Here is a 132,869-nt window from a genome sequence, read left to right as displayed (position 1 = left end):
CGACTCCGTCCGCGCGGAATAAAATATAGAAAACGGGGTAAAAATTATCCGATGTCCGTTTCCTGGTTCTAAGCTACCTGCCCACCAATTTTCAGTCAAATCGATTCAGCCGTTCTTGATTTGTAAATAGTGTAACTAACACGACTTTCTTTTATATATATAGATGTCTTACTAAATCTTAATCCCTGATTAAGACGACTTGTTGATGTTAGTTACCTTATAATGCTTCAGAAAGCTATGGGCAAGTTAGAGTTAATTTTTTGGTTAATTAATTTTGTTTAGTCGTCGAGATAAAATCGCCAATTTGTTCTAGTATTCAAAGCGAATTGATGTGCGATTTTGTGAAAGAGGATATGCGTAAGAAGGGGGTAAGTTCAGATATGATGGTTTGTACATACTGTGCCGACCCTCCTTAGGGATAAGGGCAGGTTGATGATGATGTTCTAGTATTCAAAGCATAATCTTCTATCACCTATCGAACTTTCTAAATGTTTAACGCATTAAAATTTATATATAAGCTGCGTTTATTAAAAAAAACTTTTTTAGTACATAACATGTCATAAAACTTACTGCACAGATATAACTTATTCATGTAAACAGATTATTATCGATAGATAAAAGTTACTTATGAAGTTGTCGAACTGTGCACAAAGTGGATTATATTGTTGTACCAATGGGCGCGCTATTCAGGACAACGTCGTGTACAAACGGATAAGAAGGTCTTGAGAACAAAGTTGTCTTGCTACATTATAAATAAAATCATAAAGTTTTAGTGTTAAAATGATAAGAAACAAAACTACAGTCGTAATATTTCTAAAGGCTTTTCTAAAGATACGATTTGTTCATCGCTGACAACTGAAAATGTACATTTATTTTTATGTGTTGATCTAAATTTTGCGGATTTTAAACTGTCCTAGTTACATTGTTTTAAAATAGTCAGAGTTAAATTCATTATTAAACCTTATTTTACGATTGTTAAAGTTGGGTCATTAAACCCGATGCTCAAATCGTAACTGATTAATTGTATGACTTTTTGAATTTTTCATATTGATTGTACATTTATTGGTATTTAAATTACATTTAAACAATGATGAATAACCTTTAATTGTATCTATATAACAACTAAGTTAACAGAGACCAATAAAACCTTTCAATAATAATTCGCAATGTTCGCAGTTCGAATCACAAGCAATGAACGCTACGAAATAAGAAAAAATTCAAGTTATGGCAATTTAGTGCGAATTAAAGGTACACTTTCTAACCTCTGAATATCCTATTTTATGGAAAACTTAATATAGTTCCTATAGCAATCAATTATATTTTTAAATATAGAGTTTTTACGTGTATTAAAGTTGCCATGGCAGAACTCTATAATTAAATTTCTCGGAAGACAATCATGTATATTTGCAATGTTTTATTACGACAAAAAGATGAAGAACGTGATGAACCGGAGATCCGTGAACTGAGATCCGCATGAATTTCCCGAGGCGGCTCACATTTACAGACAATGTACCGTAACGCTCCTCAAATACTTACTATTACAACATTCAAACTTTACAACGGCTCGTGATTACCCACTGCGTTTGAAGTAGGTAAAGTACGCACGACACGCTGACACGCTCCCGTATCCTTTACGTCCCGCCACGCTGAGATTGTAAGCTGTCTTAAAGTTTGGATGATATAATACAAATTCATGTTCCGGATTCAATATTGTATGCGCTAATGACGATTTATGCTTAACTTATCACAATACTATTGCTATTACTAGCTTCGTTTTGCTCCAACACTTGTATACAGTTATTAATAGCTTTACATTTACCGAATTACTGCAATTGCTGCAGATTTAAATTAAAAAAGTGGTCTCTTCTATTCATTTCAATTCTATCATCTAGAAGTTAATGCAAAATCGTTTCATTTAAAATGATCACGGTTTGCGAAAATCGAACGATAAAACAATTGAAAAATTAGATTTTTAAGGGTTTTAGCCAGTAACAATAAATGATCGTTTAATAATATAAAATTCTGCTCCCAAAGAATGTATTTGCATCACTATAATTATAGTGTTTAAATTCTTAACATTAGTCCGACGGAATTTCACAGCTGGCAGCTTCTAAAGCCCAAAAGATGTCCGAGGTCGATATTAGACACAAGCTGTAAATTAATTAAATGCACGAGGCATCGCTAACCTCGTGTGACCGCAGCGACGCGACGGACTAATGCAATAAAAAAAATATCGAACATTGAATCTGTCGCTGCGGAACTAAGTGCAGTCGCCAACCGTTGAATTGAACAACCAAGGTTTTTTAAATTGTTTTTACGACTAAGGTTAGGACTAAGATTATGCAACGGTATTACTGTAAGCTTAATAATGTAAGTACATACATATGTATAATATTTTTATTTGGTATGAAGACACATTATTAAGCATTTTATACGTCTATCACACGCAAAATACGCGCTAGCCGTGGAGTTGCGGAAAACGAGCCCTTACAACTTTATACGTCTAGCTAGACCGCGGCATGCATTCCATGTACCTACATACATACAATGATTAATTTTCATTCATTATAAATTTTCAGATAAAATAAAGTGTTTATACGTGATAACAGTATTTTCAACCAAAAACATTACCCCTAAATTTGCGGTTCACACATAACTGGCGCAGAGTAAAACTCAACGCGGTTCCAAACATAAGTGGACTTACGAGAATTTAAACATTATCAAATCTTGTCACTGCACGAACAACAACGTTATAAGACCGTATCTAATAGACCTATTAGGGTAATGGGATCGTGAGTGATACTTTTTTCTAGTAATAAACGTAGTGACTTTTAAATGTTGAAATATAAGTAATCTAACACGACCGATCACTTACAGGAGGTTAGTAACTTACCAAAGTAATCTGAATTTATCTTTTATTATCAATTATCTGGAACTCTGGGCTAGGACATATGCAACAGCTCTGGAAGTAAATCTTTCGCTGCACACAATCAATATTTTTAGCCCAAGAAATATTTAAAAATTGACTTGAACATGAAAAACAACAAGGTTAAGACACAAAATCATTTAAAAGACAAACATTTAAATAATACAATTAAAGTTAAGAAGCTTTATTCTTCCTCAAGTTAAAACCTCTTCCGAAAATTCAATAAGAATTAAATTCGATAAGGAAACGAGTTATAATATAAATTAAGATTGTTATAATATTAGCCTTCTTTATCTCAACGACATAATTGTATACTTAAAAAAAGTAAATGGCAAAATAAGTACATATGTTATCGACATTTGTGTATTTTGTCTTTATTTCGACTTGCCTCTTCTATAAAAGTTTTGTCTGTCTTATTATTGTCTTTATGAATTATAACCAAATGTCTCTTCAACATCGCATTACGGTAATTGTAATTTAACCATTGATACTTAGTTCAATTGACTGATCAATATAATCTCTATGCCCTTTTTCTCTTCGGAGGGTCCGCATAGTATGTAGTCCTCTGCCACATTCTTATAGAATTCAGATCCCTCCCACCTGTCTTCCCTTTTTATAAACATTCTCTTTTACAAAGACTAACAATACAATCTTCTGTGTTCTTTACCTCTGTAGCCAATGAAATCTTGTTTCAATTATCTACAACTATTAAATATCAACATGTCCAATTATTTAAAACAAGTGGCTTCACAAAATAACAGTATATAAAATAGTGTCATGGCGCATTAAAGCTGCTTAGATTTTGATTATGAGCGCGTGAAACCGGAGATCCAATTACAGGTAACGAGGCATCACCATCTCCGCTACAAAGGCGACAACTGACAACGTATACTTATCTTGAATCGCAGATAGATGTCAGAGTGTCAACGACACTACATGAACTATGTGCTACTGCTACTGGGCATATTAAAGATACTTTATAAATACCAGTAATATAAGATTACGTATCTTGAAGTTGTTTACGTCAATTAAATGATCTGGAAGAACACATAGGCTACTTATGAAGTTTTTTTTTAATCCTGCCGTACGGAGTCACGGGTTACAGCTAGTGAGAAATAGAAAGAATCATTATGAAAATGTTTCATACTTTCTTTGTATTTAGGAACAACAGGCAAATGCAAATGGAGAATTTGAAATTGTTGTATCAATTAAATCCAATTTGATAACAGAAATTGTAAAATGCTCAATTAAAAAGTTGTCTTATTAGTATGTACTCTTTTTTTAAATGCACTCAACCCTTGTTTATAAAAAAAAAAACACAAAAAGAGGAATTTAAATATCAATTAACAGCTTTCTCAAAAAGATTTCATTGATTTATCCAATCAGATATTCTAACAAATCTTTCCATAACGATCTATCAAACTAACGGAGGCGACTAATTTATAAGATAATTCTAAATTAATTTATCATTTGGTGTAAAGGCGCAGTATTACGGAATTTAATTGAATGAAACAGCTGTCGTAACGAATGCAGCGAGAAATTGTTGTCTTAGGACCATTTAAATTGTGGTTTAATTCCGGATGAATAAAATAATGTAAATTTCAAAATATATTGGTGACAATATTTCACGTATTCTTCCTTTCGTAAAAATATTTTGAACATACTGTTTATAATAGTGACGAAAATAATTTGGCAAGTTCAAGGTTTTACACTATATAACATTAACAACGAGTAGAAGTTTATGATATATATTATATTCAAAGATATTTAACATATACATATTGATTATAAGTGACGATAAAGTAGAGTTTGGTAGATATTCATTTAGGACAGGGTCATTAACGTCTATACATTAAATTGTATCGGACTCGTGACTTGCGATGAGTCCGCCCCTGCCTGACGCATCACGCGACCCGCGCCCCACCACCTGAGGTCATCTGCGACATACTTGCGTAATTATTGTATACGGTCACTTATCTATTATTTTTATTTTGAATAATTCAACATAAGTTACAATAAAATTCGTTATTTATATCTTTATCTGTTAAAACAAGGTTGTTTTATTTTGTACAAAATGATTTAACACATCCTACGATCCATTTTAATCATTTAAAACAATCATCAAAAAGGTGCGTCGTGATAACGTAACGTAAGTTAATACTTAAACATACACTACAGCGATAAAAAAAGATGAATTTCAGTCTTTTGAAATCTTAATTTCTGAAGCTTATATTTTTTGTCGTTAAAATTGTTGTTTTTTTTAACAAATATATGTATGTATATATTACATTTTCTTATTATTTCGAAGTACCGAGATAAAGATGATACTAATACAACAATAACGTCATTGTTATATTGGAGTAAATTTATATTTACAAAATTAGTATAACTAGTTTTATATTTAGCAATTAAAATGCTAAAATATATAAACTGACTCCGTTCGCGGGGATTAAAAAAAAACTTAATGAGTAACCTATATTTTTTCCAGACTATGTTCTACATCTATACCAAATTTCATCGAGATCCGTTGAGCCGTTCTGATACATTGTAACAAACATCCATCCATCGATCCACACATACAAACATTCGCGTTTATAATATTAGTAAGATACTCGTAGATAGTTGTTATACGCGGCAATGCTTGTATACTTTGCGCCGTTTAATATTAAAGTTAATATTACTTAGGCACCCAACATCTACTTCTTAATTTGTAAACATAAGTATAATAATACTATAGAAGTATTTGCACAAAACTTTATCGCTGAAAGTGGATAGGAGCTGCAGGCATTCCATTCTGCTTATGGCGGACGCTCGTGACGCAGCGTTGGGCAATGCCGCGTATGGCCTGCTTCTGCATGAACGCATTAGAGGCATTTATCATCACAACTTAGACTTCGTTCTACATCTATCAAATATAACATCATTAATACTAAGAGCTTTTGTAAGATCTTTACAATGAAATGCAATAACGGTCACACGACAGGCAACGGCACGTTAGTTGCTGACCCCAGAATTATCATATTTTGAAAAATTCTAACATAAATTGGTAGAATTAAATGTATCCATATTTCATAGTCATAGACAGGCTGTAAGTGAATTAATACACGTAATAAAATTTCACATTACAGATTAAGCTTTAGATCACGTAAAGTCCAAAGCTTTAAAGTTCGTCACCCACTTAGCCCGAAATCATTAAAATTTATTATAAGTAATTCAATTGTAAAGTTACTAATTAATTTGAGTATCTATATAGTCTTCTTAGCCAATATTATTTATCGTACCTTAATAGCGATAAAGTTTTTGAAATTTTAATATTTAAGCCAAATAATATTATATCAACAGTATTGATTTAGGAGTGTCTCCGAATATCCTGTTTTTAATATATTTCTTTATGTGGGCGTGTCCTTTCCGACCTTATATCTATTTTACGATAGTTGTGTTTAAACGAACAAGTATTTTAGGTATTTAGCTAACAATATTGTTTTTGTGCGGAAAAAAACCAATAAATGTCATGTTTAAAAGGTTTAAATCTTTGAATTTATTATATTTCTGTTGTGTAGATAGAGTTACAATTATATGAACCATAAACTTATTTGAATGTTATTATTATTATTTCTACAATTTAATATTCATAGTTTAGTTAATCTTAAGTTAATATTCGGCGGCATTTTGTGGCTATTATGCCTTCACCTTGGACGAGTAATTGACTACAAATTTTAATTCATTTACAAAACAATATATTTAAAAATATACTTTAATAAAAGCTTTTCTTAAAAAACATATTCTTTTAATTAACAAAACTATGCAATTAAAAGTTACTAATTTAAATAATTTAAGGGCCTCAACAAGTTAAACGAATTTAAAGATAATTGGATAGTACTAGGCGCATTTCCCCCATGCGAGCACGTCGCGCATCCCCGCTACAACTGCTATAAAAGACGTCGCCCAAACCAGCTTCGCGCTATTACGACAGTGCCTCTGTGATTTTCTCCGCCGTAGTACATTTTATTCCTCATAAAAAGGTAAGTAAACAAATTTAATCTTTTAACGTCCAGGATGTACTAATCCTTGTAGGATTGAAGGGTTAATGATGAGATGTTCAGGACGGAAATAAAAATTAATAATTAAATTAAAATTCTAGGTTAATTAATTTATAGTAAAATTGAAATTTAAAGTAATAAATATTATTTAAATAATTAAAAGAAATTGCAGCAATAATTTTCTAATCATTCAGTACATTTAAAGTTTTACCTATTTTAGCGAATATAAGCTTAAAGAAAAGTTTGTTTTTAATTATCTAGAGTTTTGAATTCATGACCTAGAGTAAATAATTCTAGTAGCATCGCTCGCGTTGTACTAGTGCTATAAATATTTCCTAGATCACTCTGAGTTGTTCGATGTCCTTACGATTTGCACATTTTATTCAAAGTGACGGCTACGGATTACGAGGATTATTTGTGTCAAGCGTCAGTTGCGAAACGGTGCACGATGTAGCGATGTCGAGATTATGATTGGTTGGCCCTTTTGCTATGGAAAATATACGTTAAATGCCAATTTTTCTATGAATACTATGAAGTATTTTTATCGTGAAATGCGTTTGTCGAAACAGTTATAAGTTAGTAAGTCAAGGTCAGGGTTAATGTAAGCTTTTATTTTTTAGTGCATGAAGTAATGATAGTCTGTGCTTAATTAGTTCTTACTTGTAATTAACTTAGTGCACAACTGTTTTATATCTTTAATATTTTGCGAAATAATGTTTAGTTAATTAAGTAATTTTATAACTTCAAAATGTACTTTAAAATCATATAACATATCAAAAGAAACTTTACAACACTTTGTATAAAATGCAATTTTAAAAATTCGCTTCCATTGTTGAAGAATTCGAAAAAATTTATTCATAAAACACTGCAATTTAACATAATCCCCGTCACAAAAATTAAGTATGTGCAAGTTTAAATAAATTAATGTTTCATAAGTTAACATTTCGAAGGTCAGAGCCGGCTGAAAGATGGAGACTTTCAAATATTTGATGTGACATAAAAGTATGAGTTAAGTAAGATTTAAGGTTATTGAATTTGGAACCTGTTCTGTTGTTGGAATTGTAATATTGACAAGCCTTCACCCAGGTCGTATCACGTGTCGTTTTAAACAAATATTGTTCTTTTATAATCATAAGTGGTAGGGTAAATCTTTAAAAAATAATGCTTATTCATTCAGCTCGTATAATTAACCACAGAGGCACTCTAGCCTACTTTAACTAGGGGTAATTAAAAAACTAAGCTACTATACTATTATAACTATAGCAATTTCATCGCAGATATTGGCTGGTTTCTTGGATATGTTTTGATTTGTGATTGATATTTATTGTGGTATTGTGATCTTAATGACTTGAGAACTTTACCTTAGAAACTAATAGACACTACAACGAGTTTCTAATGTTATGTATTCTAATAAAAGATTAAGAAAGCAGTGATGTAACCAGTCACTGTTTCGAAACAGACCTTAAAATTAAATTATCTTTAATTGTCGACCTCTAAGATAAGATAGTCGTGAGAACTGTAATAATTTATACTATTTTCTTTGAAAAATATGGTTATATTTAATGAGTAATCGTTACTCAAAGCATTAAAGGCACGCTTGAGATGCCAATCATTAGTAGACTTGCACAATTAAACGTTACTTATCCGTTAATATCTGCTTTAATAGATTGTGAAATAAGTTTTGTTTAATTTAGCTCGTGCTCTTTATCACCGTTTTTTATACTTTTAAGCTAACCTTTAGACTTCTAACTTAACTTTATAACTTACTGCAACTTTAAATTCACGTAACTGTTAAGGGATATTTTTTTTTGGAGAAAATTTTATCATTACAAAGGAATTGCGATAAGGTTTTTAGTAAGATTTTAAACATTTCTCGTAAAGCTTTTTGAGTTTTCAGTAATTTACCGTAGGTTTACACTGTCATGCTTCTTGTATAAAACCATATTAATATAATTCTATAAAAATAAAACAAGTACACCAGCAGTGAAATTTTACGGTTAAATTACCGCAGTCAAACTTTCAGCTTTTTATATTAAATGGTATTATAGAAAATATGTAGTTTGTTATGTGCGTTACAAAGGCTGTCGGCGTCCGAGTGTCGGTTGCGACATGCCGCGACGCATCGTTGTATTATGGATCTGTGTCAACGGATCCCAAGCGGTGACCGACACACGCAACAAATTGAATACGAATAGGGGAAAAAACGTTAAGTAAACGGAAGTTTTGTTTCTAATATTTATTTATACTAGCTGTCGCCCTCGACTTCATCCTCTTTTGATTAAAAAAAGTTCAGTTTGAAGTCTTTACGCAATTCCAAACTGTCTTCCTGTCCAAACTTCCAATCTATGTCTGTTCCAAATTTTATACCGCATCAAATATTCATACATCCAAACTTTAATGTTTATAAATACAAGTAATAAAGATTTAATAATACATAAAATAATATTAAAAAAAATAAAAGTTGAGCTATCGGAAGTGGAAATTAATTCGAAACAATTAATTTATTAGATAACGAAATACGAAAATATTTTATGTTGATGTTTTATATTTATAACATCGGTTAAGAAATATTTACGAATGTAAGAGTTATGTTTAGATGTAACTAATTAATATAACGTTATATAATTTAGTTTTCGTATACTATGTTATTTTATTATTTTTAACTTTAACATTTTTATAATTTTTTAACGAACAAAAGATCTAAGAATTGAAATTATCATTTTATATCATACAATAATAATAATAAAATAATCAAATTAAACAATACTAACTAATTGTATTAACCGTTTATCTGATGTTTTTGCACATTATACTAACCTCGGCGGGGGCACTTTAGAAGCTTATTCGTTCTTCGTAATTTTTAAAACTCTATATATATTTTAGCAAAGTTCATAAGCTATTTTAAAATGTATATGTATTCATTTTAAAAAGTTATTGTTGTTTAAAACATCTATAGTTTACACGATTAAAACATTGTCTCTTGACTAGTTAAAAAAAATACCTCGGTTATAATAAGTTATAATTAGTAGAGAGAACAAGTTAAGCGTCGTCTGTTACTTAACCATTTTATTTCTTCAGTTTATTTAATAATAAATATGACATATTCAATAAGATAATTTGTATCTTCAAATATTCATTTTTTTTAAACAGATACAATTCTTTGAAGTGTTTTCCGAAACAAAAGAATCTATTTCCGAATTAATATTTTTCGCGCTTTTTTCCACTAGTCGTTTTAAGCTCGCCGGGAAAGAAGATGTTTGTCTGCTCTCTTTAATTTTTAATTCGTGAAATTATCCACTTTTTCAAATATGTTACGTATAGATTTATTTGTGTGTAATGGCGAAACAATATTTTATACGTTAGCTATTTCTGATATAAAATGTTTAAAATACAGCAAAACAAAATAGCGCATCTGTAGTCAATTGACAGCAATTTGCCGTGTCCGAATTAGCCGCTTGGACAAATGGCAAGTTTGCGCAACAGTTCAAGGCTATTGCGGATTCTCAGTAGCCCAGAGAACAGACTCGCGAGAATATGTGATAATAATTGTGTTTTTTATCTAATAATTGCCGGATGGATACAAAACTAGTTTTTAGTGTATGTAGTACATTCTTATGAAAACGTCATGTTTTTGTTTAAACAAATAGTGGAAAATTTATTTTTTATTTAGAAAGAAAATAAATATCTTGTTATATGAATTATTCATACTATTAAAATTCTTAAAGGACTGCTGATTATTTTGTCTTATTATATCTTAATAGTTTACATATTTTTATTACAAACAGAACTTACACAGGATATACTAAGGGTGTAGAAATTAAAAGCGAGGATATGAAATTGAAATAAAAAGCTATAAAGTCAATTTTATTTTCTTTAAAAATAAAAACAAGTCCGTTCCACAACAGCTCTTGACACTGGAATTAAATATTTAAAAATATAACTTCATTAATTATTTCAACGTTATAAAAAATCTAACATATTAGTATGTAACACTTATTTGACATGTTAACACCGTTGTAATGTAATAAATATATGATACATGTATAAATATTCCGAAACACATGCTTGTTACGTTACATTTACTTTCGCTCTTTGTTCTCATTAATTCACTTGCGGTAACTACTGTTGTTAATCTTATTTATCTATGTTAAATGTTACTTAACATACAGGTATATGTTTAGCTTACGAAAACTGTTTTGGGTGTATATGTTTTAAGTGTTTATTTTCTGAAGTTTCATCTCTATAAAAATATTATTATGTACTTCAAAAGATGAAATTAAATTGGTGTCCTTTTATATCTTAAATAGACTACTGATTCAGTGAGAGATTTTTTCTTATATTATAAATGAATGAATTTATTCAAAAGATAATAACAAATAATACTAATGTAATATTTATATTTAAACATTTGACAAAACCGTCACACTTTACGCGTTGATGTCTTTTATATTGCCTTCCATTTGGCACTCACATATTATGATGTCTATTAATAAATTGAATACAGAAAATGTATAAACAAGCGTACTCTTTGTCGAATTATAGTAATATATACTCGCGCAATGTAGGCCTAGTTTTGCAAGAGGTCGCTATCAATCTTTATATCGCAAGAGCTTAAATATAGAGCCTTACATACTGACGCCTTTACTAACTACTGTGTATACGTAAATTTGTATATTTGTGCATTGAAATATGGTTTGTTTATGTAGCTTTAAAGTAAGATTAATCTAATGTTAGTAGAGAATTTGTGAAAGCGATGTTATGAATAATAATTAGTAGTAGTAGAGTTATATATATGAAATAGTAGCCTGAAATCATATTGCAATTTTGTATTTCAAAAATAATTAATTGTAAATAAAAAAAATCAGGAACAATTATTTTTATATAATTTCACGGGAACACCTTAAATATTTTTATGATTTTTTTAAATTGTTAAGTAAGACAGCTATGTCAACACTAAACTAAAAGAAAATAAGAATAACGTTTAACACTGCCTTGATAGTTCGGTCAATACTATAGTACATACAACAAAATAATATTCAATGTAAATAAACCGGTAATATTGAATAGGCATTGAACTTGAGTGCCTCAACTACGATAATTCCATGAACAAGTTTTAATAATTGATTTGTTTATTGTTTACATTTGACTGACTTACACATTTACAGTCGATATTAAATGAATCACTCGCGAGAACATTACTATAAAGTTACACAGAAGTATTGGGTAAATTAAAAAAAACAAGATGTGGTTTTTACACCCAATATGTGTCATGTCAGATAAAAAAAGAAATTCTCATATTCTAGAAAGAAACTAAAATAAAGTGATTTATTTTGCGATACTTTGTTGAAAGCTTATAGTTATATAGCAAAGAGCTTTAATTCTCTAAACATCTAAAACGGTACCACGAGTAATAATAAAAAACACTCAGCTTTTAAACATACCGCTGCGATGTCATTGAATACCAATGATTCATATGACGTCATTATCAAGAATACATATCGTATGCGGATATGCGGTTTCACTCATTATCATCATCTCCTGTACTTATCACACTCATGTGGGGTCGACACACTATGATTTCTTTCTCCATATGGATCTATCTTCCGTCATCTCAGTCGTCACTCCCTCTTTAACTTTTGAATCTTTTTACATTATTGATTTGATAATATAAAAAAGTCACTGCTACTTATTTCTCAAGTTTTGTAAGTTAAAGGAACACAATTCATTCTCACACGCAATTCACTAGTACAATTACCAAGTAGACTAATTACGAAATATATCGTAAAATGGATGTTATTAGAGCGGTCGAAGTGTTCGGGATGTCAGACGGCGGCAAAGTTTGCGCAGAAACGGCACGAACTTAATTCGTGAGTGAAGCTGACGGCCGGCCTCGGCTCATTGCAACACCCCCGTGGAAACACAATGCACTAAGCCTCGCACTAAATTCGCTATTGAGACATACATCTAGCCTCCATTCAGCTGTCCAAGTGAGGTATGCACTTTACAAATACGGTTGTAGGTGATCATTATGTGTTTATTTGGTTGTCTGCGTAAACACGACATGTAAAATGTTTTTTTTTTTTTAAGAATAGGTTGGTTATGTATATATAACTTTTTAATTAGGATTTTACTATGATACATTTTTTGATAGTTTTTTAGCTTTAGTGGTTAGTTGTTAACGGTATCCGCAACTGAAATCTTCCTAACCGAACCTTTTTAATAATATCCTAAGTTAGACATATGATTGTATCTTACAATTTCATTTCGAACGTACAACATGGATTATATAAATGAGGAATTTATGTGGACAAATATTGTTATTTGTATGTTATGTAGAGTGTTGCAATTAGCAATATGGAATACTGACCATGACATACTGAGAATTAACACGATGGCGCCGCTTGTCAACATTATTTATAATAACTAAAATATATTTGAATATAATTATGACAAACTATATTTATGTATGTTTGAGTATCTAACATTGTAACTGATACAAGTACTTGTATTCTAAGACCGAAAATATCGCTTTATTTAATACTAACTGTCCCGCGACTCTGTCAACGTGGAATTAAAAAAAAACATAATAATTAGCTTGTGTTCTTCCAGACTATGATTTACATCTGTGCCAAATTTCATCAAGATCCGTCGAGCCGTTCTGGAGATACCTTCAAACAAACATCCATTCATCCAAACATTCGCATTTTTAATATTAGTAAGATTTACAAGACAATAACTCACGTAATATTATTTTTGCTCAAAAGTTGACGTACGAAAAAGTTAAGGTATATAAATTTTAAGCTTATTTACTATGAGGCTACGTGTTTATTGCAACTTAAATTCCATTTTAATGTAGGAAAATTAAATCGTCGACATAGTTCAGATAAATATTGATGATCTGTAACGTAAAGGTATTTGCGATGCCTAAAACCTTGATCGCACCCAGATCGATCCGAGGAATAGTATCTATTTAGATCTGAGATGGCTCAACAGCATCGCATTAACAAGTACATGCCTACATACTGATACCTTGATAATTACACGTCTAACAACGAAGTTGCTCTAAAATTAAATGCAAATTTAATGGACTAGTATAGATATCAAATCGACGCTTCAAATATTTTCTTAATAATATGTAATTAATTTTCAATGTGAATTCAAAGCCTCAAGAATAAGAAGTTCTATTCATATGCTTCTAATATTAACCAAATTTATTTGGCCTATTAAAGTGTGTTTTATTGCTTTTACTTAAATAGCAAAGAGATTTCATCCCCTACAGTCCTGTTAGTTATTTAAATTAATTACAAGTTTCCAACTTGTTACCAAATTATAATGTCATCTCTGTTTTTTGAAAATGAATAAAGAGTAGGATAACATGTTTTTGTGCAAGTTTTTCTCCAGTGTAAACCTACTGTAAGAAACTAAACTTATTACTGTACTATGTTTTAAGATTGACACAAAAAGGTTATACATTAAACTCCCACGTTATGATAATATTAACATGTGAAGGTCAACACCATACTCCAGTACTCCCACTATTATCCGCTTGACGACTGCGTTTCCGTGTCTTTATACATGTACGATGAGTTTTAACACTGGCAGTATACGTGTATGTACACTCACATTTAAGTAATTAACTGAGTATTATACGAGAAGCACATACGTCAAAATGTGATCATTACTCTTAAGTTTATGTCATCGTTTAATACAGCACCTGATAACTTAAAGCTGTTGTTTATTTTAACTAAGTCTTAAGGGCTTCCGTATACGGTCAACTTCAAATTTCGGCGGCGGCGAACCTAAGTTATTCTACTGTACTGATTTTTGACAATTTAAACGAAATTTCGAGCTAAGGTTTTATTATGTGAAGATGTATTATATATTTCTAGTTAGATTGGCTGTTCATTAATTCTATAAATGTTATATCATCGAGGTAATCAGTAAACAAATAAAAAAACATTTAAGATGATTTCATGATCTTCGTCATTATTTTTTTAACTAAAATAAACTTAACCTTCAATTTTTTATTTAACTTTAATTAACATCACATTGACGTAATCTATAGTTATAATTCGCAAGTAGATTATGTGGAAACCTTAAAACAGAGATTACCAAACTTTTTTCCTCGTAGACCCCTTTCAAAAGGCCGCTTACCGCTTTCAATTGGCTGCTAATTTCTTCTTTAACTTGTGAAACCTCAATATTTTCCACTAGTGTACATCGGACAACCCATCGGGGAACCCCCCAGGGGGACCTGTACAACTTTGAATAGCTGTCACAAAATAAATTATTTCAAGCCATCTACAAACAACCATTGAAATAAATAAGCAGAGTAAATAAATGTGAAAAGTAAAAGTTTCTTAACATATGTAGAGTATGACTTATGACATGATTATGCTTTTACGGTTTTATGTAAGTTGGGTCGTGTTCGTCTTCGAAACACGACAAGTGACACATTCGTACATGCATATTCTCTTGCATAACAATAATGCATCATCCGGTTGGTCTTATTTTATACATAAAATGAATAAAAATAAAACTTTGCAATAAAAATTTAAAACCGCTGTATAATTTTAAAACTACTCTATATGTTTTCGTTTTACACATACTTTTTTGCGCAACTTCTTTGTTTCTTTTCATTCTAATGTTTTTATTTGATCTTGAAAATTTCGTAATTTTTTAAAAAATGTTAATAAAAACACATTTAGCGTTATAACGACTAATGTATGGACAACGGTGACATTGATTCTACAATATAAATTGCGCAATATTCTTGCTATTTGTTTTGAATCTATTTGAATTGAAAAATTTACTATCACTTGAAGTTACATCGACCTTCTGAAAAGGTGAGAGCGCAAACAAGAGTTCGGCGACACTTGAAATTCGAAAGCGACAATGTTAACTGTCAAATATGTGAAAGCTCTTGAAATATCAAATGCAAATATATTAATTTTGCTATAAAAATATCAAGAAATATCTTGATTATATACCTCGAATACTTAAACAAGTTAAACTGATTGAATTTACATCAATAAAAATCGTAGATTATTTTTATTACTTTATAAAACAGGATGTACTCTAATGAAAAGATGGATGATGATGTTAATGAATGAATTAAATGAAATGATAGGAATTATTCAATAATGTGATGTAAACTTAAATTAATATTGATGTAATTGTTTACAGATGCAGACGTGGGCGTTGGTGGTGTGCGCGGCCGCGCTGGCGGCGCTGACCGGCGCGCAGAAGCCAGGCCGCTTCCTCTCCCTACCACAGCCGCAGAAATGCGCCAACAGTGAGTTATAACAATGTAGCAAAAGTAATAAGTACCACTCAATATTAACTGTCATATCAAAGTAAAATATGTATGTCAGGTTATGCATTAAAGGGAAAAGACAGAAAAAGTGTAAGAATCAATGGAAATAAAATACTATATCACCTTTAATTCTTATTATGAATGATTATTTGGGCACTTAGCCCTATTTGGGTTACAAGGTCATCAAGATTCAATATCGAAATAGTAATAAAGTATTTGATTTTTACCATTTTCCGTATTTTTCCTTTTATGCATAAGCTGGTGAAATATACATATTTTGAGACATATCCCAAATAATCTTGGGACGATACCGCGTCGACTGGTCGTAGTTTCAAACGTATATATTCAGTTTCACGTGATTGACGCACACATGAACACAATTATTAAAAAAAACAATTAAAACATAAATCACATGTTCCAATAATAAAAGTAAAAACAACGAGAGATCCATCTGATCTTATTAACCTTATGCCCATTAGCGGTTGACCTTGAACTGACTTTGTGTCGACGAAACCTCGCAATAGACGGACGTCGTGTAGCAATCTCCTGTGTTTCGAGAACTTTACGATCGTTAAATCGGCCGCGCATCGCGGATGCTGCCTCCTATCTATTCACTATCTTTCTTAAGGTTGCAATTTACAAAAAACGAAGGGCTTAAAATATGCTTATGCGATATGCTTCAAGTATGGTTGAAGTTTTTATTATTACCATTCAATTCATCCTATTCTTAAAGGGTTACCTGGTTTTCGGATTACCTTATTTCGGTTTAAAAGGTACAATGATATATGAAATTTTATAAATATCCAATTTCTCAAGTAAATAAAAAATACTAAGTTTTAAACTTTAACGTAATTATTTTGTCAATCGATCCAGAAAGCAACAACTGAATCCGTGAAATGTCAACACGATCGAACGAACAACCAATACAATAAATAGAATTTAACCGTGGGTGCTCACTGCAGAAACAATACTTCAACTGTATATTGTCATCCCTCTTTGAAAAAAAAAACTGAGAAACAATTTTTACATATGTGTTTGTGCAGTGGAAACCAATGTTACATACAAACATTAAAACAAAGTCCCAGTTTCGTCGACATTAAAGTTTCATTGTTTAGTTCACTTTATTCATAGAAAGTAAAAGCTTACAGTTCATTGTACAAGGTCACGGTCGCGCTCGAGGACGTTTCCCTCTCTTTCCCGCAAACTTTCTCGCTCCATCCTGTAGCAGCTTTCAACGGATTAGCTTTTCCGAGACTTACATAAACTTCCATATATAAATGTACATTAAAATATTTATATTTATCCATATAAATGTATGTAGGTCAATCTTAAATGAGAGTTATGTAACGAAAACAATGTTAGCAAATAACTTGTCAATGGAATCAGATTAGTGCTAAATTCTTTGTAGGGAAAAGTAACGGTTTAATATTATATAACTTACTGAGTAATATTTTTCGACTAATATTTGACTATTTTATACCTTATCTAGGAACAAAATACTACGGCACGTAACGATTAAACGGTTTGCTTTCTTTGTGTTAATGAAGGCAAACTATTACAAAATTATTTGAGTAATATCAAATTAATTAAATAATTAAAGTAAAATAATTAATTAAATTATAATTTTAAATAACCATTAATTGCTTAGTTAGCGATAACAGAAAGAAAGAATATATATTATGTGTTCTTTTTCATAATATCAGGTTCAATGGCACTGGGCTTTTAACTTGACTTTATAAAGGTAAAAGTTGCTACGTAGATGATTTCGGTTGCACAATAATAATGGAGGTCGGAGAAATTGAATGAATGATGTAATACAATTTTATGGGTCACAAACAACCGGTCCATAACATGCTAAAGGCGGGTTTCCACGTGATTCTATGGCCGGACGGATACAGCCGACAATCGAAGAAAGCAACGCACCTCGCATCAATTTAGGCCTGTTGCGCACTGATGTGAAAGCTAACCAAAATGTAACATGCGATACAAGAAAACGAAATGAACGATTAGATTGGGTTTCGCACTTGAAGTCTAGCTCCTAAAAAGTTCGCTGAAACTAGCTAAAACTATGCCAATTCATTTCTATTCTGTTTATGCGCTTTATAGACTTGAAGTTAAAGAGTAGCGGATCAGACCTTATTTCCAGAATACATCGTGGGATCGGCGTCCATCCATCCGCAGAAACACTCCGTGGAAACTCAATTTAAGTTTGTCTACGTGAAACTAAACTATATACCATAAATGTCAACTTGATATGTAACGATTACAAAACACACAGACAACATACAATGATTCAAATAAACACAAACGTCGTGTGTGTCGTGTCTATGTAAGTTTTTGTACAACATACAAAGTTTTTGTCTATGTCAAGACACCTTGTCCTCGTAAAGGCAATAATGGGCATAACATTCAACTTATTATTTAATAATATAACATAAAAACCGAGAATAAGTAGATTGTGTTTGTGTTCATTATATTGTTTTAGATTATGGCAATTACTTACCTAACATAATAGGATAATAAGTAAAAACATCGAAAAAAATCCTAACCTTCCAAATCCGAAAAAAAAAACGTGCAAGTTGTTTGCATTAATAAAATATATTGGTAAACTTTTGCATAAATAATATGATAGTTGAAATTTTAAAATTTGAATAAAACTAAAAATATAATCCTCAATTTTAATCCGTTGACTTGTTAAGGTTAAGAAACAATAGTTTTATCTTTATGAAATATTGTAAACTTTATATTCATATATTCGTAAGCGTGTATGCAAAAAGATTAAATGCTGATTTTTTATTCACATACGAAGGTCATTATGTAGTATGTATATAGCAACAATATTAATAAAGGTGTAATTAATAGATCTATACCCTATTTTAGTAATAAAAAAGAAACTATTATAGTGGTCATTGCAACTTCCTTCCTGCCGGAACAAGAAACATTATGATCACTTTTACAAAGTTAACTTTATAAAAACCAATACAGATTTCTTCCTATATAGAATCTCCTTAGCATCAAATAATGATTTTAATTACTAGTAATATAGTTTATACTAATGTTATAAAGAGGAAAGAATTGATTTTTTGTTTGTTCGCATTAAATAAATAAAAATTTCTTTCACTGTTGAAAAGCTACACTATATCGGGATGACATAGACAAGCGGAGTAGAAGTCGCGGGCGGAAAATATAATCGACTTACAAAAACAGTTTTTTTAAAATCCAATGTAGCTTATAATATTAACATTCTTGAAATTATCAAATTCATAACCAACCAAAAATACCTTACAAAATAATTCACATAAAGTAACTATAAAATTGAAATAAGCATTTGTACATAGTCTATAGTTTTGTTAACTATTCGACAACTTCGCAACATTGACAAGTGAGTACCTACATCTTTATTGCTTCGCATTCTCTCGGTTTAATGGCAGCGAATAACTTTGTGATGTGCCAACGTGATCAGTTTGGTCTCAGGGACGCCCGCTGAGTTTAACACGAATCTCAATTATACCAACTAAGACTTCACGATGTCGGATTACTTTCGTAGCCCAAATCACTTAAATATCACTAGTGGTCGGGCATTTTATAGTTGATCCATACTAAATTCTGGTGATAAGCTGTTGTTTTATTCATATTGTGATTAGAATAAGAGTAACCGCCTCATTTAGAGTTTTTTCAATTGATTACTGTTTTCCATTGGGTAAATCGGTCCATGGTAGGCCGAACAGCCTTTACCAAATTGACCCTTGAAATGACGTCTGTGAGTGTTGTTTAAATATTGTTACGTCTTTAATGCTTTAGGAGGAACTTGAAACATTTGATCTTTCTAATATTATTTAATGTCACTAAAATTAGCTAACGACCGCAACTCCGTCCTAATGGGATTAAAAAAAACTTAATAAATAGCCTAGATGAATGGATGGACGAATGTTTGTTAACCTACCTTCGGAACGGCTCAACGGATTTTGATGAGGATATTATGTTTTTTTTTTAATTTTGCGTGGACGTAGTCGCGGGTGACAGCAAGTATGTTAAATATTTTGATGAACATATAACAAGTTACTTAATCCGAAAAACAGAGAAGCGATTGAATTGTCTACAGATACAAAAGTTATTTTTATAACGTCTATAAAATGGAACATGAGGTATATATGAGGTATGCCGGTGCGATTATTTCGTCAGTAAATAAAGGTTATTTTACATCAATAGTTTGTTAACTAATAAAAGTTTCAACACTTATATGATACCGCCAGCGGTGAGACACACGAAGCAATGATGTCTCTACTACACACAATACTTTTGTTTACAAATATATGAAAAATACGATTTTCTATTTAAATGATGTGATTAGTATTTAAGTACAAGTCATTTGAATATATTTTTAAAACTTCTAAGAATATTTAAATGCAACGAAACCTTCATCATATTGCCTTTCAATATTAGTTCAATTCGATAGATGATATTTTACCTCCAACTTTAAACTTTAAAGTTCTTAAATACCTTTTAGGTAGTTACGATATAAATTACTTTATGATTGTTTGGTTGGCAATATTTTTGCAACTAAGATGATTTTAGAATAATATTCACTAGTAATTAGTCCGTTAGTTTATGAGAAAAACTTTGTCTTCAGTAGGAAAGCAATAAGAATATTTTTAATGTTTTTCATTTCGGTAAAAGCGCACCCACACAATCAATGGGGAGAAAAGTATTTTGCTCACTATAGATGCCAGCATGAAATATACCAAAGATTTACAAAAGACACTTTGTTTTATATACAATGGACAAAAATTCTATGGACTTATTTACAACCAGCTGTCGCCCGCAACTCCGTCCGCGCAATTAAAAAAAACATTGTAAATAGCCTATGTTTTCTTCCAGACATAATGCCAAATTATGCCAAATTTCGTCGAGATCCGTTGAGCCGTTTTGGAGATACCTTCAAACAAACATCCATCCATTCATCCATCCATCCATACAAACATTTGCATTTATAATATTAGTAAGATTGACTATTCAACAAAAAAAAAATCAAAAGTAAATATTTTTTAAACTAGTTCATAAATAATTTATAACCAAAAATGAAAAAGGCATGTATTTTATTTTTTAACTGACTAGAATGACGTAAAAAAAAATTGACAAATAACAGCCCACTCTTGGCGCTAGCGTCACCTAATTAGTGCTTTCAATTTTTCTCCTCATTATAAAAAAAAAGTAACCTTAATTCGAAAGATAAGTTTAGTTAATTCAAAGTTGTTTAGGCTTCCTACATATATCTGCGGTAATCCTTGACCTCGAGAGACCTCGGAGAATCAGGTTGCATCTCAGATATCAAAATTTCAATGGGTGAATTTGCATAATTACTTGAGACCTTATTATCACAGAATGCACATCCGCCGAATATTAATCTGATAGTATAAGGTCTTTTGTTTTAATGAGCTATTCAATATACGTAAGATTCGCAAGTATTGTTCTCATAGTTTCGTGTACAGTCGCTGGTAAACAATCGCACATCCGTCTGTCTGTCACCGCACAAGGTCCCCATTCGAAATAATTGTCCGCCGTGTGAATGCGAATTCAAACAAACTCGAGTCCAATCACGCCTTCCCACTAATGCAATGATCTGTACTTTTTATTGTAGACAACTTACTAATGTTTCAATCACGATCACCTATTGTTATAAACAATATTAAGTTTGTTTGGAATTGTTATTTGATGTTTTCTTTTTAAAAATTTAAATCTAAAGTCAACAATAATTGATACATTTTACATGAATTGCAACATCTAATACGTCCACTCCGAGTGGCTCGGAGCCTCCCCAAGTTAGGCGTGACTAGACCATAGTCAACCACGCTTGTCTAGTGCGGCTTTGGTGACTTCACAAATATTTGTAAAACTTTGAATTTCTTCTCAGATATGTTACGATGTTACGATGTTTTCCTTCATCGTAAAAACCTCGGATAAATGTACATATGTAATCGAAAATTGAAAAACAAATGAATTGCAACGAATTGCACAAATTAGTTATTCAATAAATCAATAAGGTTACTAATTATATTTTAACTACAAAAGTAATGGTTTACAGGAAAGAAACTTATGTGTAAACTTGTTTTTTTTTAATAAAACAAATATATTAATTTAATACAATGTGTACAAACAAACCGGAAAACTTAGCTAGTACGTATATATGGGTACGTGGTACGTATATACGTATATATATATATGCACTTCTAACCTAATAAGAAACCAGCTTCCGAGGAAATTGAAAAACTATGTATAAGTAATCATCCTTACTTGTATTTGTTAATATATAATAAAAGAAATATACTATGCTTTTATAAAACAAGTTAATGTTTATAAATGTTAACTAATATGCATAGGATAGTTTTAATTTCAATTTTTAAATATTATAAATTACAATTACAGTTCAAAGTGATTGTTACATCTCAAAAGTATGTTACAAAAAAAACCCAGCGAAAAAGACGACATCGATAAATAGGCGTGTAATGTTCACCTGCTTGTAACGTAACTGTTGTCCAACGTGTTACATAGGTAACATAAAGGTTGTGCTGAGGTTATGTAAAATTGTTTTCGATCGTTACGACATCTAGTGTAATTAGCAGGAATTGTTTAGGGAAGCTTCAATGTCACGACCATGATTGTGTTGGGTACACGACCCGATGCGCAGGGTCGACGTCTATTAACGCTATGTGCCCGTGTAAATTATTACTCTGTTATTCGTGCCGTCTGTTACGTGAGGTCATATTACGTAGCCTTGTGTCCTTTGACTGTTTATCGCTTGCAAGCGTCGAATTTTGATGCAGATTTACGAATGTATTTCAATTGTGTTGTTTATTTAAAAAAAAGAATCACGTTATAACTTAGCGGTATGTCATGTGACTTTCTGATATTTCGGTATTTTTACATAGTAAAAAAATTACAACTCTTTAAATACTTTTCAAAATATACGAAGGAAAGATTGATGCTTTAATTTAAGTAATAATATATAGTTATTATAATTATTTTTTTTACTATTTACAGGACCAAAGGAATTTTTCTACCGAGGCCATAACTACTTCTTTACTGGACACGTACCCTCATTGGCCAACAAGAAGTTCGACTGGCTGGACGGACGTAACATTTGCCGCGAGTACTGCATGGACCTCGTCTCCATGGAGACGCAAGAAGAGAACAATCTCATCTTCAAACTTATACAGACAAGTAAGATTATGAAATTTAAACTAGATTGTATATCTCAATCTCACCGTTGCACTCAAAGACGTTTAGTGGAACTTTAGATTTAAAATTCGCCACTAAGGGTGTAATAGTGAGTTATTAGACATTAGTAAAGTCAATTCAGTTTGTCTGTTTTTAAAAGAAAGCTTTCTTTTTCAGTTATTTCATGTTACTTGTAATTTAACAGAATTATATTCGGTTCTATTTATTAATAACCAAACAATTATTTTACGTATTTACACAATAACTAACTTAATTTTTTAAACTAACGTGATGATGGAGAAAAAGTGATTCGAAAAGACAAAGTTCAGTTAACATACAAAAAAAAACGCATTACAAAGTTCCAAAGATTGCAAAAGTTAAACATGTTGCTAAAAGTAAAATATTTCTGTAAAACTTTCACTTTCTACATTTTACTTTCATTTGTTTATGTTTCCTTTATGTTGAAGTACTTATTGTATATTACTTGATGGGTTCTTCCTGGCTACTGTTTATTATCGATTGGATTCAATGTCTACGATGCTATTGAAAAATCACAAAGTAATGATTTATGGTCCAGTAACTTGAAACTGCCACCTTGGTATAAATTTATAGTTTATACTATTTGTTTAGACAGTCAAAACTCCTGTAGACATGTCAACATCTGTCTTTCTCCTAGAAGAAATAGAGATAGCATATGTTTTGCACAGTTGGTGGAAACCAAAGATTATGCATAGTAAAGAGTGCTAAAATTTTCATCGAATTGAGCCATTATTTCGTGTTACCGTGAAACTAAGTTCATCATATGTTTACAGATGACATACCTTACATTTGGACATCTGGTCGTCTCTGTGACTTCAAGGGTTGCGAGTCCCGCAAAGACCTTGAACCTAAGAACATCTTCGGATGGTTCTGGTCCGCTAACAGGGAAAAGATGTCGCCCACCAACCAGGTATTTTGAACACTATAATAATTTTATTAAATCCCTTAATTCAAGATAACTGTGTGAAAATTAACTAGTACAAATTGAATGAAAATACGGATACTGTTAATGATTTCAGTCTTTTCGGAAGCCAATGATAGCGCCATCTATCTATTCGAATCTAAACGATGCGACCCATGACATTCCATTTCATTAAAAACGAAGACGACGTTTTTATTTCGGGAATTTCTATATGAATTTGTTAATTTTCCAGATTCCCAACGGTTGGGGTTACAACCCTTGGTCTCAGACTGGTCACAAGAAGCAGCGTCAACCTGATAACGCGGAGTTTGACATCAACGGAACAACGGAGTCATGTTTGAGCATCCTCAACAATGTGTACAATGATGGCATCGCGTGGCATGACGTCGCCTGCTACCACGAGAAGCCCGTCGTCTGTGAGGACTCTGAGGAACTTCTCAATTACGTCGCAAGCACCAACCCCGGCTTACGTCTGTGATTTATATCCCCAACGTTTTAATTTAATTACGTATTAGGCAATTCCAAATTTCAATAGCGGTTTCATAGACTACAAGAAATTAATTGTCTTGCAGCTTTCTTTTCAAAAATTGATTTGCTAGATTTTGGAATTTATTGTTTGCTTATAAAAAAAAAAGTGTCCATTTACTTCCGCTTTATTTAGCAGTTATTTGAAATGTTTTACTTCTTTTGTGAATTTTATACTCTATATTAGATATTGGAACTTGCCACAAATTTGATTTCGATCTCTTCCAGCCGCACTGCCTGAATACTGTCGTACATTATGTACAGAAAATAATTTAAGACTTACGTAAGTTTAACTAAGTGTATTTACTTAAGGGAAGAATTTCTATTTGTATATAAAATAAAATTTTAGAAAAAACAAAATAGTTTTATTCAAAAGAAAACATTTAACATTCTTCATGTTACGAATCTTGACAAATATTTACTTGGAAAACAAAAATAATGGATAGAGTTGAATATAAAATATAACTTATCGTTATTGAAGAAAGATAACATTGTAAAAATCTTTACCATCAGCTGCCATTCCAGATGACAGACATATTTTTTTGTTATAACATTAATTTTAAGAAACTTAAAATATATTTATTTACGAGCATTATAAATATAAACTACAATTAATACAAAATATTTTCTTATTAAATTTTAAATTCTAATGCAAACATCTTCGTGTAGTTATACCACATCCAATCGTTTTTAAATCGTGGTCTTTGTAACGTTCGCAAATATTTAGATCTCGAATTTTGTTTACTAATATTTTCAAAGCATTATATTCTCGACCGTGTAGAGTTATATTCATATCGGCATATTTTTCAATTTCATCATGCGTTAATTTGTAAACAGTTTTCTCCCCTTTTTGATCAATATCAAGTACAGTGCTGCCATCTATTGAGCTCCCTTCGGAATTTTGAATTAATGAAAATTCCGGTTGCTTAACACAGATGGCGTTGTACTCAACTAAGTTTGTTTCTAAAGTCATAACGGGCATATTTGAATCTATAACGTTTGGTTTCACGAAACAAGCACGATGTTTACGTCGACTTGTATAAAAATTTTGTAGATCTATAAAAATAGACAACATAACAAATAAAACCATTATTAAACTATTCAAGTGCTAAAACAAACATTAAACATTTAAAATTAGTTACTTACTATTTATGTATGCTTTTTTATTACATTCTAAAAATACAGGCCATAATTCTAATTCCTGAATAAAATTCATCAGGCGATTGCCAGGCTTTTCTAGATATAAGTCTCCAAGTATCTGTAAAAAACATAAATACAAAACATTCTGAAGTTGTTATTTCATTAAGGAATTATTCATTAACCGGAGTAAACAATCCTCAACATTCTTTTTCTCACGAGGAAACCTTTATTACAATTAATTGAATTGCAGTAAACATGGTTTTCTTACAAAATTAAATTACTGTGTATTATGTTATATTATTTAAAAAAAAAATATTAAGTTCTGATTGAAAAATAATCTTGAATTGAAGCACACAAGTGACATTTCTACAAGCACAATTTATTTACCAAACATTTATAATGCAAAAGAAGTTTGTGATAACAACCAACTTGTTAAGTTTTAAATTTCAATTTTAAATTTATCATAATAAATTTATTTACTAGTTTTAAGGATAACATTTTGATGTTAATATAAGATCAGATCACATAATAAACATAAATTAAATTATAATTTATTTTATGCCCATAAAATTTATTAATAAATCAAATGTACAAACCACATCATTGTATTTTGTTTTCATCAATGCAAGAGGTACAAAATAAGTGTTCCTAGCATTTTTTATCAATTCTTGAGCTTTTTCAATGGCTCCCTTGTTCCATTCAGTGGTAACACCATTTGTTATCTGACACTCTTGACTGATAACCTGAATAACAGACATTTCAATAAGAGACAAATTAAATTATACCATACCATAAGTTTGAATTTAAAGATGCCATTAAATCTATTTCATTACATTATTCAAATTAAATAAAATAGGCAAAAATTATATTTCTTATAGCCCAAAGCAAATACAGCATCTGTTTTGTTTTAAGTAAACATTCATTAAAATATTATTGTGAAACTCAAAAAAAAATCTTATGGTTCATCTATGTCCATCAAAAAGGTTTAGTGAGGAAAACTACAGTTGCTAGTTCTTTGGCCAGATAGATTAAATATAATTTGGTTTTTGTTTCACTTACCTTATCTACTGGAATAACACCATGAATACTAGCTTCAAAAACTTTACTTGGGTACGTCTTGTAACGCTGAGGTAAGTCTACGTAAATCGTATCCTTATCAGGTCGCAAAAATATACCATGATCGATTAACCAAATCAAAAACTGATTTTCCATCGAAATTATCCCTCGAGTCCATTTATTTTTCCACATTACTGCTACATACTGTAAAAGATGTTATGTTATGGTAAAAATATATAAAAAGATATGTTTTAGAGAAATGGTATTTTATTTTTCCTTACCTGTCCGTGATCTACTTTGGAAACATCGTAAGAAAGTTTGTCGAGCATCGTGAAATCATCGAGATAAACATTTTCACTAATTGCACCTTTAACATAACAAAAAAATTTAAAAGGATTTGTAAAAGTGGTTACAATAATATCCATTGTAAATATTCTCAATTCTTTTTGTAACTTTTGTTTATCAATCGCCTCAGTAGTTTCAAATTCCTTCTAGTAGGGAGCGGGAGGAAAGAAGACTGGTGTTTGTAATGTGTCAAAGTAATTACGTACTTTTTATTATTGAAGTATTTGTAAGGAATTCTTTAAGTTCAACAATAAATAATAAAAGCCTATTTTTAAATGTCACAAAAATAGATTTTTTATAAGTATTTTTTTATTTAAATAATGTTTAGACAACAAAACAAGCGTTTAATCAATCACTATCGGATGTCAAATATTAACATTAACTGTCACATTAATTATGGGCCGGGCCATTTCCATAGAATTTGCTTGTATTTGTTGAGAAATTATGTTAATCTTAATAAAGGATATTACGCAGGTATGTGCGTTGTTTATTAATATAAATACATTTTTAGTATTTGGGAAATTTTAATTGTAATTCAAAGGGTAGTTTTAAATTAGTAACGATAAAGCCGTAAAATGGCGGTTGTTTCGTAAGCAAGCGTAAACGGCTCTTCGACGAATTTGCCGAGATAAGGTCATTGTTGCATGCTACCTGGTGGATATAAGATATGTATGTCAGAAGCAATAAGAATTGAAATACTTATTGTTTGTGTCTTCAATGCCACGCGATTTAGTTAAAATGTTCGTAGTAAAATTCTTTCGTCCGTTCCAAGATCTGTTTTAAAAAAATAAAATTAATAGACTAAATATGGTCTTAAAATCTACAACAAATAAGCCATATTTGTTGTTGTTACATAAAACTGTTACATAATAAAAAAAGATAATTAAAATAAGAAACTATCACTAAAATTGCTTTATTTTTATTTCATTGTGAAAGAAAGTTGTAGTATAAAAACATTGCTTGTTTTTTTATAATATATTTATATTAAACATATGTTATATATGTTTTTCAAAATATTTGAAAGGAATTTTAGGTTTTTTTTTTCTTATTGACACGCTATTTAACTTGTCCTGTCAAGCGCCTTAACAAATATCAATAGTAAATATGTATTTAAACTAGTTAATCTATTAAAAAAATAAACTAAGTAAAACTCTCCGTACTATTCCATATTCTTTCACTTTACGTCCAATTCCTACTTTGTTACACCTTGATTCAACGGGGATTCGACCTGTATACTGTTCGAATGGCTGCGATGGAGTGGCTTTGCGTTTTACGGAAGCAATAAACGTGGTTTGGTTACGGATAGCTTGACGATGTGTAACGAGACAGTACTGAAGTTATAAATGCACTTAAAACTAGTAAATATTGTAAAAAGTAAGTTAGAAAGAAGCTCATCATGTCATTTTTAAAATTTTATTTTATTCTTATAAACTTTCAAAAGAAGTTATAGATTTAATTCGAGGGGCAGTGCCTCTGTCAATGCGACTGAGGACAAACCATAATTTTCTCTTATTTGTATTTATAAATTGAGACATTACAACGCGTTTCCAGATTTTATTCGTTGGCAATCGAGCTCTTGTACTCCGGCTGATGGTACTACAGCTATCTAAGGTCAGAGTTTTCATCCAATTTATTAAATTTACATCTAGTTGTACGTTTTGGATATAAAGTAGGGCAGTAGAGAATGATCTCAAACCGACCCGACCATTGAGCCTTATATTTTAAAGTTTTTGCTTCGTACGAGTTGATGCAGTTTTAAATCTGTTTAAATGTCGCTTATCTAAAATTAGTAAAGTGCTTTCGGTAGTGCAAACTGATGGTTACAAATATGTGAATACTCGGAGAACTTTTTTTTTATACTTTAATGTTTTATTGTCGTCCCAAATGAATGAAGTCACACGTCGCATTTTACAACAACTTTTATTACTATTACTTGTTAATATTCCCATTCTTTCATGTAGCGGCTACCAAATATGTTGGTGTCCACCATCCGTTACCTATAACAGAGGCATCTTGATAAAAATCAATACTCGCTGTCTTCAGACAGCGCTAATGTATCCATCACTTCATCTTATCCCTTGGACTTCGTATACTAAAGTAACAAATTAACTTAAAATAAACACTAGCTATGGAAAATAACAGTGTCATAGCTTCAAGGTAGTGTTTAATTCTCGCTGGCAATTGTTAGAAAACTTGTTCAACTATTTCCTCTATATGCAACTCGTCACGAAGAAGGATAAATGAATTATTATACTTCAATGTGTTTTACACATTGATTTGTCGAAGCAAACCTTGAATGTATTGTTCAATTGTTTTTTATTTAAGAATTTGAAAAGTTCATTTCACCTGTCTTTCTATTTGAAGTGTTTTGATATTAACGTTCCCGCTACTGTTTTTTCGTATTAAATCAATGATATTGTCATCCTCCTCGATTTCTTTGGAAAAAAAAGCGATAACAATATATTATCGTAAAGATATTCGGCAGTTGAAACTCACATTTTGTAGACAACTACATAAGATACCTCAATAACAAATGTAGAATTTTTTTTTTTTAATTATTTAAAGACCCTTTACTGTTTTCTACTACTAATTTCATGTCATAAATAAAATAAAAATGTAATAAAACACTCCTTTTTAGCCGACTTCAAAAAGAAGGAGGTTATCAATTCGACTGTATTTTTTTTTTATATATTACTAATGTGCGACCGCCTAGTGCAGCACCCTTGCGGAATTACGTTATAGGTTGTAGGCGTAGTGTAAAAATCATTTGCTCTATTTGGCTCTAGCATGAGGGCTAAGCGTATGTCACGTTGTCGCGTTGCATTCAAACACGCTTAGTGAAACACACATAATGACTACATTTATCTGCCTCACTTTGAGTTTAGTTCTAGCTTTATCCAAAACAAAGTTACGACGTCAAAAATGCCTTGAGTCGCTTCGAGAAAAGCATGGTTTGGGTACGTTCGAACTGGCGGGTGTGCTGCCGAGCCCTAAGATTTATACTTGTAATCGGTGCTGCTTAGTGTATTCCTTACCTAGCCAACACGGAATTAATTAAGCCTGTGCCATTGTATTTTTCTTCCATCCTATCCGATTAAAGTATTTATTTACCGAAGCTTCGCTATAGTTCGATATTAGACACTAGTTAAAACAATTTATTTCTAAAGTACTATAATAAATCTACGATTCTACGTTATATTCGTAAATATATCAAGTTAGTTGTCCGTCTCCCCTGCCTTCATTTGACCTATTTCATCCACAAGCAGCGGCTATTCATCAGAGTGGTCAGGGTCAGTTATACAGAGGCCGCCACTGTTGAGGTCCGTAAGCCGTTTTACATTTTTTATCAAACGATTCGAGGGCTCACTCACCGGTTTATAGTCAAAAATATATATCATCCCACTACCAATGCACAAGTAGGCTTGGCAGACTTCCAAAATATGACATAAAGACGTTTTAAAATATTACACTTGACATAATTGTAGACAGAGGATTCACTGAAGACTTTTCTTTTACTAGGCTAGAAAAAAAACATCAATATTTAAAAATAGAGCAGGTACTTGCATACAAAGCAGTTCTAAAATCTTACATGATCTTACTCAAATCAATGTAACACGTTGTACGTAATTCTTTGTGACAAAGCTTTGGAACAAAGAAACAAAGACGTTAAGTACCCTTATGTTCGTTAATGTAATTTTAAAAGTTTTAATTTCAAAATCTCGAATGCTTCGATTGTCTGCACAAAAACTTTAACGTAAAAGACGGTAACATATAGGATTGAATGCTTGCGTTCCGAATTCGAATCCTGTGACCCCTCGTCAACTCTGTTTATTATCTACGAGATCTTGGTCTGTGCACGCCGACGTAACTTGATTTTACTCCCCCTCCTATTAGGTTGTGTCACTTTGAGAGATCATACAATATTATGTTGTTGTCGAATAATGAAAGACATTATGTTTCGAACTAAGACCATGAGCGTCGCCAACCGATGATCTAGACTAGAGAGGCATTTACCATTAACATGGTGTTATATGCAGTCATTTTTGTATTTAACATTTTTCAATTCCTTACTTCTGTCTCCTTACCCCCCCCCCCTGAAGACGCCCATGACTAAAACCACGAGGCGTTTAAAACTTAAACTTACTTTTTTGGTTTTGTCTGCCTTGAATTTGAAAACTGGCAGAGTCAAGTAATTTATACTTATCTGCCTATCCTGGTTAAATAATAGGCTAGTTAAAGGTATTTGTTCAGAAACTTTCTGATATTTATAGCTTGGTTGCGCAATAATTTTTCATTTAATAAAGGCATAGGTACTAATTATATTGCAAACGGGTCATTCCAAAATCTTTTCCGTAAGCAAAGAGCTGTGCCCATTCCATCGGGAGCATCGAGATATCGATCTTGAAACCGGGACGACCACGCGGACCCGCAGTGTGGCGGCTATCCAACTCTAAAAGCTTTACTGCCTTAAAGGGCTTTAACGTGATTACTCAACAACCAACCGACCTACGGCAACACTTATTGAGAAACCTTAACAGTTACTTGCAAGTTCGTTGGTAACAACAAAGACGATTCAACAGTAACTTATTAAAAGCATAATATGTACTGTTGCATCGACTTTGAAGTCAACTGCGGTATCGTAATAAACAGTTTTACGTCTTATCACTGCAATAACTTACGAGATACGCCATTTTGTTGCCAACATATCACATTGTTCTACCAAATCATGCTTAACGTCAAAATGTTAGAATTCTGAAGATAGGTTTTTTATTCGTTTATCAGTGTCATAGACCAGATAATGTTTTGTTTATGAATATTGCAAGACGAATGCGTGGTCGCCGAAGCTGCGGTCCAGGTCGGCGGGGTCAAACAGAGGTGACGGTGAGCGAGTGCGTGACGCGGGCGAGCAGCGGGCGGCGGTGGCGTGGCAGTGGAAGCGGCCCGGCGGCTCTCCCAACGGCGGCGCGGCGGCCGAGGCGGCGGGCGCACGCACGGAATGCAGCGCGGGGCGGGGTGCGCGGGGCGCGCGCGGGGGCCGCTGCTGCCGCGGCGACGCTCGCTGCTGCCCGCGCCCGCCTCAGTCAGCCGCGCGCCACCGACACGAGTGCCGTTCGAATCGCGCGACGCCCACTCCGTCGACATCGACACGCAGGTATGTATCGTAAACATTAAACGAACTTCCCGCTACTTCCCCTCTCGTCGCAACCGGTGAGAATCGAACTATTTCGACCCGATCCTGTCATTCCAGAAATAGCCGGTGGTCACCGACCATCGTCGTCCTCGAGCGGGCGGCGGGCGCGACGACCCGTCGTGCTCGTGCGTTCGCCAAAAGAGAATCCCTAAATACTTTCCGGTCATCGCTTCTGCGGCTTTATCAGTGTTACATATTTATTATTTGTCGGCGGTGAGGTCAGCAGGCGCGCGCGGCGATGTGTGCCTTATCTCGAGCGTCGTAGGGTCGCAGCCGGCGCTGCTGTCGCTGCGACGTCGACGCGGGCGCGCTCGACCTCGGGCTCTGCTTTGCTCCGTCTTCGATGTGCTCTTGCGACGTTCCTATTAACTGTAGCCGCCTACAAAACAACTACACACCTACGGTGTCGCTTATATAGTACAGCCCATACGTGGGCGATCAAAGCGGCGCCGCCATCGGGTGGCACGATCTCACTGCACGACTTCAACAATTACCATTGTGCTGAGCGAAGGTGCCAAGATTCTTATCTGTTGACATGAGGTAGTGATGTATTCGCAAAAAATGTAGCGCGTGAAGTCAAATCTTCATAGGTTTTTCAATGCATTGATTACTATTATCTGTTTCACACCACATTAATGAGTTTCGCGGTACGCTTCGTCAATGACACACGTCTAGTCCGGTTATAACACTACCACAAAAATATTGCTAATACGAATGAATAAGTCGTTACAAAATCATTTGATTCCGCTGACGGTTGAGGATGCCGGGCGCTCACTCAATGCGCATGCCACTCTTCAGTTTTATAGAAGCGACAATAATAAGTGAAAACGTGACTTACTCATGTAAACTCGCAAACATGAATACTATTGTTTCCATCATTAACGAAATCGTTTGCTGGTTGCGTAAGTATGAAGACATTCATTAAATCTAAATTAAAAAAAATGATGGACTATTTCCTTTTTCGGTAGCTAAAATATAGATACCCCGAAATACGTCGGCCTACGTACGACTTGCTCGGTAACGAGGGATCCGGTGTTCGCCGCCCGGAATCGTCTTCAGCAGCACGTTTTGTGCGTGTCAAAGTCAGTGTTATGCGAGTTTCTGCCTTATACCGAATAGTTTAAGTATTCAAATCGCCTGACGTAAACACGCTACTTAATACGCCTTAGGCACATCTGTGAAAGAGCTCTCCTCATCACAAAATAGTACTTTACTCGAATTGGGCCCTTAATTTCAATGCTGGAAGGGCGAATTCTGTTTGAATAAGGGGCGACGTTAACAGTATTTCGTTGCCGAAGCCGAGATCCCCGACGCACAAGAGAGTGAAAGTTGGGGGTGGGTGACAGGCGGGGCGGCGGGGCGGCGGCGCTCCCCACAGAAGTGGTCGACCCGGGACTTCCAACAAGGATTTGCTAAATCTGCTGCTTTTACGCCGAGGCCGTCGAAAAAGTAAATTACCGTGTTACGTCAACGCTCGTTCCGACAACCGCATAGGCAAAATCCACCGTTTTGAAAAATGTTCTAATCTTGCAATATACATTTTTAAAATAATGCATCATAATTTAGGGAATTTTGAAAAAAAAAAAACAACGACAATAGCATAGAGCAAAGAGTCTGACTTACAATTTGAAGGTCGGGGTTCTGTATCTAACTTTATTATAAATGATGTTTGGATTAAGTAATTTAACAATATTCCTAGATTGAAACCTATTATAACGTTCAGCAACAGATTAGAATACGTAAAAGTTTAACTGCCCTAGAAAACAGTACTAGAAGGACGGTTTCAATGAAACATGTGTGGTCATCGGAGCACAAAATACTCCGAAATATTAGTCAGCCGCATTGATCCGGTTATTACTGCCCGCCAAGGAATAGATTTAGTCCTTAAGGGCAACATCTGTTAACACCAAAAACAAAAAAAAATATATATATATGTATATATTATTTTTGCTATAATATATAATTGAAATGTATATTCTTAAGTAGTTACTTATAAATATACATACATACAACGCGTAGTTCCTTCATCATTTTTTTTTTCATTAAATATAACCGTGGATTTTCACTGCCGAGCAACCTTAAGCAAAGTTACAAAAACGTATTATTTTCAAAGTTTCTCAGTGAGGATGAAAGAGAGACAATTATTATAAAATAAGTAATTATATACTTTTCTAAGCACAGTTCTAAATTACACGAAATATACACTGAAATAGTTTCGTGTAATCGGTAGACGAAGTAACACCTATCGGTTGGTAGCCATAGAGGAAATTCTAACGTCCTTGTCTGTGGCTTGGATGAAGGTCTTGAATCTGAACAGACCCGCATCGGCAACCTTTCTATGCTTACACATTGTGTAGCGACGACCCTTCTCATAAGAAATACTCTTTAGAGATTAGAATACACGATGCAACAATTTAAATTTGATAATGTTTCATAACAACTTTAGTTTGCCTTCAAAATTAGAAAGACATTATTAGAAAAAAACCTTGGATATCTGTTGTTTAACTAAAGATTCGATGTATTGGTATTTTTATTACAACAAAAAGCAGGGTTACACAATAAATAACTTTTCTGTGATTAATAACTATATATAATATTAATAACTACTGACAAATGAATGATCAGATACTTTCGTCAATCGATGTTAATGTATGCTTAACGTCTCTCATCTGAAAGAATACCGCCCTCTTTAAAATTGTTTTATTTGGGCTGCAATAAAACTTCCTTTATGACAACCGTTTTAAGAAATCAAAGTAAACCGTCAAACGAATTCCAGACTTGGAAGTTATAAGAATTGTAAATAATACAGGCTATATTATATTAAGAGCCATTTACATAGAAGTTACAACAATCTAACACCATTTACTCAATCTTAGATGTATGTATGTATAAATTTCAATGATCTTTCCATAACAATTTTACTCCATTTAAAAGGATTGTTGATAATTCGTAAATAATAGTAATTTTTTAACCGCTAGAGCTTTATGTTTTATCATCAATCTAAATTTAACACGACCCTCAAAGGTTGAAAAATATTGGAATGAAGTTAACAAATGATTGGATTTGTTGTCGGTATCGGAACCAGCTACAGTAACGTTCGCTTTGACCCCTATTTGAATGGGTGACCTCTGGCGAAATTCTCCAATATCCGCTTCCGTCCTTCAAAATGAAACTTGCTACATAAATCCCAAAATGTTTTTAACTATATATGTATGGTAGACGGTAGATGCTTAGCCAGCAAGCCAGCTAGTGAAATTATAAAAGTTTACATAACCTACGCGAACATATCTGTGTTTTTAAGGATCACTTGTAGACCTGTACTCGTCTGTCTCGTCTTAGACCGTGTTAACATAATACTTTTTGTTCGAACTTTCAAGAACGACAAGGTACAGTTTTACAAGTTACCACATAAAACGTTTACACAGCATGTCGTGCCCAGCACTTCTTTGAAGCCGTAATTTCTTAAACATTAAGTCGGTGGCGTGCTGAGTTAAAACAAGAAGTTGCCGCGATAAAAGGTTGCAGCTACGACGTTTATGCCAACCTTAAAAGTACATGCAAAAACACGAAACAAAAGTCATATCCTATCGCGTGATAGAAATACTATTCATAATTCTAATATTTTTGAGCCTTAATATAACAAAAATTTCTAAATCAATATAATTGTGTACATCTTACAAAGTTTCTGTTACACTCCCATTCCGCTGATATCTTTCCGCTTTGAATGAGTCAGAATTGTAGACAGAAAATTAATTAAAAATTTGGATGTTGTTGCCACACCTATCTATCTAGATAAAGTTCTACTCTTAATACTAAGTTACAAGTTTCTTAATTTTGGTTAGTATTAAACGTTGTATGTAACTAACTAGATAAAACCGAGTTAAATAGTTGTATGTTCGTTTTTCTGAGATGATAGAAATATTCCACGACTTTAAGCCCACTTATAACTGACTCAGGTTGTACTAATTTATTTATTTTTTAAATTCAATCGAACTTACGATCTCTAAAGCGTAAGACAGACGTTTATCAACTGAGCAAGAATGGTTTTTAGTTAATTAACTGTGATTAACTGTCATAGTATCAAAAAGTTTTCTACGTATGTCATACATTCAATGTAATTAATTTAATATGATAACAATTAACATTGGATCTATGTAGAACAGCGTAATGACATCTCAAAGTCAAAGAATTGTTAGCGACACCTGCAATAGACGGTTGAAAAATTCGCGTGTGTGTCTGTGAGATTGTCGTCAAGCGTACCTCCTCGCGCCCCGCGACCGCCACCCGCCGCGTCCGGTGCACCCCCCGCGACCGCTGCGCCCGCCACGCCTGCCACGTCGACCGAGCGGCGGCGGCAGCTGCAATGCAGCTGGCGTCTGCTTTTTCTCGTTTTGCTGCACCGACGGACAGAGCTGCGCTATACATGTATAGCTCACACGCAGCCCTCGAGGCGCCCATCACATGGCTTTAACACGTATCCCCTCTCTCGGTCATAGTCGCTAGCTATACGAATGTCGATGTGTTGTCTTGTAACACAGCATCTTTTAATAACAATAGCATAATAAGGTAATTTACTGACTGATTTTTATTTTAAATTATATATTGTACTTTTAGCACTAGGTTATATTGCTCATCGTTTAGTAAACTGTTACGGTTTTTAACCATAGTGGGTTAGACAACGTAGAACTGGCAAAGGGATAGATAAAAATAATTAATTCCACGTAAAAGCTCGAAAAAAGTTGTTGGTTTCGACCTATTCCGGATTATTATAACAAAAGGTTATACAATAATTATTTTACCCTGCCTTTTTTAAACTACTATGCTAATTAATGTTTATGATCATTTTTATTTACCAATGGATTAATATAAACAAAAAAGCATTTGGGAAGAAAGATGTTCTAGATAATGCGTTAGGGATCAGTCCCCGTTAAAGGGGCCAATGACCTGTTTAAATCTGCGGGAAGTTGACGAATGCAGGTGGCTCACGCTCATATAGTTCCCGTAGCGGTATTCGGGGCTTGTTATCCAGCCATGGACAATTTGAATATCAATCTCCTATCGATTATTATTGATGTCAATAGAAAGGTAATATTTGATCCAGAACAGAATACATTTCAAATTTCTTAGATAAATGTCCATAGATAATTAGTTTGTTTTTAAAATGCTCATCTATATATATAAAAGAGTAAACTGGCTGACTCAACTTTCAACGCACAGCCGAAACCGCTAAGTCTAGAGACTTGAAATTTTGCATAGAGGTTCATGTTGCTTCGTAGGCGTCCACTAAGAATGGATTTTACGAAATTCGTCCCTAAAGGGTCCAAAATGAGGGTCCAAAGTTTGTATGGAACAATGTTATTCCTTGGGCATAATTTAATGAAAATTGAGATAAATGCTTTTTAGCATAATTAATTATGTATAAATTAAGACTCTAAGTCACAATACAAAGTGGTCCATGAATACAAAAATCATTTTCAGTTACTCCAAATTAAATCCGATTTGTATATTGCATATGTATAAAAAGCACGACATATAATTGATATTAAAACTTGTGAACCGGATTTACTTAGAACAGTGAACGAAATAGTTCGCCATGTTATTATTTATTAGGATTATGTATGAGCCACTAAGGCTATTCGGTTTCAAGAACTTGGCAACGTAATCATATAGTATCCAATGGAGACAAAACAATTCTCAAGTTAAAATAAAAACTATTTTCTTTAAACTACAAACGTTACATGACAACTATTTGATAATTTACCATTTAACCACAGGATAAGTAGTATACTGACTTATTTTTTAAATAAAATAAATTGGTCTAAAAACTAAATGGTCAACACGTGTTTGTTAATGTTAAACAGTAATGGCTGATGATGCCACGAGATTTAACAATGGCAGCTAGGCACAGGAGGCCGCAGGTAGGCTTGCCGACCGATCTTGTCACAGTTACGTCAGGCTACATAAATACATTACAAGGTGCTGTTTATCGATCCTTGGTCGAGCGTATTTGGTGATAATTGTAAAATTGAATCTCACTTTCTAAAAATTATTGTACCAACATTAGCAATTTTTTTTATGTTTATCTCGAAGAAATTTTTGTAAATCATTATTTTTTAACGAACCTATGCATACTAAAAATGCTAGAGACATATATTTATGCGCAGTGGTCATCCACATGGTTTCTAAGAGCATTTTTTTTTACTTTGTTGGAGTCATAATCTCATTTATTATGTTGTCAAAGTTTATCGATTGATTATGTTTACGTGGTTCAATAATTATATACGAACAATTTGTCTCTACATCCCAACTCTAGTTCTACGACTAAATTCGTGATATTGTATAAAGATGCCAATGCCTGTTACAAAAAGCTCTGTGAAATGTTAATTTTTTACCTTTTCACATTGTGTTGAATTAGTTTATATTTATATCTAAAATAACGTTAGGCACTTGAAAGGTAAAAATAACTATATATTCACTTAAGCCGTATTTATTTAAAACACAACCTACCATTTTTTTTAAACAAAGCTGCTTTGTACTAAGACGAATTATAAAAATTGACTGCGACATCTGTTTTGTTCTATTTGTATTCAATTTCTATGTTCCAATATTTTTTCATAATAAATGGCGTTTTTAAAGACAATATTTAATTTAATGATTTGCTTTAAGTTGAGACTGCTAATGTTTTGTACCATCGTGACGACAGTATTTGCTAAATCAAGGTTCATTGTCTATAACAACAAATATCGAATGTTATAGGTAAGTCACAGTTAATGTACACAGTACAAGTAGACTTACATAACAAGGTTGGTGTGCTATATGTATTTTAAGCTAGGTTCCGAAGAATGGAGGTCGGGCCGGCAGCCGCCAGTCGCCACCCACTACTCCCGAGGGCAAGCTAGTGAGGGGGCTGTTGCCATTCCCGCTTAGTGCCACTGCCATAACCTCAGACGATGTGTTGCCAAAAGTAGCTACATAAATTATGTGGAGGTTCGCATTTTTGATACCAACAGACGCTCCAATTTAATAATTAATGTCGCCGCACAATGCACGTCTTCAATTACGGCGCTCTGCTGCGCACGCAACAATATTAATTGGCTAAATAAAATTCAACCACCTAACCCACTGAAAACATTATATTACTGTTTTCAAATCCAAGTATCTAGTGTTAAAATCAATAATAAAATTTTCTTTTCCGTGAGGATATAAAAACATTTCTGTTTACATTCGAATATAGGTTTTCAGAGTTACGAAAGATTTTTTTATTCAAATGTCTTCAGTGTACAATTTTGATCAGCGATCGCTTTTAACTTAGTTTAACAGGTTATAAATTAAATTTAAAGCTCAACTAACTACAACAGGCAAAATTCTTAGGAAGCGGACATATACCGACATTTTAGCGGAATCCGACTAGTATTTATATGTACGAACGTTGGATCGACAGTCGAAATCGTATAGCCACGTATCTAACAATATTTCACTTTAAATTATTCATTTAAATATTGTAAAAGCCATTAGTATACTGGTAGGTGCTATTGTAATATTGAAATTAAAAGTCGTACACATACGTATGTTACAAAGAGATGCTGTTACGCTGAATTGCCATCGAGGCGGCCACTAAGCGCAGATAACACGTTATCAGCGATAGCCTTGCCGAGGTGATTCTGTGAAGCCACAGAACTATTGCGCACGTACTATTATAGCTCGCTCGTGTATGCCGCAATTTTCTTCGCTGCTTCTGCTATGCGTCCCTTACACTAGACACGTAAGTCTTTGGCAGGTTACCAACACTCAAAGAACGTTGCAAAAATCTAATTCGTACAACAACGATCACGTCTTAAAAATGACCGAAAACCATCGCTATCATAACTGAAGTCTGTAGTTGGGCACACCTAAAGACCAATGGTGTGTGGGAGTAATGTAGTTTTGCATTGCATGCTCGTTTTTATTGCGTATTTGGCAGCGTGGTGTGTGTGTGTGTGTGTGGTTGGTCGTTATCGTCGACGTCCGAGCGTCGCGATGTTTTCATTTTCACCACACAATTATCACCGCTGGCAGTGGTCGCGTGCAGCGTGCGTCACTGAAACGTAAAGAGGTCGGTCGTGTCCGCGCGAGCGCCAGCCGCCACCCGACAGCCGACAGCCGACAATGAAGAGCGGCGCGTAGTGCCACTGCTATATCGAATATGCTCGACAATCCGTATGTATACGGATACATACTTTGTACGTCTCTCTGACATTTCATATGCATGACATGATTGCTTCATCTTCTTTATACTAGAGATACTACTAGTATTTCTATGGTTTTTATTTCGAATTGGAAAAAGTAAATCGAAGTTGATACTGGTTATGTAACTTAGCTATATGATAGGAAGCACGTTAAGTACCTACACGCGTTCGCTCTGTCGAGTCCGCATCCATGTCGACAAATCGGTGCGGCGCAGCGGGCGTCGCACTCACTGCCGCCGCCGCTCGCCGCCGGTGACCTCACCACGCACCACCTAAATATGACCTAAGCGCGCTTTGACTATTGTTTTATTTTCAACTTCAGTTCAGTGCTGCTTTGTTATACGGCGTTGATTCCAGCTACCGAGCTCATGCAAAAAGCTTTCAATGCTGTATTAGAATGTCAAGGACGTTTATTAGTACGACAAGTAAGACATAAATCATCAAATCAAAACAAATAAAAATTATATGAGAAGCGCCTTTGCGTCCTTTACATTAAATTTTATGATTTATTGCTGCACTGCAGATTTTAAAATCGTAATTAATAGTAAAAAAATTGTTTTTGCTGGTGCGTCATTGTAACCGAATGCAAGTGGTAAAGCTATGGCACAGTTGGTGCGCGGCGCGGTGCGGCAGCGTGGTGGCGCAGCGACCGCGAGGCCACGCACCACCTGACTCGAGACCAGCTGGCCGCCGGCTGCTTGCGCCTGCGCACAACAAAACCCGTTTTAAGCAAGCAAACGTTACAATATGGCGGACCGCCATTGCTTTATATAAAAAACGACGATATTCTAATGTAACCTTTACCATGGGCAGGATTTATATCATCGAAGCTTGAATTATACTATATAAACGAGTATAATTAGGTGTTGTACACGGTCGCCACTGCGAGAGTGGACCGCGTGACTGCTCTTTGTCGTGTCGTGAAGCGAACGTCCTTTGCTACGTCCGTATTTTTCCGCTCTTGCTGAGCCGGCGACGTCGGCTTCGGAGTTGTTTACTCGTCTTGTTCGTAGTTAGTACTTGTATAGTTATAGTTAATGTGGCGTTGTACTGTCGGCGGCGACGGCGCTCGGAACTCGAGGCGGTGCCTTCGTCGCACGACCCTGATAATTTGCCGCGCTTATGTTACTTCAACGGCTTCTTGCGACACGTCGCAGCCGCTTTCCTGGGTTTCTTCGACTCACACATGCGCGGCGTAGGTAAAATGAACAACATATACATTCGTGTGTTACTGTACACATCAGCGAGTGTTACTGCCCTAGTGCGCAGTTTCTCTATCATTTTCACCGCTGTTTCAACTTGAATCTATTTACTGCCTTTACTAGGTGAAGTACTTTTTTATTAAATAAAAAGATAAACATGAGATGTCTGTGGTAATTTTACCACTAGATTTCTAGTTGATTGCTAAATTCCCAAATGTTTAATAAATCATTCTTTACTGAATCATCTTATCTCAACTCAACTCAACAGTCAATAACAAGTTTTCGTGTTTCATCTAAACTAAATCTAAAAGTATTATTTAGATACATATTATTATGATAAATGTAATTCTTAACATTTTCTCGGAGTCTTTATGTTAATCTAATCAGAAGCAAACGATTAGCCTCACTCCAACTGGTACACGTATCTCAGTTTTTAATGTTTCTCACCAGCAATTGGTGACGTAAGACATTGTGTGGGACTGCCTTATCTATTTACACATAATTTGAAATAAGTAGCCAGATTGTTGACCACCTCGATGTAACACCAACGTCTTCCAACATAAATATGTTTACATGTCGTAATTTGTTTCAAAACAATGTGATACGAAGCTGTTTAATGAACCGTCTTTACAATATTAAAATGCCTCTGAACAATACAAAATTTGTATATAAAACAAAAATTCAAATATTAACGAGTAGAAATTAATAATGTATTTAGAGAGTTTAGGCCATTTTTTTTTAGAAAATAAACATTTTCGTAACAATTGAGTTTAAATACAGCTATTTTAGATCACAAGTTTCATTAGCAATTCACCAAATATCTTTGCAGTTTTTTTTGTAATTTAGCAATTGTGTTGTCACGTTTCTTAACATTATGAACGTAATTAGCTGTCCACCACATTATAGTATCACAATATGCCACAATTAATAATTTTTGAACTCGGCACGTGCGCTCATAACTTTAATACAAGATAGTACGTCTCGTTAGCCCAGTTATTTCAAACTGGGACGCGACAATGTTTGCCTCCTTTGCTGGCGGGCAAAGTACTGGCTGGAGTACTCTGAGCGACCCGAAGACAAGAGTTACCATAGCACGTAAATGTTATCCTAGGAAAAAAAAGTAAATCGAGTGACGTAGACTAGTGTAACAATTGGATCTTTTTCTTATGCATCGAGTTAATCTTCAAATGTCTTTATAATGTAACAGTTGTAACAATGTAAAAGCAATGCCGCTTCTGTATAATTATAGTCACAAATTAATAATAGTCGTGAAAGTTTATATTTGATAGAATTTTATCATGTTTTAAGAAGAATATTTTTATAACCACTGTCCCTTTAAACATCGATCGACTACGTATCAGCAGTGATATTAAACATTCACCCTCTATGGTTGGAAATTGTTCTGACCGCTCGGTGATAAACTCCCCTACGTATCACATTTGTGACGCGAAAATCTCGGAAGGCGTAAACCAATTTGGTTTCTCTATACGACTTCAATACACGACTAAATCGCAGTGGATACGGTACTTACCGGAGGTTTTGATCATAAACAAAAGTACATGTGCCTTTAAAGTAATTGTCCAAAATGTGAAATTAGTAGCTATATATGCGATTAAAATTTATAAGAGCATAACAATAATTATAATTAATGGAAAATTTTATGGTCCATCACTTTAATACCAGTTTTATACCTTTGTGATAATCTTTACTGTAAGCGAGTTTTGTTGGTGTAATAATGATAGGTATTTTGTAATTGTCCGAGCACTTGCCTCTTGGTTATTTCAAGTGGCAGCTTCTTTAAGACGATAAGATGACACATTAAGCTTCTTGTCCCATATAACACGTGAACTGTTACGAGAAATAGTCTAGTCCTAGTCTTACGCCACTATATACATTTGGTTAAAGTATAACAAATGGTCTATACTACATTCTGAGGTTTCAATCATCATAAAGTTATACATGTAACTTAATGATCACAAAGTTTTACCAAATTCTTTGTAAATCGTCTTTTGACTTTTGGAATTTGTGTTCACGACTGACGCCTCAAGTGAATTTGTCTTTGCAGTCGTTATAGTCATATCGAATCAACGAGAACACAGTGTCATTCTAGTAATCGTAATTATTATTAATTGATCTAGTGTTGAAAACATTTTAATGTTCCTGCTAATGTTCCTTCGATAGCAAAGGACGAGATATGAAGATCACATAATTTCCAATCGGTCCTGTAGCCAATAACAAGTTGACTCATAATGTAAATCAAAGCGTCAACAAGTTATTAGACAAACAAGTCGCCGCAGCGCTCGTGCAGGCCGGCCGCGTCGCGTCGGCCGACACTGGCGTCCGTGACATCTAATCGAGCGCAGCACCTCTGCTATCTGCTGCTTTGATAAGACACATTATCAGCAGGCGGGATGGTCGGCAGAGCTGCGGCGGCGGCGTGCGCGGCCGGCGGGGGCCGGGGGCACGGGCGCGCTGCGGTGCGCGGCCGGGGGAGCGGGTCGCGGGGACGCTGGCACACACACACAACGCTAGGCCCCACGCACGCCGACACGCGCGCTGCCGACACGACGCCCGCGCCCGAGGAGCGTCACCGCTTTATCATAGCAGCCATCTTTAAACGAGCGCGGCTCACGCCACTCGGTAGGAATTCCACGCGAGCGCCCGTCGCCGCGGCGGCCCTCGCCGGTCGCTGGCTGCACTCCTTTCATTGTTTGACGCGCCGAGAGCCGTTTAGCGGCCACCTTCTTCAAGGTTATGATAATTACCCGTCCGACCGGTGACATGGCAGCGGACGAGAATCGACGCACTGTATCACACCTACATAGATAGTTGACGGTCGTGAGCCGCCGATGACTCTTTGGCGTTTCAGTTATGAAAATAACGACTGTACTCATTATTGTCGCGCACGTCGACATTATACAGCTCTTCATAGGCAGAGGCAATGTTAACTATTAGTATATAAACTTACTTTAGCAGTCTATGATTCCACTCAGTATAACTGAAAAATATGCATAAAATTTAATATTTTGTTTTTCAAAAATATGTTAAAATATCTATTAGATCGTTGCCCGCTCTATACTTAGAGTCGATTAATATTCCGGATGAGGTTTCCTAGCGGCTACCACTCGCAGCTTATCGATCCTGGGAGCCGGAGGGAAGCGTGGGTCGGCATCCCGTCGCCTTCGTCTCGGTGGCGTCGGCGGCCGCGGCGTCGCTTCCCTAAATTCCAGGCCGGAGGCTGTCGGGCGGGTGATAAAGGAAAACTGCCTACGTAGTCGGCCCCAAGCGGGTACCCGGACGACGGCGGGCGCGGCGCGGTGTGGCGCGGTGCGGCATGAGGCTGAGCCGTGTTGTCGCGTGTCTATATATAGCACGTGTTGGTCGGCGCTGCGACCGCGCCCGCCGGCACCGCCACGCCACCGCCGCACTCCGACGACGCCCGACGAAAGGTCAATTGGCGCGCAAATTATTTACGTCGCAAAATCCGCAACGACGCTGCAGCCGCTGCCATGCTGCCCACCTGAAATATTATAAAGCCCTCATGGGTCCATCAATTTGAGTTTCCTGTACTTTAGACTTAGGTATAATATTGTGTCGCCGTGCGTTGATATTAGACATAGATAGATTGATAGCTTTCGTCTGTCAGTTAACGGTAGGTTAAACAGCATCGGTATCTACAATAATAATGTTGCCTGAAGATTATTTGAAACAAAGACGGCAATATGCCTATACAACTATACATACATGCGTGTACGTGGTGAATTGATTACGGCGCCGCGCCGGTGTGAGGCACTGCAGCTAACGGCTCTGATAACGTCGTCTGACGGCGGACGCAGTCGAACATCACAATTATTTGAGTGAAAATTTGCTTAACGTTGATATCGGATACGAACTTGTTTCGTTGCAAGAAATGGTCGTGTTTTGCGGAGGCCGAGGCAAGGTGAGCGTCACCCGCCGCTTCCCGCCTCCGCCGCCCGCCACCGCACACCGCGCAGTCGGAGCAATCGTGCTAGTCATGCTCGCCATGCCTGCGTCCTCAACGCCCGCCTCCTAACATCAGCGAATGACGGTTCTTATACCTACCCCTTTTACAGTATAACTAACTATTGGTGTTCCTTGATAGCGACGAAGACAAATGTCTAAACTATTCCTTACGAATAGTTTCGCCTGCGTAACGAGTCACAGGCCGCTGCGTACCTCCAAACAATACAGACAATGATGTTGACTCAGTGCAGATGTCCGCCGCACCGGCTACGCCGCGCCGCGGTTAATTCGTGCTAGAGTACATAGGTACTTGGCAATAATTCGTATCGAGTGATGCTTTGTTTGTTAATAACGTTACCTATACGAACTGTGTGTTCTGTCGATACGTTTATGATGTAAATCCATATAAGAATATGTATGCATAACAAAATTACAATATTTTTTTATTGCTTTCGACAAAGATAATTTTAACTTTTGACTCTGTTATAATTATTCTTTATGTTCTCGTCTATTATATGTCTCCATTCCTCGATGGTATGGTAGTAATTATTAGAATAATATTAGTTTGTAACAAATGTATAGTTCACAAAATAGTAAAGCGGCTCCAAAACGAAAGCAAAAGTAATGATCGTATCCAAATGACTCGATATGCGCGATGCAGACGCGATTCGATGGGAGTCCGACTTGAAGGAGGCGAGAGTGAAAGGACACTGAATTTTAAAGTAGGTAAATACAATTTTGTCGTACGACTTTACGAAGTTTTATGCACAATTCAAGTTCTATGTGATGTATCTCGATGTAATGTATTTTAAGTATGTATTTATTAATTTAGTTTCTCATCCTCAACATCTTGTCATTTAAAGACTGCATCAGTATTCCCATTAAAAATTAGATTAGTAAAAAATCGCTAGAATCGTACGACCTTGATCTTCATACTATGTTTATGTTCAAAATTAAAACTATACCACCTGCTAAAATCATCGGGTTAAATAATTTGCACATATTTAGGTATTTCCCGTTTCGCCGATAGACTATGGATTCGATCGGTCCAACAGGACCACATATTTAAGTAATGTACATATGTATTCTATACTCTATATTTAGATGAGTGTAGTGTAAACTTTTACTCAATACCCATTAAAGTAACTTTGTAATTAATCTATCCATATAAATAACCTTAATTTTAAGGTCAATGCAGACTTGCAGAAGCCACGAAACGCGTTGCTTTTGTACTGCATCGACGTATTTGTCCTCCACGTACAGTGCAGAACAAGGCAAAACAAACTCTTTCCTGTTATTTGAAACGTGGCAAGGTATCATATCGCGAACGGTGAACCACGTTCGGCAACTTGCTGCAACTATTTTTACATCGTCGTGACAAACAAGCGCGTCTCGGCGAGTGCGTGCGAGCCGCGGCGTGCCCTCGAGGTGTACGGTGTCGGTGTGCACACGCAGGTAGCCCGCTAGGGCGCACTCGACGTCCCTACATCCCTCCACGCTCTATAAATACCCAGCAGGTGCGGCAGGGTGCGGCACGGCTGCGGGGAGCGGGGAGCGGGGCATCCGCCTCAGCAGCGGCCAGCGGACCTTAGCGGGCCGACGCCATATCGATTGCGAGGGCTCCCCCTGAGGCGCGCCGCCTCCATTGTGCTCCGGGATGCCTTCTCCGTTTCCTGCCTGGTCGGCTCCCCGCCCCGCATCCCGCGCGCCGCACCCCGAGCACCGCACGTCTCACCCCGCGCCTGCCGCGTAACGCAGGATGTCCGACAGCTGGCCCCGACGGCACGGCGCGGCGCTGCTTCACGCCTCGCTTTCCATTTGCTGTCCGACTCGAATATCTTGGATAGTGCAACTAAAATGTACTATGTTTATGGAGGTGTACCGAATAATTATCACAAAATTACATTTGCTAAGAATTTTAGTTCTGATGACTTATTTAATTCGCATCTATCCATTTATTGCATTCGTCTTTTTGTAAAAAAAATATTGATAAATAGATAAAACATAATAAAAAGCATATATTTATCTTCTACTACCTTTTAATAGTAACGCACCGTAGTAACATAAACATAAGTAAAGCAATTTTTACATTTAGTAAATATTTTATAGGATAAGAAGGGTCGCTTTGGTCGTACCTAGTACCAACGCTATGTTTATATGTAGCATTACTTGCAGCTCTGCCGCGGCGGACATGTGGGTCAACGCTCAACGTTACTCTGTAGTCACTAATCTGTATAAAATATAGTGAGGGACTCTCGAGATACCTCGTCTGTCGGTAGATGTGTATAAGACGACTACTGCGGACTCGGCCACGGGCCCCATATATCGGTTGGATATTTCTAACAAATGTTTGTTATAATTATATTAACGACAAGATTTAAATACCACGCGATATCTATATATATAAAAGAAAGTTGTATTAGTTACACCATTTATAACTCAAGAACGGCTGAATCGATTTGACTGAAAATTGGTGTGCAGGTAGCTTAGAACCAGGAATAGGACATAGGATAATTTTTACCCCGTTTTCTATTTTTTTTTTTATTCCGCGCGGACGGAGTCGCGGGTAAAAGCTAGTTTTTTATAAAGTTGTTAAGTTATTGCTAATTGCAAACTTATTGAGTCATGTTTATGTGCCATCAATTTCATTGCTAAATAGTATAACTTTAAAGGAACGATCGCTAAATTTTTAACATAACATAATTTAAAGTGTACTGGGATGACAAGATTGTTATCATGGTCTGCATTGACAAGATTGTGATGTTTATTAAAATTACCATGCGGTGGTTGTTGAAGATAAGTAAGATCACATAAACCTGCAACTCTCAGGAAAAATAAACATAAAGCATTGTAAACCCACCGTTCACGCTTGCGTCATTGCTGACTGTTGTCTGGTTTGATATAATTTCCAATTAAGGAAATATGAATCAAAAAAGCTGATATTTGAAAAAGTATAAAAGCTTAGTAAAACAACCTTAAAGATATATATAATTAATTTATATATTTTACTAATATTATAAATGCGAATATTTGGATGGGTGGATGGAAGTTTTTATAAGGTATCTCCGAAACGGCTACATGGATCTTAAGGAAATTTGGCGTAGATGTAGAACATAGCCTGTTAATCTGAAATAGGCTATTTATTATTATTATTTTTTTCGGCGTGGAAGTAGTCGCGGGCGATAGCTAGTTTTAGAATAGTAACAATACGGAATCTTCTCCATAATGTTTTGATCACAAATGGATGCTTTTAATAATAAATTAGTGACGTCACTAGTGCTTTTGAGCGTTCTTTAGCGATAACCTAAAGAGTTTCCGAATCGTGGAGTACTAATTATACTGTCAAATTAGGTATGTTTCACATTATAAGCAGCGACAGGCTACGATGAGACTTTAAAATGTTGCATAAAGTTATATTATAATCACTGTAAAACTTGTCATTAGATATCGGTAATATGTTTTTTAATAATGACTAGGAGGATATAGTTGAATATTATTTTGATACATATAACAATGTAGTGGATGTTTATTCGAATGTTTTAGATTCGATTCTAAACAGGCTTAGCTTAATGTCTGTTTTATATTGAATATGTTTAGTGGTAGTAAACTTCTAGAAAATATATACTATACTAGCTGTCGCCCGCGACTCCGTCCGCGCGCAGTTAAAAAAAAATGAAAAATAGATGTTGGCCGATTCTCAGACCTACTGAATACGCTCACAAAATTTCATGAGAATCGGTCAAGCCGTTTCGGAGGAGTACGGGAACGAAAACTGTGACACGAGAATTTTATATATTAGATAAAGAGATTCAATTTTATCATATAGGATGTTCAAGGTATCTTGAAGTCTTTATTTCTTTGTCTTTGAGCGACCCGCATGACTCAGCAACCACAGTGTTTTATTGTAAAGACTATGGCTCCGTGTTCGATTCCTAGAGGAAACGTTAAATCATATTATTTTCCTTATTTTTTTTTCCTACTTTATACTTTAGCCATTCTATTGAAAGAAAATTTATCTGTATAATAATAATTATGTTTTGCGTAATTTGTAAAACATAGGTTTACTTTCCGAACGCATAAGTTTTGTAGGCATGTAAAATGATTATATATTCAGGTTTAAGTCTAGCTAACTTGCAGCGTAATAAGATGCCTAGGATAGGATGAATGTAATAACAACAGCGATAGAATTATGTTTACATAACCTCTACGGGTATTGCTACATGGGAACGCTTCATAGGGGTCAGGCCTTCACGCGCCGAGATTGTCTGAGTGGATTGTTCCGTCTCACCTATTTCAACGACTATAGGCGGTCGAACGTCAGTATTGACTACTCAACACTATGTGTATAGATATCGCTGTTATATATATATATATAGCTTACTAAGTTAATGTTGACACGGATGTAGGTTCGAGTAAATTAGGACGTGGAGACGCAGTACATAAGGAGTACGCACTTATCTCCCCAGGGAGCTTATCTAACCCATCGGTATATTCTGCAATTAGAATGAAACTAAATAAAAATAAATTTGAAGGGTTGAAAAGTTCTACCAATCGTGTTTTTGCATGATCTATTAAGATTCATTTTCATAACATCATAAAATGCCACTTTTCGACATTAAAACATCACAAAAGACATCAACGCTAAGCTAACTAACATTTCTTATTCCACTTGTTATTGCTATTTTTTTACTTAAAAAAATAATCAGATTGTTGTTTTTAATTCTTTTTATCCTAACATGCCGACGTAATAATAACTCGTGTGTTTACATTATGGATGAAATTGAAAAACTACAACGTTAAAACAGAGCTAGGACCAGTCGTCTGCGGTTATGCAACAAAATAATATTCGAGCAGCACAGAGGAGTGGTCTCGTTTGGTCGTAGCCGAGTGGAGGTCGTCCGCCGGCTGTCGGCTCCCCTAACCGCGGCGACGAGGATGAAAAACATAGGAGCACATGACATCGGTCCCTCCGCTCCCGTCCCGCGCCCACGCCACCGCGGCAGCGCCAGCCGTGAGCCGGTGCGACGGCCGCCGCGCGCCGCGCCGCATTCAACCGCCGACGCTCTCGCGCACCACACGCCGCAGCGCCGCTGCCGCGTCCGCCCCGCACCCCGCGCCCCGTGCTCGGCCCCCTCGCGCGCCCCGCGCGCCTCCCACTCTTGTCTCGGCACGTTTAACCGACACCGAGCATTGTTTGTTGCAGCGGAGTATGCTTCAACAGATGTCCTCGTCGCCGGGCGCGCACGTCGGCGAGGTCGCGACTATCTTGCGCCCCTACGAAGGCCGCCTGTGTGGCGACGCGTCCTCCGAAGGCTCCTCGGACGCCGCTGAAGACTTGGAACTACCACAGTGCAAGATAAGAAGGAACTACAGTTGCACCAAGTGCACGTTTTATACACAAAACCCGCGAGCTTATCTTATCCACACTCGTGACGTTCATTTCGTGAAGCTAAAAATTTACGATTGTGCCTTTTGTGTTTACGCCTCCCGACATCACCAAAAACTAGTGCGACATATTAAAATGGTCCATGGCGAGAGCGGCTCCGACAGACACGCGGAGATGGAACCCCCGCCCCCGACGTCGATTGCGGCTACCGCCACCGAGTCATCGGAGAAAGAGGAAGACTTGCTCGAAGAAGTAGAGGAATGCGATGAGGACATGGACGTAGAAGATTGCGGCGACGACCTCATCGAGCGGTTGGAGGTCGATGGTGACGCAGCGATGATCGTCAACGGAACCTCCGACGCTAAAATAAAGGGAAACTTTTTTTCGTGCGACAAATGCAACTACGTGACGCATATAAGAGCGCGATACACGAAACACGTCAAGTACCATTCGATGCCTATGATAAAGTGTACCATATGTGACTTTCGGACGCCATACAAATGGAATTTAGACCGTCATATGAAAAACCACGGCGGCACGGGCAGCTTCTGCTGCTCGATTTGCAACTTTACCGCCGACATTAGACAGAGTCTGACGGTGCACGAGATGAATCACCATACGCCGCCTGTGGGGCAGTTGACGTCGAACCGACGACGCAACCGAGTGGGCGCCAGCGACCTCTGCCTTGCCGAGGAGGCGGCGAGCGGGAGCACGCGCGTCCCCAAGGAGGAGGAAGGGAGCGGCGACTCGCGATCCTCGCACTCGGCCTCGGTGAGTGTCGCCGCCCGGCCGCCCGCCGCCCGGCACCCGGCACCCGGCAGGCCGCACCCGGTGACGTCACGCCGCAGTCCTCCGTGTGCGCCCTGTGCCGTGTTTACATTAAGTCCCTTTTCCAACTCGCATAAAGTCAATGCAATAAGTACCGATGTCGCTTGTGTAACATGTGTTTTAACTTGCAGATAATATTACTAGCTTGTTTTTTTTTTTGTTAAGGACCGGTAGAACAGTTTTATATCAATAATTAACATTTTATAAACAAATAATGCATAAGTAGTTTTGAAAGGCCCAAAAGGTTTTCTTGTTAGCTTGTAAACTATTCAAAGATTTGTCCCTAAAGTTTATCGGCAGTTTTTTTAAAGTTAATAACGTACTGCTACATTTTCCGCACGTATTTTTGTAAGCAGTTTGGATTACTATGTAAAATGTACCCATGTCTTAGATGAGTCAAGTTGATTAGCGGTTACGGTGCTTGCGCGCTGTTGGTCTAAGATTCAATATTAGGTTGGACCGAAATATTTACATTGGCGTAATATATCTACTCATAAACTAGGATATGCACAATTAGTTTGTACATTATTTATATTTTTTATATTGTTGTTTAGTATCTTTTATTTTTATTGATCAAGTTTATTTTGTAGGGTTGATAAATTTGTAGTAAGGGTAGGTAAAACACAAATTTAAGTTTGAAGCTATTTTTAGTAGATACACTATCTTTCATCATCCATGTATCATTAATCCACAAAACATATTAATACTCTAATTAATTATCTAATTGTTAATATCTAACTATTAATCTAACATTTCATGGTGTTGGCTACATTTAATATTGGTACATTTAAATATTTGCGATGAGTTTTATAAATAGATTATAAACTGTTTCTACGTATTAATATATTTTTTGTTATTAAAATGCGATTCATTACCATAGATATTTTAATATCTTTATTTTCATCTAGGCGTTTCGTGATTTAATATACGCGGTGCTGTCCTTTGGGTTTCCATTGCAGAAATACTCGTACAAATGACGTTGTTGACTAAAACTATTTTATTTGATTCTTGTTAGGTTAGGATTAGGTGTTATTATGCGTTCCGTATTAATGTAATGATCATTTTTATTACGTGTTGTAAATTATAAATAATATCTGCCGAGTAATATACAACATTCATCAATTGATTTAAAAGATAAAGCTTAAATCCAAGCGACACAAACATTTCTGGACAGAAAATAATAATGTTACAATCTTTTTAAGTATAGTTAGCGATGACATTAAACTTGGCACTGTGATTTGTGCAAACTTTGGGTTCGATCCCCAGGTACAGTCAGCTTCATAAATATAGTGGCAGTCAAGATATCCAAATATATAGGAACACCTAAAGTGATCAATTATATAAGTACAACCAAAGTTATCAAATTAATTGAAGCATCCACTCTGCTCAAAAACACCGCAGCGTTCACATCGTCATATATATGAGTACATTCAAAGTGCCCATAATTATAGTAACAGACATAGCGTCAATAGTAACGAAGCATCGAAAGTATGCAAAAATATCGTAACATTAGACAAAATTGAACTCTGTCTCTATTCACTTAAGATACACTTTGAAATATACTACTTCTGTTAAATTCATTTGACATTTTATAATCAAAACATTTTTTTGCTATTTACTACAAGTTTACGTACCGCATGACAGATACTAGATAGATAAGCAATATCAAATTTTAATTTGTCACCATATATGCCAGTTTGGCCTAACGGCTTAACTGTTCGCTGTAATACGCAGTTTTGGCGATTCGAATCCCAAACTTTTTTTTACATTTTTTAAGGTTTTTAATTTTGTTATCAAAGAGTTATATAAAATTGAACTTTATCGCAACAATTATTGGTTACAATAGTAGTCGAATACGACATCTTTAAAAATTAAGGAACCACAATATTCCTTGTCCCTTTTTTTAACCGAGTCGTCGGTCGAGTCGTTAGCATGTTTTTTTATTGTTCACGTTTGTTATTGTAAGTTTCGTCATTTAATTCCGCGCGGACTATGTCACTGGCGACATCGAATACGTGTAATAAATCTATGCTTGGAAAATTCTACTGCAACCGGACTGAAGATACCTAACAGTAAGAGAAAAATATTTTGATACAAATTGTCAATTAATTTAACACAATTTGTATACTTTCAAAGTGTATTTCAAGGATATGGATATACGAGTAGAATTCAATTTCAATGACCGTAATGACAAGTGAAAACACTCTCCGCCCACTCGCTTTATTCCGAGATGGCCGAACCTAATCGTTATTAATTTTATATAAATATTTAATACCCCAAAAATAAAATTTTAAAATTGTTTTTGTTAAGTAAAAACATATTCTAAGTACATTACCAGATTTTTCCTTTTCATTAAAAGAAAACAAGCTCTATATGTGATTGATAATATTGAAAAATAAAAACCTTGTAAGCCTGGGATTCGAACCATTAAACTTATGTACTGCGGCGAAAATAGTAAAACACTGAAACTAGCACATATTGTGACAGAGTAAAATTTGATATTACTTACTAGCTTTTGCCCGCGACTTCGTCCGCGCGGAATAAAAAAAATGCTCACAAGATAAAAAGTTCCTATGCCCGTCTCCTAGTTCTAAGCTATCTCCACATCAATTTTCAGCTAAATCAGTTTGACCGATCTTGAGTTATAAACAGTGTAACTAACACGACTTTCTTTTATATATATATAGATTAGGTATCGGTCATGTATCGTCAATTTATAAATTTTAAACTTTATAATAATAAGAAGAAAAATGTTGGGTTGTCCGATAAGTTCGTGCCCATTTTTAAGGGAAGTTTTAAAGGCCCTTAAGTTTTGGAATACGTCTTTTAAATTATATTTGTTCGATTTTATTGCAAAACGTCTTATGTATTTCGGCAAAATTTAAGTGAATCAGTTTTTATAAAACTGATAGAAAAGAACGAATCGTGTCCTACCATTTGTCAAAATATGGCTGAAGTTATCCTCTTTTAGTATGTACTAGCTTTTACCCGCGACTCCGTCCGCGCGGAATAAAATATATAAAACGGGGTAAAAATTATCCTATGTCCGTTTCCTGGTTCTAAGCTACCTGCCCACCAATTTTCAGTCAAATCGATTCAGCCGTTCTTGAGTTATAAATAGTGTAACTAACACGACTTTCTTTTATATATATAGATGTGTTATCTAAACATGTCATATGTTTTCAATAATTGTAATATATTCGGGTCTATTCTAAGCTACCTATTAAAAATCGGAACGAACTTATTAGACAACCTATTATGTTGATACAAAGCGTCAAATGAATTTAACAGAAGTAGTATATTTCAAAGTGTATCTTAAGTGAATAGAGATAGAGTTCAATTTTGTCTAATGTTACGATATTTTTGCATACTTTCGATGCTTCGTTACTATTGACGCTATGTCTGTAACTATAATTATGGGCACTTTGAATGTACTCATATATATGACGACGTGAACGCTTCGATCTTTTTGAGCAGAGTGGATGCTTCAATTAATTTGATGACTTTGGTTGTACTTATATAATTGATCACTTTAGGTGTTCCTATATATTTGGATATCTTGACTGCCACTATATTTATGAAGCTGACTGTACAGTTAACATGTAACATATTTTTCAAGAAAATAAACTAAGTGTCTATGTAATAAAGTGATAAAATCAGTCAATAAATCTATCCTGGCACCATTGGAATGTTATTCTCGTTCAAATATTTTGACTAACAATATTTTTCTTTCTATTTTACAGGAAATGGGTTTACAGTACGCAGAAAGAGAATTGGTCAGTTGCAATAGTGATTCTAATGATGCTTCTGAAACATCCTCGAAGAATGGCTCAAGTCACACACGTGCGGGCCAACATCAAGAATCGGCATTAGAAGATTCTAAGTCACGTAAACAGAGCCGAAAGATACCCAGGCCAATTCCACAACTCATACCACTCAATTCATCAACCCCAAATCAAAATAAAACTACGTCCGGTGAACCGCCAATGAAAAAATTCAAAGAGTCAATATCGAGCGATTCACCAGATTCAAGTAACTCAAATAGATTAGACTGTCTACCGCCAGATGTCACATTCACACCGGTCATCAACAGTCCTCCAGTAAAAGAAACTTCAACTCGAAAGAAACATGAATCATTTTTCGATAAATTAAAAGAAAGATTGCTTACAGAAACAGGAGAAGAAGGGTCTTTAAAATGTAAAAACTGCGGCTTTGAAAGCAAATGTTTATCGGAACATTCAGTCCACGAAAAAACGTGTTCGACTCAAACCAGCCGAACTCCCAGCAATACGTTGATGTCGAGTTTAAGTTCAACGAGATGTCAAAACTGCAGACATAGGTGTAAATCTAGTGCAGATCTATACGTACACATGAAAACTTGCAAGAAAAATGAGGAAGAAGCAAAAGCAATTGCAACGGAAACACAAGACAGCAATGAAGCTGTATGCTCGAGTACAGAGAAAGAAGTCGAGCCACATCCTATGGAGAATGTCGTATTCGTGTGGAATAATATCAATACAGAAACAACTAAATTTGACACACCGCTCGATATTAGTATCAATGATGACTCCACACTTCCAGAACCGCCTCAAAGTTTTGACTCGGAAAATGTTGATGAAAATGAAGGTATGAATCTGTCACCGAGTCAAGCTGTTGGAAAAAAGGTATTCAAATGCCCACACTGTATGTTTTGGGCTTCCACAGCGTCTCGGTTTCACGTACATATTGTAGGACATTTAAATAAGAAACCGTTCGAATGTTCTCAATGTAAATACAAGTCTAATTGGAGATGGGATATAACAAAACATATCAAGCTAAGATCTGCCAGGGATCCTAATCATACAGATGCAAAAGTGCTAATGACAGATGAGACAGGGCGAAGAAATTACAGTAAATACAATAAGTTTTTGGCTATGCCGATATTAAATGAGAATGGAGAGAATGAATTTCATTATATTGAACAGAATACGAATGTGGACGCGTCTTTAGACGTCGACGAAAGTTACAACGACGCAAACGAACTTACAAACACGTCGACAGATATGCAGCCGCTTGATTTACAAACTCAACATGGCGACTATAAATACAGTTTGGACAATAGAAGTGAAGACACGAAGAGACCTAAAAAGACTTTATGGAAATGTAAAAAATGCAATTACAGGTGAGCTACTAAACAACAACGCTGTCTTATTTTTCATTTCTATCAAAAATGTCTATTGAAATCATTATCTACATTTTCAGAGACTCATCCAAAGAAGCTCTGTTGGAACATGTTCGGGAACATTCGAAGGCGTCTTCTTACGGATTAGATGACGCGAAGTCTCAGCAGGGCGCTAGCGGAGCGACCAAGAAACCCGATAATATGACTGACCCCGCCGACTTGGCGTACCGCTGCGGCCATTGCAATCAGCTGTCTAATTGGAAACATGTTATACAGGTATGAATTAAATCACATTATTTACTTTACAAACAATGGGATGAAAGAAGTCTTTTTAACTTGATAGATACTAGATGTCTGTGCCTGGTGACGCAATGTAACAATATTATTTATTAATGTTTATATTAAAATATTAATGTAATATGTGAAAAATTAAGTCATTAAAATTATATTGCATGTGTCCTCTTTGTAATTATTACCTTAAATAAACTATATATTTCTAAAATTATGTAAATCTTATTAAATTTTTATTTAAATCATTTTAGAGTTGTTTGTATTTTTGGAATTTTAATAAAAATACAAAAATTAACACGTGAATTTTCAAATGATTACAGAGGCACTGCAGACTTAAACATGACGGGGTTATAAAAGTGGTTACTACAGTGAAGCCGAAGTTAGAGGGGTCGACCCTGTTAAATGAGTCCGTGTCGGATTCCTGCACCAAGTGTCCTTTCAAAAGCAACGACAAGACGATGCTGATCATACACATGCAACAACACCAGCCGTCGCCTCAGTCCATATTCAAGTGCTACTTCTGTCCATTCTTTGTGAAAGACGAACAAGAGCTGGTCCAACATCTCGTTCTACACGGCATCACCGATCCCGAAGATTACATCGCCAAGGCAATGGGTTGCAAATCACCATTGAATGAACAACAAAGTACACATCAGTCGTCGACCAAGCGACACAAATGCACAGAGTGCCCGTACGAGACCAACAGCAAATCTCAGTTCATGTATCACGAGCAATTCCACCGATTGCCCGCAGATACTCCATACAAATGTCCCGAATGCAACTATAGCGTCTCCAAACGTCACCTTCTCCATCAGCATATGAGGGTTCACGGTATTATGTCGAAAAAAAGTGAATTCGAAGCAGATCTTGAAGCGTCCACTTCGATTTCATATAAGACTGAAAGTAAATCAGACCCCAATCTCGATGAAATTCCCTACGTATGGGTCTCGGCGAAGAACGAATTCCACAAAATGTACAAATGTCGATATTGTTCATACGTTAATACTCAGAAATGTAAAATACCGAATCATGAGAAAATCCATTGCATCGCAAATGCACACAATGAAGTATTAGTGTACAAATGTTTGGATTGTAAATTTACTTGTGATAATTCCGGAAGATTAGCGGATCACTCGAAGACACACGGCGAAATATATGGCCGCATCTATTGTCCCGTCGAGCCTGATATCCCCGATGAAGATCAGATAGCGAAACTGCGTAAGGTAATCGAAGAAGAAAAAATGAATGCCGCTGATGAATTCGTTAAAGAGGAATGTGCAACTCCCGAAAACAAAGTAATAAAAACATTACATTTTTGTCAAAAATGTCCAGCGCGATTCTTCACAGACTCTGAATTAAAAGTCCACGACAAATTCCACGATCTCTCATTTCCAAACAAGTGTAGGAGTTGTGAATTTTCCACACTTCATGACATTGAATTAGCTGCGCATATCTTTGTTCACTCCGATGAATATCACACTAAAACTAAGATGCTTAAGTTTATCCATAACACGGACCCGGCGCATCCTGAACCTAGGCTGGAGCTGGTCCACTGCGCGGCGACTTCAGAAATAAATTGGGTAGTTACCCTCCCCGGTAAAAATTATGACGATATGGACATTTCGCCAAAGAAGTCCCATGACGGGAAGCATATCCCAAAACAGTATCTATGCAAAGAATGTCCAGCAAAATTCTTTAAAACTTCAGCACTGAACTATCATATGAGCTTACATGGAGGCGACGGCGAAAACAAATGCAAAAAATGCAGCTACGCCGTTAAGAATATTGGTAATTTGGCCAAACATGAATTGTTACATGAGACAGATGCTAAGTCGACCTGTGACTATGAATCCGGTGAGGATATGGACTACAAAAATATCCCATTGTCAGGTACTGATCTATTTCAAAGAAAGACTGAGGCTCAAAAAAGAGTTTTAAATGATAAAGATAAGCTCGTCAAGCCTAATGATCATTTTCCACCAGTTCTTCAAGCAGATCCTCAATTTGGCTATCTAATGCATGGTAATCCAGAGTTTATATACCCGACATATTTAAAAAATGGTCGACAAAAAGAGAAGCGATACAAGTGCCATAAATGTCCATCCGCGTTCGAAAAGAGAGAACAATATAAAATTCATTTATCATTGCACGGCTCGAAGCAGCGATACAAGTGCGAACTCTGTGATTACTCTGTCAAGTATTATGCTAATTATGTTCAACATATGAGAAAGCATCAAAAGAACGATGAAGCTGTCGCTGAAAGAAGAAAAGGTAGCAATGGATTCCTTGAATCTGAAGAGCCTACAGAACACAAAAAAGATGAGAGCACAGAGAACATCAAATTGGCGATCAAAACCATGCCAAAAGGTATACCAAAAAGTGATTTCCAACAATTCTCGATAAGTGATCAACAAACACTTAGACTTCTGCAACGGAGATGCGCTTTAAATAATTCCATAAATGATACAAACAAAACTGACGCTACGCCAACCAAGGATCGCAAATTACATCCATGTTTCTTATGTCCCTATACAAACCAGCGTCAGGATGCCTTGGGTAACCATTTCAGAAGACATGATAAAAATGACAACTTTAATAATGGCAACCATAAATGTTCTTTTTGTGATTTAGCCGTTGTTCAGTCGCATTTCTTAAGGGACCATTTGAAAACTCATTTCAACTACCAGAAAAATCTTACGCCCGAATGTTATGTCGCCAATGAAGATGTGAAGTTTACAATAACAAAATTAGACGAAGAAGAAAGTGTCGCTGATCTCAAATTAGATATACAAAGCAAAGTAGATATATGTAATGATGAAAAAATATTTGTAAAAATAAAAACAGGAGAATTATTGGTAGGATAAAATTAGATAATATGACTTAAAAAAATCGAGCAGCATTTAGGTTACAAATTAGGAATAAGACCAATATTATATATGGGAAAAAATAGATCCTCGTGAGCCAAAAAAAAAATTATTGATATTCACCAAAGTGTAGCTTGCCATATTAGATAATAGAAATTCTGGATAATATGAAAACTTTATCATTGTTCAATTTAAGACGTTAACAAATTTAATACATTGACCAATGTGCCTGCTAATTGTTGACTGTATAAGTCTAAATGACTACATAACAAATTACATTTACATTGCAATATTTATATTCAAGTATTTGTAAGATGTCAAACAGAACCATACCTTTTGAGATTTTAGAATTGAAAGTGTTTGTAGCTTTGTGATATATATTTATATGTTCTTATTGTTAATAAATACATGTAGTTATTATTGATAGGATTGTTTGGGGGTGATATAAAAATTTATTATTTAGTCTGATATAACCACCAATGTATATGGCAAAAATAAAATTGTAGTAAGTACTAGAATTTTATTTTTTCCTTGATTTCTTGACATAATTGTGGTAATTTCACAGACAACAAACATTGTGTAATACACTGAGATTGTTGGATTTGTCTCATCAAAATGTAGACAATAATCTCACAACGTAAATATAAAAATATTAGCAATTTTGATATTTTGAGTATAAAAATAGGAGATATATTCCTAAACTATATGTCCAGAATTACTTAAATCTTTATTGTAAAAATATAGCTTATAAGACTTTGGTAAGAAATATGCCAGTTTATGATATACATATATGTTTATTCCTGTCCTAAAGGACTCATTCCTGTTATTGTAAATAAGTGAAATAATAGATGAATACATAATTATGATCTGCAATTTAAGTTTTATTATTAGTTGAACCCTATTACTTAAAATTTATAAAATAAAACGTTAAGTTTTAAGCAGATTAATTTATTAAAATTAACTAATAAGTCATTGACTACTGAACATGATTCCAGTCAGTAATAAAGCCAAGTCAATTCACAGTGACAAAACAAAAATACAGATTCCATAGTTATATATATGTATTACAAGAAGTACAGTATTCTATTGTTAAAATATTTGAATACTTCTTATCTAAGTAACTTAAGGATGTCTTAACAGAATTTCCAACGGTTGCCACACTCGTTGCAAAGGACAAAGGTTGTCATGGGCTCATCGGAGCTTCTGGTTTGCAGCTGGTTGTAAGTACAATTCTTCTTTTTGCATTTGCCACATTTGAGCATATCTGTTTTGGTACCCTGTACAGTTGCCAATTGAGCATCATCAATTGCTTCCTTGATGAACTTCTCTCGTAAATTCTTCATCTCATCGCTGGCCATTTCTTCAGGAGTCATCTTAGCTAACCGCGAGGCTGATATTACACCATTGAGAAAATTGGTACGTAATGTCGGATTTTTAGGGTCCTTCAAATTTGCAACTCTTGAACGAACCCTATTTTTATATCTCATATCAGTATTCTTAAATTCAGTATAAATGCACTCCTCTAGCTCTTCTGCCAACTCTTCCGGTGATCCACAAGAATTTGGATTTTCTCCATCTATCTTTAAGGCCTGCGTCAACAGTTCCCGACATTTTAGTCTTACAGCATCAGTTGTATTTGATTGTGGGGGAAATGATGCTGGCAGTTTTCTGTCTTTTTCTCTGTCCTCTTTTTTTTCTTTATCCTTGCTTGAATCTTTTTTAGGCTTTGATGAACTGCCTGAATCTTTAGAAGGTGTATTGGGAGTGGAAAGGAATTTTTTCCAATTTTTAATCAATGTTTTACATAATGAAATCACTTCTTCATCTTTACTTGATTTTCTTAAAGCATTCACAGTCATTCCTATTCTTGTTTTCGTCAACACATCCAAATTTATCGCCATCGTTTGCAGATTTTTTAATAATTCAAGAGCATCTTCTTGTCCCTAAAACAAAAAAGAATTACATTATGGTAAGTAATCAATAAAAGATATTATAAGTTTATTTTAAATAGTAAGATAAATTTATATCAGGTATATAATTCCAACACGAGGATTCGTTCCAATCGTTCGAAATTAAACTAGATATATTTAATCCTTACAGTCTAGACAGAAATCGGTCGAAGTTCTTTTGGTTTCAAATTATCTATAATCAAACTTACAGTGCCGTCCTCTGAAGTCATTTTAGTTAATTTCTTTTGAATTTTCATTACATCCTCTTCGACACTCATTTTTAACAATAATTAGTTATTGTCAACTTCCCGCTAAAATTGTTTAGAACTCAATATGAAAAATATTGTTAATCGACCACCATACCACTAGAAATAGACTAAAAAAGTAACGAAACGTCATTTTACCCGGCTTCGGTTATTACAGATAACTCAAACGTAAAGTCATTTTGTTTTGGGTTGCAAAGTTAAAATTTAAAATTTCAGGTACAAAATTAATTTAAGTTGTAGTCATTTGTTTTTAGGCGTACAAATTTTACATTCGTTGGTGCTATTTTTATTGAAATTAATATAACCATAATTTAGCAAAGTTGGTTTTCTCTCTGTAACTATCAATAGTTATCCAATTATGATAACAGATGTCGCTTTTTATGATGAATATGCGTTGCGAACTCTTAAACCAAACCAAAAAAATACTGACCGTACAAATGCCCATATTTAATTTGTTAAAATACATAAACAAGCCTACGACGTTAGTTTGTTTACATTATAAAAATCTCAAAAAATTTAAAAAATTACCAGTAGTACGCCATCTGATGACACTACTTGTAATTATCTTATTTAAAAATGAGATTTAAAATTCTTTCTAGATAAATTCTTCTACAAAGAACCGACTTTATCACCCTCTTGATAATTTAAAAAAAAAAACTTGAGAGGTGTCAAGGGACTCCCGGATGGAACGAAGTTCTTTCAATTAATTAGTGAAGGAACCAATGTTTATTCTATGAATGAAAAACTTAAGTCTTCACAAGAAGTACATTTTATTTCTATGAATTTTGGTTATATATTGTCACGTTGTTGCCATGGTGAAGTAGCGCTCATTCGTCTATAGCAAAAAGTGTCGTGAAAACCTTTCGTCTAGCCCCCTTTCACAACGCCCGATAAGGAACTTCGTTCCAATAACAAATAAACTCTCCAATACACCCCGACGAAGAAGCTCAACATTAGAATATCAACAAGCTTTTTCCTCGGCACCTCGTCGCGTCGCGTCGGGGCGACCGTTCCCAATTTTTCCCGCTGCCGCTGCCACAAATCACTTAATTTTTTAAATTTTACTATGGAAGTGGTGGTGGCTCAAAAGTTATGATATTATTTGTATTGCTTTTTCCACATGTGTTAAATATAAAATAGATTTCAAAATACATCAGCAACATGTCACGTAAATAGAGAAAAGCAATAAAGATAAATATTACAAAAACAATTTGCACATGCACTTAGTATCATCTAATAATAAATTTCCTTTTAAATTTTCCTCATACGCTCTATTTCATCATTTTCTAAATATATATTTTTTTGCCATGCATAAGCCAGCGTTTGACCACGACCACGGTTTTTTAATCATCAGGATTTTAAAAATGCTGAGATTTTTTAAAATTCTATTTCATACCCGCATGAAAGAAACACGAATATATATTCGTTTATAAACATATTTTTTCGCTAGACGATTTTCCTCAAGGGATTTACATCTAGTAATTTAACAGTCAATGTACGTTGCCTTGTAATTTAATTTCCTTATGGAAGTTCTTAAAAAATATATTTAAGAGCTATGTTTTTGTTACTTTGTTTTTCTAACATTGATATAAAGACATCTCTATCATTTTCACGAAAAAAAACTGAGAGACACTAATATTACTTTTTTGAAACCATGTTTTGGTTTGAAATTAAGATTGTCTAAAAGATTAAAAACTACCATATTTATTTCTTATTGTGTTGTTTACTTTACGTCACTTCACGTAGACACGCAAACCGCAAAAAATACAAGATGACTATTCCCTTTGAATGAATAAACCTTTGTTGTTGATATAGTTATTGTTTTCCTGCATCTCGCACATTCATCTGAACCTTAATCAGTTTTCCTTCAAAGGGTTTTTCTTAGTTACATGTACATTCTTACCACAATTGTGAAGTATTTCCGTGGATTTCCACTCGAACACTCACACAAAAACATAATGTCATCCAAAGATTTAAAATAACAAAGATAGCGATATGTTCTGTACTAATGACTTATGTTTAATTAGTGGAAATCTACGTAAATAAATGATAAAATAGTCGCAGACCGATTGGTTCGGGGATGTACCGCAATATCGTTACTCATTCCCTTACTTACGAGTACTTCTTAATGGTAAGAAAACTAATTTGCAAAAGGTGAAATTGCAGAATTTGCAAAAGGTGAAATTGCAGACTTACCATCCCAGGTCATCCTAGGTTAAACATAGGTAACAATATGTTTTGATGGAAACCCGCGGTAAGGCATCTCTTTGTCCTAATTTAAAGAATAACACGACAAAAGATTCAGGACAAAGAAAACCGGGTTTGCGACCTTCCTTGAACTTAATTCTCGTTGATCAGCGAACCAGCATTAAAATATTCAAACTTTTATGCTGCTCGTAGTGGTCAAGCGCATTCCTACGCAGATGTGTTCCAGGTGATGTCATTGTGGGTAGAGTGCAGCGTGCCACATCTCTGCAACCTTTTATGTACCGCCTTTTCCCAAATTTGTGCATTGATAAGCGTCTCACATAATAAACCGTAATAAAGTTTGGATATAGTACTGTACAAGTAGTTTATGTCACAAAAGTCCGGACCAGGAAAGGGCAGCGCTAACTAAATAACAGAATCATAAATAACAAGTAAAGGTGGAGCATAACATAACGTACTATCAAAATTTCAATTATTATCGTATTAAATTAAACATAATTCCATATTCCGCGGCTAAATAACATTTTTTCGCAAAGTTTTCGTTTCACATATTTAGTACCAGCAAGTAGTAGTCAATGCTTAGGTATCTAAGGTTTATTTAAAAAAAATATTGGATAACATTATATTATGTCACATAAACGTACCGCGTACTTATGACCCTGCTGTATAAATTAACCCTGCAATTAGTTAGCAGATAAAACAAATCTGTACTCGGGTATTCCCACGTTATTGCAATACTAGGGTAAAGTTAATTAGTAAAAACAATATAGCTATTCGAATCAGGGCTTTTCATTATTAATCAATCCAGATATATTCCTAAAAGGGGTACGGATGCGACTCCTGGGTTCCACGGACGACAAACACAATTTAAAGAATGAATGAAGCAACAAGAGGTCATCGAAATCAGTAAAATTTAAAAGGGTATCTACAAAAAAAGCTTATATTTTATTTTAATTAGTTTTTAATGTTAGATATGTGACGATAGATAATATTACACATTTAATAAGCATATATTTTAGATAAATTAATTTCCATAAATTATGTTTTTGCATCTTTTAGTAGGCCACATATTCATAGTGTCATTTAAAGTAAAAAAATGTGACAAAGGTTCTACCGCCCGTCAAAGAATATTTATGTAAATAGAGAGCACGTAACATGTTGCAGTTCTAGCAGTTCCAGGACAGGTAGTAGATTCTATCCAGTTTAAAAGATTGTGTTATAGACATCTAAGTACTTTAATTATTTAAGGATCTTTCATTTTATTTGAGGAATTTTCATTTTATTGTTTTTATAAAGTATGTAAAGGTAAAGTATTGTACTCATGAGTATTTTGTATTTTGTGCTTTTTGTTTAAATACCATTTATATTTATTTACATATGTCATTTTACTATAAAATTAAAAAAAAATAACCAAATAATTGATTGACTTGAGTTGTAGTTGGAACATATGGCTTGTCTGTGATCAATTAATCTTAGGTTTTCCGCCCTTCCCCGCAGTGAGTTGGTCAATATATAGCTTGAAAGTTGCGAGGTCGCAATATTCGCTTACATTCGTTCCGCGGACACACCGCTTGCGCTTTGCAGTTAAAGAATAAAACATTTATAAAGGTAAATAAACAACGACACATATTTATTTCAGTGAATTGATATATTTTTATTTAAAAATAAACTTTTAAAATGTTCTTTAAAATATTGAAATGAATGGCATTCTTTTGAATTCAAAATTTAGTGATAACGTTCTATAACAACAATTTACTTCCGTTCCTTTCAATGTTAATACTGTCACTATTCAGAACATTTCCTTGCTAGATTTTATCATTCTAATCCATTACTAGCTGTGTATTTTTACTAGCTGTGTATTAAGACGAGCTAAGGACAATCTCTGAAGCTAACATTTTCTAATTTGAATCAATGCATTGATAAGAATTCGTGCTAACGAATGCTAATTCGTGCAATATTTTCGTACTTTGTTTGTTTTTAATGTAACACATACGTGCACTTCGTCGTAAGAGTCGAATTTTTAGTTACATCATTCCGTATACGGTAACCTGTCACAAAAAAGCGATGCAGAAAGTTAACAGAAATACAAAAAGAGACCATGACATACTTTCGTCAGTATAAAAATAATTTTGATTAATGTTAAATAATAGATAATTAAATGATTTTTCTATGTGTTACAGATGACTTTGTTCACTTATATTGCGGTGGCTGTGGCCGTACTGGCTTACGCTGATGGCTACTCCGTGGGTGCACCCGAGAGTGCCTGCAAAGACATGATCCCGAGACATCCCGTGCCAGCGCAAAAGACCGCAGCTCCGTACAAAATTACTACCAGCACTAAGGTAAAAGAAATATTTTTTTTTTATAAAAATGTTGTTACCTTACTTGATTATTTATCTATATAGTATAGTTTTCGAAAAATTATGAGAAAATAAAATTTAAACCTAATAATAAATTTTAAGATTTACCAATTAGATCTTGCACCTAATGCCACATTACATTGTAGATGTCTTTGCATGGTTATATATTTTGAAGGGTCAAAATAATTTGATTAAATATACATGTGTCTCGACAGTGGAATTCCAGGATAATCATAAACAAAGGCTAACAATAAAACAATCAAGAATTATTCTAATAACAGTCGAACACAAACACTATTGTACTCGTAATAAGCGTGTATAGGAAGTAATTGTGTGTGATTAGGTGGTGAGGGCCGGCACTCCGATGGAGGTCACAATATCTGGCAACAAGCCGTCTGACACTATGAGAGGCATCCTGCTGCAGGCGCGCAAGGGAGACGACATCGTGGGCACCTTCACCCTCGACCCCAATGACTCTTTCGCGCAGCTCCTCAACTGTGGAGCCCCAGGAGTAAGTAAAATAAAGAATGTATTTGGTTGCTTGTTCTACATAATCTAAAAACTTAACAGATTTAAAAAACTCTTATAGGAAACTTATTCGTAAGACAGTTTGATAGGCGATATTTTATTTGACGATTCTAATCATCGTAAAGAAATCGATTCGGTTTATTCTTGTTAATTAAAAATTCTATAAACCAATGTATTCTTGAATACGCACATTTTACTTGTAACCGTAAGTTTCTACTGCCAAACGCCTATACAAAACATATTGTTACCTCGTTTTTTTTAAACAGTTGCTTCGACCGTGGAAAACAACGGTTACATATGTTAAAAAATAATAATAACAGAAGGCTTAAACGATGGGCAGCGTTGTTTACCTTGTATTTTATTTCATATTCATACCTTGGGAAGCTTTTGAAATTTGTTTTAGTTTATTTGACCATGACCGCACGCATTTATCACTTTGATACCAAGCTATTAAAATATTTTTTAATAATTCATTACGCTCGTATTTTGTTGTTTATATGGAAGAAAAAACGTTCTTATTTTAAAATTATGACTACCGGTATTCATTTTGGTCGTCAAAAAAAGCTTTACTACCAATGTCATTGATACATTGTAAAAAAGCTACTTTCAAAAGTTCTGCGAAATTCAGAGAACTAAGTACTTAATGTGCCTATAGCAAAAGAATTGTTTGCTACCACGAAAACTAGAAAAAATCTATTGTCGTAAGGCCTTCGCTTCGTCATTTGCGCGCGCTTTTTTTCAATCAAGCAATCGTTTTTTTAGCGTTTGTTTAAACATAACAAACGAGTTCAATTTTTTTCCACATAGAAGTTACGCATTTACTGTTTATAAACAAAGAAAACTTAGTTTAACTTCCTTTACTCTTTATTAATCCCTTAAAGTTCACTTATTACCTAATAAATGAACTATGCGATTTTGGTATCATTATTATATATTTAGTATATTTAGTACTATGACTTCGTAACATAATATATACAGATATAGCACTAAATTAGGCATGTTTTATATAGAAAGGTCAAACTTTAAGGTCAGTCAAGGCTTAATAAAGGCATTATACGAAGGTCTATTTGACCCCGAAAAAAAAAGCTGAAGGCTATTCAATAATTAAATCATTGGTTGGACGTTTAATTCAATTTAAATTAAGTCAGATATCGATTTTAATAGAATACGTAAATATAATAATGTTGAGATTAGACTTTAATGTTCCGACAGATGCGCTTGAAAAATATTAACATTATGTTACAGTTACAACAATACGTCAATATGAGAACGGACAAATTACGACAAATTGTTTTAAATTTTGGTCTTCTTGTCACGTCGACGATATCATTTGTTCTAACACAAGAACTAAATATAATAAAGAGCCTAAAATACATATAGGTGAAATGTCAACTGAAATGAACAAACGAACAAACAAATTGAATAATTAGTAAGCCAATTGCTTGCAAGATTTTATAACACAGCAGCAATGCAGTGAAAGGACGAAATATAATTCTACCTATAAATACTATTGTGTAGGTAACTAACAATTAAGTATTTTGAAATTAATGTTTAAAACGTGAAATATCATAAAATTTGAAAGTTAAATACAAATTGACTATCGCGATTATTAAATTTGCACCGTTAAAATTTAAATTGTTTTAAAATATAAATTTATGATAATGAAAACTTTTAAAATGACAAATAGTTTGCGCAAGGCACTGCCTACGTACTATCATAAATCATTGTCGGGTCTTCGATGTAACCTCTCGTAACGAACCAAAGCCCAGCCTTGAGTGTCGCAACACACGCCGCTTTGCAAATCTGACATCTACCTAAATACCGAATACAGCTATTACGAGTATATTATTTCATACGACATGCAGCCTATAAAAACATAAAAAAATTGTTAATCGTCCTCTTTTAATCAATTCAGTAAACATATAAACAAAATTAAAGTCAATTCGTGTACATAATAAATTAATACAAGCTAAAAAATGCACCTAAATGGCCCAATTACAATAACAAAAGCTTGCAATTATTTTTCCGGTGAATGTGATTTGTGTAGAATTTTTAAAGCCATGTGTTAATCGAAAAAAAAGATGATAAAAAGGGTAATATTATCTTGTATGTTCCAATAACGTTTTTGCAACTTTATTGCATACAAATAATGATCCTTAATCATAGAAGTTGTTAGATAAACCTATTACAACTAATCCTTGACACAAATGACAATGTATATGTTAGCTTAAAAAACTAATATATTTTTGATTTAACTGATGCTATTAGTACCTTCTTAATTTAATTTTATATAGTTTACATGAGATCCAATTTAAATTGAAGAGAAACAAGCTTTTATGTCTTTTAAATTCATTCATTATCTGGGTTGTTTTTAAACGGTTGAGAGGTATGTTTATTTTGCACCTCTGTATTTATTTAAAATTGTCAAAACATTGATGATATTTTTGTTCATAGTGGTTAAGTACATTAGAAAATTACACAAAAATTTAAGAGCTGTTAAAATAACCTTATCAAGTAATAAACTAGGACTGTAACAAGGATTTCTACATGATAATTGTTTCCGTTTCTCCTCTGAGGTAACAAGTCGGTTACCTTAAAAGTCTTGCATGTCTTTGGTTAAATACCTACATACTGTACATGGGCTATGTGGTAGTTATATATTTCGTGAAAAAAGTCACACAATGCATACAAATATTTAGTCAACCTTATCACATAGGTGTTGCATTTGTAAGGCCAAGTTGACCGTTAGGTGGCGCTGCGTTGCCCAATTCGTTACGAAACTATAACATTCACCGAAGTTCAACTCTTTTTCAAACAATTGAATGTAGAAATGTAAAATAATCAAATGCGGTAATACATCGTAATGACTGTGCGACGAGCACGAATGTTTGTGACAATCGCCATCGTTAATTATGTCAAAATTAGTATAAGAGTTTTACAGTTTTAGTGTAATTTATGCTAAATAGAGACACTACAAATTTTAATATATTTTTTTTCGATGACGACACGATGGCGATTGTCCCAAATGTTGGTGCTATGTGCACTATAATATTCAAATGAGGTTCACTTTTCACAGTCAGAGAAAAACTTATAAAAATCATTTAGCTCATTTTTTTAGCTTTACTGGAATATCATAAAGAATGCGAAAAAACATTGACATTTTAAAATATTAATTAAATATTCCCTTTTTTTATACAGAATGCCATTACCCACAAGAAGCATGACGCCAATTTGGACAAACAAACGGCCACATTCACATGGACTCCGTCAGAAAACTTAGATGGTGAAATTAAGTTTAGGTAAGGCTTTATATCCGTAAACAAACACATTGTATACCTTATTGCTACGCAAGTAAGTTATCAGATAACAAAAAGAACACAGGGGAAAGTATAACTTAGTTACATATGCTAATAAGGGAAAGGGGAATGGACTCATCATTGCCTGACTTCGCAGTAGATATTTGTACAAATACAAAAGAGCTCCATGGAAGTCCTTTTATTCCTCCATGGAATTTATACTTCAGACTCCTTTTTCTGTGCGTTCTCCGTCGATAAAAGGTAGGCAACGCATCTGCCGTTGCGGATGTCTATGGAAAGCGGTCATTTCGCTATTTCGGTGAATTTAAGTGATCGCTCGCTCGTTTGCCACCTACTGATATAAAAAATAGACTCGTTTTTTTAATATTACTTATGTTTTTGTTTATTCCAGAGCCACGATTGCGTACAACGGTGCAGTTTTCTGGGTGGGCGTGGAGTCCGCTCCAGTCACCATCACTCACTAATTATTATCTAGATGTTAACTTACGTATAATTCGTATTTAAATTATGGTGATATCTCTTTGACTGTGAAATTTATTATTTTTTCTTAATTAAATCGTAATAACAAAAATAAAATGTTTTTTATTCATCTGATGAAGATCTTTTCGTATCGTTTAACACAATTTTATTTAAATTTTGTTTGAAGCAAGGTACGCTTACTTGCTTTTAATATTAATCATTTTATTTTAAATTTAAATAATAAGGATTCATAAAATAATAACAAATAAAACAACTGGTTTTATTTTTACAATGTTTTATTTTTCAATTTAGCACCTAGTAAATTTATTTTGAAGATCCTCTTACAAAAACTGATCCAAAAATGATGGATAGTTCAGGAACCAATTTGTGACTACTTATATAAACAAATTCAGTAATATCTATAATCAAATACTACGAAATAAAAAAAAAACTATTGTTTATTTGAGCCTCAAGAAATTAAACCAAATATTAAACTATTTGAACTTTTACATCGAAAAATTGTTACATACAAATATCTTATTTATAATTAAATATAATAACGAATTTATTCAATTAAATAAATATATAATGTACATAGATCTAATCTTGTTATTTTTGGAATTATCCAGAGACGGAATGATTTATAATGTATTTGCACTGGCATAAAATCATGTTGTGATAAATATGTCCAAATTTTCTTATCTCACAGTATTTATACGAAAAAAAAAAGTATTTTAAAACTGTAGACATTTTGGGTTTTTAAAAAAGCTATTGTTTTATAAACCTACATAATTCGGCAAGCATCTATAATAAATATATATAATAAACAAATATTACATTATTAATACAGTTGTATGAAATGTATTAAAAAATTTAATGGAAAATAGTAGTTACAAATTTCAGTGTAAATTTTATAAAACCTAATTATCTAAAATACATATAGCAATGGCAGTATTATGTGAACTAACCTAACATCTATGGAAGTTGAAACAATATACATGTATATGTATGTATGTATGAGAATTATCAATTTTATGACAGACATATAAAATGAAATCCGTTTGATTACAATCTCACTAAGCATATTATAAACAGCATTTAATTTATTGAATCCAATTACAGAAGTCTTTGTCATTAACGTTTACTATATAAAAGTATAGGAAACACTTAAATCCTATGCACAATTCCTTTCATAGTCAAAAGAGAGTGGACAGTATTGATGCATAGAATTTTTTTTATATAATGTTTTCATCAGAATTATTTACTACGTAATACACAAGAATAAAGTAAAAAAAACTGAGATTTTTCTATTTTTTTTTTAGTATTTTGTATTCTTGATACACTAAAAATAATTAAAGTTTGTCTCCAATCTGTATTTTATGAAAAATAAACTGCAATGTTACAAGGAATTGTGTTCATTAAACACTCAATTGATACAATTACCGTGTATTATGTTGACTCATTCTTACAAACTAACATTCAATCATAAGAACCAAGCAAAATAATATTTAAAAAAAAAGACTCTTTATGAACATTTGGAAGACAAAATATTTGAATAAATTTGAATAAAATTAAATTAAATTAGTTAAAATCAATTTTAACATTAAAGGGATCTAGCAATATTTATATTTAAAATATATAAAGATAGCCTACATAAATAATATTGTATTGTAGTAATAATATATAGTTGGTCACATTAAAAAAAAGTTATATCTGATATCTATACAAATATCTAATGGCATGAGTTTTTTGTGCAAGCATAGTCTAGAAATGGCAAGGTGATAAGATAGGATATGTTACATGTTACATATAGAATCAACTAAAAAATCTATAAAATCGTACAAGTATTAAATGTTTAATGTTAATTTTATTCTATTTTTTTAATAAAAGTAATAACAAAAATGTCTTCATTTTGTAACTTAAACATGTTGCAGATATTCTGGAATAATATTCTAAGCTTATTAGAGGAAATTTGTTTAAACACAATATTTTTGCTTGAAATGGAAAAAACAAAAACTTTGTTTTTTTTTAGTTACTTCTATTTAACTCAGTAAATTACTATTACGTATAAAGAATACTGATTTTATGAATACTAATTATATTAATATTAATAATATTTTGGCAAGGAAATAATAAACATAAAAAGCAATTCACAAAAATTACATTGTTATCCAAACTAAAGTTAGAAATCATTTGGTCAGGAAATAAATGCATTTCAATTCGATATTTTTAATATTAACATCACAGACACACCTGAATAAATAAATATATAATAAATTATAAGGTCTGAAGTTATCATTGGCTTTGTATAAAGTAACTTTGTCGTTTCAATCGTCTATACAAAGAGATATACTTCCCTGCAGCTGAAGTTCTGGGAACAACATACTGTTTACAGAAAAGTTTCGGATCCTGAGCCTTCTCAGAAAGTTCACCGCATTCTAGAGCTCTCAGGAATGCCAGCACAAATGTAAAACAATTATGTCTCTCTTCATTATATCTATGAGCTTCCCAAAGAGGACTAGAGCTTATCTGTAAAACATATTCAAAATTTAAAGTTCATTAAAGAAAATTTTAGAATAAATACTCAAAAAATATAATTAATAAATAAGTATACAAAATTACCCACCTTTAAGAGCACACTGTCCCATATTTCATTCCACAATTCGTCAAATTGTTCCAGCATCAGACACTGGTCCCAGTGTGCGCTGTTGTCACAGTTGCTCCATTCCTTTGTCACAGGGTCAACACCCCAAATGCCCTCCTCATTGAACTCAATGACACACCCGTGAGAGTTAGTGACCCCGATGTGCAAGTCTTGCGAATTGTAGTAGTCACTGAAACATGTTCAGCTTAACTTAAGCAATTATGATTAAAGGAAATGACTCAACATCAACACTTAAAATATCAATTTTCAAGAAAGAAATCTTTACTTACTTGAGAAAATCACCTTGAGTTGGCTTCATAACTATCGCCCTTGGATGTTGAGATGCTTTTACAAACGGATATGGAACTCTGAAATAGAAATAGGGCGCATAGCAACAAACTTTCTAGGTCGGTAATATGGTCTTTATTTAACGTAAAACGACTTACCGGAACGGTAGAAGCTTGTAGTCATATCGATCAAGTTTTTGTTTGCAAACTGGGCATTGTTCCGGAATAATAGTACAAAAAACTTTGTGATCACAATGGTGGAAACAAAGGATACCCGGATCCATATTAACACACAAAAAACACAATATTATCAATTAAACCTTTATAAATTTACTTATACAAATAATCTAAGGTTATTCAGGTCCACTTTAGTAATAAATCTTTTAGGATTATAAATGAATAATTGACAATATAATGGAACTAACAGTCGCTAACAATACCATTGTTCTACAATTCTACATCTTATTGCACCGTCCTAACTCGTTTGGCAGGACTTTTAAATACGTTCATAACCTGAACGAAAATGTAATTTTCAGCAAATTTATTTTTTTCTTCAATGAGTAGGTTAAACTTGTTACTGTGTTTTCTGTAATTTTTTATTCTATTATTTAGTTATTTAATCAATTTTGCCTTAAATACTTCATTATGCGTAAGATATTGCAATATTTTTAATTTTGACATAATAAATTTCTAGCAGTATTGGTTTTGAACGTACCTTTGAAGTTGCATCTGACATGACATTTGCCAACATATGATCAGGTTTACAACCTTTTCATTGGTTAGATTGAGATTAACTGTCTTTTGATTGGATGCAAATTAAAATTAAATATTGCTTAGAATGGCGGGAGAATTTAAAACTGACTTCAAAATCTGTGACAAACTAAGTAGTGACTAACTCATAGCTAAATATTTTTATCAATGTATGACTTTACCTAAAATGAAATAACATAAAAATGTTATTCAAATCATTTGTATACTAATTTTTAATATAAGTATTGTTTAATTAATAGAAGGTACTTCTTAAGCGTATAAAAAATTGTAACCAGCAATCATTTAAATTCTGAAACAATTTTAAAGGTTAGGTTATTTAGAGTTCAATGAATGCTCTGTACATTAGGATTTGGTCAATAAATTGTGTGTCGGTGTGTATTGTGTGTTTACAGGTTGCCATAGCAACGATTGAATTGGTAACCACACCTCGACCGTGAGACCTAGTTTATACTTGTGCCGAGTTTTGGACACATCGTGTGGCTTAACATAGAGCCTAACTTAACGTTTTTATATAGTGAAATTGGAATAATATATGTTGTAAAATGTACTTAGCAGTGATTAAAGCGTAATTATATATGATAATAGAAAACAGAAGAAGTAATGTGAATGAAATTTGTTGTTTAATATGCCACAATGTTTCTTAAATATGATTTAGAATTTCGAGCGTTGTGTTGGACGCTAGCACTTATACCAGTGGTGTCTGCCGGCATCGCTTGCCTCAGCAACCCGTGTCTGCACGGCATATGTATTGATGATCTCAACAGGTAATTATTTTTGCACTACATATTAAGTACAACTTTTTTTGTATATCTTGCAATCGAACTATGACAATTGTTATAGGTAACAGCTTAACATAAGGAGCATATTCTGACATAAAATGTCATAAATTACAATTTATGAGTCACCAAGGGTTGTGGAACCCTTCCCTGTAAGTAGGTCATCGTCTAATTGACTCATTTATAAATTGATTCTTTATAGACCTTTATGTGTATAAATATTATAAAGATAATGAAAAGATTCGATAATGAGTGTTAATACCTATGTAATAATTGGTAGGTACTTGTAATATTTAACTTTAATTTTTGTAACCGCTAAAGTTGTGTTTTTTTTATAATTCCGGCATTTTTATGCCAAGAATTCTCATCCGTTTATGCCATGTCGTATTACAATTAAAAAAAAATGTGTAAAGTTTAACGCTGGCAACTTAAAATATTATTGAGGTCAATCAACTTATAAAGAAAATTTGATTACTGGGGAGGATAGAGCGCGCAAATCTGAATCACTTGCAATGTTACATAGTTGGTTGTAGTACATCCACATGTGTTTATCCAATCCAAGCAGTGTAAGATAAATTCTCAAATATAAAATTTAATTAAGAGTACTCTCATTTTGTTTGTCCAAATGTGACGAAGTACTTTCAGTGGATAATCTATAGGTATATTTGAGGGTGTTAACAATACAATTTAGTAGTTACTTTGTAACCAAAGAATCCGAGATAGTGCGGTACGCGTTGTAACTTTAGAACAACTTTGGTGTAACTTAATACAGGATTATCCGGGTATATATCAATACAATGACTTAATGTTCCCGTGTTGGAAGCGTCATATTGAATCAATACACAAATAATGTTGTACACAAAATTAAAGACTATTTCAGTCTTTCTAACCAAGTTTCTGTTAGCAGTTGTACACAACATCGTAACCTATAGGTACAAAATAGACCTGACACTAAACTTGTTTTTTTTATCGCACTAATCTCAGGTCCTACCAATAACTGATTAAGGTTAGGTTAAATTGTTATGTTTCAGCACGTACATGTGCTACTGCATAGACGGGTACACGGGTGTGCACTGCCAGACTAACTGGGACGAATGCTGGTCGGACCCCTGCCAGCATGGTGGCACTTGCCTCGATGGCATCGCCTCCTACAACTGCACCTGTCCTGAAGGATTCATCGGTAAATATCAAATATCTACATAAGTAATGTTGTATAAAAATCTTTGGTAATCAAACAAAAAAAACCCGATGTACCTCTATAACACTCAGTAGAAAAATACGAATTGAACGACAACTCTCTCGTCAAAATCGGTTTACACTACATGACAGGACAGACAAACCCACATACATGAAACATACATCGCGCCAAAAATATTACCAGTACCAGAATCCTGTGTCAGTCGGGTTGTAATCATACTGTTTCCGTATTCAAGGTGATAATTGCGAGACGAATTTCAACGAATGTGAATCAAACCCATGTCTCAACAACGGCACATGTATTGACATGACGAATGAGTATATCTGCCACTGCGTGCCCGGCTTCTCCGGCGAACATTGCGAGGTGGACGCCGCGGTGTGCGACGGCGATGAGGTGCGCTGTCACAACGGCGGACAGTGTGTCGAAGGACCTGGATACAAATTTTACTGCAGGTGCTCGCCAGGTCAGTGTGATATTATTTTTGTCAACGTCCAGCTACTGCTTAGTATCTTTTAGAGTCACCGTAACATCCAGTTTTGTGGAATTTATCTGTCTTTATATTTTTTTTTTTGCCTACTTATCGTCATTAAAAATACTAGTTATATAACAGTTCTGACTATCCAAGTTACACAGAAAATTGAATAATATTGATGGTCTGATTGGCACCAAGATTCTGATTGTGGTTTCTGAGTCGCTTTCGTGATTCACTTTTTATTTTTGACACATTTTAATGTTTGTCTCTGAGTACAGGCTGGGCGGGTAAGTTCTGTGAAGATCAAATAGACGAATGCGAATCCAATCCATGTCAAAATGGAGGAATGTGTATTGATATACACGCGGATTACATGTGTGCATGTGCTTATGGTAAGTAATTACAGTTTATGGAATAATAGACTTTAAATTGAGGAGTCTGAGTTTTAGGTTTGCTAAACTCTATGTTTGCAGGATTCACAGGTAAAAGTTGCGAAGTTCAGATAGAGTTTTGCGATGAAAATTCTTGCAGCAATGATGCTCTGTGTGTTGTGGAAGACGGCATTAGAGTTTGTTATTGTGTACCTGACTACCACGGAGAAAGATGCGAACTGCAGTACGACGAATGTTTACTAGGACCAAGGTGTGATGAAAGCAATTTCCGTCATCAAATACTTGTAGGAACACTCATCATCATCACTGTTTTATATTTAATTTCATTTACAGATGTATGAATGGCGGTACTTGTATAGATGGAGTTGATAACTTTACCTGTTCTTGTCCACCAAATCTTACTGGCACCTTATGCGAATGTCTAATTATAAACGAGGATCATATTGATTGTGAATACGTTAGTCCTACGCCATTATACAATACTACTACAGTATTGGTGCTCACTACAAATGCTGAAAAAATAACTACAGAGGTTACTTCAACAATCGCAACAACGACTAACAACTATACTTCGAATGAATTGACATCTCAAAGTGAACCGTGGACTACTTCTACAATATTTGATTTTACATCAACGACAGAAGCAGTATCGCAAACAGTAAGTGAAAAAATAAGCAGAGAAGAAACCACTACACTATCGTATTCAAATTCATCTGAAACAGAAGAAACAACCACAAGCACTACTGAAGTTTTTACATTAGAACAACAGACACAAAAAACTATAAGTGTTGAAGATTCTAAAACAGAAAGCTCGTGTAAAGACAATTGTGATAAACTAACAACACCCACTACTTTAACCACTTCAAGTGAATTTGAAACCACATTTTTAAACAATCAAACGACATCAATAGCAGTTACATATCCTACAAAAGTAACTATTGAATTCCAAAATCAAACTAGTACTGAATTAACAACTACTTTAACTTCTACGGAATCTACGACTAAAACTACGATTGAAGATGTAACGATTACAGACCACAAAATAGATACTACAGAAAAAATGTTCACAGATGTTCCTACAGAATATTCATCAACGGATACTTCTCCGACATATACAATTGAATCTGTTGAAACTACAACATATTTTGATAAAACAACTCAAGTATATACTACAGTACAATCAGAGTGTAGCGATGCCGTCTGCAACAACCGCGGCAGCTGTGCCAACACTATACACGGCATTAGAGTAAGTAAGGACTTCTAAAGCTTCTACAAAACTTATGGTATTTTAATTATTTGTAACAGTTAAACAATTTTCAATCTATTTGTTATTTTAAGTGTCATTGCTTATTCAACTATGGAGGAAGATTCTGTGAAGAGAAGATAAAAATAACAACTGCTGCTTTCGGAGGGAATTCATACATAGTGCATCGTTTAAATAACACTACATCAATTAGTATTGAATTTAGTGCAAAAACTTTAATCACCGATGGGCACATAATGCACGTAGATATAGCTAAAGGGGCATATATGGAGTTATTTTTAAATTCAGGACTACTAAAGTTTAAATTTTCTTGCGGTTATCAAACAATGCTATTAAGTGAACTGAAAACTTATGTCAACAAAGGATATGCAATGAAAATAGAAACAAGGTAAGTTAGAACTATTAATGATGATGTACGAGTTTTATTTTTAATATCCTCAATTCTATTCTCACCGTTTTCAGATTAGATTTATATTTAAATCAGCAACAATGTAATGCAACTCTGCATTTAAATGACACAGTCGCAATGAGCGGTGGACAGATTGCTAACATAAGTATAGTAGACCAAAATATTATACTATATTTTGGCATTGTACCAGACAGTAATTATACCAACAATAAACCTTTTATTGGATGCATTAAAGATTTGAAGGTAACTAAATAAAATTTAGAGCAACGATGGCTCAGGGGTTGAGCACTTGACTTGCAATCTGCAGGTCCTGGGTTTGAATCCCGCTATGTACTAATGTGTTTTTCGATTTACATATGTACATTTATCCCACGTTTTGACGGTGAAGGAAAACATCGTGATGCTGCATATATCTGAGAAGAAGTTCAAAGATAAGTGTGAAGTCAACCCACACTTGGCCAGCGTGGCTGACTATGGTCTAGTCATCCTTAACTATGTGACTAGGCCATAGTCTGTGTAGTGAGCTGATGATGATTGAAGTAAAATTTAATAAATGAAGTACATAATTGTTTAGAAATCAATAAAGAATTTAAATTCAAAGAAATCCAACTATATCTGATTAATGTTGTTCTGAGTAGATACGTAATTCATAAACATCACAAGAATTGCTTCTTCCAAAGATGCTTTTGTTATCTGTTTCTATAAAGGTAAATAACAAGAGTCGGGAGATATTTGGTGAAGCATTTAATGCTGGCGAAGTGACAGAATGTTCATCTCTGTCGTGCTTGTCTGGGCCCTGTCTCAATGGTGGAACTTGCAATGACCAAGGTGATGGTTACTCTTGCTCTTGTGCTAATGGGTATGTTAGCTATCTCTTAATTTGTAATTTTACCATTGAATTGTACCATTTTATTCCTAATACCTAACTAATTTTATTATTTTTATAGTTGGATGGGTGAGAACTGTAAGCAGTCGATCTGTGAGCACAACCCGTGTGAGTCGGGAGGAAGCTGCGTCAGGTACCCGGGGAGTGGCTTCCTCTGCCTCTGTCCCTACGGCAAACACGGCATCTTTTGCGAATATAGTAAGAGATTCCTATTTACACCGATACGAAAATTTAGCAATATATAATCCAATTGAGTCCTTTTCTAACGCTAGTAATTATAGACGATATTTTTCTTTTAAAATACAAGACAATTTAGGTATTCGTGTTGTCTTTTTCTGTCAGATGTTGAGATAACCCGACCGTCATTAGCACCGATCGCCCCCGGCGTGTCTTCGTACCTCGTGTACCCGCTGTCGGCGGCTGCGCTCAGCTCGGAGCGCTTCGAGCTGCGGCTGCGCTTCCAGACCGCCGACATGGACCAGATCGCGCTGCTCGCCTTCGTGGGACAGAGCGGCCGGCACGGCCCGCGCTCGCACCATCTCGCAGTCACCTTCGTCAAGGGCTATCTCATGCTCACCTGGAATATGGGCAGCGGTAACAAAATATTAAAATTTATTTAAATGCATTTTTTAAATCCTGACGTAATAAATTGTATGTGGTCGAATTAGGTCCTCGTCGGGTGTTCACATCGCGCGCGGTGGGCGTGCGGCGCGGCGGGCACGCGGTGCGCGTGTGGCGGCGCGGGCGCAGCGCCGGCATCAGCGTAGATGGTCGCCACAACGTCTCCGGCAACGCGCCCGCCCCGCCTCAGCACGACAAGATGACCCTACTGCCTTATTTATACATAGGTGTACCTTACTCTTAGCTAACAGATGTCTGCTGGACATAACCTAACCGTGTTTCATCTTACTTTGACGACGATCAGGTGGTCATCCGTCGTTTAACTTCGCGGAGTTGCCGCACGACCTGCCGCTGCACAGCGGATGGCGCGGCTGTGTGTGGGACGTAGGCGGGCAGGCGGCGGGGGGGCGCCCGGCGGCAGGTCGCGGCGTGGGTCAGTGCGGTGTTGCACAGTGTACCGCCAGCTCCTGCAACGCACCTCGGGGACTCTGTATACACTCGCCCGCTACTTACGGGTCAGTTATATCCGATAGGAAGTTAGAAATCTAGGGTTATGAACAGATGGGCATAATAAGATTTTAAAGCTATAGGATACAAACAGTTGATTCATCATAAATGCAGATGTATCTGTAACGAGGGCTGGTTCGGGCCGACATGCAGTAGCGCGCAGCCGGTGTGCGGGCCGCGCTCTCACTGCCGCGGCATTTGTGTGCTCGGCGGAGACGGGGGTGCTCATTGCGACTGCCCCTACGGCTTGACTGGCGAGAACTGTGAACAAGGTCAGTGTGGCTTAAATTTATTATCATGTTATTATGACTTTCCACAGCATCAATCCTCCACTTGATAAGTTTAATATTGATATCTTTTTCAGAGGTGATTCCCATAGACGTAATGTTCAGCGGCGTGAGATCTTACCTGCGGCTGCAACCGCGGTCGATATCCAGCGTCAGTTTGTCTCTGGAAGCGGAGATCAAGCCGGACAAGGAGCGCGGCTTGCTCATACTGGTGCAAACGCCACACTTCTACACGGCGCTATCATTGCAAGGCGGTCTACTGGAATACCGATGGACAGGTGATATAAAAGAACAACGAGTATACTTTTTAGCCGACTTCAAAAAGAAGGAGGTTATCAATTCTACTGGTTTTTTTTTGTGTGTTACCGCAATGCTCTGCCCCTGGTGCTTCGATTTTGATAAAAAAATATTTTAATCGCAAGGAAGTACTTGCAGATGGGTCTCATTTTTTTTATTTTTTTTAAATTACTAGAAGACTAGTAGAATTTACATTGGTAAATTTCATAAGCATTGTATGAAAAGTCCACGGCTTTCCCCACCATGATGATTTATTTCTCACAGTGTATTCTAATATTTAACGTATGTTGTTGTATTATTTGCAGATCGTCTGTCGGGGCTGACGTCGCTGGTGCGCAGCGGCGTGGTGGCGTCGTTGCGGCGGTGGCAACGCGTGCGCGCCGGCCGGTACGCCGCACGCCTCTACGTGTGGGTGGACGGCGCACTCAGCACTGAGCCAATGCTCGCACACACATACCCTCACACCGCCAGCGACGCCGATATACTCATAGGTAACTACTTGATTACAACTGGTAAGGATTACAGTTTGTAAGGACTCGAGGTATTCTTGTTCCCTACTGTCAGCCAAAGAAGTCCTAAAATTGAACAGTTTGGGCAATAATTATAAATCTTAAGGTGCACTCTAGATTGTTACATGTTTACTCAGGTGGTGCGCAAGATTTATCAACGGTGCCGTTCGACGCAATGTCGGGACCTTCCGAGTCGTATTCTGGCTGCATCAGAAACCTGCACGTCAACAACGTTCCCTTGCCGTTGGACCAACAGAACATACGAGGTGGGTCTATGTGACTGTAATTTTAGAAACTCTTACAATTATTTCAATTTCAGTTAAGGCTTTCAATTCTGCCCATTATTAGTTTAGTCTTCGGTTTAGTAAATGTTAGAACAATGTCATATGTCAAATTATTCAAACTTTCGTGAGACATTATCATTAACTTATATAGGAACGTCCAAAACACTCACATGCATATGTCCGGTGTCGGCACCGACTACAATAGTTTCAGTGAGCGACGGGCCGCGTCCGCGAAATAATACCAGTCCCACTCACCCTGATGAAGGGCCCCCGATGGGCTCCAAACTAGTCGGTGCCGACACCGGACATATGTACGTGAGTGTTTTAGCCGTTCCTATATAAGTTAATGTCATATGTCTATGGAGGGTTTTACTTACATCTACATGATAGATGGTCGTAATGTGGGCGCGTGTGGGGGCGCTGTGTGCGAGGGTGGGCGCTGTCGGCGCGCCGCGTGTGACCCGGCCCGTTGTCGCGCACCACACGGTCACTGTCGGCGGTCGCGTTGCGTCTGTACCGCGGGTCGGGCCGGAGAACATTGCCAGACACGTCTGTATTGTTAAATATTGAAATTGTTTTATGATAACTTTGTATTGTAAGATGTCTTTATCGAAATGTTCTTGTTCAGTTATTAATATAACGATTCCGCAATTCGGCGGTGATTCGTTGTTGTCAATACCAACGCGACAGTCGAGGTCTCGCGAGCAGCGCCTCGCCGCCATCTCCACACATCTTGCACTCAACTTCACCACTGCAGAACCTAATGGACTGCTGCTGTGGATCCATATGATAAATATAACGGTATTTATATAGTTCAGTATGTGATTTAAGTATATAGATGGAATTATCCAGACATCTTTATAACTAGAAATAAATGTAAAATAAAAAATGAGTTGTTTCCTATTAATAACTTTTGTTGTTACCAGGATGTTGAATATCTAGGGATAGGTATGGAAAATGGATACATAAAATTGGTTTGGTCCTTGCATTGTGACGTCACAGAGGTGGTGAAACAAAATGAAAAATCTTTACCAATTCGACCTCGAAGATTTTCAAGAATTCTGCCAAACGCCGGCTTTCTAGCTGATGGAGATTGGCACAAAATTGTACTGGAGTTCGGAAAAAATATCACATTAACTGTTGATAAACGACTGGCATTCATAGAGGAGTCTTGTGAAAGAGACCTGAATAATAATGTAGACATGTTTATAGGTAGGTAACATTTTATTTGGTAATACAAACGTTAGCTTCATAATATATAAATATTATTAAAATTGGAGTGTCTGTATGTAATATCGAAAAAATGTCATATTTCGTATCCAAGAGGTGGATAATGAAAAACTAATTTCTAAAAATTCTGTCAGCAAGACCGCGTTTTTTCCTGATAATCTCAGGAACGGTAAGACCGAATTCGATGGAACTTTCACTGGAAGGTAGCTGATGCATGCAGACATAATATAGGATACTTTTTTTTTAATTCTGCATTGACGAAGTTGCGGACGACCCTTAATTATTTAATAAAATTTTACTATGTTCGCTACTCGATACAAAACAATGTAACTAATGTCCTTAACTTTCTAAATAAAGTTAATGATATATTTCTAATAAAAAGTTTCCTGTACGCAGGTGGAGTTAACGAAGAAGATAATCCAACTGTGAAAAAGATATTTCCGCAAAACTTCAGAGGTTGCATAGATCAGATATCAACCCGCGAAGAATCCTTCATTACTGACTACTCTGAGTTCTACAGCGAGAACGTTAACTCGTGCCAACTGTTCCCAAATAATTAATTTCATAAACATGCCATAAACTTTAGATAGATAACCTATAGATGGAATGTTTCATACAAGTTTGTCGAGACTGAGGTTACCCCAACAAAAAGCCTCCGGAGGCCTTTTTTCGAATCCTTTAGTGCTGCGAATTAAGTATCTATCTTACTAATATTATAAATGTGAATGTTTAGATGGATGGGTATATGTTTGTTGCAAAGTATCTCCAAAACGGCTAAACGGATCACGATAAAATTTGGTATAAATATAGAACATAGCCTGGAAGAACACAGGTTACTAATTACATTTTTTTTATTACGCGCAGGCGGAGTCGCGGGTGACAGCTAGGTTCTTTACAATTTGTCTGGAAAATTTATAAAGGGACAGATGACACCATCCGTGGGTGAGACATTCGTGTAGTTGTATCTTCTATTAGCAATGTTGGTAATACTGATCGAATGGTTGTAGGAATATATCGTTTAGATACCCTCACATCAGAGTAAAGATTAACTTTCGATGTTTGTTAATCCTTCCTTGTCCCTTGAGTAATTTCATCCGCATTCATTTTTACACGCTTAAATCAGGTTCACCTTGATCAGTGTAATTTTTTACCTTAATGAATTAACAAAAGCAGACTTATTAAAGGAGTTTAAAGCCGAAACATTTGCAAGACTTTCTCACAATTTAGTTGTTTAAAAAAAAATTTAACGAGCAGATAATACTGACAGAGACAAGGTAACGTTTACCTATTTGATCATCGGAATACGGATTTTCAAAGTTGATGTCCTCAGTTTAAAAGAAACATGATTCACATTGTTTAATTAACAACCTAATTCACTTTTATTCTATATGTCCAAAAAAATATATAAAATTCAGCTACTTCCAAAATTGGGGTTCATTGTTATTTATTCATTGTGTAAGTCCCGTGACAAAAAGGTGTTTTAAGTTCATTAATTTATACTAGTGTTTATAATCTTAGCAATTATTTGTTTAGGAGTAAGAATTAATTTGTTTGTGTACTTAGATAATGTTAAGATGCAATACTCAGAGTACAAACATTTTCTAGTCAAGTATTATCACTTCTAAGATATTTTATATTAGTCGAACTATTGAACTTTTTTTTAGGTTAAATGTTGTGGGTTTTTAGATAAATAAAAATAAAATTCATCATACACAAAATATAGTTTTATTGATATATTCATGTTTAATAAATTGTATACATAACATCATCAAATATTATATTATAAACATATACATTTCGTTATACGTTACTAATTCAAACACAAATACAATATGAGATGTTATCCCCGTTAACTATATCTGATTAATGTTAGACACGAAGTGCGGGCGCGGCGACCGGACACAAAGCTCAGCTCGTCCATCTCTTCTCTCCCTCTCCTCTCATCTCCTCCCCATCTATGTACATCTCTTTCCGATCCATACAAAAGCAACACGAACGCACATTAAGTCGTAGAGTTTACGTTAGGCCTATTTACAGTGGAATAGAGTTGGAATGCTTGACTGCAGCGCGACACAGATTGCCATTGCGACATTGTACAACACGATAAACTTAGGAACATCGAGTCCTTTTACTGTTTACAAACACGACATCCAACATAGATACAAATTCTAAATAATAAATATTACAATAAGCCGTATAAATAAATAAATCGTTCATTGCACATCGTTAATTTTAAAACAATTTTGGCGACGGCCCCGCCAACAGCCGTCAGCTGCGATGTCAGGCACGAAGTGAATCTCTCTACGAAATGTTACATTTTACATCAAATATATCATCGATAAGCAAGAACGTAGGAATGTCTCTAATAACATTAATAAACATAAAAAATAGAAAATAGGACAAGCGGATCACAGAAGTAAATATTATATATTTACGAAGTAATTAAGCCTAGGAGTGGTGCGCGGCGACGCGCGTCCTGGACGCGGCCGCGCGCGCGACGGCGCCGGCGGACATCGAATGCGATAAGGCCTATGTGTAGTAACAATATCGTTATATATCATATACTATAATTGTTGACATTGACACATCTTCATAAAACTCTTTAAAACATTAAGAACATTGAAATCTAAATTATATATCCCATATGCATTACGTGCTAAACGCCCTCCAAGCAAATGAATATATGACATTTCGCTTATCTACTTTCAAATTATTTAATTTAAAATTATATTTAAATCGAACTCAATTAACAATTATTATATAAATCTATAAAATAACAATTACGAGAGTGGGATGTGAGCGCGTCCGAGCGGCGGCGGGCGGCGGCCAGCTCGGCGGCTGCACTCTATGCCGGGTGGTAACAATCTCATTAAATTCATAATCTCTACATTTAATAAACAAATTACACTACATTACATAATTTCATTAATAAAAAGGTCATGTCCTATTGATAAAAAAGCTAAAATCGATCATACGCTGAACCGTTACGTCATTACGTATTATTAATTGGAATATAAAATGTTCGGGTCAATAGAGTAGCATTAGTCACGGGGCGTACCCGGAGTCTGCGTCACTACAACCGGCGATGTCGACATGTTGTAAAGCATTAAAAACGGAAAGTAAAAACAGAAAGCATATATTTTTTGTAAAATCAGTCTCATTCGCATAAGGAAGTGATCACAGCACACACACTGGAAACTCGTTGCGGAGCGAGGGGCCACGACCCTCTAACAGAACACTAATAATAGAGCACCATGGTCGCTAACTCGCTACACTTAATAAAAGTTATAAAAAAAACATGCAACAGACTAATTAAAAATTTCATTATAAAAATATGAAATGTATGAGAGACATACGGAGCCAAGGATTTCAATGAAGGTATACATATTATTAAAAATATAAAACACATTTAGTCGGATACGAAGCACATCACAATTCCAATCTAATATAATGCAAAATGAAACAATCAGTTCATAGAATAGACTAGATACATAGAGTAAATACAACGGGAGACATAGGAAATGTAACACGATCTAAAATATATCCGAATTCATGTTTACGCATAAATGGCTTTAGATTTGCGAGCGGCGAGTGCCGCCATATTGTCCACGCGGCGGACATCTCGCGAGTCGCTGTATCACAAAATACATACATTTATTTGAAATTAATTTACATGAAATAAGCGAGACAGCATTACTTCGTGCCAATACTTCATCTCTGATGCAATTGACTACTTATTATATACAATATAAATAACATTTAAGGTACTTTTCAATATGGTGCAAAAACGGAAGAAAAATATTTGTACAAAATAAAATTATTAGCTGTCAACATTGAAAATTAATAGCAATAAAAATTCTGTTCCCATCCATACATTTAGAAATACACAATTGAGGATACATTGTCAATATTTAGATTTAACTATTAAAATATAAATATATAACGCGCTCCTTACGTAAACACCGAGAGCGCGGAAACGTAAATAGACAAAATTCGTAATATGAAAAAACATTCATCTCATCATCATCTCGTGAAGTCTGTCACTCGCCGCCGCGGCCGCCGACCTGCATGCGATACCGTTATCCGAACCTGTATTTTTCACTTATGTATATCTCAAAAATTTCTTTAAAATATACCGTTCATATCCTGTAGGTTCAAAAGAATTTCTATTCGATTAGGCCGGGTCGGTAGTATCGCATGTCGTCGGCGACCGCACGGCGCGCTATCCTAGTTTGGAGTTCGCTAGGGTCCTAATGAATCGCGCGGTAAGAACCGCGCGATCGTGCCGTCATATGTTGGCGAGGGCCCGAGGACGCGCCATTGCTACCGCCCGTCACGGCTGTGGCTCCACGAGGCGTTGCACCAGCATGGCCACCAGCACGGCCAGCAGCAGGAAGCCGGCCGCCATGAGGAGCGCGGCGCGGCGCGGGGAGAGAGCGCGTGCGGGGCGGGCGCGGCGAGAGCGCGGCCCGGCCGCCGGCACCGGCACCAACACGCGCGCCGCCGGCGACCACGCGCCCGACAGCCCGCCGCGCACCGCACACGCGCGCAGCAGGTACTCCGCACCCGGCTCTAGCTCCTCCACCGTGAACTGAGTCTCGCGACCGGCGTACACCTGCACACACACACACACACACCAACTATAGAATTTTTCGCAACATTTACATTATAATTACTAAAATAATAAAAAAATGTATGAAACAAAACTTTACAGATTTCAGTATATTCATATTCAATGGCAATGAATCGTAAACTAGCACTTGCCTGTTTGAAGACGGCGTCTTTTGCGCGGGCGCACTGCAGCACGTACTCTGCGTCGTCGAGCGTGTCCCAGGCGACGGCGGCGCGACGCGGCGCCAGCACCAGCACGGTGGGCGGGCGCAGGGCGGGCGGAGGCGCCGGCGGGGTAGTGGCGGTCACCGCGGCGCCCCACGAGCCGCGCCCGCCGCGCTCGTCGCTCGCGCGTATTCTGAAGCTGTAAGTGGTGCCCTCTCGTAACTTCTTCACTTTGCAGCTGCGCGCCGAGCCGCGGTACACGGGCCGGAACTCGCCCGATCCGCGCATCTCCACGCAGTACACCGCGCCCTCGCCGCGGCTATCCCATTCCAGCTTGATGTAGTTGTGGACGAGCTGGGCGCAGCGAAGGTCCGGCGGGGCGGGCGGCCGGGGCCGCGTCGCCGCCTGCGCCTCCTCCGACCAGTCGCCGAGGCCGAGCTCGTTGAGGGCGGCGACGCGCACGCGGTACGTAGTATCGGGCCGCAGACCCTCGACGACTTTCTCCGGCGTCGGCCCGTCGGTCTCGAAATCGGACTCGTCGACTTGCACCCGGTAACCTAAGATTTCGGCGCCGTGGCTGGGGGGGCAGCGCCAGTGGAGGCGAAGGCTTTCCGCGGTCGCCTCGTGTTTTATCCCCGTCGGCGCCCCCGGCGGAGCTCGGGGCGTTAGAAGGTCCCGAACGCCGGACCAGGCGCCTCGTCCGGCCGAATTAGTGGCGCACACTCTGAAGAAGTAGGGCGAGAACGGTACCAATTTGGACACTATGCACGCCGTCTCGGGTCCTCGATACACTTCAGTGAAGGAGTCGTCCATGTTGGTGAGGCTCATTTCGAGTCGATAATCGGCGATGGGCGCCCCGTTGTCTCGGGACGCGCGCCACTCGAGGCGGATGGTTCGCGCGTTTTCGATGTAAGCGATGGGCGTCTCGGGCGCGTCGGGCGGGGCGGGCGCCGTCGAGAAATGCAGAGCGGGCGATGGCAGACCCGCGCCCACTTTGTTGCAGGCGACCACCCAAAGGCGGTACTCGCAGCCGGGTTGGAGCTCGCGGACGGTACACTCGCTCTCGAGCGCCGAATGCACGGTGCGCACGATGCCGTCCTCGCCGACGATCTCCGCCCTATATTCCGTGAGCGGGGCGCCGCCGTTGCAGTCCGGCGGTCGCCACCGCACCGACACCAGCGTGGCGCGCGGCTCGGCCACCACTTCGGGCGCGGAGCAAGCTCCCGGACAGGTGGCCTCCGTCGTGATCGTCTCGGCGGCGGACCAGTCGCTCTCTCCGGCCACGTTGGCGCAGCGCACGCGCGCTCTGTACTGCACGCCCGGCTGCAGGCGGTCGCAGTGCGCCTCCCTCTCGGCTCCGGTGTACGCCGACTGATATCCTTCCCCGCCGTCGATTTCCAGAGTATAATTTTCGACGGCCGCGCCTCCATCGTCGGTCGGCGGCTCCCACCTGAGTCGGAATGCACGCGAATGTATTTTACCTTTCGGCGTCGGGCGACCGGGAGCGCCGGGCCTCTCCGGTAGAGTCCGATACGTCACCTCCTGCGACCACGGGCCCTGACCGTCGGCGTTTTCGCATCTTAATCTGAATCGATAATCGGAGGCGCGACGTAATGCGGTGCAAACGTACGAACACTCGGTCCCGGTGAAGATGGGCAGGAAACCGTGTCCGCGGGCAACTTCGTCCATCTGCAGAGTGAACTCCTCGTCGGGCCGGCGCTCCCAGGCGAGGGCGAGGCTGTCGGCGGCGGCGTCGCGCAGGGCGGGCGGCGCGGGGGCGGGCGGGGGAGCGCCCAGGGTCCAGCCGACGAACTCCTCGCTCCACTCGCCGGGGCCGCACTCGTTGACCGCTGCGATCCGGAAGCGGTAGCACGTCTGCGTGCGGAGGTTGTTGACGGTGTGCTGACGCGTGCGGGGACGCGACACCTCCGCGAAGCCCTCGCCGGCGTCCATCTCGAGGACGTAGTGGAGGATGCGCGCGCCGTTGTCTGCGGCGGGGGACCAGCGCAGCAGCAGCGAGGTGCGGGCGCGGTTGGCGACGCGGGCGGGGGTCATGCGGGCGGGGGGTGCGGGGGGCGCGCGGAATGTGGCCGCCTCGCTGGCCGCGCCCGTCTGCTCGCCCGCGCGGATCTGCAGGCACACGGAGTATTCGCAGCCGGGCCTCAAGTCTCGCACACTGAAACGACAAAGTTGTCATAATAATGAAAGTAGATGTAAATATTTCGATGGGGGTACTACAAATATGAATTGAACAGTCATCTTTATGTTTTATCGATTGTAATCATTATCCATAATCCGTAATTAAACCGTAAGGCGTGATCAAATTAATTCAATAAGTCGAACTTATGACTATCCAATCCAAACGTAAACCTTTTAAATAAAACAATATATACATAAAAAGCAACACAAACCGGCATGACAATGATGGTCCACTGTAGATGGCTTTGTATCGACCTCTGTCGCCCAGAAGAAGTTCGTAGGTCAATTCCACGTTAGGCAAGGTGACCCCTTCAGGTAACGGCGAGTTCCATTGCACTAAAGCACTCGTAGGCGTTATGTCGCTAACCTTAAATGAAAAGAAAAACTTATTTAAAATTAGAATAAACCAAATCAACAACGAAATTTTTACATTACAAATGTTTTAAAATAATATGGTAGACTTTCTACATGAAATGCACAAATGATCTTTAAAATATAATAACGTTTTGTATCAGCACTTTAAATCGATGCGAAATTACCTGTGGGGTCCGTGTAGCGGACAAGAGGTCAAGAAATGCTTGCGTATCGTTGTCATCGTCTCCCTGTACAGAGGCGCCGGCCGAGGAACCCTCGCCCTCAGACCAGGCACCGGAAGAGGCGCCCCCGCTGCCGCCACCACTGCCTCCACCACGGCCGTTCAGCTCCTTACGCGGTGACAGCGATGGTGTACTGGCTCCCGAGTTGATTTCTGACAAAATACGTGTATTACTAAATTTATTATCTTACTTATAAGATAAAATAAACCAAGTACACTAAAAAAATGTAAGTAAATTGAAAAAATACTTTGTAAAGCGTAAGAAACTAAAATTTTTTAAGCTAATCTGAATGTAGGTATATTACAAAAGAAATATGACCTATTTTTTTATTCATATAAATTAATCATAATTAACAAACAGTATTCAAGATTGAACATTGAAACCAGAAAAGGTTAAACAATTTAAACACTACAATAATTTTCATGTCATTTTTATGGTTATGGTATTTATTTGCAAACTGATTAAATATACAACTAAATTATTCTAAATAATATAATATAAAGTACTACACAGATATTGTTAAATTTAAATTAATATTACTCACCGACACCATTATTCCTATTTGTCTGTTTCCGCTCCAGCTTCTGCTTGAGTTTAGAATACTGTCGCTGTGTGCGCTCGTCCTTCTGGTATACGGGCGGTGGTGGCGAGTGCTGCATGTGATGCGCCGGCACATGATGGAAGTGCGTCGGGTAGCCCGCACCGTAGAAGTGCTGAGGACCTCCCGCACCATTCGTGGGACCCTACAACAAAACATTAATCTTATGAAGATTGTGCGCACATGACGTCTCAAATATTAACAAAATACATCAACATAAATATGAATATTGGTACCAATGTCATCAAATTTAAAAGTTTTTGACTAAAAAATTTAATATCCGTGGACATCAATTTAATCTGGGTTGCAACCATATGTTATTAAAAAACCTAGTCATAATAAAGTAAATAAAAAAAATGTTGTATTATGACTGACCTTTTCAGATGCATTATTGGATGATTTATTGTCAGATGGATCAGAATGGATCATAATGTCGAGTGTTTACTGCACCGTATCTGACAACAAGCAAAGCGACGGAGCGAACGTCGACGCAACGCAGCCACGTAACAACAACTCATTCGCCGCCGATAACATACTCACCGACTATCAAATAACCGATTTAACTACGCCGCGATCCGACCGTCGCACAATACGAGTTAGCAAAATACGTGGCGTGGCGCTCGCCTTCATTTTATATCGATTCAATCAGGTGGATTATTCCGAGTAAAAATATTGTTTACAAGCGAAACAATCGATAAACCAAAGGAAATTGTTTGCACAGTCGTTCCAATACACTTGATTACACAAACTCGGCGAAAATTATCTCCTTTGTTGTTACATTTCATATTAGACTTTTCAAATATGGTATTCAGTTGACGCGCAGTTTCAAAATACAATAGCAAAATTAATTTTAATTCATAACAAATACACCTAACCTCCAATGTTTAAAATGTTTTGATAAACAAACAATACCATGCACGCCCTCTATCCATGTTAAAGGTAAAACAATAAAGTCAATGGCGCGACCGTACTAATGCCACGTCGTGCATGTAATGCGACTATGCATTGATATTAAAAACAAGCATTATTATGTTTATGTTATAGATCGTAACAGTATATCAATAGCCAATATTATAAGCCTGAGTATCGTATCGTGCACGAATATTTAAATAATACTACAATAGCAAGTCAGCAGAGTATAATGTGGTACATACATAGCAATTGTAGTACAAGGGTTCCAATTCTGTTTATATTATTAAAAAATTTACTCGCAAGATTTTTTCTTTAATATATAAGTATATTATATTTTTTCCAGTGCCACTTTTCCGTCCGATATAATGTGGATTTTTAAGAGAAGACAGGCTTCTCCATTTTAGTACAGTTATATGTCCAGATGTGCCTCAACCGAAAAAAAAAACGTAAAAAAAACCTATAAATATCATTTTCTTTTCTTCTTAATTCTTAATAAGTTATCATGATAAACTATGAAAGTTATTATTTAAAACGTAAAAATAAAAATTAAGCATGTATCTTTATACATGCTTAATTTATAACTTAACTCAATACAATGGAAAAAAAACTGTTTTTTCAATTAATTAATAGGAAATAATCTGATCATATATACCCAATGTCTGAAAAATATAATAGTATACAATACAAATAAAACAAATAATACGGTATGTTGTATAGCAATAGTCACAAACAAGTGGTTATTCCACTCTTTTTGTTGTAGGCATAGTAGTCTTTATATTTTCAGTTATTTTTTTAACTTAAGTACACAAAACTGCCACGTTGTAATAATTATTTTTACATTTTACATTACATTTTAACAAAGTAGTGTCATAGGTACAACAATGGCCAAAACTTGCTCATAATATTACTTTTAAAGATATTAGCATGTATCATAGTCTTGCTAATAAAAATTGATTTTACGTAAAATATAACTTCGATCATGCAATAGTTTGTCTTATAAAAGCGTAATCAAGTGCTAATTCATTCATTACAAATAACTTACATAATGATGTGGTGGCTGATGGTGAGGCGGCTGGTGGTGAGGTGGCTGGTGGTGAGGCGGCTGGTGGTGCGGATGGTGCGCGTGCTGCGCGTGCGGATGCAAAAGATAGTGCCGCAGCCCCTCGTCTAGCACCGGCGGCATCATAGCCGGCATCATAGTCGCCGACGTCACCACCGGCATGCCGCCTGACAAAAACAACATACTATTTTAATTTTGTTTTAGGATAAAGCTTATTACACAGAGCGTCAGTGGCTCAGGGGTTAAGCACTTGACTTGCAATCTGCAGGTCCTGGATTCGAATCCCGCCATCTACCAATGTGCATTTATCCGACGTTCTTGAGGTCAAGGAAAACATCGTGATGCACATATCTGAGAATAAATTCAATTATATGTGTGAAGTCAACCAACCCGCACTGGACCAGCGTGGTTGACTATGGCCTAGTCACCCCTAATTTGTGGAGGCTTCGAGCCCTCGGTGGGGACGTATAGTAAGCTGATGATGATGTTACACACGTATACAGTTGCCATCTACCATCACCATGCTGTGGACGCGTTTAGCAAGTGCGTAGGCCGCGTATATCTTTCATATATCGACGCTGGAAAGCATAAACGCTGTAACCCTTGAAATCACGAATATGTTTTTCACACGTTAATAATTTCAACCATTATCAAACGATAATGATTTTATTATAGGTAAGCACAAACTACACACATTGCTAAATACCGCATGCTTGTACGAGTTGTCACGAGTTATGATTTTTTGGCTCTGCTGTAAAGTTCATACTTTCGGGGTAACAGCGTTTACGCTTTCCAGCGTCGATATAGTTTTACCTTCAACGAAAGATTATAGGAATCTATCAATCAACTCTATGGTTTTTACATCTACTATTATTATAACTAATTACAGAGTTTTATGTTGTTACAGATTCCATAAGAAATTATCATACATATGATATCTTCCCTTGTGTATCCAGGTTTGGTCCGGGTGCAAAAAAATGAGATAGAATAAGGCTTCAACTACAACATGGCGCAAATTAAATTAATAAAAATTTGTATTAAATATAAAATATATAAAATAAAAAATATTTGATATTAAGGGATTTATGTTTCAAAAACTTTATTGTTATTATAAACAATATTAGTTTTACTCATGATGTTATGACATTTATGTTACAGTATAGAGAATAGGTACCAAAGAGTATGTAACTACATCCTAGTAAGAGTCGTTACTTAGAACAATTTGAATTACCTCTATTTGCACAGTAAATACTTGCCAGAATATAAATATTTTATTTTAACAATATCGATCGATTCAAACCCTGGACCGGCAGATTGTTAGTCAAGTGCTTAACCCCTGAGCCACCGACGCTCCTAATTAGATTAGCATAATTTAAGTAAGTATTAATTATAATTGCAACAAAGTCTTTTTTTCTCTTAGCATTATTCAATTAGCGTTTACAGAGAGAAGTAATTTGTTAAAACAGCAACAAAAAAATATAGTCGAGAAAAAACTTAATTCACAGTATACAATAGGAGATATAATGGGTTTATTCTATTATAAATTATAATCTATCTGATTATTTTAAAGTTGAAAAAAGTGATAAATGCCTGGTAAATATTTTGAATATAATTGTTTTGTGTTTTTTTATCTCAAACTGTTTATTACTAAGTATTGTAATGCATTAATATTGTTTTATCAGATTTGTAATATCAAATGCATTTAAGACATCTAATTAACATTAATGTGGAAGTAAAGGGACGGGAGTGATTGACTGGCCCGTTGACGTCACGGGTGGCTGGTTGGCTCGGCCGGCGGCCGTTCCGCGCTATAGCTCTGACGTTATGAATGAACTTGTTGCGACATTTCGCAGGAAAATCAGTCGTAAACCATTAAACTTCACAACAATCCAATGTTTCCTGCTACTTTTACAAGAATTAAGTACCTTTTATTATATTTTATTTACAACTAGCTTTTACCCGCGACTCCGTCCGCGCGGAATGAAAAAAAAAGAAAACGGGGTAAACATGATCCTATGTCCGTTTCCTGGTTCTAAGCTACCTGCCCACCAATTTTCAGTCTAATCGATTCAGCCGTTCTTGAGTTATAAATAGTGTAACTAACACGACTTTCTTTTATATATATAGATAAGATTTACAGCGGTTGGAAGAAACAAGATAACAACCGTCATAAATTAGGCGATTTAAATCGAATCTCCGCTATTTTCATTTAATTATCTTATCAAATCGCGTTTAACATTCGATTCGGTTTAAATTTATGACAGGAAAGTGGGAACGGAAAGAAAAAGACAAATAAACTTTCGCAACTGAACAAAAGATGTGCTACATCGGTAAGCCAAGAAGAAGATACAATCCAAAGAGGATTAGTGACTGATCAACTAAAGTAAAAATATACTATTTTGTGACCAATGATTACGACAAGACACATATTTTTGTGATTGATATTTAAAGCTATCGTAATAAGAACTGCAAATGTATCAACATGTATCGCCTTGTGGCCATCTCGTGAGTTGTGAAACGTAATTGTAATAATAACCCTTTTACTTGGGCGAAACAAAGAGGTCCAAGGTTGCGTCTGCATACCAGGCGCGTTGCTCAACCCGCAACTTACTGCAGTCGCTCAAAAGACATAGCTCATCACTCAAGCACATTCCAATCCATCTACCCGACCTCGATCTTATCCATTGTAAACTTTGTCTCTTACGAGATTTTTTAAGGGTTTAAAATTATGTTTATTGTTTAATATGTGTAAATCCGTTTCATTGTAACCTATAACTTAAACTACTACCGATTTTAAAGTGTCAGGGATTATACCTAGGAGTGTTATAGAGGTAAACGCAATCTCTCTTCTTTCAAAACATCAACTAACAAATTAAACGAATTCAATATTAAATATGTTTAGATGTAGCTTAGAAAGATCTCTCATTATGTACCTAGAACATGCCAACAGTATTCCAGAATACACTAGTACTAGTCATAGCTAGTTAAATGCCATACTAATAAGCTTTAATTTATAATTCTTGTTATTTTTTTTTACTATGTTTATCGTAAGTAATTACCATTAATGCAACACAAACAGTAGCGTGTACTTTACATTTTCATGCTCGATATAAATTATCATAATCTCGACTTTAAAAGTTGTTAAACGATCCTTTATATGCGTAGCATTTTTAAACAACTAATAAAGGTTTCGAGAGGAATGCAAGCAACAAGATAATGCCAGCAAAGCGTTTAAAATTTACATTTTTATAAATAAATAATACAATTAGTGCACCTTATTTTACGTTTACTTATTAATTTTACATTTAATTATATTCTTGTATGTAATTTCGGTATTTACATTTTGTCAGATAAATATCGTAAATCCTATGTAGAGGTTAATTAACATCAATATGATCTGTGTTTTTTTTATCTGTGGAAGAAACATTGGCACCTTTAAAAGAAAATGTGGTGAATCTTCCTCGTACAATATTGCGTGTTTCGCAGCAAACATCACTCACGCGAAAAACCCGCCTCGATTACGACAGAATGAATATCAAAGTTTATAAGAGAAAGTTATGAAATAAAGATACATCGCCAGCGTAGATCAAAGCATCTTTGCTCTCTTAATTTAACCTGATTTAATTTAGCTTGGACCGAGGATCATACAGGATACAGTGAGCTATCAGTGTCTTTGTTACCTTTATGACGCACGGAAAATGATCCAAAAGGGTCATGATAGCACTTTTCGGATATTTAACAATAATAAAGAAGTCGCAAACCATTCTTTTTTCACTCCATGTGGTGGTAGTCATTGAATTAGGCTACTCATTTCGAGTAAAATGATCATGATGATTATCATAGGAATTAGGGACAGAACAGGATATTTACCATATTCAGTGTGCACGGCGCACATATGCGCGTGCTGCGGATGCTGCGGGTGCGGGCACATCTCCGGCGGCACGTAGTACTCGGGAGGGTAGTAGTCACCGTAGTAGCCCTCCGGCGGCCCGCCGCCCGCTCCTCCCCCGCCTCCCTCCGCCACGCCCACGCCCACCATGGCGGCTACAGCATCGCCCGCGCGCGCACCATCCGTGCCGCCCACGAGCGCCCACCACAACCCTCAGTCTGAAATACAAAGGCATATTTTTAGAACAAGCTCGAGCAATCGCCAAATCATTAATCTATACCGAACTGTAGGCAAGGCAGTATAATATGTATAACCAAGCCTAGGTCTAAGTCAATTTATCTACTTGAAACCAACTCAAGAACAAAACAGGGGTCACAGTTGCAGTCGGGAATTTGTGTTTTTTTTTCGCGTTATATGAAAATGACGACTTTGTACAGCACACATCGATTTTCAATGTTCTCGTACATCGTGAAACAAATCAAAATTAAATTAATTTGAGTAAAAATAAAAATCAACTAAAGCAGTAGCGTTAAACATAGGTTTAATTCTGGTACACACCACCAGATAACACAGTAACAAATCTCGTATGTTTTAAATCGAGAGCCGGAGCGGCGGTTACACAAGCGTCTATCAAGAAGATATCGGAGGAGGGGCTGCGCAAGCGCATCGTGACCGTATTTGCCTTTTAAATGTGCTGCTTCGCCGGCGCCGTTCGAACCCTGCGCCCTTTGTGAGCAATCTGTGTCACTTACTGTAACTCCGAGTTAGGACTACCACTGTCGTTTATACGTCTATATCAATATGCCTACCAAATATATTACTATATTAACCAGAGCGAATTTTCCCCAATAAATAGCATAAGCTCTGCTTTTTGTTGTTTTGTTTACGTAAAATTAATATACTAATGTCATATGTAAGTATAACCAACCAGTTATTTTAACGTTTGTGTTAATATGTACTGAATAAATTGTTGATTTATTAATAAACTGTTATGGGTTAACGTTGGATCAGCGTGCGTGTTTAGAAGTGGCGAAACTGCAACTAAAATAATACATTTACTTACTACCACGAAAACTATATTAAATGTGCTAATATTTAATTTATGAGCGTGTAGAAATATATTATCCATAGTATATGTTGTAAGAGTCGATATGTTAAAATCTAAATATATACAAGAGTAGGGTCCCTTATTATAGACATTTATATATACACAATTGTGGGCAACGACTAGTATTTCTGATTTAACAATCTTTTAGACTTCACTTAAAAGCTGATGATGAAAGGTGAGGTCGTTGAAATCGTGGAGCCCTGATATTATTTGTGCTGCGACAAGTCTAGTAATCCATTGCAATGTAGTAAAAAAGCTATGGTAATACCGTACAGCCAATGCGATTGGTTACTCGACTGCTTGTTATTACTATAGCTTGATATCGGAGGTAACAAGCAATTACTTCGGTAGACGCTTTCGTAACTATTAAGTAAGGAAATTGCTCGCACGAAGAAATTATACAGCGTCTAATCGTCAATACGAAATTAATAGAATAAAATGTTTTGCATCGAGTACATATATTGTAGGTTTCGCAAATGTACTTTTTTAAAACATACTCTTAAAATATATTACACATATAACCCTGGTGCTTTGATAAAGGCATGAATCATAGGCATCGAGTTTTATTTAATACAGTCTTAAAAAGATATGCCTATACGATGTACGTGTTGATTTTATTAGCTAGACTCTACAACGAATAAAGTCCGACGCCGTGCCGATTCCAAGATGGCGCCGGCTCACTAATTGAATGCCCGTAAACTTTACTAGGGCCGTGTTCTGTAACTTGATGCCAGCGTTCCCAGACATATTTGATCAGGCTAGAATTATCTCAATATGATTTGATAAAAGCTTAACTGGTTTTAGCAAATTGACAATGGAGTCATGCCTACATTCTCTCAGCTTAGAATGGATGCGTTGTAAAGTTGTTTGAACTAAAGAACGTTACTTACTAAAATTTACTATGACACTAATGAATGAGTGATTAATTAGTTAACTTTCCTAAAATAAGATACAACTTGCCATTGTTATCCGCATATGTTTCCGACCAAGCGACTCTCCTTCCCTCTCCGGAACTGATTCATATCCGGCGTTTATAGAGATAACTTAGACTTATTAACCTATACTTTGACAATTTTACTTTCGCATACAAACTTAAGAAAGAGAAGTAATTTAAATTCTTGTTTATGATTTATTCAAATAGTAGTAAAAAATGAAAAATTTCCAATTGTGGTTTATTACTACAGACTATTTTTTCAAAACTGATCGTGATGTTATTCATAACTGATTCAGAGTCAAAATGATTCGAAGTATACCAATTATAGAAATCGTCATAAACTTTTTATCACAATGCATATTCACTCCTCACTATTGAATATAGACTAAACAATAAATTTGCAATAAGCGGTTGTGACGTAAGCACCAATCATTCGGCCTCAATGTATTTGTGTAGTAATTGATCCGATGCGAGATGTATGTCACGCTATCTATCGATGTATTGATAAGTGCGCACTGGGTGCGACGTTTTGATAACAAGGGATCGAACCACAGTAATTGACATTATAAGGATATTATAATATTAACGTTTCTGTGACAGAATTCCTCTTGGTGTAAACTTCCATAGAGCATCTCATACAAGTATCCATTACTGGTGTTTTTACCTTACGGTATAGTATGTGGTGTGAATGTCTGCGACCCTTGTGGACGTCTCATCGGCTCTATTTACATAACAACGCCGCCGCCACGCCAACTCCGCGTTTATTCAATTGAATGCTATCCAGTGCGATGAATGGTCATACACTTGGTATATTTAGTGTAGGAAGAGAAAATCCTCGTAAACTACTTCGTATCAGACGTCTTTTTACGTGTGTTATATCAATATAATTGTCATAATAGAAGTTTAAGATCGTAATTACTATATAAGTATATATGTTACAATAAACGATGCACTTTACTTAGCTAATATTTTTTGAGGTTAAAAAATATAAACCTTTTTTCGAATTTATTGCCAGGTTTTATTCTATTATTTTTCTTATTATTAGCATCTTTAGTTTTTTTTTAATATTTAAACAAAATATCTGATATATTTCTCAATTTTCTATTATAAAACACAATACTTTACAACGTAGGGAGTCGTTGATATTGTTTGTGCATTCTATTATTGGTTTCGTATTTCGAGTCAAAACTTACCAGATATCGTGTATAAAAAATTCCACGAGTGTTAGTCATACGCGTAGCACGTACAAAACATACAAATGTGTGTATGCTATGAGTTTTTGATTGCAACTGTTTTAAGTACAATAACCTTACAAAAAATATATGTTTTGTAAGAAAACCGACAAAATGTTTGGTAGACTGTTTTCTACTAAAACTTTATTCTATTTAATTGTTCATCTATGACTATGTCGTCTTTGAAAGTTTAATGGACTTATGGTCTTCTCAAATAGCGGTCTGATGGGTGTTCATTAATGATAGATAACGTTTTAGATGGAAAAGCTTAAACCTTTCTACGGAACAGAACTGAGTTTGGTGTGGATACTGGCTTGCATACTGGATTTTTTTTAATAAAAATGATCATCTTCTTTATCAGATTAATAACAATATGAAAATTGTGGATTAATACTCGTAGAATAATAATTAACACATCGGACTGTTGCATTCTGTTTGATATATTAGCTTGTTTTTTTTGTTCTGAGAACTATCAAGATACATTAACAGTAAACAATTCTGAGAACATATTTTATATTTTCCCTATCGGTGAGCTATATGAAGAGTAGGCAGTAATCTAGACTCTGACGCACGTGCAAAACAAAAGCCATCAGAACAATTAAAAACTTATTGAAAGGAAAAAGGTAAAGTTAGCGAACGTTTTTAGATATTTAAAGAATCGTTGCGAAAACACGTTTTTGGATTTCATTTCACGTTTTCTCTTGACAATAGGTTATTGATTTAGAATTCAAACTTTTATACTTTGCAAAAATCCTTTATGTTTTGGGTATTTTACGTCTCAGGGGTTTCATATTTTTTTACCCTTCTTTCCCCAAGCCATTGACGCAACTTTACCGCTGTTACTATGTAGTTCCTTCTGGTTTTTAATAATTTTATTTTACAATTCCCTTAACAACGCTATTTGTGGCAGTTAGTAAATAAAAAAGGATTATTAAATAAATATATAATATTACAAATTACCGGTATTTCCAAATGTCGAAACGTGCTAGTTGTTAGGATAAAGGACGTTATCTGTGCGTTGCTCTCGAGACGTTCGCGGAATTCATTTGCATAGCTAATGTGGGCGATAACGAGAATCGGCCCAGCGCCCTGTTGCTACTCGCCACATCGTCACCCTGTCGCCCTGTCGCCATTCCAACGCATACAGATTTTATTAACACTAACTAGTCTTTAAGGGCTGTAAATTACGTCATATCGTCTGTACGTATTTTTTAATAAAATAATCAAAGATATAGAAAAAGTCAATAAGTAGTTATAACTACAATATATTTTCACGATTTTATCAAAATCTATAACCATACAAATGTTTGATCCTAATTAAAATTCTTCTTGGAAAAAGTTTATTAAAGAAGCTTTTCTTATGATTTAGATTTTTAAATTTCTCAATATTTAAAAAGATATTATGAAACGATAGTTATCTTCATTATACTTGTATAACTGGAAATTAAATATTTTCTATTTGTTTTATCTTTACATTCAAATATAGTAGTACCCAAAATTATACGTAGTCTGTATAAACAATAAAAAATATACATCTGTAGGTCACGTCTGCACAATCCAGATGCTAACAATAGCTGCTTGAAGGCCAAACATTTTTTTTTATTTTTACGTCTGTTTGTTTAATTTTAAATACGTTGCAGAAAATCCATACATCTTCCAACAGGTTTATATTTGGATCAGAAGTACGAGGCAGTAGCTATATAATGTTTTTGCATGATTCATGAAATGTGAAAACAAATAGTTTATAGTAAGGCGATAGCTTTCTTAGAAACGTATTGCAATTGTTTGATTAATTTAATTTGGTTCCATAAGGTAATTTTATATTTTTTATCAAGTATCCGTGAAGTATGGAGAACTTACATGAAGTTTACGGATCTTTTATCAACATATATAAAACTGAACAGGTTACTGTCGAGGCTAGAAAGCTACATATCACACCCTGTTTATCTTATTTAGTTTTTTTCTCGTTTAATTCGACCTTGATGCGCGGAGGCCCCAAAAATAGTGGTTAAGCCCCACAAATCATAATCATCCGAGCCTATCTATACTGCTTTGTTCGCACGTAACCATCACATTCGCGCACTGCAGCGGGCCTAGCAAAAATATACGTGACAAACGCCATCGTATCATCAATCATGGACAGTCATCAACAAAAAAATTGTGCCGTGCTCCTATCGGGCGTAAAGTGCACCAAAAATCTCATACTAACTTTAACATAATAGACAATAACGATACTAAGATGAAGTCGCAAATATTAGTACGATACCTTGTTACCTCGGATACTAAAGGGTAAATCAGGGCTGAAGCCATAGAGCTTAAAGTCTATGCACATTGATGTTAGCTAAGTCCTTACACGCGCCATTATTAAATTGCATATGCCAATTTCACTTTAACGGTTCACTTCTTCTTCTTCTTTTCTGCGAGAAATGACACGTGAAATTATAATCAACTCGTTCACTTTATGAACTAATAGATATAATTGCCTAGTCAGATTATTAATTGACGAAGTTCTCAATGTGTCGATGACATATCGGTCACGAGTGGAAATAAATTAATATTTTTTGATAATGAATTTTCAATACAAATGCGTTGATAAAATGATCAACGTAATTAAACAATTATTTTAAGAAAAACCATTGAAAAACGACATGGTAGTTCGCATTTCCCTAACTTATTTGTACTGGTCATTATTATTATGAAATATAATCCGTAAACTCAACACTTAAATGTGATAAATATGTATGACACGCCTACAGAAATAGCTTAGAAGTGATAACAGTAATTTTTCGTACAATCTTGCCACCCTCACCCACATAAAAACCTACGCCTACATAATATATTTAATCTGGTTATTCTTTTGTGGAATTAAGGCTTTTATCTCACTAAAAATATATCTTTAATGACGGATTCGATCAAACTTGAGTAAGTTTATATTCACGAGTAACTACTGCTAGATTAAAGCTAATTCTGAATTTAACCTAACCTTAGAATAATATAACTATGCAAGAGTATTTTTTTAAATGGATAATTTTGGCGGTATAAAATATATATGTCTCCGTCATTTGTCATTTAGGAATTTTTCAAACAGTCAACATTTGAAAATTTCACTCTGTTATCCTACAAAATTGAATTGTTACGGCATTTAATGTGACGTTAGAGGAATCAATAGTACGTGGATTTTAGTAGATTTATACATTGGCTCATTCTTCGTTATTTTAAACTATAGGATAGCAATACCGAGGTAGCTTACTCCGTAAGCATGTTGGAATTAATTAATTGTTACAGATAAGCTAGCAGATGTTATATTAGACTACGTAGTGATGTTGCAGAAATGAGCCACGTCAACCAACTCGCAACGATCTCACAGTAAATCCCGTCACGTCCTTCAACCATACGCTGCACTATCACATTGTTGCCCCTATTTACCTACTAAATATAATTAACATACCTATGTCCCCACATTATTGAATACGGAATACCGAACACACGTCATCGTAGAAACGAGAAATAAGTAAATGTTACATCGGTCGGCGCCGAAACGTAAAATGTCAACTGTAATGGAAAATAAATCGCTGATAACTGGAAAATATAACCAACTCACTCATTAGGCTCAGGCTTCGATCATTACGAGACTCGGTGGATGACCTAAATTAGCTCCTAATATAAAAATCGATTCACAAATATACGTTTTCAATCACTGCGCGACGCGACGGTGAACTTTAACACTCAATACGAGTGTATAAGTAAAGTTATATTGTAAGTATTAAAATGCCGTATACTTTCGTCAGCAGACGCGTCTTTGTCTCAGTTTGAGCGCCGTCTGAGCGTCGATTTAGGGCAGCCCTCGGCGCAGGCTCCGCACGCCCACGACGGGCGCCCAGGGGCGGAGGTTATGCCCACGCTTCTTTGAAAAATCTCATTCCCCTACAAGAAATACGACACAAGATGGATTATGTTTTCTTTCAGCAAAACTATCTAGTAATAATTTAATCTGCAACACTTGCGCGTAGATGAAATTTCAAAGAACAATAAGCATATTTAAAGGTAAAAATAAACAGACATTCATTAGAATACTTGAAAAAAAAAACGTCTTACAACTGCAGACACTCAATTGTGGCGCCAACCGGGCGTAAAACTATATAAAGTACGTACATTTACACCGGAAATGGCGTACACTTGAACTGTGGATGGCCTTATTCCTGGATCGGGGCCAATGCGAGCCTCTCGTAAGTTCTATTCATTGTGGAAGCGGGCAATTCCAGCGAGTCCGCTACCGCCCTCTATCTTCTGTATATCGCATCTTCTAAAAGCCCGTAGAGCTTAAATGGATAAATTATACGAACGACATTTAAAAATAACTTAGTAATTGCTTCCGAGTGGTAGAATCGATATTACATTCAGTTTCTTTGTCGTTTATTTTAGACGGCTACTCGTGGTAGTGGCTGGATACTTGGAGAAGGTCAACGGGGTAATAATTTGCGAAAGGAAGCCCGTCTGTAAATAGCAAGGTCGCTAACTATTATTAATAGCTTTTTTCAATACGTCCGTTTCTTTCGGTCGATGGAAAAATTAGCTAGAAAATATTAATAACCGGTACGAGTATTTGCTGTTTCTATATTATTAAAGAACATTTCCTCTTTTTCCTGAAAGCAGTTTAGTGGTTTTATATATTATATCTAAAATATTTCATATTTTGTTAAAATGTGGACATCACTAATTCGACCATGGATCCGTTTAATTTAGTCGTATTAACGAGACTTCCTTCTATAAATAACCGTTCAAAAGAACGTAATATATGCGCGAATTAGGAATTGGAACGCAACATAAATTTGCCAGCAAATATCACTTGTTTAATCAACGTTCTATTCGACGAATTACGAACATGCGGGACTGATTGAGGAAAATAATATTCGAAATGATAAATATACTCGTAGACCAAACAAGTGTCTATATTAGAGAATCAACTGAATCAAATGTGAACAAACACAATCAATTTCCAGATAGTGATCTTTGCGTGACAATAAAGGGAAAAAACAATCGCCATCACAAATATTTCTGATCATATCTTGTGATAGTCATTAATTATGAAATTAGAAAAAATAATAACCGTGGGTTTCTGAGACCAAAATATCTATAAAACATATCCTCATCCATGTCATTATCTTTAACAAAACAGAGATAACAATATGTTTTAAACGGAGATATTGGTATTAGAAACCCACGATTATTTGTTCCATTCATTATTTCCCTAAACTTTCTTTTGTTTACCTACTCAATTTGATTTAAAACAAAAAAATGTTACGGTAAATGTGTCAATCACGAAATGCGTAGTTCGTTGCTGAATCATTTTATAACGGAACACCTAATAATAGTCTCGATAATGTATTGATAGTGCGCGGGCTGTGAATGAGTGAAGTATACGGCGGGCTGGCATGCGCTGCAGTCACTAGGCCACTGATAAGATACCACTGAACGTGCTAATGCGCACAGCCCTACCATGCAACAGCCCTAATACGATATCTAAAGTATATCTTCGTAGTAACAATAAAAAAAATTAATCGGCAATATTTCAAAGGAACGATAACTTAACGGTTTTAATTGAAAAAAGTTGATAACTTTCGATGATCGATAAGTCTTCGAAAACATTAAATACTAAGAAGCCAGATATATTACATTCATTAAAAGTTGGCGAAAGAAAGAATTGCAATACGGTTGTTAGAAAACTTTTACTTTGAGCTTTTGCAATAGGCATACTCAGATCGAGGTTTTAATATGATGTACGAATGTAAAAAATAGGAATAGCATTATACATAAAAATCCATTATAGTTTGAAAAATTCTCACTAACAGCCCTGAAGAATAAACTATTTTTCTTGAATATCGTTTCGCAAGACATAGGCCGACTGTTACAAAAATTACACGAGTAAAATTATCGAAATAAACGAGACTATCATAGAGGGGTCGAGCAACGACCTCCGCAACGATTGTACGGCGAAGACGCGACGGTCACGTCTGCCAGCCACACTGAATAACAATTAATAACAACACACCCACCATACCCCCATTCAAACAATTATCTATTTAACACTCACTTAGACATTATAGGATAATCTACTGAATATATAAAGTAGAGTACATATCTAAAGCTCTACAAGTGAAATTACATATTTTAAATTTGTTTACATAGATACATATATGCATATAGCTTAGTCCCTTCCTATGTATCTTATCTCACTGCAGAAGTGGCCATTTAGGTCGTAACCGCTGCATTGGCTTTGGTTCGGAGGGCGCCATAGACTAATGGATGTTATTAACGGGACGTTCCATTATAATTTCTAATTACAGCGCTGTAAGTGAAAATTCAATGCTGTTCTATATTAATTTGAAAAGCTGATAAGCAATGACTAAAATGTTACACACGCACACTATGATGCACACTATGATTAGCAGCAAAATATGCTTTTCCTTGTCTTTTAGACAGTTGTTTGAATGACTGTATAAGCTATTATGTTTAAAGATGCAGCTACATTGAAGTTATCAGTAGGATTGTGTATGCTTCATTTTCTCTTAGACTAACGATTTCCGGTAGGTATATGATGAAACCTTACGATGCCTGTGCTCATTAGTACGTGTGCGCGCGACACGTGGCGGATTGGTCGCGCCAATCGCGGCCGCGCGGAGCTCTCCGCCATCGCCGCCACTCGCCCAGACGGATGTTGTTTCGATATTCGATGCATTATTCAAAGAAAACAATGTATTGTTAAAATGTCGTAGAACAAAAGCCGCGTCGAAACTCCATTAGGAAATACACAATGCAAAAAAATCAAGTTTCCAACCAAAACAAACGCATGAATATTTAACCTAGATGCCGTCTACGAATTAATGTATCTTTTACCACCGTTCCACCATAACAAAATACATACTTTACTCGAATCTATTTGAATGCACTTCATACCGCAAATAATGGGCACAATTTTAATTTTACCGCCGTGATAACGTAAATGGAGCACGAACTATGCGCATACATTAACAAAGCGCAACGCGGAATGCGCACGCGCAACCGCACACAGTCGCCGGTGCAAAAAAATGTCATTAGCATTGCGCCTACTTAAAAGTGTTACGTTCAACGGAGTTTTGAAATCCGCACAGAGAAACAACGAATGATTGTCATACATTTGATATAGGATAGAAATATGTTCAAATCGACGATAAGTGATGTTCGTCACGGTGGGATTGTTTTGAGCATATCGGGCTGCGCAGATGAGGCTGAGCGCTTATCATGTGCAGGATACGGCGCCTCTTCCGCCGCGATAGTGCCACCTACGCCGCTGCGCCACCGAAGCACCGTGCCCCCGCCGCTCGCACTTCACACCATTGTTGCCGGACAAAGTCGCTACAGGTTTCTTTTGAGCACTGACCGAGCGCGAAGACATAAACCACTAAATAAGAGTTTCTCTTGTCCATGTTTCTTGTTTATGCAAAAGATTGATAGTATTTTTAGTTGAAACGTACGAACATATTAGCAAATCAAGTTTTCCCGATCTGATAATAGTCTTATCGCAGGTACGAGGAAGGAAAGAAATAAATGGGAATACGCTACGGCACTACACTTATAGACTAAACGTTAATTACTTTATTACAAAAATAACCATATTTATCTTCTGTAAATTAAACCAGGGAATCTTCGTCAAGTCAATTTATTATGTGAATTGTGAACAAGTCAGGTTTATACACACGGATCACGTTTGGTTGACAAAGCGTCTACCGGTGTGGCGTCCCCTCATTGTGCACGGGACGGTCAATTAGCAGCCCTTAATGGAGTTCATTCACGCTACCGCTTCACTAACTACTCAATGAACACTGACTTTTTAATTTATGACGTGTTATAAGAATTATCCATTCAGTAGTATTGATCCTCTGCCGCGTGGGCAGCGGGCACTATCCCCTACTATGAAAAACGTGCGAAAACGGCTTTAAGGAGTTCAAAGTGTGTTAACTGTCATAGCCAAAATTAAACAAATCACAATAGCTATACTACGGCACTAAGTAACTCATACATAAGTGTTTGCGGTTGGCGATATGACGACGGTGAACCATATTGTTGTGATAGTGTCACAGCGTCTACGCGGGCAAAGCTCGAAGTCCCTGCGCACGCGCTGCGGTTGCAGCCGCAAACCGATAAAGTACCTGACTTGTGGTTGTACTTGAACTCTTTGATCAACTAACTGATATGCGGTTTGAACAATACGGATAGATACCCGTTTTCTCCCAATTATACGGAAACATTTCCCTTTTGGTATTTGTCAAAAATTGCAGAATTCATTATTCAATTCTTAAACAACAATATTATGAAGAAATATTGCGTGTACACAATGAAATTAGCGTCGAACTCAATAACAACACTAATCATTATGTACACTACACATCTGAGCACATTCTGCGCATCGGTCGATATGAAAACGGATAATTACGCGCACTCTCCATCGCCTATAAATACACAAATCAGACATGTCATCCGTTGATGCATCACTTAGTATGCAGCCGTATCGTTTCATTGTCGTCTCTCATTATTTAAATCTGAACAGCTGGTCATTGTTATTGTACGATTAATTACTGACAATGTTATGATAGTCGAAGTTCAGTTTTACGAAAACAAGTCTGGAAATCCCGGATAAATTCCAGACGATATATTAAATTAAAAAAAAAACTACAGACACACCAACGGACAAATATTATCGCAGTAAACACAGTATTGTTATTGCTAATACTTTCAAAGGTTTCTAACCCTGACAAGTGTTATAATAAACCTAGAAGATCGTCTTCTCAAAGAAAATAAAACCAGTTTATGTTTGACTTTCGAAGGTTACAGACGTGTATGTAAATATCACACAAAATAAATGATCCTTGAACTTTACTAGCTTTGATCTAGCGGTCACCGAAATACACAGACGAGCAAAAATAGACGAGCGATCTTAGTTTTATTTTAAATGGACTCTTCATTTGTTTTCTTTTTCGTAACTTTATTGATATTCTCGTCTCACGTTGTCCTTGTATTCACCTTTTTAATAAAGATAATATAAATTGTCTGATTATTTTAGCAATGAATATTGGTTTTACTTTCTAAAAATCTTCGTAGACGTAGATAGACGCATCTGTTGTTGATAGAACTATTATAATAATTAAAAAAATATAGACAAAAAGTCTCCAATCCCATTAACAAACCACATTCCAACTTTATAAAAAAAACATAAGACTATTAATGCCAATGAATTAAATTTACGTTACGCGATTATTATTACCGTTCTATTTAAAAGAATGTTGAAGATGGGTCGTGTATCGATGCGTCAGTCACCAACTCCTGATCCATGACGCATCGCAATCGACTAGCGCCCGGAACCAAAATACCACGAGCGTGAGTTGTCTCTTGGGCAAATGCTGGGCAAATCCCGCGTGAAAACTGATATTTGATTATTTAAGATAAAATTATTTCTGTGTTCCTCAAATATAATACCGATAAATACGATAACATTTTAATACTTTGTAATTGCAATAAAATAAATTAAAAAACATACGTAGTTTAAATCGTGTTTCTTTCATGAATAGAATCTCTGTTGGAAAATATTTTAGTCAAAACAATTATGTTTTTTTAGTGGTATTGATTTCTAAAAAGTTATTTATTTATATAAATTAAAGTTTTATTAAATTTAAAATTGCAAAACTTATTTAATATTTAAAGGGAAAACTAAATGTTTGATATGACGAATGTGATGTTTATTTGCTTATCACCACTTTACTGCAAATGAACACAATGACACTATTTCAACATCAAGTGAGTAATTTGCCTATATACGGTAGATATTTACTTTGGTGCGTCAATGTATAAATCATCGAACAAATTGGAAATTAATATTTTGTTCGTTGTATGGACTTTATCTTCCGCAAGTCCACGGCAAGCGCGTATTGCCCAATTTGTAAATAAAACATTATTAATTTCCTTTTCTATATTGTACCTATCCAACGTTGTGAACTGATTAATTTATTTGAAATTAGTAATAAACATAAAATGTTTTTTACAATTCTGAAGGAATTATTTAATTTAACACGAATTTTATTTTATTTTACATTTACATACATTTTATTTAACATAAAACGTAGAGCAATATAAAGTGGTCAGATAATTCTTTCTCTCAAAACACAGAAACAGGTCTCGCTATCTGGTTTTGCAGTGGCTACTAAACATAACCCTCACCTCAGATATAAAATAATCTCACTTGAGGTCTTGTAAAAAAAGACTATTATCTTATAAAAAGAAGTTAACATCGGTGCGCTATTATTATAGCCAGTAAAATTACTGGAATGTAAGAGAGTTGAGTACAATCGTTTGTTTCAAGGCAGAAACTAAATTGTCTAGCGTAATTCTTTTAATTATAGGTGACATAGAAGTACTATGTATCATTTGCCATCAGGTCAACGTCCTAGGCGTATTGTCCGTTTTAGTATAAAAAAGCACACATTGTGTAGCTTGTATTTTGCTATTTATAGATCTCATGCACGTAACAATAGATAAAGAGCATTTGTTACGAATAAAAAAGTATTTGTATTAGTTCGCGTGCAAGTTTTGATTAATTTAAAACATACACAAATCAAACCGCGAAGTTAAATCTTAATAACTCAGGATCACGCTATAGATAATCTATTACAATGGAATTTCGATAAAAGACAATGTTTATAAAGTAAATTATGCTTTATGAGTACTTTTTTCATTATCGTATTAAAGCGGTTTCACAATATGAATGAATCGTGTAAAAAAGTCGCCTGTAAAATAGTAGTGCCATAATAGTAATCATTGACGTATGAAAAGTCGCATAGATTTTCTTGTTTAAATGGAAATGTTTTAACATTTCAGTGGTTTATCATATTCCCTGTTCAAAAATTGAGGTAAAAGTATTAAATACTGGAATTTTAAATTAAATAATTAGCTCATCACATTCAAGTTATTTTTATGAATGAGATATTGTATGACTAACAGATGTCAAGAAAATAATTTGGAATTTTTAAACAAAAAGAAACAGGTTAATAGCTATAAATGGAAAGGGAAGCATCACGAGAATTGCGTACTACTGGTATAATTGCAGCATAGACTTATCTCTGACATAATGCCGTCTTCGATATTAAACATGCGTTTCGATGAACATAGATGTCGTTAGCGCATCGTATCGAGACTCGAGACATCGGTTCTGTCGGAACAAGAGCGAGTCCCGAGTTACATCACTGGTACTTTCTAACTGCCTTCGGTTCGTGATTTATATCGCTCTCTACTCAAATTAAAGAACTCGACAGAATTGCTCCAGTAACTGCACAACGGATTGTCAAGAAAACATAGACCAAAGACAATAGTATTGAACATTATACGTTCGAAGTTTTGGCGTTCGTTCGTTATGGGCAATGTTTATGTTGGGACAGTAGCGAACAGTTCGCGGACAGTAGCGAAGTGTGCCGTCAGCGCATCGCAAGTTACCTAGCTAACGAGCGGGCGGCGAATGACTCACACCAATCGGAATGTCGGTGGAGAATGCAGGACGCAGCACCGAGTAATTGAACTGCACGGTAGGTAGAAAGAGCCAAAGTATCCGCGTCAAAATCCTTCGTAAACAGAGCGAATTGTAACTCGATAAGCTTCGCCTGGAAAGGAATGAAGGTGAGACGAAGCTCGCCGATAAAGGCAACGCGAATGTGTAACATGTAGAAAGCACTTTAGAAAGGAATGGAAGTTGCGCGTGACCCGCCGCTCTGCCACGCTGCCGCCGCCTGCTAAGCGAGGTGAGCGGCAGCGCGTCGCTCGCTGTCGCTGCGGCCTTCACTCTCAACCTTTTAATTGCTAGATTTTCGCATACGCCGATCTTTGATTACATGAACAATTTTATCACTAGCCTTATTGATATTTCTCAACGCGACGCGACGCATCGACACGCAATGTTTACCCTTGGCTTATCAAAACAAACGATTACACTCATCTCACAATCTCCGTGATGCAATGTGTACCTTTATTGATTAAGATAGTAATCTTAACGCCGACGTTACAAAAAATTTGTATATATCTCGGATAGATAGATCAAGCGTGTTATGTTAAGGTAATATGCTCCGGTAAGAATTTTATTTAACTAAGCGCGTTTAGATGCTTGTTTGATAGGCGTTCATTTCAGTTTAGTTAGCCAGGACTGCCGTGTGCGGTCACAGCAGCGGCCCGGAGCCAGACAGTTTGAGCGATGAACTCACCGGGCCAGCCGGCTGGTATTTAAACTGGGCTGTGATCGAGGCCGTCACAACGCGCCGCGCCCGCTCAGCTGATTCTCAGCTGTTACGCTCATCAAATTCGCTTCATTTTAACAAACGACCGTCCCTGCTGCAACTTCTGGCGTAACGATCAAACTACTGTAGTCAATGATATAATCAACACTAAAAGCACATTTGTAATCAAATACAGCCAAAAAGTTTATCTTTCCAAGCATTCAAGTCGATCGACGCTCTTTCATCGTTTAGAAAAATATTAAATGAATACAGTAGCTTATAATGAAACTGAAATGAAAGGGAGTGCACAATAAAAGGAAACATATTGAACAAATCCGGCAGACGGCGTCTGACAACCGCTGTCAACATCTCTTTGAATAATGTTTCGGAATTCAATCTAAACACGTGGCCATATACCGAGCCGCAGTACAAAGCTATTATACATCAAAACAAGTGCATCTGACTATTATTCATTTACGGCTGTCAAAAACAACATAATTATCTCACATTTTAAGTTGTTTTTTGCTGTAATTAACACGATAAATGTAATTAATGTTTACATACCTATATGATAAACATATTGAAATTATAATATTTTGATATCTTAAGAAACGAAAGTGTTTTTAAATATAAATGTAGTTAATGTCATACGAATCAGGAGCAGCAAGATAGTGAGTAATTCTATTTAGGTTTTCAAATAGATTTAGAAGCCTATGATCTCAACGCAGGCTGAGGTAACATTGCATTTTTTACCTACTAGCTGTCGCCCGCGACTCCTTCCACGAGGATTAAAAAAAACCTTAATAAGCCTATGTGTTCTTCCAGACTATGTTCATTGAACCCTTCCGGAGATACCTTCAAACAAACATCCATCCATCCATCTAAACATTCGCATCTATCTTATATATATAAAAGAAAGTCGTGTTAGTTACACTATTTATAACTCAAGATCGGTCGAACTGATTTATCTGAAAATTGATGGGGAGGTAGCTTAGAACTAGGAGACGGACATAGGAACATTTTTATCTTGTGCGCATCTTTTTTTATTCCACGCGGAGTCGCGGCTAAAAGCTAGTTTATAATATTAGTAAGATTTATTTATAATACAAGTAGTGACTTTTAGAAAACTTTGATACTATCCGTTCCAATTGTAGCATTTTTCTATACCTACGTTATTTCAAAAAGCGGGACGTTGTTTAGTTCATGGACCCGACAATATGCGGGTCTGAATCTGACTAATTTATTGGTGTTCGTGAATCGAATCTCGTATTAGGTGCGAATACGTGTGCGTAATACGAACGTCGTCGGTCGTCTAACGCTCAGCGCTAATTTGCATCCAAATTATCCTTAATCTATGGGTTTAGGTAAGTATAAGCAGACGATTAACATAATTTGCTTACTATAAGTACAGACTTTGCCAAGTACACCGATATTAATAGATTCACGGAACTTCCTTTTTATGTTTCAATAAGCTTTTAGTAGACTGATGTCGGGGTTGACTGGAGCTGGTTGAATGGTGTACATACGCCTTGTAATTGTAGTCAATCATGTTCTAGTCATAAGTTTAGTATAAAACAATAATAATATAATATGGCAAACGTGTATTATAATGTGTAGATGCATTCTAAATAGGTAGATATACATATATGAACTTGGATATGTTACAATTAGCACAACTGGTACGCACACGACACAATCAAATGTAACGCACTACATTTAGAACTGGCAATTACCAGAATGAACTGGAAATATTGCGTTCGAATTTCGAAACCATCGTTCTGGAATGCATGTTAACGGTCTCGCGCACGTTCAAATCCTGTGACGCGTACGAGCTCTCACTCATATGTGAATTTCAAAATAAGTTAACGCAATTTGTTTGTATAACATAAGTCATAATCTGTAACCTGTAACTGTAACTAAACGTCAGTACTAGTTTGACGTTACAAATTGAAAAAATATTTTTAAAAATAATAAGTATGAATTTATTTTTTAGCCGACTTCAAAAAGAAGGAGGTTATCAATTCGACTGTATTTTTTTTTTTTTTATGTGTGTTACCGCGAAACTCGGCCCCTGGTGGTCCGATTTTGATAAAAATTATTTTAATCGAAAGGAAGTGCTTGCAGGTGGGTCCCATTTTTTGTTTTTTTTTTTAAATAACTAGAAGACTAGTAGGGACATAAACGTAAGTATGTCTAATACATACATCTCAAATATAAAATGTCACCTATTTACTTCGGCCGACACCGACTGCGAAATAACAATAATTATACAATATGACATGTTACAAGAAAGAAGAGAACTTTCTTTAGAGTTTAGAGGGTTTTTGAAAGAGAGAAGAAAGAAAGAAAGAAGTTTTCATGACATTATTTTGTTTCTTTTTAGTGTATTTTGTTTGAGATTGTTTTTTATGGTACTTTTGAATGCATTTTGTTTGAAATTGTTTTTTTATGTTACTTTTGAGTGAATTTTGTTTGAAATTGTTTTTTTACGTTACTTTTGAGTGCATTTTGTTTGAAATTGTTTTTTTTTCCAATAAATTTTCACCAGACCATAACAATACGTTAAAATATCGCTTTATGATATGAATTAATTAATCAAACTATAAATATTTTGTTGATAAAACCAGCTAGCTGTAGCAGGCTAGCGTCGTGACGTGACGTGCCATGCCTCATTACCCTGTCAAAAGTGAGAGGAAGCCTTAAATAACAGTGTGGCATAACAGCGAGGTAAGTTTATATTTCTTAATTTTATGTATAGGGTTTCGTTATATGCAATTGTTACGTAATAATATTGGAAATACGATTGAATTCTTCGTGTATTACTGATTTATGCATTTTTTTTTATAAAAGTGTCAAGTATTTACAACATTAGGTACAGATGACACTCGCAAGGGACCTCAGACCTTCCTTTTAAATGCGATAGCTCGTAATCTATGATTTTGAATATTGTAAGGATCAGACTACATCGTGGTCTAAGAGGTTTTAAATTCAAGTTAAGGAAGCTCTAGAGAAAATGTTTTAAAACATCATTAGTGAAATGCATGTAGAAGTTTCGCCCGCATAGCAAAATTTTATAAATATATCTATAACAAAATACAGTAAGAAAGTATCTATTTTGCTAAATCATACCAAACAAAATATGTACATATACTACAACTCTTACTGCATGGTATGGAGTAACATAAGCAAGATAAAGGTCAGAGCGGATGAATGCAATTGGATTAGGATTGATGGGTGGCTGAGTACTGTTACATCATAACCACATCAAATGAAATAAAACATTAATACAGGAAGCATATTTACATTAACGAGGACTCCCTTCTTGGTTGTTGCCAGTAAAGTGATCGACGACAAAGTTTTTTTTTTAAATATTTAAATCTAGCAATCAGACTCCGACATCAGAAAACCATCACTGGACTCGCGCGCCAAGCAATCTTATTTGTAACCATGTGGACGTTGATTTGAGTTAAAATTGAATTGCTAACAGTAGTTGCAAGATTGAGATAAACTATGCAACACATGATGCGCGCCCGAATCGCGAACAATACAAAGTTTTTTAAAACACCGCCGCGTACATTACCATATGACAAGATGGCTCCCAACGCGACCATGTTATCCGTCCGCAACGTACCTGCGAAATTACAAACAATACGTGAATCACAATAAGAATGACCTTTGTTTTCTTTGGTTATGCGATTTCCCTTCTATAAAATAAAATGTAGTTATAAAAACCTTTAGAAATGACACTACAATTAGAAAAAAAATACTTTTTAAAAATTCTCGGCGAATCATACAACACATAAGTTAAATGTTTAAATCCTATATAAAAACAACTCATGACGTCACTCGATGGGAATCGTTTTGTTGTCTGTGTACATACTTTAATAAACGAGGCGATAAACATAGAACAAAGATGTTCTTGTTTACGTCCACTAAGAGATTACGTATTTCCTTTACACATATAGGGCGTTACCATAAAAAACAGTGTTTCAAATATGTAAATTTTAGCTTAAACAAATCAACCCTTTTTAGCCGACTTCAAAAAGAAGGAGGTTATCAATTCGACTGTATTTTTTTTTTGTATGTGTGTTACAGCGAAACTCCGCCCCTGGTGGTCCGATTTTGATAAAAATTATTTTAATCTAAAGGAAGTGCTTGCGGATGGATCCCATTTTTTGTTTTTTTTTATACCCGTAGATTTAGCGGCGCGGATTTTTGACAAATTATGGTTATTGAAACATTATTATGCGTAGGCTTTAATAAATAATGAAGTATTTATATCGAAAGTATTGTGGTGATACATATTTATGGTGATACGTATATGATATGTTATACGTATACGATATACGTTGACGTCAATAATATCAATCGGTGGTGGTCAAAGGGTTAAAACACGTGTTTAGCTAAACAGTTTCTTAAAGTATTTTTTGAGTAATACAGAGGTTGTTTATATTACCAAAATACATTAAGTAATTGAATAAGGAACGTACAATTTTCAATGAGTTCTGAACTAATATGAAGTTTTAGGCTAAGCGTTTTCTGTTTTCGGCCACTTCAAGCGCGGTAAAACCGTTATATAATATCTCTCCAATGCAAACCGTGACCAGTCAGTCAAAAAAAACAAATTATAATATATTACGATTTTTGACATATTTATAAAAATAGCATTATATTTAAAAAAATAGTATTAGGGACTTAGACTCGGGAAAACAACGAAAAAACTACAATCGCACATTGAACTGAAAACCAAAAACACATATTTCTACATAAAGGAGTTTCTCGATAACCATTTGTTAAATTATTTAAAACTCATAAAGCTATGTTTCCTTCTTATGCTTCTCACCACACTGCTTTTGTTTTAATTACTATATTAAAGGTAAAGATCGCATTTCGCAAGCCTACGCATACCATATCAATTAACGTGACTTGTCAGAAATCCGCGCCGGGCGCCACAAAGCCACGGTATAAAAGGGTTGACGTATGTTTAAGCTAGAATTTATTTGAAACACTAAATTTTTCTTATGGTAGTGTCCTTATATTTTAAACTGAAAGCAGCATTCCTGAGGCGTAATTAGTCAACTTTGCTTTTGTCCTATTAAACATAACTGTCAACGTGAATTCAAAACGACATCGCCACTAATTAACAAACTTCTGTCGACGTCGCGTCGAGCGACTGTTTTTTGCATCCGTTACGTCATGTCTCCGCTTTTTGTGTACCGAATTGGATTATTTTATATTTCTATAAGCTTTTTTATTAGTTTTAATTTGAAGCTATCAGTAGTAAAGTAGTACCTTGGTAGACAAATGTTGTATTACAAAAGCAGTACTTTTTGTCTGACGAAATAATACCTCAATGTTAACATATAAGATTATATGAAGGTGTTTTATAATCCTGATAATATTTTCAAATACAAGTACAAGACCAGCTTTTGCCCGGTTTCGACAGGCGGTCTTTAAAAAAATCATTAGTAACCTATGTGTTTTTCCAGACTATGCCAAATGGCCTTATGCCAAATTTCAGAGATCCATTTAACTGTGCTGGAAATACATAATAATAAATACCATTAATTCAACTAATCTTTCGTATTTATGATATTAGTAAGATGTATTTAATTATGTACATATATGTATTCTAGCTGTGATCTATGCTCGTGACCTTTCTCTTAAGAACTAGATAACTGAAGCCCTGTTAAATACGAGTAATTGCATAAACACTTGCAAACCATTTTTTTCTTTAGGTATGAGAAACAGTTTTAAGTTAAGAACAGAACTCGAATGGCTAGAAATATTAAAATTAAATAAATTAGATATAACTTTGTTCACACGAAAAGTCTTAATAGAAGACTTTTTGTTAAGTTTAGGTCAGATTCCTGTAAGGCTCGAATTTTTCTAGAAGTATCATAAGCATAAAATACTCGGTTATTTTGGGTTTTTAAAATAGTTACTTGTTTAGTATTGGTAATAAGGAAAGAATTTTGCCAGGAAAGTTATTTCAGATTTACTTTACATTCAAATTGTGGTCTCTGAGTTTCCCCAATTTCGTAGAACAAGCAAGATGACTAATACCCTTAAATTGTTTTTAAACATTCATTTCAACGAAGCGTTATTTAAACAATGAAACAAAAAAAACTACTATCTTGTCCTTTTGGTGACCAGAAATCGTTAACATTTTCCTGTGAACTATGAATGATATACGATTAAAAATCATAACCTATTATGTACTGCAAGAATGTCGTTTTGTGAGCCAATGGAAAACTATGTAGTTTGTAGCACACACAAGTTATTATAATCGATTGTATTTAATCGTTTTATTATTTTTATATGTATATAAGCGGTGTTCGTAACAGTGTTATACAATGTATATGTTCGAGGCTAATGAGCGACGGAGAAAGTCGCGGTTTCCTCTAGTTAATCGTGACATAATCGACTGAACGGATCTTCTTGCCATCAGATAGATACAACCAAATGTTGTTGATACATGTTTCTTTGTCTTTTGTCTAGGTATTTTAATGCTCGAATCTTATTCGTGGAATGATTCCCATCAATATCCAATAGTTTAGAACTGCCATCCTTTCTATCCTACTTTTGTGAAGAGCCCTGATATTGTTTCTTTGTTAACAATAAAGAAGACAAGTCTCAACTTTTTAATTTGAAACGAATTCTTTTTGTGAAACATCTAATATATAAAATTCTCGTGTCACAGTTGTCGTTCCCGTACTCCTCCGAAACGGCTTGACCGATTCTCATGAAATTTTGTGAGCATATTCAATAGGTCTGAGAATCGGCCAACATCTATTTTTCATAACCCCCCCCCCCCCATTTTTTAACTGCGCGCGGACAGAGTCGCGGGCGACAGCTAGTAATATATAAAGTTTATGTTGTTTCTCGATTTTAGTTGAAAATTGACGAATAATGGCTGTCTTTTGACATCTATGTCATCGTTACTTACTTTTTCCATATAAATACAAACAAATAATGTGGCAAGTAAAGGCATAATCGCTTTACTGGTTTATTCATACATAAGCCAATTAAATCTGAAGAACAGGCATGCATGATGCACGTGCAAGGTCACCTCGCAACATAATTTTTATCACTATTACATATTATTAGCAATTAATAATTATTATTCTATGAAAAGCGCGCGATGTAATAAAGTTAATTCAACAAATGTGATATCCTCGAGCGTCGTGAGGTAAACGTATGGTAATGTAGTCTCTATCGGTGCCAGTTACGAATGTTTGCAGTGTTACATTGTTTTATGAGACATTTATATCTCACTGAAATATTTATTTCGATATAATTTAATCGCAGCACAGATAACCCCACGCTATGCCGACCTCGCGACATTTCGAACGTTGGCTCGATCCTTATCCCAATTATTTCCGAGTATCGCATTATTACGCAAACTTTTCGTCCGGTGCAAAGCGATAACCTCCGTTGCTCGCACGTTCCATAAACATTATCGATAGTAAAAAAAAATACAACTATGTAATAGCTATACTAGGAGATTAGCTGGTGAGAAGAAATCCTAAAGATTGATTTGAAATTCAATAGATCAGTTTTGAAGGCCTTAAATAATGATCAAAAGATGTTTCCACAGTCGTATTAGAACAGGCTATAGGAAACATTATATCGTATCTTGTTTATAAACGTAGATTTTTTTATATCTTAGTGATTTATAAACCAAAACATTTTTTTTTTGTAAATGTAAATATTTTTATTGCAAAGATAACATTCATGAGGCATTTACCAAATGCTTAGTAATTTTCTGTAGTGTCAATTAACATCGAGTAGGCAAAACGTTGGGGAGAGGTGTCAGCTGTCAGTTGTAAGGACTGGAGCTGGCCCGGGCCGGGTCGCGAGAGTTCGCTCCCCTGCCGTCTCTCCGACCTTCCTCGCCTCGCCCCCGCTCCTACCCGCGCCCTTCCACGCCGACCCCTATCGATCCGATCCGCACACCCACTCGCATCCCCGATGCACCACTTGTTACATCTGCTTACCTCTACAAATTGTTATGAAACGAGAAAAACTCATTTCAAACTGCAATCAGTATCTCTTCATCGAATACATTCATACTTATCGATTGTTGGTTTTACTTAGAAATTCTGTTCCATAAAATACATTTTTAAATTGTAATAAGGTTCTTTACCTTCTTTTACTTAATGAGTTGACTCTTCTGATATTATAAAAATCAAACACAATGATAATCGACATCTATTATCTAAAATGGCCATAATTATCTTATCTATGAAATAAATATTCCAAACATTAACTTCAAACTAAATCGGCGATGATTATCAAAGTTTTATTTTGTTGTTTATATGCTGAACGATTTGTTTAATACCGATTTTAAAGAATAATTTGATGTAATCTAAACACGAGCGACGTTGACTTTATCGCTGCTGATAACACGCTATAAACGACGGCTGCTTTGGTGCTTTGACTAAATTACACGATTAAAATTATTCCTTAGTACTAACTGTGTACTCGTTGCGTTTTAATTCATTCAACAAAAAAATAGGACCAGTCGCAGTAAATAATAATCTACGCCACAGTCATTTTAAATCCTGTTAAAATGTAAGGATATAAAAATAAGAGTTAGCGTGATGGATATTTTAGTTAGAAGTCGGTTTACATTTCTTCTGGTCTTTATTACAAATACAATAAGAATAAATGGAAAGTTATTGGAGACCTAGTAATAGCCTTATACAAACAAGTTACCAAGATAAAAATACAGCAGCGAACCGCGCACGTAATCACCATAAAAATTAAACTATGCACCTTCCGTACTAAAATCATAAAATTTTAATTAGAAACTTTATAGCCCCGTGTAATCACACATAAGAACAAAACAAATAATTTATAGCAACTCCTAGAAAACTAAGTTAAAATAAAGAGAAATTGAAGTTTATGATTATAAGATAGCTCCTGTAATCATGGGTTAAGTCAAAACCACATCCTATGAATTGTTTAGCATTTATTGAAGATCTTCTAACTTTAAGCTATATGACAACTTGGTTAAGACTTATTTTTTTAATTCATTTGCAAGCATTAATACATCCTATAGCTGCCTTATCATATAAACGAGTACAGTTAATTGCCATATCTACAATTATTGTTGTGTTAAAGCAGACATCGCTTCAGTAAACAAAACCAAGAATGGAGAAAGTGGCGCGGCGTGGTGGAGAGAGCGCATCTCGTTTATTCGCATGCGGTAATTAACATCGGATACATTACGGCTCGAGACAGGAATTATATCAATCCTCTGGTACTTAATGCTCAATGGACAGCGTACGTTGTCCGCCGAGTTACAACCCACACACAAATTACAAAGTTTATGTACAGTTTACATTATGCTCACAATTCACATGACCTTACGTTGACATTATATTATTGTGAATGCACTCATTTTAGTGGCAGAAAATTGAAGTATTGTTCACTGGCCGTTTATACCTGGAGACGCCAAAGTGTACTTTAAGTTTCAATATTAAAACCACAGAACTCTCGTTCTTGATCAATTTTATATAAAAATATATAAAATAGCTTTTAAATCTAATCTATCATTACAGTAGGTTGTACTGCAGCTGTCGAAACTGCAGCATTTCAGTCTTATCTCGTTTTTAAGAAACAAATGAAATCAGTTACCACTTTATTTGTGACATATCAATTGAAATAAAAATAGAAACAAATGAATTACAAAGAGATTAGCAAAGTAATAATAGAGGTGCCGGCGCGGCGCGTCCGCGTCGTGTCAACGTATCACATCTCGACACATCACGAGGAAAACCCGACATCCTGTTTATATGCACGAATGCAGTTGTCATGCTGTGTGGAGGAAACTTTAAGATTATAACAAGTGTGCACCGCTGCCACTAAATCACTAACGATCATTGATTTTATCTTCAAGATAAAATGCATAAAAACAAGACATGTCCCACTTTTTTATGTTTTTAAATATAATTTCATTTATATGTCATTTCAGCATAAAAATCTTAAATCTTATTTCTTCTGCACATCATTCAAGAAACTCATTGAAATTTCATTTATCTGTACCACATCGTATATGCTTTGGGTCGTTCTAAAAAATATATTACAGTCTATGGTATTAAATAAATATGGCGGCGGTCAACGCACGCCCTAGCTGAGCCTCTCTGCGCCTCGGGCACTGGTTACTTCGCAAATAATATAGCCACGTCGCCATTCACTCGTTTATAGCTTTTTTGATTTGACCTGTTACATAACCCACCGCCAGCCGCCAAGGCACGGTTAAAAAATAAACGACTTTTACATAAGCGTACGCCACAGACATCATAATTACCTTAACACATTGCAAATGCGGTCATTGACCCAAGCGACAGTAGTAACACTCAAAATGACATAGTCATGTGTTTATTCGAACTAGTCTAAATTATAAATCATTTAAGGCGTTTATAATTATTTTTATGCTTATCTGTAGTTTAAACGTTAAAAAAATATTTGAAAACAAATGGTCGTAAAGAAGTTAAACAGTTAATACAGAATGTAACATGGGTATTTGAAAAATTATATTTATCTTAATTGTCTTTTAACGATGTCTCGAAGTGTTTTACTACTAATTGTATAAAATTTGTAGTAAATACTACCTGCATTTAAGTAAAACACTTGGAGAAATCGTCAACAAGGTGAGACGCAGCAAACAAGTGAAAGTTTTTTGCCTTAGGAATTATTTAGATAGTATGTAAAAGGCATTTATCTATGATGGTCTATCAATATACAGCATGTATAGGTACAGAATCTATCAAAAGCTTAAGCAAAATCAAAGAATCTAATTAGTAGGTACTGATGCGATGGTGTAAAACTTTATACATTTTCAAGTTATTGTTACAACAAAGACTACAAAAATCTGAAAACAAAGTGAACCTTTATAAAGTAATAGATGCAGTAGTATACTACATATATTACATTGAATGATAAAAAATATATAAAAATACAATTTCTAAATTACAAAAATAAGACATAATCGGCACAAACAAGTCGTGAGAGGGCGGGCGGGTGTGCGGGGCGCGGGAGGTGGAGAGAGCGCGTTCAACGAACGTCCGCGAGCCGCGCGGCCCAAGGTCGCCGCGTTCACTCGCCCGCCGGGCCGCCAGCGCCAGCCTGCCAGCGCCCGCCACAACGACACCAACCGAAGGGTTTAATCCTCGCCACTCAATATCATTTCACTGCTCAAGGTGTCTCTCTCGTTTTATTTTGCCAACGAACCAATTAAAGCTGTTCTTCATCTCGACAATTCCAAAAGAGTTTAATGCCTTTCCATTTTTTTTACGCTTTTTCTTAACGCGCGGTATATCATTGAAGATAAATCGAGTGAAAGTTTCGTACGCAAGTAGGTTTAACGTGAAAGAATGCATCGTAAAGGCATTAAAGCCGACGCATTATTTAGTGTTGATGACAATCTATACGAAATCGTCTGCAGCCGGATGCTCTTGCAACGTAAGACCAAAAAATGGCGTAACTCGTAAAAGTGAACGCTAAATGATGCAATATTTTATTAGTAAAATACCAACGAGGCATTGGTGCAAAAGATAGACATTAGATTCTCCATCGAGAGTGAAGGTATTATGCAATATAGTTGCATAAGAAATTAGATTGTGGCGTATTAGAGTAGAGAGTTAGGGAAAGGTAAAGTTCTTTTATTTTTATTATCAATCTAATTTAATTAGGTCTAAGGTTGTCATGTTTTCTGTATTTTTATTTAATTAGTTAACGTAACATATGAAATAATGTTGAGTAACGTTTTTAGGTTTCAAATATTTGTCACTGATTTTAGCTATAGATAACTATGGGTTATTTCCAAATGATTAGTTGTGTTTGCAGATAGTTAAGCGTTTAAATATACTTGAAGGTCTTCAATGAATGAAGTCTTCAAATTATTTTTAATTTGTTCATTTTCCATTGAAATTAAACAAAACTTACTTGAACAAATCTGAACGGAAAAATACCGCGACCACCTACCCCGTACGAAGTGAAGGTATTTTTGTTTACGTAGTTCGTCTGATACATAACTAGTTGTCCGCGATCTTAAATCCTACCAATCCGTTCCGTACTATCTCATACAAGAAAGTGAATCCACCAAGGATAGTGGCGGAGTTTTTATTTATTTTCCTGAAAATAAATTTAAAAAAAAAAGAAAAAACGGAAAATAAAGTCCCTTGTGTAAATCCTGCATTCTACGTATAAGAAATTATTTTAAAGATAAATTCATTATTAGAATGACATTCTAACATTTAAAAAGTTAACAACATTAAAAAATAATACCTCCCACGAATTCTTGGTACTGCAAATTGCAAACTTGTAAGTGAATTCAATATTCACATATCACCTCTATGTTTGTTTCTCGATTTCACAATTGTTTTGATTAGTGCACAGCGTACCAATCGGTAGATATTATTTTCTTTCTAGGATAAGGTAACAAAATACATTGAGCAATCGACTTTAGTTTGCGTAATTCTACACTGCACCGGTTCCATTAATTTGTGCTTACGACTATGCATGTATATGCAATACGGCGAAAATCTAGGGCCGTGTCTAGTTTCGCACGCTGTTGATATAAGTAAAGTAAGTAGGGCAAGTTAGTAATGTCACGTTTAAAATTATTGCAGTCCCGAAGCACCGGCGACCGCGCCCAGTCGCGGCATGTGATTGCGAGACATGAACCACAGGCGCTCTAGTCATATGTATGCATTAATACCTGCCAATAGAAAACTTTTACAACCTACCCTTGTAGAACTGACAGATAACTAGTAGTAGACACGAGCCAAGAAAATTAAAACTAAACAAACTATAATATATGCAAGCATCAAAAGAAAGGACAAAATACATGTTGATAGGTTTACTGAGCATTAAGTGTCAAGAAACCATTTTTTCCTGTTAAATTTTATTGAAAAATACTGCTGTCATTAAAAGTACGTTTTCGAAAATCGGTGGACAAAACCAGTTTTGATTTTTTAATGAAAAAAACTAGCGCTTGACCAACAATCCACTTGATTTTATTGCCTTTAGTGATTGATGGTCATTCATCGGCCGAAATGTACGTATCATAATTTTCCTTCTACGAATGAAGTTCGTCGGAGAAATTCCTCGAGCGTTCGGTTCAATGGCCGCGTACGCGCCTGTGCGCGTGCCGTGTGCGCACGTCTTGCACGCACACACGCACGCGCTCGTGTCTCTGCAAACACGACCGAACCGTTACCTGCTAGCAGTGCTACATTCAGTACTTCGGCTGTCATACCGCTTAATAAGCCTATTTCTTCATATTGAATCCTTTAAAAATAACTACGCATTAATATAAGTTAGGCGTGGCAAGCTAGGAACATACTTAGGATTATTGATGTCGTAGTTTTTAAACGAGTTAGAGAAATAAGACAGGTGCAGAACAAACGACGTGTCTTAGCGGCGAATTTTAATTTATTTTACTAATCTTATAAATGCGAATGTTAAGATGGATGGATGTTTGTTTGAAGGTATTTTCGGAACAGCTCAACAGATCTAGAAACTCGGTACAGATGTAGAACATAGTCTGGAAGAACACATAGGCTACTTATAAAGTGTTTTACAATCCCGTGCGGCCGGAGTCGCGGGCCCAGCTAGATGATTTTACTGTATGTCCTATACATATTTTTAAAAACATATTTTTAAAGGAACCAAATTACCATCGTATTAGTGTTATAAGACCGTAATAATATGTGTTTTTGACTTGGCTTCAGTATCAAACAATACCATAACGTCGCAAAAGTAACGCAAATTCAATCATCAAGTACACAGAATTTAATCTACATAACACTGAGATAACACTACAAAGGAAGTACCTAACATTAACGTGATAATGAAATATGTCTGAATTGTCCGGATATCCGCCCACTGTTCATAACATTTGTATATGACGATTAATAAAATGTTCCAAAGAGAGCTTCGGAAATAAATCAATGCTTGACTCTATGATAAATATTGGAACATAACACAATGTATTAAGAATTTAAGTGATTAGGCATATAAAACACAAAAGAGAACGTATTATTTGAAATAGTTCTAATTAAAAACGACGTGATTATTTCATAAAGATTAATTATCGTATAGCATACTGAATCCAACAAGAAGTGCAACCTCTGAATCATAAGGGTGTTGACAACTCAAATACACGAGTACGAGATGGTATTCCCGCGAGATAACAGAGGTCGTAAGATTGCTCATAAACTTAAATAAAACGATTACAATATCTATATATTATAGCTGCGAACTAATCTGAGATCAAACACAAATAAGTAGCGTGGCTAAGAAATAAGATACTTGTCAGTTTTTTTTTAAACTCAATGGAGTTTAAACATTTTTTTCATCTGACTTAGATATTTTAAAATGAAGAAATAAGGCAACAATAATATACTTTATATTAAAATTTTCTTTTGTTATTTTACATTTTGATATAGCATTATAATACCATATCTCATTAATGCTCGTAAACATATATACCTAGCTGTATATACCATATCATACCATAGCTGTGCTACCATTTGACTGTAGAGTTTTATTCCCATAACTGCATTAAATTGGATTAAGAAACCGAGGACGTAAGTTCCGTCCTATTATGACGTGGCACATCTCTTAATGTGACCAAACATAATGTTAGGTAAAGAAGTATTTTACACTTTAACTTAAACCTATGTATATTACCATACAAAGGAAGGTGATGTAATGTACATAGTTTAAAAACATATATGCCAAAATAAATTTGCAATTCGCTTATTTTTCGTTTGTAATGTGACCTATATGGATAATAATTATGCAACTTTGGTGTCGACGACATTTAGAATGGTGTAATTAAATTAAATATGGGTACAATATGTTACCCACGCTGTTAATAAACAGAACAATGGATGTTACGATTACGTTTCCGAGAACTAACAATAGAACGTGTTTTAGCTATTCCACACGAGATTAAAGGTCACAGAGATTGTATAAATTTGACCCGAAACCCGGACACTACGAGATTAAATGAACAATACTTTAATATTTGAATAACTCAGTAAAATATGTAAAGATTTAACCATATTTAATAATTATTATGCGCCTTTAATTGCTTAGCTTGGTCGGTGGAGGACTTTTTTTAAGAGTATCTCCACGGTTGGAGTATTCCGTGCCTTTTCGTTCTCTCCCTATCAAATTAGCTTGTTATCACAATCGATGGTGGCGGCGCTGTTTTCCTGTTTATCTTAAATCATGGCATTGATTAATGTTTTCGAATAGCTATATTTCAATACATCAAAAATATTAATGTTCTATATGGACCTTTAACGATAACATTTATGTATCCAACACGCCTATGAAAAGGTACTCGTAATGTAAATCGTAAATTGTGGGTCACAGGGCGGAAGAGGCGACGTTCGGGTGACGAAATGTGGCACGCACTATCAACCTTATTGCGAGATCAAATGTTCCCGTCTCGTATTTCTTTGCCGGTGTTTGGAACACTATCATGTAAGATGAGTTTTATACATATTATATTTTTACATTCACTTTTTACATCCTAGTTGCCGTGTGACCAACTGGTTTTATTTTCACTGCAAACTACAGACTACACTAATACTAAGACTATACTAATGTTATACTGTGTCGTTATGAAAACCCAATCTTACTTACGATAGTTGAGATGGATGAATGAATGTTTGTTTGAAGTTATCTCCGGAACGGTTGAGCCGGATCTTGATGAAATTTGGCATAGATGTAGAAAACAGTCTGGGAAGCATCGGCTACTTATTGAGCTTTTTCCAATTCGATTTATTACTTCATTAGGAGTCGCTCCCGGTTGAATAATAATGAGATATATTTTTTCGCTTGGCGACTACATTTACTGTGAGAAAGTAAATGTAAAGCGAAAAAATATGTTCGTAAAATCCTAGAAGAACAATGCATTTGAAATAAACCGGCGTCGTGTAACATCTTGTCCCAGTAGTTGTGTGAAGTTGGTTAATGTACAAGTGGGTTTGTATGAGCAGAAACAGTTTATTCACAGTAAATAGTTGTGGTTGATCAAAAGAGAGATGATGACGTGTAAACAGTTAATACACGGTAAATAGTTCAGTTAACATCGAGTTAAATTTAACATGTATGTATAAATAATGACTTATAGTCTCGAGAAAGGGACAATAGATGCACATAAATGACGAATACTAAAGCGACAAGAGCGTAGGCTTTGTGCAGAGTTGCGCCGTCACGTCAATCAACGCCCACGATCGACCATATAATACAAACACAAACACTCAAGGCTCGAGCAGATCTCCGCGAATTCCAAGCGAACATTGTTGCAAATTTGCAACGGTCGGCACAGGAGCGACGACGAGTGGCGAACGGCGAGCCCGAGCCTCACTGACATTGCGTACAGTCCGGCATTCCATACGGAATGCGGTCGCTCCACCGGCCGCTGGGCCGCTGCCGCGCACCACCCCGCGTCGACGCCCGTTCTCTTCATGTTTTCTTATCCATTAGCTTCCGTCCACCATATGGAAAGGTGAGATAGGAATAAATCCAATAAGAATCTCTTCTGTTACGTCGCACAAGAAAATCGACGATAAATTCTCACGTTTTTAATGCAACATACGTTATGAAACTGACACCTCTATCGACGGATAACATATTTTATAAACAAGACAAAACTAAAGAAAATAAATAAATATGATATCGTTTATATCAACGGCGGGTGATGCACAGACTAGGAGTGGAAAATTTTGCAAGCGGTCAGGATACGGTGTTCTCCGACAACGTTCCAGAGCGAATCGACGAGACGAGCGCCACGTCGCGGCGGCACGACGTCCCAATCATACGACCATCGTTCGCCGAATCAAGAATTTCACTCACCTTCGTAGAAAAGCCGTCGATTAAAAATATCCTCCGACTCCAGCGCACAGATAATCCGGTTATCGTTTGTACGGCACAAATATACACCACACCAAAACGACAACATAAATAAGCGCGGGAGCAGCGACTGAACCGGCGACGGATAGCTCACAGGCTTAGCACTGCTTGCACAGGTCGAAATGCAACTCGAAAAATGCACGGGGCGGGGTTGTCGTTTGTCATAAATGGTCGGTTCCAGAGGTCGGGCACTCGGCGGAGCAAATATTACAGTTTCACACAAACGCTCACATCGAAGTGGCAGAGCGGACTGAGTGAGCGGGGGGACCCCGGGCCGGGCCGGTGGCGTCGGCGAGGAGTGGGGGTGCGGGGTGCGCGCCGGGCCGCCGCCGCCGCGCCGTGCCGACGTGGCCGCCCGCACCGCCGCCCGCCGCCCGCTGGCGCTTAGCAACGCTCGCCGTTCGCTCAGCTGCCAGAAGGATCTATCATAGATCGGTGACACTGACAACACTAGTGCTTTCATGAATATGAACTCCTCCATCATAATGTCATTACAACAACTTCGTTTTACATACTGCATTTTAAAATTTACTTATTTAACGATTTTTAAATGCACCTTGAGAATAACTAAAAAATAACTATGAAATCAACCCAACTGTGTCTTAACTAATCCTTCAAACCCTAATGGTAGAGCCAGCAGGAGCAATGGTAGTATTTGCACGAGTTGTTGAGGTTTGTAGTTTTTAACGGCTGGCCGTGGATTTCCACTGCGTAAATTCCTGTCCAGAAGCTTTTTGTTATCCTACTCATTCTGTTTAAAAATGTTGATAACAATAGGTTATTGAACAGATGTTACTACAGTGGAAACTACTATCTAACCTAATTTGATTAATAAAAACATTGAAAAAAATAATTTGAAAGTGTTAAAAACGTATGTGTTTTGTGCGGCTAGGCGGAATGCGCACACAATTCCTGTTGTATCCTACAATTAGTGCACTTTCATTCCCATTGTTAGTGTGATCAAATCAGTTTTACAGTCTCTCGATCGACTGAGATTAGTGGGTGGCGGCGACGTATACCATTGTATAGTTTAACAGTGTGCGACCGTTCTCGTCTTTGATTTATTAACTGATAAAAGAAAGTGGTAATATTGACGAATAAATTAATTTGATATTACACTTAAGTAACTAATTAAACGCCTAGAGAGGCTTTGACATTGACTTAGAAATAACCAGAGAAATCAGTCTTCAAACCACAAGATTATTGGCAACATATCCTGATGATTTTGAACTGTGGAGCAGCTCTCAAGTTACATAGAAAACAACTTTTATCCTTAAACTTTCCTAAGTATGGGTTTCGATACAATATTGTTGTCTCTTTCGTGAGTTGAAACCAACACAGTTATCAATGTATGTTGTAGTTAAATCCAACAAGAATATTGATTAATCAAAAAGTTTAAATATTTTTTTAAATATTTTTAAAAAATATTTTTGGGACCAGTACTATTCTATATCCGATGTAAATGATGCAGCAACCATGTTGGTCAACTTTCTCCATAAGGTAATTAATTCTAATTCTAAAATTAAAATAATATCGAATAGAAATAAAGCACTTAAGCCCTGGATAACACCTGGCCTGATAAAATCGATAAGGAAACGAGACAGGATGCACAAGCAGTTAAAGAAAACACTTAATGATGAAGAATCAATTAAAAGCTATAAGGTCTATAGAAATATTTGCAACAATTTAATAAAACAACTTAAAAATAAATACTATGCAAGGGAACTAGAATTAAATGCTAATAACACCAAGGAAAT

At 35.8% G+C, this 132,869-nt stretch overlaps 8 protein-coding genes across 8 annotated transcripts; 4 read left to right on the top strand and 4 right to left on the bottom strand.

Moving 5' to 3' along the window:
* The first annotated feature begins 6,850 nt into the window (after positions 1 to 6,850).
* Positions 6,851 to 25,315, top strand: LOC106714284. The gene is made up of 5 exons (XM_014507286.2): positions 6,851 to 6,948; positions 16,153 to 16,261; positions 23,321 to 23,500; positions 24,310 to 24,446; positions 24,691 to 25,315. The coding sequence occupies exons 2-5, from the start codon at positions 16,153 to 16,155 to the stop codon at positions 24,934 to 24,936; spliced, it is 672 nt and encodes a 223-aa protein (XP_014362772.1). The 5' UTR covers positions 6,851 to 6,948; the 3' UTR covers positions 24,937 to 25,315.
* A 314-nt stretch (positions 25,316 to 25,629) lies between these two features.
* LOC106714194 lies at positions 25,630 to 27,668 on the bottom strand. Its single transcript, XM_014507164.2, has 5 exons — positions 27,461 to 27,668; positions 27,183 to 27,383; positions 26,720 to 26,866; positions 26,130 to 26,241; positions 25,630 to 26,039 (listed from the first exon to the last, which is right to left on the bottom strand). The coding sequence occupies exons 1-5, from the start codon at positions 27,602 to 27,604 to the stop codon at positions 25,630 to 25,632; spliced, it is 1,014 nt and encodes a 337-aa protein (XP_014362650.2). The 5' UTR covers positions 27,605 to 27,668.
* Positions 27,669 to 32,604: 4,936 nt separating this feature from the next.
* Positions 32,605 to 60,981, top strand: LOC106714255 (zinc finger protein 91). The gene is made up of 5 exons (XM_014507238.2): positions 32,605 to 32,676; positions 51,330 to 52,283; positions 56,084 to 57,501; positions 57,582 to 57,777; positions 58,113 to 60,981. The coding sequence occupies exons 2-5, from the start codon at positions 51,336 to 51,338 to the stop codon at positions 60,654 to 60,656; spliced, it is 5,106 nt and encodes a 1,701-aa protein (XP_014362724.2). The 5' UTR covers positions 32,605 to 32,676; positions 51,330 to 51,335; the 3' UTR covers positions 60,657 to 60,981.
* Positions 60,982 to 61,651: 670 nt separating this feature from the next.
* On the bottom strand, positions 61,652 to 63,009 carry LOC106714233 (transcription elongation factor S-II). The gene is made up of 2 exons (XM_014507213.2): positions 62,815 to 63,009; positions 61,652 to 62,599 (listed from the first exon to the last, which is right to left on the bottom strand). The coding sequence occupies exons 1-2, from the start codon at positions 62,881 to 62,883 to the stop codon at positions 61,790 to 61,792; spliced, it is 879 nt and encodes a 292-aa protein (XP_014362699.1). The 5' UTR covers positions 62,884 to 63,009; the 3' UTR covers positions 61,652 to 61,789.
* Positions 63,010 to 66,590: 3,581 nt separating this feature from the next.
* Positions 66,591 to 71,821, top strand: LOC106714193 (putative defense protein Hdd11). The gene is made up of 5 exons (XM_045677819.1): positions 66,591 to 66,687; positions 67,260 to 67,421; positions 67,783 to 67,950; positions 71,166 to 71,266; positions 71,676 to 71,821. The coding sequence occupies exons 2-5, from the start codon at positions 67,260 to 67,262 to the stop codon at positions 71,746 to 71,748; spliced, it is 504 nt and encodes a 167-aa protein (XP_045533775.1). The 5' UTR covers positions 66,591 to 66,687; the 3' UTR covers positions 71,749 to 71,821.
* Positions 71,822 to 73,945: 2,124 nt separating this feature from the next.
* LOC106714243 (MKRN2 opposite strand protein) lies at positions 73,946 to 75,132 on the bottom strand. The gene is made up of 4 exons (XM_014507226.2): positions 74,834 to 75,132; positions 74,678 to 74,755; positions 74,370 to 74,577; positions 73,946 to 74,272 (listed from the first exon to the last, which is right to left on the bottom strand). Exons 1-4 carry the CDS (start codon positions 74,956 to 74,958, stop codon positions 74,039 to 74,041), a joined length of 645 nt encoding a protein of 214 aa, XP_014362712.2. The 5' UTR covers positions 74,959 to 75,132; the 3' UTR covers positions 73,946 to 74,038.
* Positions 75,133 to 76,060: 928 nt separating this feature from the next.
* On the top strand, positions 76,061 to 85,225 carry LOC106714192 (protein eyes shut). Its single transcript, XM_045679922.1, has 20 exons — positions 76,061 to 76,209; positions 77,253 to 77,401; positions 77,655 to 77,882; positions 78,170 to 78,283; positions 78,365 to 78,533; positions 78,617 to 79,529; positions 79,622 to 79,935; positions 80,010 to 80,199; positions 80,664 to 80,815; positions 80,904 to 81,040; positions 81,185 to 81,436; positions 81,511 to 81,690; positions 81,768 to 81,978; positions 82,085 to 82,242; positions 82,335 to 82,535; positions 82,860 to 83,045; positions 83,201 to 83,329; positions 83,976 to 84,148; positions 84,274 to 84,559; positions 84,974 to 85,225. The coding sequence occupies exons 1-20, from the start codon at positions 76,079 to 76,081 to the stop codon at positions 85,135 to 85,137; spliced, it is 4,437 nt and encodes a 1,478-aa protein (XP_045535878.1). The 5' UTR covers positions 76,061 to 76,078; the 3' UTR covers positions 85,138 to 85,225.
* Positions 85,226 to 86,361: 1,136 nt separating this feature from the next.
* On the bottom strand, positions 86,362 to 131,374 carry LOC106714191 (fibronectin type-III domain-containing protein 3a). The gene is made up of 8 exons (XM_045679383.1): positions 131,056 to 131,374; positions 98,589 to 98,825; positions 94,701 to 94,885; positions 92,693 to 92,891; positions 92,092 to 92,300; positions 91,765 to 91,919; positions 89,342 to 91,529; positions 86,362 to 89,192 (listed from the first exon to the last, which is right to left on the bottom strand). Exons 2-8 carry the CDS (start codon positions 98,755 to 98,757, stop codon positions 88,911 to 88,913), a joined length of 3,387 nt encoding a protein of 1,128 aa, XP_045535339.1. The 5' UTR covers positions 98,758 to 98,825; positions 131,056 to 131,374; the 3' UTR covers positions 86,362 to 88,910.
* Positions 131,375 to 132,869: the final 1,495 nt, after the last annotated feature.

This window comes from Papilio machaon, chromosome 1 (genome assembly GCF_912999745.1).
Source record: "Papilio machaon chromosome 1, ilPapMach1.1, whole genome shotgun sequence".
In the NCBI taxonomy this organism is placed as follows: domain Eukaryota; kingdom Metazoa; phylum Arthropoda; class Insecta; order Lepidoptera; family Papilionidae; genus Papilio; species Papilio machaon.
This window is presented reverse-complemented; position numbering and strand designations above follow the sequence as displayed.

Bases quoted from the DNA above. Each gene is read 5' to 3' on its own strand.
- LOC106714284 (XM_014507286.2), top strand. From the start codon at position 16,153: ATGCAGACGTGGGCGTTGGTGGTGTGCGCGGCCGCGCTGGCGGCGCTG. The intron at 16,262-23,320 runs GTGAGTTATAAC...TACTATTTACAG, and splicing joins GCCGCAGAAATGCGCCAACA to GACCAAAGGAATTTTTCTAC. The intron at 23,501-24,309 runs GTAAGATTATGA...ATATGTTTACAG, and splicing joins CTTCAAACTTATACAGACAA to ATGACATACCTTACATTTGG.
- LOC106714194 (XM_014507164.2), bottom strand. From the start codon at position 27,604: ATGGATATTATTGTAACCACTTTTACAAATCCTTTTAAATTTTTTTGT. The intron at 27,384-27,460 runs GTAAGGAAAAAT...CATCTTTTACAG, and splicing joins CCAAAGTAGATCACGGACAG to TATGTAGCAGTAATGTGGAA. The intron at 26,242-26,719 runs GTTTGTACATTT...TGTTTTTTACAG, and splicing joins AAACAAAATACAATGATGTG to ATACTTGGAGACTTATATCT.
- LOC106714255 (XM_014507238.2), top strand. From the start codon at position 51,336: ATGCTTCAACAGATGTCCTCGTCGCCGGGCGCGCACGTCGGCGAGGTC. The intron at 52,284-56,083 runs GTGAGTGTCGCC...TCTATTTTACAG, and splicing joins GATCCTCGCACTCGGCCTCG to GAAATGGGTTTACAGTACGC. The intron at 57,778-58,112 runs GTATGAATTAAA...AAATGATTACAG, and splicing joins ATTGGAAACATGTTATACAG to AGGCACTGCAGACTTAAACA.
- LOC106714233 (XM_014507213.2), bottom strand. From the start codon at position 62,883: ATGAGTGTCGAAGAGGATGTAATGAAAATTCAAAAGAAATTAACTAAA. The intron at 62,600-62,814 runs GTAAGTTTGATT...TTTTTGTTTTAG, and splicing joins TGACTTCAGAGGACGGCACT to GGACAAGAAGATGCTCTTGA.
- LOC106714193 (XM_045677819.1), top strand. From the start codon at position 67,260: ATGACTTTGTTCACTTATATTGCGGTGGCTGTGGCCGTACTGGCTTAC. The intron at 67,951-71,165 runs GTAAGTAAAATA...TTTTTTATACAG, and splicing joins TCAACTGTGGAGCCCCAGGA to AATGCCATTACCCACAAGAA. The intron at 71,267-71,675 runs GTAAGGCTTTAT...TGTTTATTCCAG, and splicing joins GATGGTGAAATTAAGTTTAG to AGCCACGATTGCGTACAACG.
- LOC106714243 (XM_014507226.2), bottom strand. From the start codon at position 74,958: ATGGATCCGGGTATCCTTTGTTTCCACCATTGTGATCACAAAGTTTTT. The intron at 74,756-74,833 runs GTAAGTCGTTTT...TTTCTATTTCAG, and splicing joins TACAAGCTTCTACCGTTCCG to AGTTCCATATCCGTTTGTAA. The intron at 74,578-74,677 runs GTAAGTAAAGAT...AACATGTTTCAG, and splicing joins ACTCAAGGTGATTTTCTCAA to TGACTACTACAATTCGCAAG.
- LOC106714192 (XM_045679922.1), top strand. From the start codon at position 76,079: ATGTTTCTTAAATATGATTTAGAATTTCGAGCGTTGTGTTGGACGCTA. The intron at 76,210-77,252 runs GTAATTATTTTT...GTTATGTTTCAG, and splicing joins TGTATTGATGATCTCAACAG to CACGTACATGTGCTACTGCA. The intron at 79,530-79,621 runs GTAAGTAAGGAC...TGTTATTTTAAG, and splicing joins ACACTATACACGGCATTAGA to TGTCATTGCTTATTCAACTA.
- LOC106714191 (XM_045679383.1), bottom strand. From the start codon at position 98,757: ATGGTGGGCGTGGGCGTGGCGGAGGGAGGCGGGGGAGGAGCGGGCGGC. The intron at 94,886-98,588 runs GTAAATATCCTG...TGTTTTTGTCAG, and splicing joins CGCCGTGCACACTGAATATG to GCGGCATGCCGGTGGTGACG. The intron at 92,892-94,700 runs GTAAGTTATTTG...GTTTTGTTGTAG, and splicing joins ATCAGCCACCACATCATTAT to GGTCCCACGAATGGTGCGGG.